Source organism: Aplidium turbinatum, chromosome 2, assembly GCF_918807975.1.
Source record: "Aplidium turbinatum chromosome 2, kaAplTurb1.1, whole genome shotgun sequence".
Taxonomy (NCBI): Eukaryota; Metazoa; Chordata; class Ascidiacea; order Aplousobranchia; family Polyclinidae; genus Aplidium; species Aplidium turbinatum.
Window position 1 is genome coordinate 28,889,925 of NC_137473.1, and position 144,179 is coordinate 29,034,103.

The window sequence follows — 144,179 nt, forward strand, 5'->3', positions numbered from 1 at the left end:
TCGAAGATGTTTGAAGTGGTGTCTATTATGCAAAAATCGTATTATTTTAATGTTCATCGTAAATATATCCTCCATCTTTGGAGCGTTCTGCTGGGAGTTCCTTTCAAATGCCCACCTATTGATGCACATCCCTGGAAAGGTAATTTAATACTTAATCCGATGCATGCAAAATTTAAGTGGCACGTGTTGCGGATTAAAGTTTTATTTCAAGATGTTTGAAGAGGTGTCAATTATGCAAAAATCATATTATTTTAATGTTTATCGTAAATATTGCCACCATCTTTGAAGCGTTCTGCTGGGAGTTCCTTCCAAATGCCCACCTATTGGTGCACATCCCTGGAAAGGTAATTTAATACTGAATCCGATGCATGCAAAATTTAAGTGGCACGTGTTGTGGATTATAGTTCTATTTCAAGATATTTGAAGTGGTGTCTATTATGCAAACATCGTATTATTTTAATGTTTATCGTAAATATATCCTCCATCTTTGGAGCGTTCTGCTGGGAGTTCCTTCCAAATGCCCACCTATTGATGCACATCCCTGGAAAGGTAATTCAATACTAAATCCGATGCATGCAAAATTTAAGTGGCACGTGTTGCGGATTAAAGTTTTATTTATTTCAAGATGTTTGAAGAGGTGTCAATTATGCAAAAATCATATTATTTTAATGTTTATCGTAAATATATCCTCCATCTTTGAAGCGTTCTGCTGGGAGTTCCTTCCAAATGCCCACCTATTGGTGCACATCCCTGGAAAGGTAATTTAATACTGAATCCGATGCATGCAAAATTTAAGTGGCACGTGTTGCGGATTATAGTTCTATTTGAAGATGTTTGAAGAGGTGTCAATTATGCAAAAATCGTATTATTTTAATGTTTATTGTAAATATATCTTCCATCTTTGGAGCGTTCTGCTGGGAGTTCCTTCCAAATGCCCACCTATTGGTGCACATCCCTGGAAAGGTAATTTAATACTGAATCCGATGCATGCAAAATTTAAGTGGCACGTGTTGCGGATTAAAGTTTTATTTCAAGATGTTTGAAGAGATGTCAATTATGCAAAAATCATATTATTTTAATGTTTATCGTAAATATATCCTCCATCTTTGAAGCGTTCTGCTGGGAGTTCCTTCCAAATGCCCACCTATTGGTGCACATCCCTGGAAAGGTAATTTAATACTGAATCCGATGCACGCAAAATTTAAGTGGCACGTGTTGCGGATTAAAGTTTTATTACAAGATGTTTGAAGTGGTGTCAATTATGCAAAAATCATATTATTTTAATGTTTATCGTAAATATATCCTCCATCTTTGAAGCGTTCTGCTGGGAGTTCCTTCCAAATGCCCACCTATTGGTGCACATCCCTGGAAAGGTAATTTAATACTGAATCCGATGCATGCAAAATTTAAGTGGCACGTGTTGCGGATTATAGTTCTATTTGAAGATGTTTGAAGTGGTGTCTATTATGCAAACATCGTATTGTTTTAATGTTTATCGTAAATATATCCTCCATCTTTGGAGCGTTCTGCTGGGAGTTCCTTCCAAATGCCCACCTATTGGTGCACTTCCCTGGAAAGGTAATTTAATACTGAATCCGATGCATGTAAAATTTAAGTGGCACGTGTTGCGAGTTATTGTTTTATTTAAGGTTTTTCGAAGCTATGTCAGGTCGCATTTTATGCCTCGCACTTATTCACGGATGACTTTTTTAGGTGGAAAGCGGAAAAACTATTCTGCCAGAATGACGGTGGTGATATAGACTACCACTTACTGACCCATTTAAATGCCATTCTTTCATTATATTGTTGCTTTAGTGCGTTTGATAACCTTTTTTGTTGTTGTTTTTCTTTGTGTGTTTTTTTTTTTTCTTTTTTTTCTCCGTACTGTTAATCCAATTATATATTCTACCCAGTAAAACATCCCAAGTGGGGGCACCTTGACTTAGATAACCGCATGGTTTTTTCGGTGCCTCCATGGTGTAGTTTCCATATTTATAAAGTCGACTGTTATATCTCCTGATGTGTAGATTGAAAATGAATGTGGAGCTATGCCGAAATAAACTTGATTGATTGATTGATATGTAGAATGGTTTTTGCTAGTGTTGTTGTTTAAACCGCTTAACTCTTGCTTTTTGTTTCAGAACGTGAAACTGTTTGAATGTAATAATGATTTAGGGAACTTTGATGTAATCTAGGAATTTTTAGACGTAGCTTTGGGGACTTTCAGGTTTTCATTTATGAGAGCACTGCCCAAATGAATGATCATCATGAAACTCAGGTAAGGTTTATTGCAGTTGACTCTAATCTATTCTTCAGGGTAAACTATTTAATACTTTTTACGGCAATTACGTGACCTGTTTATTGGTTTTGAAGTAACATTTTTAGAAGTAGCCTACTCGATTTTTTCAAAAAGTGGTATCTTCACTTTCAAGTGGCATAAAAATGACTATTATGTCAACGAGAAGTTTTTTATCAGGATTCGAATGTTGCTACTATCACCGCATTATGTATATACCACAAGTTTTTTGCAGATTGTTTTATGAAGTAGATTGCGCAGCATCGGATGCAACCTAATTAGTACCACCATGAACAATTCGTACCGTCAGTTCGTACCTTGAAAAGATCGAAAAAAAAATTAAAAAAAGCCGAAGTCGCTGATCACAGTTTCTGCAAATATTTTAAAATTTTTCCGCAAACAAACAAAAACTCTTAGGATCATTTAAAGAAATTTTTAAATGTTTGCGGAAACTTTGATCAACCCTAATCCCGAACCCTTTTAAAATGTTTGCGGAAACTCTAACCAAGCCTAACCCTTTTAAAACGGTAGGCCTACCTCTAAATACCCATTGTCAGGCATAGTAGGCTTTTTGGGGGTTTGTGGAGCATTTTCAGGGGTTGTCAGGTATTGTGGAGTAGGCTAACTACTTTCAGGCATTGTTGGGAATTTCCAGGCATTGTCGATCATTATCAGTGGTTGACGGGTTTGTTAGGCATTATAGCATTTTCAGGGGTTGTCAGGCATTGTAGAGTAGCTACTTTCAGGCATTGTCGGTAATTTCAAGGCATTGTCTAGGATTTGTCTAATGCCTGACAATGGGTATTTAGAGGTACCCCTTTTTAAATGTTTGCGGAAACTGCGAGTGCGATCGGCGACTTCAGCAAGCTCTTAGGATCATTACTAGAAATTTTAAAATGTTTGCGGAAACTGTGGAAAAATGGAAACTGCGATCAGCAACTTCGGCTTTGTTCTATTTTTTTTTCACTCGATCTTTTCAGTTTGTTTGTTTGCGGAAACACCCTAAACCTTAACCCTTTTAAAATGTTTGCGGAAACTGCGTTCAGCGACTTCGGCAAACTCTTAGAATCATTACCGGAAACTTTAAAATGTTTGCATTACCGGAAATTTTAAAATGTTTGCATTACCGGAAATTTTAAAATGTTTGCGGAAAAACGGAAACTGCGATCAGCAATGTTCTATTTTTTTCTCTCGATCTTTTCACTTTGTTTGTTTGCGGATACCGATGCCTAGCTAATCGATATCTAATCCTTTTAAAATGTTTGCGGAAACTACGATCAGCGACTACAATCAGCGACTGCTTTTTTAATTTTTTCTCTTGATCTTTTCAAGGTAACTGAGGGTACGAATTGTTCATTAGGGTGGAGTGAAAAATAAAAAAAAATGAATTTTAAAAAGTGGTCTTGATATATGGCCCCAAATATCAAATGAAATACTTCTATCATAATTTTGGGTTCTTGCACCCTCTAGTGGCCGTGCAATTTCACCAAACGAGCTGAAAATAGCTAATTTTGCCATATCTTGATAACTGCTTATACTAGAAAGTTAGTTTTTGGCTTAAATGCTGCAGAAGTAACATGTTTCTATCTTATTTCCAAAGAACTTTCTCTTAAAAATGTACAGAAAAAAGTTACAAGCAAATTACTGATTTTTTAAAGTAAAATCAAGCACTGATGCAGTGGGTGCGATGTCAAAAGTGTATAATGATTGATCTTATGACTGTGAAACATACCCCATCAAGTAAAACTACTTTTAAAAACTTACTCAAACAAATGAAGTCCTCTTCTAGTATAAATACACTTGATCTTAGCAATCAAAGAATCAATAAAACAGTCTAGTTTCAAAGTGGACTTCGAGTAACCCACTATTTTTATGGCTGATTCACACTGTCACAGTTCGGCTTCAATGAGGCAGAATATAGTTTTGTTTTAGAAATTCTTAAATAAACTGAATTCATTGTGTGCATATTTAATTTGTATTTCAAATGTCATATTGGAGTCAAAACGCTTGGGTGAATCAGTCCTTCACATTCTTACAGACATGCTGTTGTATGGTTTGTATCACACAACTCCATATTGAAAACACAAAAATTTCAAAGCTGGTTTCAGCATCACACAGTATTAGTCTGCACAAACATTAAAATCGTGTTTGGTATTGAAGAATTTCGTCAGCTTTCGGGACTTTAGTTTTTGTCTGATAGTGATGAGGCCATCTCTACGTTTTAATCCAAATACATGAGCAGATGCTTGATATCTTTGAGGTTTAAGTTGACAACTTGGTGAAAATATTTAGCCTTGATGTTAATAACTGGAATTTGGAACAATCTGATGTTGGTATCAATGTTACTGTTTGGAGGTTTGGGTTCATTTACATACCCACCTTCAAAGTTGTCAATTGGAATGTGGTATTGTGCGTTTGATTTACGCATATCTGTGATCTTGTTTATTGCAAGTCTTCAGAGGTTACACTGCAGTTGGTTGGATAATTCAGCTAAAAACAAAAACGGAAATAATTGTAACGAACACTTCATAGGTGTCATGAAAACAGGGTGGGCAAAACATATTTTGTTAAAATAAAGCCCACCCGGCCCACCCTATTTCGACACCTATGTACGCTGGTAGCCTGGTACGCACCGCGACTGTTTGATGGGACTGCTTTCTATGCTGTTTTAACGATCTCGGCGTATGCATTTCAACATCCATCTGTTCTATTGCAGTTCAAACAACTGTGTCGTATCTAGGAGGAAAAAGCCTATACGACACGGTTAATCGATTGATGCCTCAGGTGATGTTAAACGAAGCCGCAAGTTACGTCTCGCGGACCGGGAAGGGGAAAATACATTAAGTGGAGAGAAAAAGTTTTCTTTTGATTCCATGCAAAACTTAAAGAACATGGTCGTAGGTAAGTGTTTGTTTAAGTTTTGTATTCACCTCTTGTTGGTATGATATCGTCTCCAGTAACAACCTTGGATATATCATAAGTTTTGCAGCATCTGAAGTTTACCTTTTTCGTAATCTTTTTTGTCAATTTGCTGTTTACTATCCCTGATTAATGCCTCAGTCTAGATCTAGTTGAAAAACACCTGCTGTTTACTCGTGTGCAGTAAAAAAGATGAGATTAGAAAGTTGATCTGGCCGATTTCGCAGGGAAGGGTGGCCTTCTCTGCGAAAAGGTCAGGAAGGCCGACCTTCCTGGGTTCGGCGGCTATGCTTATGGTGATGTCCTCGCTTTTATTTTTATTACAGCTCTCCTGATGATCGTGCCACGCACGTGAAACAGACTGTAGACTCTGTAGAGCAACGTTCTTAACCTTTTCTGACCCGTTACCCCATTTTAAGCAATTAAGCATGTTGGGCATCTTAAATCTATTATTTGTCTATTAAATCCCATAACCTTGTCCATTTGCCCTGCAAGCAGTTCAAGGCGTTTATGTCAGAGAAAAAGTCGCACAAATAAGCAACCTTCGACAAGAACACGTTGTTCTGCATCTTCTCGTGAAGACTTCCAAACAGCAGCATAAAATTAATTCCATTCGTACCAATTTTATTAGTCTTTGGCAATCAATTGAATGGAATAGCCAAAGCCAAACCCAACAATGATTTAAGTTTGATTAAAAATTGGTAATAATTTGCACTGTCCTGCTCATTGCCCTCTGGAAGACCTCAAACTTCCCCAGATTGAGTAATTACCCACAGGTTAAGAGCCGCTGGCCACTGCTGTAGATGATTGTGTAAAAATAAAAATCGATGTAACATTATTTGTTTACAAAACTGCTTTACTTATAGATGTTGTCCAGAGCAATACGAAATCATGCACTCTACAAGAAATCGACCACAAACTGGGCGACTGGTTTAAGACGTGGGAAGACCGCGATGGGGGCCGGCTTAAACGTCTTGCTACAAAAAGTACTGCGGGTATGTTCATTTGTTCTCTCCGTCACTGACAAATCGTTACTATTCTCTCAATAAGGGCAATAAAAGCATTTTTATTTACTTAACCAGCGATTAGTTTATTGCTGGAGCAGAACTTCAAGAAATATACACACATTTTAAGACTTGACTTCGAAGATCTATCAAACGATAACAATAATAATTTGCACTGGTTAGAGAAGGCAAACCGCATTAACACGATTAACGAATGTGCATTAATGTTAGAGGTTGATAGAACATAACGGTATACCCATTCCCCACCCCATCGTATAGGCTACGAATTACAGAATTAAAACATACTGAGGAATGTTAGGATGTATTAAAAAAATGCTTGTTATTGTAACATAACCGGGTGTTGCATACACATATCCATGGGATATGTAGCAATTAGAGTCTGTTCTTTCACGGTGCTGTAAACACGACCTAATTTGCACTGTACAGTATATTTTCTTTCATCCCTGCTTTCTTTACAAATGTTGCATATTGTTTTATAGGTACTTGCGTTTGAGCCGCCACAGATCACGTTGTTACATCCAGGCGCAGTCTTCTGATGAGGCATGAAGTACCTCAGTCCACTGTGTTTTTAGACTTTTATGCATGTCTTGTCGTAGCTGTGAATTGTGCATGGGTGGTGCATTTTACTATTCGAATAAATGTATTTTTCAACAACTTTACGTTTGTTTACATCATTGACTTAAATTTGCTCAGTATAAGAAGATGGTCATCGTATTGGCATGTTGGATCATCAGGACAGTGTCAACTTGAAATTGCAGGTTAAGTTTAACCAACGTTGCTCAACTACAACGATTAGTGCAAAATATGTATGGCCAACTGCGACGAAAAGTGTAAAGTGCGTTTGGCCAGCGTAGGTACCAACGATGAACTACGTTGGCAGTAGAGTTGGGATTACGTAGGCCCAAAGATTTTAAAATAAGTCGGCTCAACTGCGACGAATAGTGCAAAATACGTTGGGCCATCGTAGGGTACCAACGATGAACTACGTTGGGTGCAGAGTTGAGATAACGTTGGTCCAAACATTTTAAAGAAGTTGTCCCAACTGCGATGAATGGTGCAAAATACGTTGGGCCATCGTAGGGTACCAACAATGAACTACGTTGGGTGCAGAGTTGGGATAACGTTGGTCCAAACATTTTAAAGAAGTTGTCCCAACTGCGATGAATGGTGCAAAATACGTTGGGCCATCGTAGGGTACCAACGATAAACTACGTTGGGTGCAGAGTTGGGATAACGTTGGCCCAAACATTTTGAAGAAGTTGTCCCAACTGCGACGAATGGTGCAAGATACGTTGGGTCAACTTCGGCCACAACGTAGTGCCAACGGAGGAGCATTATTTTACCAACTGTCACACTACGTTGGGCCGAAGTACAATGTTTGCTGGGTACAGATATCTTCAAATATGAAGTCATGGGGCACATTCAAGTAATCCAATTCGAAATCCTTAGTTGTTGGTTCTTGGGGCGGTGCTGCTGCCGAAACTTGTTCACGTATCGGGACATGTTGTCTATCGGAGGTAGTCCTTCCAAATCTTAAGGATTTGAAATTTCTCTTCAAATTTCTTCTCGTATAATTTTAGTCGCTGGTTCAAATGGTTTAGCGGTTGCCTTTCGTTTCGCAACTAATGTTATTGTGGTGACCTTCTCAGCGCCGTGTTTTGGTGAATGATTGTGACAAAGCTGCTCCACGTTCAAACTTTCAAAAGAAATCAACCACCGCACAACCTGTAATTGCAAAGTTTTCCCGACTGGTAAAAAATTTTAAATTTTGTTTTGTGTTTATTTTACTTTATCTTGTGCGGAATAAACAAAACAGAGAAACACGGGACAGGAAAAATGGCAGCAAAGCGACGACGCTATAACATGCAAAAACATTGGAATTTGCTCTCCCCGCTTAATCAGACCAGTTTGGCTTGGTCCCGATCAAGCGTGGCTGACTGTAAGCTCGGCTTAGGGAAATTATATTGCTCTTCAAGACCATCAGCACTTTTGATGATCAACCTTGCAACTGTCTATTTTTTTGTCTTGTTTTTTTTTTGTTTACTCATACAAATGTTGAAAATCACTTTTTTTTTTAATTTTAAAATTCTACTAAGGTCTTGCGATCATGCCATATTTTAAACTTATTTTACTGTTTTAGTATCAATCACGTTATAACGTTCGCGTTTTGTCGCTTCTACCTTTTTCTTGACTTCTGCTATGTTTGGCATATATTGTTTTTCGTTGTGATGGTCAGAAATAAAAACAAACTGAACTGACAAGCCCAGACTGGGGCCGGATATTATCAAATTATAAGCGCAGATATTGTTCACGCGGGCCGACTAGGTTTTCATAAAAATTGGCAATAGCCTGAGCATTTGCAATTACCGCATGTTATTAGCCTATCCAAAATCAGCTGGTTCAAGATAGGTGAAGGCTAGTATGTTAATAAAATATCACTGTAGGCTATAAACTTATACTTATTCAGACGAACATTGGAAACATAGCAATTTCTCCAGTTCCCACTCATGTTTGACCATTTTTCTGTACAATGTTCGCGATAAGCCTGGTAAGAGCAGGAGCTTTTTTCTGATACGTTCATCTCTAAGAAGTTGTGAAATTGAAACCGCAGATGAATACAACTTTGGCTTTATATAAAGTAGGCTACTGTGCGAAGCGTGTTGAAGACAAGAAAATAGGTAACAACAGTACGAGTAAATAAAAAAAGAAATATAAGTTAATCACTGATATCCGCTACTAAGGTTTCCAATTATCTACTAGAAATCGAATCAAAACAAGACACTATGTGGCCAAGTATCTACTAATGCCAGCTGTTCAACAAATACTTTAATGCAAACATCCTGTGAGGAAGAATAAAAAAGTATGCCAGAATAAAGCTTATACCGGTACCAAGTTAAATGGCACTTCTGCTCTCACAACTGCAAGCTCCTGTCGTCTCGATAACCCGTCTACAATATCGTTTTTGTTTTACGAACGTATCTCAATGTGGGTCGGTGAGGCAAATTAGTAGCTATATGTCTATCCCTCAGCTCATCCACCCGTCTATGAAGCTACATTCAAAAACATTTTTTTCTTCAAGTAATCCTCTCCATTATAATCTGGCCTACTTGTTCCTCGACTGCTTAGAAAATAAGAGGCGAGAGTTTAAAAGCCCATCTTGATTAATAACTCAGACTCATTACTTAGCTTGTAAATGGCTTGTTACACAAGAAAACTAAACATGCACATGATCGAATAGATATATTAGCCTATGTTTTGCATTTATTCATTTTCAAAACTTACGTTTAACTTATTTGTTCTGAGTGACCTCATAAAGAAATCTATGTCCATGTAGCCTAGCCTAGTAATTTTGGGCGTTCGAATTCTTGTTTTGATGATGGGAAAAAATGGTAAAATAAATATTTTGAAATACCGTAACAATTGTCTTTTTTTCCTAAACACACCATTGGCATATTTATTCTATAAAAAGTCGTTTTGAAAAAATTACACAGTAGATTACCGCGGTACCTAGAAATGATTTCACTATCCAGCTTCTCCGCGGGGAGCGATTATCGCTGCTTGATTGTTCTGGCCAACTTCAGGATCAATGGAAAGACGAATAGACATGATGTAGCGTAGCCTACTGTGGCTGTTTTAGCGTACTTTTTCAAACAATGTTCTATAGGCTACAATACGTTTGTGAATAACCAAAAAAACGACATGCGTTTCTTTTTCTAGTCTAAATCAATGAATTGACATGATAATTAGGCTAGCATATAGCTTTTTTAATCACAATTGTATATTATTTCGTTTCCACTATCTGACAGTTGAAATTAAAGGTCATGTCTTCATCTACGGTACCTCTGACGAACATAATCAAATGCTGTTATGTTGAATCTTGCAGTGGCTGTGTTGTAGGCATATAAGGCAATAGTTGTTGATTTTCTTCATCGTGTGTCACACGGCCGTAGCCCAAAGGTTGTTAAATTGAAAACTTAAGAGATGTTTCGGCCTCTTGCCGACTTCGAATTAAAATTTTTTTCGCCCGCGGTGTTTGCCAGCTCAAGAGATGTTTCGGCCCCTTGCCGACTTCGAATAAAACTTTTTTTCGGTCGCGGTGTTTTGCCGCTGTTAATCTCGCACTTTCCACCAAAGTAGCCGATGTCTTGTAGGGCCGAAACGTCGGGACGAAAGATCTCAGGGACGAAACATCTGGCACCCAAATTTTATGACTATTTTATGGTTTTTTCAAAAAATGATAAATTTTATGATTTTATGCCGAGTGGGACCCATGCACATGACAAAACTGAGGCTAAGCAGTTCTGTCATGAAATATGCCTAACAGAGACATCCAAAAGATTGTGGCTGTGTCAGTGTTAGAACGCCTCACGGGGGGTCTAGGGGGCGAAGCCCCCCAGAAGTTGGAAAACATAGTTCCCGCACCCCCTGCTATAAATTGGGTTACTTTGGGAGCAAATTTGCTACTTTTTTGGCTACTTTTTTTTTCAAAATCTGGCAACTCTGTTAAGTGATCCAGGTTTTCATGAAAATGCAGTGCAGTGCTCTCACTTTTAGTAGCAGTGGGCTATACTGGGGTGATTTTTCAAAAACAACAGAACTAGAGTTTAAAAGGTGCCTATGGACATACCTAGAAATGTTAAAAAAAAATGTTTTGATTTCGAGCAAATTCCGGATGGAGTCCGGACTTTATGTGAAAAATACAAAATGGCCGCCATACAAATTGACGAATCTGCAATAAATCTGCTTCCTGTCAAGCTTTTGGGCTGATTTTGGTGTCAAAACAAGCAGAAAGTTGAGCCTGTTAGTGTAAAAGAACAATAAACACTTAGTGTGTATGGGAATTACAAAACAAGGGGAAAAAAGTGCCTTTTGAAGCTTTTTTCAGCTTGTTTTCTGTCAAATTCTTCAAAAATTTTCACATTTTTCTTCATTTCAGACTTTTAGATTTGAGTTATTAGAAATTGCATGTTATTAGCTTGAATAATAACATGAATAATAAATTGAACCCCCATCAGTTCCAGAGCAAGCCTCATCCCCAGTCAGCAAAAAGCCTAGAACTAAGGTGGACTACGAACAGTACAAATATGTACTCCCATCACCAAAAGTAGTATCGACACACAAGCATGCCATGGCAATGTCACAAGAAGTGGATGCTGCCACCAGTCTTCTGGCTAAAGATGATATATCAAAGGCGACTCTCCACTATGACTCAACAACGAGGTCGAGGATCGAGGGTGAGTGGCCCTGTCTAATCTTAAACTTCCTCTCCGATGATACCTTCCACAACAAGATGATTCCTCTTCGACCCGTTCATTTTGCCTACGAAGATCGTCAGCAGATCATCAGCTTGTTTGTTGAGACATTTCGGTGTTTAGCAGTAGCAACTGGTGAAAGGACCACTGCAGGTGAGCTCTGGGCAAAGATCGATGCTGTAATGACGGACGCCGCGTCAAAGAATTTGATGGTAGAAGGTGAGGTTTCGAAGAGGCTTCAAGCAACACATGTTCCTAAACACATACTGTGCAAGTCACATGTGTGTGAGAAATTGGATGAGTCATGCCTGCATGTCCTAAAATCAGCAGAAGACCAGATCGGTTTATGCCAGATGTTGGAGAAACGAGAGCCGAGACTGAAATCATACCTTCGAGTAGGCAAGTCAATTGTCGCCTCAGTTGTAGTCCCGGCTCTAGTGAAGCTTGTGGCTAGGGGTAGTGATGGCAAGACTACTTCCATGGCAGACGAGTTTAGCCTGGTGTTGGAGGAGAGTGGTACTCACAAATCCTTCTCGCTCTATAAAGACCGCAGATTCACAAGATTGGGTCACACTGCTGGTGCGTTGGTTGATTGTGTTCTCCATTTCAAGAAGATGCTATCTAGAACTAGCAAGAATAACTTCCTTGTCAGAGCCTGTTCCCTTTACCTGGAGAATGAGTTCATTGTGGCATCACTAAAAGCATTGTCTCACTTCTGTCACAAGGTGACAATGCCTTACCTTAACATGGTAGAGCGTTGCCAACAATCCGACCTCGTCAGGATCCTTCCTAAACTACATAATGATCTTGAGAGGGCTAATCTTGAAACCCTGTCTGAGTTCAACGTTCCCTGGAAGCATGTGAATGCTGAATCACACAGTCCCACAACAGACCTCGACCACTACTTAATTACTGCTATGGCCAAGCAGAGTGCGCTTGGCCTCAAGATGCAATGCGGAAGAGAGTATTGGGAAGACGAGACAGAGAATAGTGAGAGGAGTACAAGAATCCATGCACTAACTGAAGAAATGAGGGTAAACCTCCCCACAGAGAACTTGCTTGCAGAAAGATACTTAGCCCGATTCAGAAACCTTGCAGGACTGTCAGCAGCACATTCAAATAGATACTTCAAAGCAAAACGAATAAGAGATGATCTTATGTTTGCTAAAGATGCACCAATTAACAGTGAGCTTGCATCCCGCAAAGTGATGAAAAAGTTAGATGAAATGGAGATTGCATGGACAGAGACACAGAAAGAATTGATGAAAATTAAACTGAAGGAACGCATGAAAAAGAGCAGGAGGGAGGGAGATTTCCTCAACCACCTGGTGGATCAATGTAAGGTACATGGAGGGCCAATTACAAAAATAGAAGAGCTCCGAGCTCTTCCAACAGCATCACCATCCACGCTGAAAAAAATCCTCCGGATGGAAATCCAGTACCAACGGATGATTCATCCACGCGACAGCCAGGCAAATCCCAGCCTCTACAAAGTAAACACCTTGAATGTAGATACCATGCTGCTGAACCTAGCTGTCATTCTTGGAACTGAGGATGAGTATGTTGGAACCATCTTCCCAACAGAAGATGAGGTATATGCCATCTTAATCTCTACTGCTGCAACTTCCTCTGGTGACACAGATCAACCAGTGAAAATGTGTATTGCAGCAGCAATTCCTGAACTCCATAAAGAATACCCTATAGGAACAAATGTGGCTGTGGTGTGGGACGAAGAAAACAATCAACGTCAGTGGTTTTTGGCAAGGGTCTGCCATTTAAACGATGATGGCACTGTAGAATGTGACCACTACCAGCGGGTTAATGATAAGAACAATACCATGTGGAAGAGACCAAAAAGAGATGACATTCAGGATGTAAATCCTGTTCAAATCATCCCTGTCACAGTAGAGAAGGAATGGGTGTTCCAAGGTGTGACGACCATTGTGTCGTTACTAAAGTGTATAAATGTTTCTCAAATATCTAGTGTATTTCATGACATTTTTATGTGAATTTTATATACCGGTAACAAGTTATGTGTATATAGTGTTGAAATTGTCATTATTATTCTTGGATGCAACCAGTAATCTCAAGTTGCACCAACAAACGTGAAAAAATTATGAAAAATATTGACCAAAATATAATAGTTTCAAAGTTTTAGAGAACATTCAAGCATGCTGGGCGTTTTGTTGCTCTTTTAAAGTAACAGGCTCAATTTGCTGCTTCTTTTGACACCAAAATCAGCTCAAAAGCTTGACAGGAAGCAGATTTATTGCAGATTTGTCAATTTGTATGGCGGCCATTTTGTATTTTTCACATAAAGTTCGGACTCCAGCCGGAATTTAAACGAAATCAAAAAATTTTTTTTGCCTGTTCCTAGGTATGTCCATAGGCACCTTTTAAACTCTAGTTCTGTTGTGTTACTTGAAAAAAGTCAAAATCACCCCAGTATAGCCCACTGCTACTTTTAGGGATTTAGTTCCAAATTGGAACTTTTAGCCTCTTTTAGGGACACATCTAGGGATTTTGATGATCTAGGGATTTTTTGGGGATTTTTCGCAATTTCTTGCAGATCGTATTGTATAATTTGCTAATCAGTAAATTTTGTTTTGTTTCATTTTATGTGATATGAATGTGATTTTTGAAATCATGTCACCATCACTTGTTTCCTTGTGGTCAGTGGCCTGTTTGTTTCTTTTTTCGCCACTATACACCAGATACGGTAAGGTTTGCTTTTAGACTAGTGGCCCAGGGTTGACCAGCAGCACCACTATGCCAGGCGTTTATTAAGTTGCCTTATCGCCAGTGAACCTTGATGCCACAAAGTGCACCAATGTTGTGAGGCAAGGAACTGATTTATTTTCGCTAAGAAACTGATATGTACGTTAATAAAGACAAAATTCAGCATCCTACCAGATGAAACTAAGGATGTTAAACATCCGCCAAACAACTGGGCATTGTTGTAGTCTTTTGTGATGTCGAAGGTATGTTGGTTTGGTTGGTTTTGAATCTTTATCCACGGACTGACAAAGCCTTGATTGGTTATTCCTGGTAGTTTCGCATACTGGTACTTGTAGAGGCTCTTGACACAGGGTCGGTTACCGAGATTAGCACAGTGAAGTTTTCCGATTGTTGAAGTGTTGTTACCGGGGAATTATTCCATTCACTAGGTGCCGCTGAATGGAAAGCAGTCTCAAAATACATTGCTCAAGCGCACACCCCGAGAGTCGAATAAGCACCAGGTGATCTTGAGCCCTGCGCGTAACCACTGAGCTAACGGGGCGGACAATGTGTGTGTATGTGTGTTAAAACCCAGTTCCTTGACCTTGGAGAAGTTAGTAACAGCACAGCAAAAGGCATATACAGTTAGTGCAATCAAGCAGTCACTGAATGACAAAGGCATACCAATGTGCAACATTGTCGGATACACATCTGACACTGCTAAGTAATTTTTGGCAGCAACAGTGTAGTTGCCTTATTAAAGAGAGACTATCCTGATGTGACAATGAAGTGTAGCTGTCATATGATACATTTGTGTGCATCACATGCATGCCGAATTGAAAATAGTGTTGAAACGATTGAATGAAAGGAAATGCGGTGGGCTACCTTTCATTTGAAATCCAATATAACGCGCTGTCGCGCTAATTATGTTTAAGGATTTTTCATGCCATCTAGGGATTTTTTGACATAGCTTTAGGGATTTTCTGGTTTTCATTTGTGAGAGCCCTGATGCAGTGAGTGGACATCAGTTCAGATTTGTTTTTATTTCTGACCATCGCAACGAAAAACAATGTGTGTCAAACATAGCAGAGGTCTAGAAAAAGGTAGAAGCGACAAAACACGGACGCTATAACGTGCATGATGTCAAAGCAGGACAATCAGTTATGGCATGGTCGCAACACCTTAATAAAGTTTTTACAAAATGTAGAAAGATGAGAAAAAAAGGCTAGTGAAGGCATTTCTTGTGTTTAGGTACCGATGCCTGCTTGTAGTTATTTTAACAAACAGTTGATGGATTGATTGAATCTTTATCCTCGGACTGGGAAAGCTTCTTGAATAGCTTAATCCTGGCAGTTTCGCATACTTGTAGAGGCTTTAAATTACTGACGCAGGCCCGGTCACCAAGATTGACAGCTAGAGTGAAGTTGTCGATTGTTGAAGTGTTGTCGCCGAGGAACTAACCCATCCATTAGGTGCCACTGAATGGAGATCAGTCCTGAAAATGAGTTGCTCAAGCGCACACCCCGAGAGTCGAACCAGTGCCGCTTGATCTTGAAGCTTCTTCGTTCTTGAAGTCACGCGCTATGCGCTAACCAAGTACCAACTGAGCTATCGGGTGAATGCATGGTTGCCAATCTGTTTGAAAGATGTGAAGAACTGGAAAAACACTTAAAATTTGGGACTGATGGTCAAGCGCTCCGGAATAATTTTGTATATTAGCCTATCTTTTTGCTCGGGCTCCATTTTGGGCTCCATTTTAGAACCCCCAAAAAAATTGGGCTACTTTTTGCATCAGCTCGGGCTCTTTTTTATATTAACCTCTGGCAACCCTAACGATCACAACGAAAAACAATATATTTCAAACATAGCAAGGGTCTAGAAAAAGGTAGAAGCAACAAAACACGGACGCTATAACGTGCATGACGCCAAAGCAGGACAATCAGTTATGGCATGGTCGCAACACCTGAATAAAGTTTTTACAAATGTAGAATGAGAAAAGAAAGGCTAGTGAAATTTTTTTTAACAATTTATATGAGTAAAAAAACAAGACAAAAAGATAGTTTCTACGTTGATCGACCTTGGTGGGTTATCGAAACTGTTGATGGTCTTGAGGGGAACACTCTTGATGCGTTAGCTCATCACGAAAAGCAATTAAACCATTTTTTGTGTTGCTTGGTGTGGAACCGGTACTTGTTTGTAGTTATTCAAACAGTTGAGTGAATGCATAGCAGCATAGTTGCCAACCTGTCTGAAAGATGTGAAGAACTGGAAAAACGCTTATAATTTGGAACTGATGATCAAGCGTTCTTGAAGAATTTTGTATAATAGCCTACCGTATCTCTTTGCTTGGGCTCCATTTTAGAAACCCAAAGAAAATTGGGCTACTTTTGGGCTACTTTTTGAAGAAGCTTGGGCTCTTTTTTATACTAACCTCTGGCAACCCTAGTAGTTAGTATCTTTTTCGTCCCGGACACGTTAATGACAAAAAATAAAATGATTGATTGATTCATTGCCCAAGCGCAAGCCGTGAGAGTTCAGCCATCGCCGCTTGATCTTCAAGCCTTTTCGTTCACAAAGTTACACGCCAACCAACTGAGCTATCTGGGCGGACTTCTTGTGGTCTTTCACTACCTACCGGCTACCATCTGCTACTATTATCTAACCAACAGCTGCAACTTACAATGAATTGTTTTAGTGGGGAGCTTGTAAACCAGCTCCCATCATTATTATGGCTATTATATAATATAACCTCAACTAAAGAAAAAATAAACATTTTTTAATTTTTCATAACTTTTAGGTATATATATAATATATTATCAATAAATCTGGTTAATCTATTGTTTAGTTATAAAGTATGTCTCAGTATGTTCCAACTGATAAAGAGGATCTTACTTATAATGATCCTGGAAACATCGTTTTTAGTAGCTCCAGATTGCCCAACATTACAGTTGATGAAGGAAAAATTTTGGTTGCAGGACATCAGATTCCCAGAAATACTATGAAAAATTATTGTACAATCAAAAGATACCTGTCTATTCTGTTACCATTTGCACATAAACGTTATGATAAATCCATGTTCAAAAGTGATTGTAGAAGCCAGCACAGAAAAGCACTGTTCAACACTTGTACAAAGTTCATCAGAAATTGCTTCAAAAAATATTGTGTAAATAAATATTTTTGTCAAAGGAAGATACTATTTCCTTTCATTATGGGTGTTCTTTTTGGTATTTCAATGATGGCTGTTTTATTTCAACAACGCATGATATCTACCAACACTATATTGTTATCTATTTATGGAGCTGGAAGTGATAAAGTCTCCTTTCAATTGGAAGCTGCAAAAAAAGTAAAAATGAAACCTCCAACCATTCAACAAGAACGAAAACAGGTAAAAAGTGATTTTGCGTTAATTAGGGGCATACTTTTCAGGAATGGCTTGTTTCAGTGATTTCGATTTGGAGACGCCTATTTATAGACATCTTAATTCGGACACAGTCTTTTTTGGAGATTTCAGACAAATGACCGAAAAGTTTCAGTGTAAAAAAGCTGTCAAAGAATGTTTTATGATCAACATTAGATCATGTACAAATTGTACATTGTACATACATTTTAAACCATTACATTTTTGCCACCTTTTCTTTTTGTTGCTCAACCACATTTTATTTCTACAGTAGCGTTTTTTTTGCGTGCCAACTGAATTGTTCATTCAAAGGAATTTGTATTTATTTCACTGTGAAACAATTACAACATAAACCATTTTGTTTGCATGGAAAGGTAAACACAAAAAGTGCTAACCAAAAGCATTCCTACAAATTCTATAAATAAACAGAAGCCATCCTGGATTTTTAAGAAAGCACCAAATCGGTCGTCTCTAAAAAATGCTTTCTCTGAATTGGGATATCTTCAAATAGTCCCAGACTGTTATTTTGTAGATTGTTTTTATCCATTTGTATAATATGGTGGGTCTGCTACTATTCGGCGAGTCCGATTTGGAGAGTCTGATTCGGAGAGTTCCCTATTCGGAGACAGCCTTTTTCAGAGAGTTCCCTATTCGGAGATTTTTTGAATTTTTTTTTAAAATTATTAGTAATTCTTATTTTTAAAAATTAATTATTTAAAAATTATAGGTTTACTCTAAACTGCCTCTTATGTTTTAACTTCATCTTTTATGGCAAACGCTATTTGGCAACTGTCTTTTTTTAGTTGACACGTTTTCGCTGAGACTTTATCTCATTAACCCCTATTGTTAATCATGAAAACTGTTGTTTTGATGTAAAACACATATTTTGAACGAACCCAGACAACAAAATTCGTCATTTTTACATTGATTCGAACGTCTGCAGATGTTGAATCAATGTAAAAATGACGGATTTTGCCGTCTGGGAAGGCACTCAAAGGTAAACAATGGATAAAATGCAAGAATGCAAAAGAAACGATATTGTGGAATAAAATACAAAATTCTCTGAATGAACAGAAGAATCGGCCATACATCTCTCTGTTATCATTTTTAATGTAAAAATTCCTTTTTGTGGTCCCTTTGTCTGGAACAAATAAAAACTGTGCTGCTGAAATTTCCAATTGTAGTTTTGGTCTTAATCTCATCATCATGATTCGGAGTAAGATGTTTGTTAGGTGATTCACAAGGCTAATTGTTCTGTGGAGTGAGCAACTGAGCATTCTGTTGCTCCGGTTTTCTTTGGTAAATTTATGAATATGGAACGTACCGTATCACTAGGGTCTTTCCGGTTTCATAAATATGATTTAAAGGCATATTATACTAAAGGAAAATTTCAAACCGGAATTAAGCATTAAAATGAGTAAACTGAACATTCAAGAATACATTTCAAAAACAATTACCGAAAAAAATTTGTTTTCAATGGCGCTGGCAAGGCCCAAAGTCTAGAGTTTCATTTATTTTCATTTTTTTCAAAATGACCAAAACGTGCAAACACTGCTCGAGAATACGTCATAAAGGCCAGCAATAACAAAAGCCACATTACCAATCTGATGTTTTGAGCAAATTGTCTGCTGTTTTGATGTTAAAATGTGCTGTTTTGATGTAAATACATACATAGCCTACAGTCAAATCGCCCGCAGTAACAATTATTGCGTGATCGGTTGATTGCTAGCCTTTATGACGTAGACTGCACAGTCGCACGCTTCGTTGCTCAGGCTCAATCTCATTTTGAAAGCTCTGACAAAAGCACGCCCACAATGGTGGTCAGACCGCAATGGGGCAAAATTTTATTGAAAATCGTTTTATGGTAGCATGTTAAACACAAAGAACGTGGAAAATCGCCAAGTCAGGTTTTTCCTTTAGTACCCCTTTAAGATCTCAGTGGTTAGGTCTAAACCCCACTCATCTAAAGCTTCGATAATTTCAACTATATATAAAAGAAACGATATTGTTTGTTTGTTTTTTCTGTACTATTAATCCAATTATATATTGTATGTATCCAGTAAAACATACCATGTGGGGGCACCTTGACTTAGATAACCGCATGGTTTTTTCGGTGCCTCCATGGTGTAGTTTCCATATAAAAAAAGCTATTTGTTATATCTCCTGATGTGTACATTGAAAATGAATGTGGAGCTATGCCGAAATAAACTTGATTGATTGATTGATATTGTGGAATATCCTAGTATGCGTATCCTAGTCAGCTGAAGTTTTCTTTTCTACACGATTTCAACGTTTAGCGACGTTGAAACGATGTAGAAACGGCAATTTCTGCTGGTCGGGATAACTAGGCTACGGTATTTCAACGTTTAGCGACGTTAAAACGATAGGCCACACATTTGGTTATCTGTTACTACAATGTAAAAATGAACTGTTAGGCTAACTGGGTTCTTGAAACAAATTTTTACTGGTCGGGATAACTAGGCTACGGTACCCGATAATTTCCTTTCAATCCAAGCTGTAGGCCACGAATTTGTTGACCCAAACTACCGGTAATCATTTTAACTATTCAAAAGTACTAATTAACTTATAGATAGGGATGGGCAATATAGAATTTCGAATAGTTGCAATCCGAATATCTAGTTATTCGAATTGAAATCACATTTCGAATCGAATTTTCCAAACCGAAATGAAACTATCCCCTTTTCCGACTACCAAATTTTTATTGATTTTTCGCCGATCAACTACAACGATGACAACAAGCAGCTTTCAGCTGCCGAGGAAACCCGATTGTTCCTTTAGGCAAAAATGCAAAACAGTGATGCAATTGAATGGTGGAACAAAGATTAAGAAAAGTTCCCGCTGTTGTTTGATCTTGCGAGGAAGTATTTAGCCACTCCTGCATCCTCAGAAAGATCCTTCTCGAGTGCGGGATTAGCAGCATCAAAACTGCGATTGCGGCTCACTGGCGAGCATTCAGAAGCTTTAAACATTCTTCACTGCTACAAAGACTTGCTCTCCTAGCCAGTTAGCCTACTGTTATTTTTCGTTTCGTTGCCACTTTTCCATTATGTGTCTTCAATAAAACCAGAATAAAAGCAAAAATTTTTGACAGTTTCTGAAATTAAACAAAATTGTTCTAGAATAGGTATTCGAAATTCTAAATTAAAAAAATTATTCTAGAATAATTCTAGAATAGCTAATTATTCTATTTTGCCCATCCCTACTTATAGACATAAACATGATTTTTTTTTGTAACATCTTTTTTTTATTTTCCCTTCGTATCTTAAATTTTTCTGAAGATGTTGCGGCGTGCCAAATTTCTTTCAACTCAATCACTTACTTCGGTCACAAGCACGTTTTAACGTTCGCGTTTTGTCGCTTCTACCTTTTTCTCGACCGTTGCTATGTTGACGTGTATTGTTTTTGATATGATGGTCACAAATAAAAACAACTCAACTGAGCTGACATGACGAATTTTCATTTAATTGTTAAAACATTTTATTTCTATTTTCTCTGCACGATTTCAATGTTTAGGGCGGAATTCAGAAACCAGACTTAAGGCGGCTTAAGTCTGTCTGGACAAAAGTCTGCGTTAAGCGTCGATTTTGCGATTCAGAAAGCAGACTTACTCTTTTGCAAGGCTTATACTCGGCTTAAAATCCGAAAGATATAAGCCACCTGCGGAGGTGGTTTAAGCCTCTGTTGAAGGAAAAAGTGTTTGGCTAATACTGGAGGTATCGAAAGTAGGAGGTTTGTTACAGCATTTTTTTTTTAAATAGACCGTCTGGTGCAAAGGCCACGAGACTTTTTTGATAGTTTTTAATGTGAAGCAGGTGTGCCTGTTATCTTAGCTTGGTTGCAGGCACAGTTTTGGTCTGACAGTTGGCTTGATTGTTGAATAACTAGACTTCTTTCAGATGCTGACAATAGTAGGTTACTAGTGTTATTGCTGGTTGTGTAAATTTTGAAATGCCTATTTTGTGTTGTTGAATAACCAGACGCTCACACGCAGTTTAGTAATACTGCTTGTAACATCACTTTTGCAAACATACAATTGTGATTGGTCATACTTTTTCCTTTGTCTGCAATGCCATGAAAAAACAAGTCTATTAACTATCTTACATCTGACAGTTTTCAGACTAAAGGGAGTCTATGCGCCCGCCCTTTTAGTCATAAACTGGCAACAGTATTCCTGCAATTGTACTATTTTTAACTTTCAAGGCATCAAAAATAACCTGAGTTATCTGATTCTTTCAAATTGATGAATTATTGCAAACGAAAACCATGTGCGTATTGGCATAACGTTGTCTTAACGTTGTTTCAGTGCTTAATGAGTATTACTTGCTTGTGAAGGAAAGTTTTGTGTCAGATCTGTTGTGTCATGGATTACTTGGCATCTACGTTAACGAACGACTTACTGATGCAACTACAACGTTTCTATTTCAACATGACAAAAAACGACTTTTTTCTAGTTGTAGGTTTAAATAGCACAACATTGCATTATTTGTTGATTTAGCATGAATATAGCTCAGCTATACGCAAACACTTCTTCGCGTCAGTTAACTATCGCTAAGATATGAACTAGGCTACTGCTTTAAATTCAGTGAGCGACTTGATGAGCGAGTTTACTGCGTTTTTAAATAAACATAGTGTATACAAATTCCCATAACCCTTTAATGTAAATTGCATTGTTATTTTTTATTTCAATAAGAATACCAAGAGGATTTAATTACAACGATTCTGAACGCCAACTGCTTATTGACCTCATCAAAGACTTTCCAGTGGTGGAAAATAAATAAAAAAAATGATAAAAAAGCCTTTCCAAAATAATCAAGCGAGGAATGATTTAACTAAAGTTTTTAACGCGAACACCTCTACTGAAAGGACCACCCAGAGAGCAAAACCCGTTATATTTACATTGATTCAACGTCTGCAGGCGTTGAATCAATGTAAAAATGACGAATCTTGCTGTCTGGGCACAGATCAGCTGAAAAAGTTAGGGTTAGTTAGTCCATCTGAAACATGGCGTTATTGACACAGGTTTTGGTTTGATACTTAGGTCACAGTATATTATTGCATATAATTGTATTTTCGTTTTCTCACAAATTTGCAAACCATTGCTTTTAGGCAACTCTTCGATGAAGAGTATGCAAATATTCACATTGAAAGGCCTGTTCGCGATCATGCAGATCCTTTTAATCAACTTAGCGACATAACAAGCAGTTTTGTCAACGTTTCCGTCTTAGCAAAACTGCAACTATGGAACTCTTTGAATTGTTTAAAAATGACGAAACGTTGACAGCCCGATCGCATGCAATACCGCTCATACTGCAGCTATTGATAAGCCTTCGATTTTTTGCAACTGGCCATTTCCAGAGAAGCGATGGCGACTTGGCCGGGGTTAGTCAAAGTTCTGTTTGCAGAATTGTAGCGCGTATTTCTCGGTGCATACCCATTGTCACCCAATAGAATTCCATCAATTTCTCCATTCTCAAATTTATCTCAAATGATGCTGTTGTCAAAAATCCGCGCATCATGTGTTAATCCTGGCCATGATTGTGCAAGCAAAGTCAAAACTTTCCTATTTAGGCATCAAAAATAACTTGAGTCACCTGATTCTTTCAAATTTATGAATTATTGTAAACGAAAGCCATGTGCATATTGGCATAACGTTGTTTTACGTTGTTTCATTGTTAAATGAGTATTCCTTGCTTGTGAATGAACTTTTTGTGCTAGATCTGTTGCGTCATGGATTACTTGGCATCTACTTTAGTTAACGAACGACTTACAATGCAACTATAACGTATTTCAACATCATAAAAAAGTGCTTTTTTCTAGTTGTGAGTTTAAAGCACAAAATTGCCTTATTTGGTGCTTCAGCAGGAATGTAGCTCAGTTTACAGCCTTCAGTTTCACGCTTCATTACCTCAACCAAAGAGTTGCTATAGCAATTTCTCTTTCGCACGAAAACAAAGAGGCTTAATACGGTCTTATATAAGTCGCGTGTAAGTCGAGTTTCTGCATCGCAAATAAGCTTCTCGTATAAGCCTGGCCTATATAAGTCTAACTTACGCATAACACTGACTTATTTTGAGACGCAAATCTGAATTCCGCCCTTAGCGACGTTGAAGCGATGTAAAAACGGCAATGATAAATAGGCTACGATACCCGATAATTTTTTATTTTTTCTGCACGATTTCAACGTTTAGCGACATTAAAACGATGTAAAAACGGCAATGATAATTAGGCTACGGCACCTGTTAATTTTCAAAAAAAATTTCAAAAAATCTCCGAATAGGGAACTCTTCGAAAAAGGCTGTCTCCGAATAGGGAACTCTCCGAATCGGACTCTCCGAATCGGACTCGCCGAAACGGGCCATTCCGATAATATGGTAGCCCCTATGTTTCCAAAGGAGATGTCAAACTGCAGTTGTATATATATCAATGTATGATTAGGCATTGATGGATTGAATCTTTATCCTCGGAGTGTGAAATCTTTTCTGGGAGCTTAATCCTGGTAATTTTGCATACTTGTAAAGGCTTGAACCACTGACGCAGGCTCGTTCACCAAGATTGACAAAGGTGAGTTTCAGATTGTTGGGAAATTACTCGATCCAATAGATGTCGCAGAATAGTGAGCAGTCCTCAACGTACTTTGCTGAGGTGCACATCCCGAGAGTCCAATCAGGGCCAGCTTGATCTTAAAGCTTCTTCGTTTACGAAGTCACGTGCTAACCAACTGAGCTGTCTATTCCAGAACACCAATTCATTTCATATATGAAATTCCATCTTACCAGGTAACAAGATTCTGTACCTGTATCTTTGTGTGATATGGTTTATGTTGTTTATGTCTGGCTTTTCACATTTATATCATCACAAACCTATTGTCAGAGTTGATGTGAACAACTGGACTGAAGGTTTGAGAAGCCTTCATGTACAGTGCTGCCATGAGTCCTTACATTAATTGTGTAATGGTATCATATTGTTGTTGTTGCAAACATAAAATTTCTGTATTCTGTATTTTTTCATCTATTGATAATGCTCAAAAAAGATATGGTATTTAAATTGGGTTTACTATTTTAGATATTCAATATTGACAATTTCTACATCGTTGTATAGAGCTACTTCTGTTATAATGTCATGCTGCATTTTATCTTCATGAATTGACATTATGTTTATCATTGCATTCATCATTTATGATGAGTTTTACTAATAACTTATATTTTTGTGAGGCGTTATTCAAACAAAGAGTAGACCCGAACCCGATATACTTTGTTCATCTTTTTGTTCGCTCAGTGCTTGTTAAATTGAACAATTGAACATATAATACAGTATTAATTTCATAAGTTATGATTTTTTTAGCTTACACAACAAGGAAAATTGAAAAACAGGATATTCGTTGGTGTCATCACAGCTGAAAAGTTTCTTACCACAAGATCCTTAGCTGTGTACAATACTTGGGGTAAACAGGTATATAGATATTTTGCGTTAGCATTATTTTTTATTAGTTTTCTATTCTTAATTTAATGCAACGTCTGCTGCATTTTTTTTTATGTGCCACTGTAGCTCACGCAGGCCATTTTCAAATTGATCATAGAATTTGATTTTATATTTTGAAACACCGGTAGCCTACCCAACCCAACTTCATTGAAATGCCGATTTTTTTTTTTAAATTTTGACCTTGAATCAGTATTTTTGCCTGTCCTTACATTGAATTTGTCAATTGTTTTTCTAAAATTACTTCATGCAGCTACCGTAATTATAATATATTTCGTACATTGCAATTCCAAGATTTTGAATATATATGATATTTCTTTTAGCTACTGTATCTATTTTAATTTATGCAGAGTTTTAAATTCAGGTTGACAAGCTAGAATTTTTCACTGAACATGGCAATGGAGACAAATATAGAGTTCCTGTGGTCAATTTGGATAGGGCGAGTGACTCTGAGTACCCTCCCCAGAAAAAGGCCTTCGAAATGCTTAAAGTAAACATCATCTATTTATTAAAGTATCCTCAACTACAGTATTACAAAATTCCAAATCCAACGACGCCTTAAGTTTATTTAGAGAATTTTGTATTTTATTCCACAATATTATCGTTTTTTTTTTGCATTCCAACAAAGAAAAATAAATTGAAATGAAATTTAGCAAAAAATAAAAAGCAAGTTGAATTTATTTTTGAACTAATAAATTAAAATGTTCAATGTCAAGGTTCATAAAATGTTAAGATTATGTATCGCTGAAACCCAGGTTTATTCTAAACAGCCACTTAGGTTTTAACTTCATTTTTTCTGTCAAACGCTATTTGGCAAAATCTGTCTTTTTTGTTGTTGAGACTTTATCTCATTAACCTCTATTAATCATGAAACGCTGTTGGAGCAAATCGGTGTTGCAATTGATCGGCAAAATGACCATTGCATTTACAAGCGCTCCGCACCAGTCAGCAAAACACTTTTTTTTACATTGAATCAACCTGTTCAGACGTGAAATCAATGTAAAGAAAAATGATAGGCCAACTGAGTAATTCAACGTATTCAGACATTGAATCAATGTAAATACGACCTGTTAGGCTAATTTGGTTCTTGGAACAAATCGAATGGCTTTTGTAAATGTTTCTCAATTACAACCTATATCTGGTCTGCAGAAGTTCCGTTTTTTACACGATTTCAACGTCTGGTGATGTTAAAACGATGTAAAAATGACAATTTTTACTGGCTGCGAGCTAGGCTACTGCACCGAAGTTGAACTTGACCAATTAGGTGGTTGCAAACGTATTTCCTTTCAATGAAATCTATAAGCTACCACGTTTGGTTTTCCTTTGCATTACATTCAAAAGTTTGGTGACATCAAAAATTCTTTGACTGTCTTGAGTAACAGCATCTTTTTGTGAAAAAGGTTGTTTTGGTGTAAAACAAATGTTTTAACAGTCTGTTCAAAATACTAACTTACAGGCTTAAGGCACTCAAAAGTAAACACTGGATGAGATATACTGTATCATATTTGAAATATCATATATAAAATCAACAAAAAGCTTCTTTAAAAAATGAATGACATAAACATGACGCAAAGAAAGTGGATGAAACAATAGCCTATCGATTCTATAGTCCAGAATGTGTATGAGCTGTGAAACGGCTGCACGGCTAAAAATGTTTGGAAATGGAAATTACTGCCATAGCTTATGTATACAGATGGTCTTGACAACAATCCAATCCATCAATGCATTACAAACATCAACAATCCAATCCTTCATTATCATTCATTTCTCTATTGTAAGCTAATTCCTTTCAATATACATAGTATACCGTATGCCGCTGTGATTTTACAATTGTCCGAAAAAGGCCGTCTCCGAATAGGGAATTCTCCGAATCGGAATCGCCGAAGTAGCAGACCCCAGTCTTCTTGTCAGCTGCTCCCCTTCTTTTAGCATACCATTAAGTGTCTGCCAAGACACAGATGCGTGCTGTGGAACGGTGTCGCATCAATATCCTTTCGAACGTCGTGCAGACCTTCTCACCACCTGTCGACACAACTTGGTGCTTATACAATCAAGTTTCATTTTGCTTTCATTTTGTCAAACTTTTCGCCCCTTTGGAAATATCACCATGACCCACCGGTTAAAAACCACTGATGCAAGATATTATTGATCTTGGAAGAGGTCATCATAGCAGTCAGCAAATCAGTCTCTTTTTACACTGCTCCGATCTTTTATAACTTTGAATTACTGGTAATGTAAAAAAGGACTGAACTGCTGATTGGGAAAAGAGCATGAAGCATTGCGTTTTCATAGATGTACCCAGGGCAGCTTTGTTTTTTGTTTTAACCTGATAAGATTGGAATAACGCACAACACATTTTTACTGTTACTTTCCGTCTTATACCAACACAGTTTTCACTTTATCATTTGATTGAATAAAATCAGATCGGCTATTATTTCATTAAAGAAATCCATCTGTTTAATTACTTTTTTAAACAGTTATTTGTGCTGGCGTTGAGTAGCGATCTTTTCTCACATTAATAAATGTATTATGTAAAATCACAAACGCATCTATCTGTATCAGTAAGCTTTTTTTAAGTATAGTTTTTATGTTTATACATGGCTATACAAAGTACTCTTTCTGTGGAAGATTTATGACAATATGTTAAAGAAATGTAGCAGAGTGCAGACAATTTGTTTTTCACCACTATACAAATAGTTCATCACTTTTATCGGCAACTTGTTTCATGCTGTTTTAGGCTCGTTTTTAATTCGCAAATTCACACATGCTCTATCCCACAGTATATCTGCGCGCATCACATCAATGATTTCGAGTGGTTTGTACGGGCGGATGATGACGTTTATATTCGAGTGAAGTTACTCAAGAAGTTTTTAACCCAAATCGATTCCGATCGTGTGGTGAGTTGAGTGGCATTCGCGATTAATTAATTTAGCAAATTTTTGACATTTGTTACTGCATACCATTAGAATTGTCCAACATTTACATATGTTATTCTCTTTTGAATTCGGAGTAAAACTAAAAAAAATTTTGAAAAAGGTTCAGCGATTCAAAAGATACTGCAATTTGAAATTTCCTTGTCACTTGGTGGCACCACATGCAAAAAAATCTTTAAAAATCAATATTTTGGGCTTCGGTGATGATAGAGAGTCGATGAAAGTGTCTAATTTACCATTTTTGGGGCCAAGGAGTTCAAAAAAGTAAACTGTGTTGCTCTGAACCCAATAGAAAAAAAGTTATGGAGCAAGAAAATATTTTTGGACGGCGGACTTGAAAATCAAAAAAAGCCATGCGGCATTCCGCTTTTGCAAAAATTTTTTTTTGTAAAATGCACTTTAAAGATGTCTGATTGATATAAAAATGGATTCTGCGATGGATACAGCGTTATATAAAAACAAACATTATTATTATTAATCTATAAAATGTTAAAAATGAATAACTAATAATTTACATCGTTGATTTATAGAGAGTAGGTAACATATTACTGTATATAAACAAAAAAGAAAGTGGAATGGTATCATTACATGACTTGGATACGGAACTTGGGCCATGTACAATTGGCTCACTCACAAATAGCATCAACAGTTGTCATTTCACTGTCCCACTGCAGGAAAAATTGCTTAAGCCTCTTGATGAGCTCCCAGTAACTGAAAGAGAATTGCTTCTATGGCGATCAGGCATAGGTTGCACAGATGGAACAGCTGGTGTTAACACATGCCTTCATCATGAAGCTTACTACCTTATAAAATTCACAAGCTATGCTGCATCTAAACTATGTTGCGATGTACTTGGAGTTCATACAAGTAAAATGATGAAAGCCTCCAAAGGAACACACAAAATTGATTTGGATCTTGCAAGGAAATTAAGAATGAAATATGAAGCAATAATACCAGGTTTCAAAGTATGCCATGCATGTCTAAAGCAGATGAAACCTGAGATGAACGAAACAAGTGAAGTTGAGAGAAGAGAATCCGAGGAGAGGCAAATGGCTACATCTACATCAGGGAGTGACAATGATGAGGAAATTAGAGAATGAAAGAATAAAGAGAAAAGGGAAAGTGAGAAAGAAAAATTAAACAGCTCATTACAGGCAATTGGATATTCTCCTTTGAAGTTGCACAGCATGCCAAAGAGACACAAACCCACCGCCATAAAACAAAAACTGAAGCAAATTACAAATGAATTAGCAAAGTCATTTTCTAGTGCCGGGGACATTGCTATAGATCTTATAGAACAACAACCAACATGTTCCAACAAAAAGTGGAAGACATCATTATGATGATCTCAATAAGTTGATGTTTGAATTGAAGGAAAAATTCCAGGAAACAACTATTCATGGAGATAAGGTGAAAATCTTGACACTAAAACCATCATCATTTCATCATGGTCTATACATAAAACAGCAAACAGCAAATTTTTTGACTGTCATATAAGCACAGTACGTCAGGCATTGAAGCTGAAATCTGATCACAGCCTACTATCAAAACCTGTGCGATCTGCTAGACAGGGTATTAGTGATACAGTCAAAGACCAGGTCCTAGCATCTTATGAAGATGACGAGTTTTCTCGATTGATGCCAGGGTCCGGTGACTATGTCAGTTTGGGGAATAAAATCCACCGGCAAAAGCGACTTCTTCTCTGCAATTTGAAGGAACTGTACTTTGCCTTTAAATCATAATTTCCTGAAACCAAAATTGGTTTGTCAAAGTTTTGTGAATTCCGTCCAAAATGGTGTGTTAAGATGGGATCTTCTGGGAGTCGTTCGGTGTGTGTTTGTGCTATTCATCAGAATGCCAAACGGGTTGCTTCTGCCTGTGGTTTAGAATACAAAGAAATGATGGCCGAAATTGTGTGTAATTTAGAAGATAGGATGTGTATGGTTCATCGTTGTTCAAACTGCCCAGGAAAGGAAGGACTAACATCAAAACTAAACGAGCACTTCAATGGAAGAGATTCTGAAGACATTTAGTTCAAACAATGGCAGTCAACCAACCGATCAGAACTCAAACATTTTAACAATGTGTTGGTCTGCTTTCATTGCATTTTCTTCAGCAAAGATGGATAACCTGACCTCTCATTCCTATATTTCAAACTTCAAGCCCGTTATCTGAAGCAACTAAAAGCAAACCTTTCACCGGACACGATAATAATTCTTGGGGATTTTGCCGAGAACTAAATATATACTATTCAGGACGAGATACAGAGCTACCACTGGAACAAAGAGCAATGCAGTCTACACCCATTTGTTTTGTATGTTGTTGTTGATGACACAGTCCAATCATTTTCATTCTGTTTCTTGTCTGCTGATTTAACTCATGACACCGGGTTTATGTATGCACTGCAGGGTAAGTTAGTGCATTATCTCAAAAATCATTTTCCGTCAATTTCCAAAATTGAATATTTTTCTGATGGCTGCAGCGGTCACTATAAAAACTTCAAGAATTTTCTAAATTTGACCTTTCACACACAGGATTTTGGGTATGACGCTTCATGGGTGTTTTTTGCCACTAGCCAACTAGCCATGGCAAATCACCATGCGATGGTATTGGTAGAACTGTGAAGTAGTAGTAGTCCAGTTTTAATCCGGTGATGTCCCCGTTACCGAGGGTGGTCAGATTCACCTCCAAGTGCCGCAATCGTTTTCACACCCTGCCTCCACATCGATCTGTCTAGCGCGTCCTCTCTTGTCAAGCCCACCTTGCTGCTTTCTTCCTCAACTTGCTTTTTCCATGTTTTCTTTGGTCTTCCTTGTTTTCTACGAGCCTCCACTCGCAACTCCAGCGCTCTTCTCAAAACATCATCTTCATCCCTTCTCAAAACATGCCCATACCACCTCACTCCATTCGCTTTTGCCAACTTATCAACACTCTCATTCAACCCAAGCAAGCCCACAAGTTCTTCGTTTTCCTTTTGTCCATCAGCTTTACACCACACATTGTTCTCACCATCGCTCTCTCAGTTCTTCTTAAAATGGCCAATTCGTTTTCCCGTAAGCACCATGTCTCACTTCCGTACAGCATTGCAGATCTCACACAACTAGTATAAATTTTTCCTCTCATTTTCAACGGAAATCTTCTACCACATAACAACTCTCGACACTCTCTGAATTTCACCCAACCAAACCTTCCTCTTGCAGTCACTGCCGCTTCACAACCACCACTGGTAGAGCTCGACCGATATATCGGTCAGCCGATATATCGTATCGGCTATTTTTCGCCGATAAACATCGGCCAGCAAAAGCACACTCAAAACCAGCCATACATGCCTTTAGAACAGGGGTCGGCAACCTACGGCCTGCGGGCCGGATCCGGCCCGCCAAGCAAAATTATCCGGCCCGCAGCATTTTTGCAAATTGTAGTTGGCGGGCCAAAACGAACATCCCATTATTTTATGCTGCCATTTGGTTTTACATAACCGAATTAAGATTACTAAATGTTATGTAAAACTTTCGCAATTTTTACTTTTCCATATTTATCCGTAACGCTCACTTGTAATCACGTAGCCTGTGTACTTATGCCGCAACAATGCTTAGTTAGGGCATTGTCGCCATTTTGAATTTCCTTGATATTCTTTCTCTGCGAACTGCATTTTAGAGAGAGCGACGTTGCAGGCCTGACAGATAGTTTGATAGATTTGAAGTTTTAAGAATTAGTTTGTTTGAAGGTTGATAATTTAGAAATATGTGTAGCTTAGGAAGCAGGAATTGGCCTTTTTAGTGACAGCCGGTCCAGACTTTTAAATTACTTTATTTTTTAGAGTTATAATTTACTCCCAGTTCCATTTTTCCGTTTTTTTCAACAAGTGATTCTTGTCTTTGAAGAATTTGCTGCTTGTTAGAATCCACCAAGCATAGGAAATTATCACAAAGCGCCTTTGTACCCGCGACCTATCGATCATGGGTCGCTTTGTTATAGTAAACTAGGTTTGGGGCAAAATTTAGCTTAAGCTTGCAGAAGGTAGCATCAAGGTACTTGGCAGTTTCACCTTGAAGTCCGGTTATATTAGCCTATTTACTGCATGCTAGTTGCAGGCTACATGAGTTGCGTTAGTAATAGTCAATTAACCGTATATTTAACGGCAAGTTGAGAACACAACTTACTGATGACCACTTGCAAGATGTTATGATTCTTGCCTCATCCAACCTATCACCTGACCTTCAGAAACTTTCTAGCAGGAAACAACATCAAATATCACATTAATGTTGTGCTGTCAATAAATAAAGTACTTGGTGTTTTTCGTTACCAATTGTTACTAATTTTCTTTATATTAATCTAAATAAGCCTATAGTAGCTAAATATGGAGATACTCTGATAAGAACGCCAATTTTAACAATATTATGAAAAGTAAAGAAAACGGAAGTGCAAATGGAAAACTTGTACGGCCCGTTGACATCTGCGCAGTTTTGTTTTGGCCCGCGACTGAAGAAAGGTTGCCGACCCCTGCTTTAGAAGAAACACAAGTTGCTCATACGTGCTTGCATAGCACAAACAATTGCTGTGAGAATATAATTTCCCACCCATTCTAGTGCGCGCATCTAGAAAATGTTAATACTGTATCCCTTAGCTTCCATTCAAGCAGGAAAAATTTCGAGTTTTACGTTGCTTCAACGATTGATGACATTGAATCACTGTAACAAAGATGAATTTTTCGCTAAAAATCGATGGGAGTGCGGGTGTACTTCTACACTAACCACGCACAGCTTATTTCAAGTCTTACGTCACAATGCCTGGCTTTGATCTCCGAGTGATATTGATAAGGCAAGGTTCGTTACAAAATTAGATCATACGAGTAGGCTATCGCAGCAAGATGCAGCAAAATTTGTCAAGTTTTGGTATTACAGTAAGAAAGAAAAGGTCCGGGGAAAATTAACTTTCGTTCACGTGACATGCAAAAATAAACCCAAAGAAAAAATCCTAGTGAAACTTTGCACAGAAGAAAATAGTAGCGTTATTGTAGAAATTGCAAAAATAAAGAAAAAATCCTGGTGAAACTTTGCACAGAATAAAATAGTAGCGTCATTGTAGAAGTTGCAAAAATAAACCCAAAGAAAAAAGCCTAGTGAAACTTTGCACAGAAGAAAATAGTAGCGTCATTGTAGAAGTTTTCCGATTCGTGCCCAGAGCATTGTGACGCAAGAAGCCACACGACCTCTTTCGGTGGAACTTATGCGGCGTAATTAAGCAAGCTGCGCCGAGTCCAGGCGGGTGGGCCGCGCCCGCCGGACATTTCAGGAATTAAAAAAAAAATTAATTCAATTTTAAGTCCAAAAATTTCTGTAACCATCTGCCACCTTCTAATACTAGCCTACTTACCTTATTCGCAAGGTATTGTCGCTATATGATAGGCCCTACTAGACCTACTAATTAAGCGATTAGTTTTTGTCAATTATTGTCATGTTACATTCATGCAACGTTAAACAATGTTGATTCGCCGTTAAACGAGCAAAAGTGTCCAGCCGCGCCGTTTGTCTCCACTCTGCCACTCATAAGCCCAGTGCTATAAATCAAGTAAATTGCGCAAACCTGTGCGGAACTTCATTCGCAGCAAAAGTCTGACCGCAATTTCTACTGCTGTTACATCGTTTTATCATCGCCAGATGTTAAATTGGTGTAAAAACTGTAGCATTGTTCTTCAAAGGAGCCTTGGTGGTGGGAAAACAACAGTGGAGTTCTGCATTATTATTGGTGATCACGACGTGACGTAACAGTATGTGTTCGTCCGCCCAGCTATTTTGAAAACTTGGCGCCTATGACAGCAACCAATGCCTAAACTTTCTTGGACTGGTTTGTTGCTTAATAACCTTGTTGGTAACACATTTTTCGTAGTTGATATATATCGGCCGATATATATCGGTATCAGCCTAAAAATTTCATAAATATCGGTATCGGCCTGAAAAAGTGATATCGGTCGAGCTCTAACCACTGGCATTCAATCTATCTCCTAGATAGCAAAAGGCATTTACTGATTCAACTTCGTCATTCAGCTTTTCAACCGGACCAACCATTCCTTCTTCAATCTTCTTGCATCTTTCACATTCAAAACTATCTCCGGATCTGCATGTCACGACCTTTGTCTTTTTGATGTTCACACCATACCTTTACATTCAAACGACTCCTTCCACTTCTCAAATTTCTCTCTCAGATCTTCCATTGTGTCACTCAACAAAACCAAATCATCGGCGTACAGTATCTCCATTAATGAATCTTCTCTTACACATTCGGTAATCACATCAATCACAATGGCAAAGATTAGAGGAGAGAGGACAGAACCCTGGTGTACACCGACCTTCACCGAAAACTCGTCTGAGAGAGCAGATCCAACGCGAACTCTCGTCCTTGCATCGTCGTAAAGACCCATTACGGCTTGCACGAGAGCTTCTGGCATTACTTTTTTTCTCATTGCTCATTCCATCACTCTTCTTGGAACTCTATCAAACGCATTTTCCATGTCCACAAAACACATGTACAAGTTCTTACCCTGGTCCCGATATTCCTCTTGCAACCTTCTCAAAATAAAAATAGCATCTGTCGTTCCCTTCCCAGGCATAAATCCACACTGCATCTCGTCCAGCTTCACCACAGATCTTATTCTATTCACCAACACCCTTTCCACTACCTTCATTGCATGCTCCAACAGTTTTATTCCCCTATATGACCCACAATCCATTACATCACCCTTTCCCTTGAGGGTCTGCTACTATTCGGCTAGTCCGATTGGGCTGATCCGATTCGGCTAGTCCGATTCGGCTATTACCCTTTTCGGCTACAGCCCGATTCGGCTAGTCCGATTTGGCTGATCCGATTCGGCTAGTTCCCTATTGGGCTACAATCTTTAGCGGTTAGTTCACTATTTGGCAATTTTTTTGAAAATCCAACGATAATCCTTCTGTAATCCAACATCGTTTCTTTTGCATTCCGACAAAGAAAAACAAATTGAAATGAAATTTAGCGAAAAATGTTTGAACTATTAAATTTAACTGTTTGCTCACATAAAATGGACAACGACGTCTTCTGTTTATTTAGAGAATGTTGTAATATCGCTTCTTTTATAGTTGAAATCATCGAAGCTTTAGATGAGTGGGGTTTAGACCTAACCATTGAGATCTTAAAACTAAAAAACGAATTAAATTTATTTTTGAACTATCAATGTTTGCTCAGATAAAATTGACATGTATCCTGCGTCGCCGTCTGCATGCAAACTTAGAATATATTAGAATCCTCAACTATTACAAAATTCTAAATCCAACGACGCCTTCTGTTTATTTGCAGTAGAGAATTTTGTATTTTATTCCACAATAGTTGATCTCGAAGCTTTAGATGAGTGGAGTTTAGACCTAACCACTGAGATCATAAATCATATTTATGACACCGGTTACATCCCTAGTGATATGGTACGTTCCATATTCATAACTTTACCAAAGAAAACCGGAGCAACAGAATGGTCACTCCACAGAACAATTAGCCTTGTGAATTACGTAACAAACAGCTTACTCCGAATCATGTTGATGAGATTGAGACCAAAACTACAATCGGAAATTTCAACAGCACAGTTTTTATTTGTTCCAGACAAAGGGACCACAAAAGGAATTTTTACATTAAAAATGATAACAGAGAAATGTATGTCCGGTTCTTCTGTTTATTTAGAGGATTTTGTATTTTAATTCGACAATATGGTATCTTTTGCATTCTTGCATTTTATCCAGTGTTTACCTTTGAGTGCCTTCCCAGACGGCAAAATCCGTAATTTTAAATTCATTCAACGTCTGCAGACGTTGAATCAATGTAAAAATGACGAGTTTTGATGTATGGGTTCGTTCAAAATATGTGTTTTACATGAAAATAACAGTTTTCATGATTACCAACAGGGATTAATGAGATGAAGTCTTAGCCAAAACGTGTCAACGAAAAAAAGACAGTTGCCAAATAGCGTTTGCCATAAAAGATGAAGTTAAAACCTAAGTGGCAGTTTAGAGTAAACCTGGGTTTCGGCGTTACATGACCTGAAATTCCTTTGGTTAGTTCCTTCGTTAGACTCTCAGTTGATGTTACTTGATCATGGCAGAGGAATCGATTAGTACGCAGCGCAAAGGTGAGGTTTTTCTACATGATGGCTACATGTTTCAACTAGCTCAATATAGTCCAGACGGGCTTAAGAAATACTGGCGTTGTTCCCGACGTGATGAGAAATGCAAGGCTCCCATCCACACTTGTGTGGCAACAAATCAGGTAATAATGTGTGTTATGATGACTATATTTTAATCATTTGAGAAAATGTGCCAAGAAATGTCAAGTACTTGAATTGTAATAATCGCAACCATTGTTCACCTGCATTGACGTTGGACCTGGGAATGCACCAAGGACTGGCCTACCCTAATAATCACAACTGCTTTGATAGTGACGTTGTGCTATTACTTATTACTAGGGCCATTTTTTTACCTAAAAAATTGAAAAATATGACTTTATTTTTTGAAATATATGATAATATATGACTTTGTTATAAAGCATCAAATTTATGCTAATCTCTAATTAATAACTCGTATGTAAGTTTTTACATGTATTTTGAACAATAACACACTCGAACAACTAACAAAACACTTCTGTTTCGCTTGAAAATCATTACAAAAATGCAAATGTCTAATGCATCCACTGGCGCCGACTTACGGGGTGGCCAGCCACGCCACCCCATAACCTCTATGGCATGATGGCAGCCACCCCGCTTAGGTTACATTACTTACTGCAAATAAATGTAATTTGAACGGACGTTTAAATCTTTTTTTGATCATTGGTTTTCGCTTCAAGTCAACGTAAAGCAAGAGGTGAACCAATACAGTATTGCAAAGAAAATGATTGTTTTTGTCACAAGCATGATACTCGCGTAACATCAAGCAAGCTACGTGAAGATTACGCAACACGTGGCTACGAGTTTTTTCCTTGTTGTTGTTGCGATCGTTTTATTTGTTACTTGTCATAAGTCATTGTTACATTTGTTAGGTTTACAATGGGATTTATTAATCAATAAAATACGATCTTTCCATTGCCTCTCCCAAAAATCTTTTTTGAAAAATTTTAAACTGCTCAATATCGCTATAAATTATGACAGCTATAAAATACTAGGAAATAAAATTATCTCGATGATTTATAGCTCCACCCCCTAAATCAGTGGTTCCCAACCTTTTTTGGTGTCGGAGCCGAATTTCAAACTTCAGAGTGCGTATGGAGCCGCATGAAAACACTCAAGTAATTAACGTGTGCTTTAGCGGATAGCCTATGTGTGTTTTAAGCGTGCTTTGGGCTAATTGGTATTGGTTGCAAATTATTGGGCTTGTCTTCGTGTTGATTTGCCTGTTTTGGGCTTGTTTCTTAGATTCACCTTCTTGTTTTCAAAAAAACAACCTGACATCACTGTGTAAGATGTAAAATGAAAATTTCACTGACAATGCAACCTCTACGACACAACGACAATACAGTTTGTAAACAATTTTGACTTCGCAAACAATTTTGACAAGTCATGAAATAATCGCTCTAGTTATTATAAATAGATTTTTTTGTGGGAGTTTCAGGGGTCAACGAGAGCCGCAAGAAAACTAGCTTGGAGCCGCATGCGGGTCTAAGAGCCGCGGTTGGGAATCACTGCCCTGCTTAGTAAAAATCAAACAAAAACATGCAGTTTGAAAGTTTATAGGTTGCCATATTGTGCTATCTGCCACCCCGTGCAAAAATCAAAGTCGGTGCCTATGTGTAGGCCTACCTACCAAACCAGCTACATAGTAGTGAGAGCCAAAGCTCTGTACTCGAAAAGTACCCTTGACTCTTGAGGTCTCAGCACTGGTTGACTTAGTCGCCGTTAATAAGCTGAACTATCGTAAGTCCAAATTTTTCAAAATTGCGTTTTTGATTGATTTGATATCTTTATAAACTACAGTTTATTTTGTTAAAGCATCGTAAGTCCATCTTCTTTAGTTTTGATGATACAGAACGATGAACTATCGTAAATTGGAGTTACGATAGTTTTGCAAAAAAATAAAATAATAAAATGGGACTTACGATACTCTGCTCTGAAAGTAATTTTACACGTTTCACGTTAACACTCCCTTTTCTTTTACTTAATTTTTCTTTCAATCGTTTTTTGCATGTTGATATTTAAGGCTTACTTATATTTCTTTCTATTTCGCATAACAATTTTGCTGTTTTATTGTAACTACATTTCGACAATTTTTTATGGTTAAATTATCGTATGTCCATACTCATTTTTCTAACGTTCAATTTTTGCAAAAAAGAATTATCTTTTTTTTCAACAACAAAGCTCCATGAAAAACAATGTATAGTGTTCATGTTTTTCCGTTAGAGAACTTTTAGAAAGATCAAACAATGTACAGCAAACACAGCGTGAACTTTAAAATTCAATTTTCTCAAAACTGCATTTTTGGAGTTACGACGGTTCAGCTTATTAGCGACGTAGTGGCCTACTGCAAGTGTTTATAATGTTCAGAGACTGGATTGTGTGTTGCAAAATAATGTGTCAAGATGATGTCACAATGCAAATTAACATCAAACAGCAAGCGCTATTACTAGGCTACAGAAAGTAATAAAAATGTTGCTTCCAATGCTAAGTGAGACTCAGCGTGAGAACTCTCATTGCCTCCCTTCCACAAATTATCAAATTTCAATGTCTACAGGAGCTGTTTGACCTGCATTTACAAAGTTACTCCGGCTCAATCTTTGTATTTTGAAGTAAAAATAAAGTCATATTTTATGATCTAAAACAGAAGATACAGTATAACTTTTTATGACTTTATAACTTCTTAAATAGACACCGTAGAAACGTCGTTGTTTCACTGTTATCGGTTTGACAACTTTCTGCATTACCAAAAAAATATGACTTTAATGACTTTTACTGGCCCTACTTATTTCACAGGTAGTGAACACTGGCAAGAATCAGCATTTTTAGAAATGAAGACGATGTTCAATCAAGCTCAAACTTTCAGGAATGTCGTTTTATGATTATTTGCAAGAAAGAAAGTTTGTAGCAATGAAATCGGAGAAAAAGTCCGTTTCGACCCACCCTACTTGTTATGTACCTTATTGATTGTATTGACTTGTTAAACTAGGGATTGGAATTTTCTAATACTGTTGTAGTTGAGGATTCGAATATATTCTAAGTTTGCATACAGACGGTGACGCAGGATACATGTCAAGTTTATGTGAGCAACATTTTAATTTAACAGTCCAAAAATAAATTCAATTCGCTTTTTATGTTTCGCTAAATTTCAATTCAATTTATTTTTCTTTGTCGGAATGCAAAAGAAACGATTGATGATGATTATGTGTCTCATCTGATACAGACGTTGGCGATCATGGTCTTCCAAACTTCTCTGTCATTTGCCATTCGTATTAAATCGTTCGTTTTGACTGTTGTGTTTGTGGCCCATTGATTTAATCTGTTTAAATAAGTTATTCTTTGACGACCACTGCTTCTTTTTCCCATCCCAAATTTTTCCAAATCTCCATGTCTGTGAATATGACCTACAAATTGCATCTGGCGCCTTCTAACTGTTCTTATTATCATATCGTTACTTATTGTCCAGCATTCACATCCGTAGGTTAGAATTGATTCTACATATGCTTTCAAAAGTTTAATTTTGGTCTTTGTTGTCATGTTGCGATTCCTGAAGACTGTGCTCATTTTACTGAAAGTATCCTTTGCTATAGCGATTCTCTTTTTAATTTCAGTGTCACTTTGCCATCGCAAGTTATAGTGTACCCAAGATATTTCAATTTATCAACTTGTTTCACACCATTGAGTGCAACACACCATTGAGTGTATGGTTGCAATGTGGATAAGTTTTCTTTTTTGATACGGTCATACAATCTGTTTTTGAATTTAACTCTAAACCCATTGGTGTACTGTTATTGACAGCACAATTTAATAAGTCCTGTAGATCGTTTGCAGATTCTGCTATCAGGACTGTATCATCATTCATCAGCGTATCTCAAGCAGTCAAGCTTGTTACATTTTGTACCCCAACCTTTACTCCATTCATATGTTCGATGTCTCTCAAAATCATCTCACTGTAAGCGTTGATCAGATCTGGAGATCGGACAAATTTCCGATTGTAGTTTTGGTCTCAATCTCATCATCATGATTTGGAGTAAGCTGTTTGTTACGTAATTCACAAGGCTAATTGTTCTGTGGAGTGAGCATTCTGTTGCTCCGATTTTCTTTAATAAAGTTATGAATATGGAACGTACCATATCACTAGGGATGTAACCGGTGTCGACTGGCGCCGACTTACGGGGTTACGGGGTGGCCACGCCACCCCATAACCGCTTAGGTTACATTACTTACTGCAAATAAATGTAATTTGAACGGACGTTTAAATCTTTTTTTGATCATTTGTTTTCGCTTCAAGTCAACGTAAAGCAAGAGGTGAACCAATACAGTATTGCAAAGAAAATGATTGTTTTTGTCACAAGCATGATACTCGCGTAACATCAAGCAAGCTACGTGAAGATTACGCAACACGTGGCTACGAGTTTTTTCCTTGTTGTTGTTGCGATCGTCTTATTTGATACTTGTCATAAGTCATTGTTACATTTGTTAGGTTTCAATGGGATTTATTAATCAATAAAATACGATCTTTCCATTGCCTCCCTCAAAAATCTTTTTTGAAAAATTTTAAACTGCTCATAATATCGCTATAAATTATGCCAGCTATAAAATACTTGGAAATAAAATTATCTCGATGATTTATAGCTCCACCTCCTAAATGAATATCTATTTTCAAATTTTATTAAAAAAAATGCAATTTTCGAAACTTTTTGAGTTTTATTTAAAAAGTGCACCTAGTAAAGTAGCAGTTTTGACGTTCTGCAAATTTACACGTTTACACGATTCTATTCGAGAAAGCTACACCCCCTGCCAATTCCCAATAATGAAAGCAACCTTTTTCATTTAGTCAAGATTTTGCATTTTGAATTATTTTCCGATTTCAATTGGAGTGTACTGTCATCTACTTCTTGTTTTAATTTCTACTTTGTTATCTACTTCATGCAGTAATAATGTAATATTGCGTGGCAATGCGTGACAAATTGTGAGGCGGGAATTTATTGGTCTTACATAGGAGTTGCTTGTTACATCATAGAAAAAATTACGAAAAGTTGTCCTGTAAAAGTTTGAGGAGGGAATTTATTGGTCTGACATAAGTTAGGAGTTGCTTGTTACATTATAGAAAAAATTACAAAAAGTCGTCCAGTAAAAGTTTTCCCCGACATTCCAGTTTTATTCAGCTTAAAGATGCCACCGAAAAAGCGTTTAACTGTCGCAACTGTTTGATCTATTTGCAAGCAATGAAACAAGATCATTAATGCTTCCAAACGTGGTCTGCATTGTGAAAATATACTTATCGTTGCCTTCCGCCACCTGCGAGGCGGAGCGATCGTTTAGTAGTGCACTCAGGCGCATAAAAACCTACTTGTGATCTACCATGACGCAACAGCGATAGAACCACATCCTAATTTTAAATGTTTGTCAAGCTGAAGCTTAACGGTTACAACTTGACCAGTTGATTAACAGTTGGATTGACAGAGCTGCCGTTCGCAAAAATACTTTTGCCAAATGTTAAGTGTCAGAGCGACAACGTAACAATAAAATTCACGACATACTTCCTGTGCTTTGTTGTAAAGTTGCTTTGTAAATAATCGAGCTACAAATCAGGTGTGAAAAGACAATTGCATCTACGAAACACGCTTAGTAAAAAAACAAAAACATGCAGTTTGAAAGTTTTTAGGTTGCCATATTGTGCTATCCGCCACCCCGTGCAAAAATAAAAGTCGGCGCCTATGCCGGTGTCATAAATATGATTTATGATCTCAGTGGTTAGGTCTAAACCCCACTCATCTAAAGCTTCGAGATCAAAATACAAAATTCTCTACTGTAAATAAACAGAAGGCGTCGTTGGATTTAGAATTTTGTAATAGTTGAGGATTCTAATATATTCTAAGTTTGCATGCAGACGGCGACGCATGATACATGTCAATTTCATCTGAGCAAACAGTAATAGTGTAGTTCAAAATAAATTTAATTCGCTTTTTAGTTTTAAGATCTCAATGGTTAGGTCAAAACCCCACTCATCTAAAGCTTCGATAATTTCAACTATAAAAGAAATTTAATAATTCAAACATTTTTCGCTAAATTTGTCGGAATGCAAAAGAAACGATGTTGGATTTTATTGGATTACAGATGGATTATCGTTGGATTTTCAAAAAATTGCCGAATAGGGAACTAACCGCTAAAGACTGTAGCCCAATACGGAACTAGCCGAATCGGATCAGCCAAATCGGACTAGCCGAATCGGGCTGTAGCCGAAAAGGGTAATAGCCGAATCGGACTAGCCAAATCGGATCAACCCAATCGGACTAGCCGAAACGGGCCATTCCGTCCCTTGAAGATGGGTATCACCACACTCCATTCATTTGGCATTCCTTTTCCATCTAACACACGTTGACTGATTTCCTGCATTGCTTTCAATCCTGTCTCTCCACTTGCGCGTATCATTTCCACAGTGATTTCAGATAGTCCAGGAGCCTTCCCCGATTTCATTTTCTTCATTGCTTGCGTCACCTCCTCTGGAGTAACTCTTTTTAATGGACCTGCTACCACGTCGGCTTCCACATTTTGATCCCAATCGTTTTCCTCGTTCATTATCATCTCCATATGTTCTTTCCAAATTCTTCCACGATCTTTCTCACTGAAACCAAGTTTTCCATCCCTTCCTTTAATACATCGTCCACCATCTACATCTTTCCCATCCCGCTTCATAACCTTCATAAACTTATATACTTCGTTAGGACTGTTTTTTAATTTGGTCAATTCCTGCTCAGCTTCTTCATAGCTTTTGCAACTATTCTCTTTGTCCGATTTTTCAATTGCTTGTACTTGAGCTTAGTTTCTTCTGATCTATTTCTGCACCAAGCCTTGTATGCGACTTTTTTCTCCCCTATTACTTCCCTCACATCTTCATTCCACCACCACGTATCTCCTCGATCCATCCTGCCTTTTGTTTTCCCACAAACTTCATCGCAAGCTTGCAGAACTCCATTCTTGAAGGATCCCCATACATCAGGGGTATGCAACCTTTATTACAGGAGGGCCAGATATAAATAAATGGGTGAAACCGCGGGCCGCACGTTTATTCATTATATGATTTCTAGTAGTTGCAGGCACAAAAAAGAGTTTTTTTGTTATTCATGGTATCTTCATGGAATTATTAATGGTTATCTTCTTGCAGAAATAATAAGTTAAGACGAATAAATTTCTGAAGAAAACTGCTATTCAAAGTTATTGTCACACCCTCTTTAAACGAGTTCAGTGAGAAGTTTGCAGCTGGCTTGTTTTTCCGACGGCTTTTTCCAAATTTACTTTAATGGAAGTGCTCGCAATTCGAAGTCCATTTTCCAAGTGTTCGTCTGTCAGCACCGATCAATAGGGAGATTTCATGACACCAATTTTAGAATAAAATTGTTCGCACAAATACGTTGAGCCAAAAAGAGCCATTTTTGAAGCCATGGATTTTTTCAAATGTGGAAAGTCATCTTGGTTGAGATGTTTTCAGTAAAAGTCGCCCAAGATTCATTTCTAAATACTTTGCTTTCAAATCCATTTTCTCTTGAAGGTCAATCAGTTCAAGTTGGATATCAGCTGGTGCTTTGTCAATGTCTGTGTTGAATGGCGAAGCGAAGATACCTAACAAATGTTCATGAGATTTCAAGTCCTTGAAACGAGCCAAAAATTCATGCAACAATTTTTCATTTGGTCTGCTAATTCAGTTTTTTTCTCAGGATGCATTCCATAGTCTCTTAAAGTTGGAAAGTGGAAAGAATTTCCTGTCTGTGTGTGCACTTTCGAAAGTCGTAATTTGTTCATAATGCCTTTTATGTGACCATACATTTTTACGTTCCAAATAATTAAATACACTGAATTAGCGGTGGCAGGTGGGAGATTTCTAAAATGGTTAACAGAAGTAGCAAAATCTACAATAATCCACTCCACAATGAATTGTTCACACGTACCAGACTAAACTAAATTATAAACACGTTTCGCGGGCCGTACAATTTTTCTTTGCGGGCCGCATTTGGCCCGCGGGCCTCACGTTGCACACCCCTGCCATACATCATTCACATCATTGTGAACAAGACTTTCAACTCTCTTTTTAAACCTTTCTCTTGTGTCGGCATCTTCTAACTTCCAAACTTTTCTTTTGATCACCCTTTTTTTTATTTACAGTTTTCTTCAGACCTTTCTTGTCCAAATCGATAACCACCAACCTATGCTGAAGTTCGCATGGTATTGCTTTCACATCTTTGATCAGTTTTCTGTTTTTCCTGCATACCATCCCAAAGTCAATTTCGGTTTCATTTCCACCTGCACTGAAAGTCACTTTTCTTCCTTCCTCTTTCTTAAACCAGGTATTTGCAACATACAGGTCCTTTTCATCACAGAACTCAAGTAGTCGCCTTCCATCGCGATTTCTTTCTCCCACGCCAAACCCTCCATGAACACCTTCAAACCCATCAATTTGTTGGCCAACATGGCCTGGCCATTAAAGTCCCCAAGACCCAATACAATTTCCTGATCACTTCTTGCGCTCCATTCATAAGCCATTTCGTCATAACACCTTTCTTTTTCTGCATCGGATCTTCCACTTTGTGGTGCATAAGCACAGATTACTCTCATCACTACATTCTCGACCACCATCACTATCGCCATTTAGTGTAGGCATATTTGTAATTTCGTGTTTTTTTTTTCTTAAAAGCAAAAACTCACTTGTTTTTGAAAGAAAACATGATAAGCTTACAAAAAAATTAGGGTGGCATTTTTTCTGAACATTTTTGGGGCATGAAATCCAAGATGGCGTCCAAAATGGGGCACAACAATAATTATGCAATATTTTTGCAAGTATATAGGCTACAATTACAAATAAAATATCTGAATATATGTTTTCTGAGACAGGAAATCTAATAGAATCATCAAATTTAGGTTACATATATGACATACATGTGCCAAATTTAAAAATGTTATTCAAAATACCCCCCGCGCACCCGAAACGTATGCTAACCTACCTACGTAATTTTGTAATTTTACACCAAGAACTGTACAAACTTAAATGCATGCATTTTTCACAAAGAATACGCAACTAGAAAGCCAATGAACTGATCTAAATACAATGAAACTTGAATTAATGTACGATCCTTTAAGTCGTATTACACGCGAAAGATGTAAGAAGTTTTAGGCCTTCTGATTAAATGGCAGTTATCGATAACAACCGACATCTACGGAATTTATAATATTTATTGAATGTCAAAGAAAGCAATTCATCTTCAAATTGTCAGTCTTCAGTTATCACTGGTTGGATAGTTTTGTTTTTACAGCTGAGACCACAGCCACAGACTTCTGTACATGGAATATTGTTCTTGTGGCAGCTGCACCTTCCTTCGCATCCACGTTTACACCCGCACTTTATGAGTTGCAATACTGCTTTAGGAGCTGGTGGATTTAAACAACGATCTGGCGTGAAGTGACTTGAACCTGCATCAAACGTCCAACCAAATGCAGTTGGTGCTGGAAGGCAGGGGTGGGCTTTGCTAGCTTTTCTCCAAATCATGCATAAATAATGAGCCCGGCGAATGTGCAAATCTAGTGAACCAGAAGTTGGTGGGAGGTTTTCTCCTTCGGCTGCACGATTGGAGAAGAGGAACCAACGGAGGTCATTCACTTTCGTGTAGATTTTGGATCGATACAAAATACAGACAAAGCGTTCCAACTGCGAGCATACATCAACAGGAAGATCAGTGTCATTCCCGAGCATTGCAAGTGCATCCAAGATCTTATCATCACAAGACATAAATGCCTTGAAGCATAAGTCTTTGGTTCTGCCAGCAAATCTCCCTGTCATATCGGAACCAGTCAGAGCATGAAAACCTAGAAGTGCAGAAGCACGCTTTGGTCCCAAGTTGTTGTATATGTTTCGCACACAAATGCCCCTCTTCAATCTGCCCTTTCCGGTAAGGAAAGTTGTAGACCCGGGTAAGTGTGGATACATGTAGATGAGTAACAACAAGACGTCTGTGTCTGGGGAACTGACAACCAGTTCTGTTTCATTGGGAACAGTTAAAGCGTGCAGGACAATCAAAGTGTCTGCCTCTTCTTGGCTGTGAGTCAGGAGCGAGTCTGGAATATTAACATTGCCCTTGGTTTGTGTTTCCGATGTCACCAGTAGTTTTTTCAGTCTGTTGTTGGAGCTCTTGCTGTGATGTACAACCTTTTCAGTTAAATACTCGGTCAGTTCTCCTTTGGTGCGGATATCTGAGAGAAAGTCCTTCAGGGAAATATTCTGGATTAGAGTGTTGTCTTTGACGTGGTAATATGTTGACTTTCCCTTGGTCCTATTTGTCCGCATCTGTTGCTTGAGTGATGTTTCGATGTACCGGTCAAACACCAATCTGATCTCATCATAGGGTGTACCCATGTTACAAATTATCTGAAGAAAGGCTTCGGCAAAGTCTTGGCATGTTTTTATTTGTTCCGTTTTGATAACTGCGTTTACCATAGCCATCCCATCAATGATGATCACTCGGTGAGTTGTCAGTTCATCTAGTGGGTCCACAGTGGTATATTCAACTGCTGTGTCTGTTATCTTTAAGGGTACTTGGAATGAATGGTTATCGGACAGCTGAGTAACAGTTACCTCATTCCTGTCAACTTGTAGCCGTTGTCTATTACTACCGGTATCCAGCTTCTCAAGATGACGGAGTATTGATGCCTTATCATATGCCAGCAGGAGGGATCCATCTGAAGCAAACAGTGATCGAGGCACCACACCTAACTCATACGTTCCGATGCATTCCTTGAGGTCCAGCTCCGGTCGACTTCTTGATATTACAATGAACCGCTGCAACAGTCCTCGCTCTTCTTTAATTTTGATTACCTTGTCTCCCATGCTGATTTTTGCAATTGCATTGGCACTTTTGAATGTAGACAGTTTCTTCCTGGTCATTTTGTCCCACACGGAAAGTTTTCCTTCTACAAGACGTTCAGTGACGAAACTTTCGAAAATCTGTTGCCCAATCTCATCACGCCGAAGGATGTCGTTGGTAGCAGTTTCATTCATAACTGCTTTGGTGATCAAATTATAAATTTCATCTTCGTCAGAGGATTCAAATGGGTTTCCATGCTCGTGAAATACTACGCTGAGTTTGATAGCATTTTGCGTTATTCGGGAGAGTTTTTCTCCTGTAAGCTCATGGTGTTGCGTTCTCTTTGCCTTACTACCAGAGTAATACTTTTTCTCAAAGTCATGCTGCAAATTTGAGAGTTCGGGTGCAATAAGAAAGTATTTGTCCAGTGACTTTTGATTCTGTGTAATTCCGACTATACCTCCAATAACCTTGAGTTCACGATTTTCTTGTTCAATCCCATGGTCTGCACCTATTGATGTCAATCCAGCAACACCTTTGGTTACGCAGAAATTCCCTAACATGAATTCTGCCCAGATCTCTGGGTGCTCCTTTTCTGCTTGCTGCATTAGAAATGTAAAGTGGTAAAAGGCGTGCATAATTTAAATGATCATGGGCAAAGAAGTACTTTATGAGTGATTCCACACTCTGCATGTGCAGCGATATGTCTCGTTGTCTAGTGGCTCGAACAAATTGGAGGATAGTCTCGAACTGTTTCATATAGTTTCCTATGAAGCGCTGAATCTTGTTTGCAGTGCTTTGCGATTGTTTAATCTTTTGGAAGATGTCCCTGGCTTCGAACATCTCGATTGTTTTTGTAACGGCATCACTGAGCATGTGTCTGCTTTCTGAGTCTTTATTGATGTCTTGCTGATAAGCTGCTCCCAAAAGACTGGAAGTTTCTTTCAAGAAAGCTACTTCACTGGGCTGAAGTTGCAAGAACTTACGAAAGTACAAACTGTACAAAGCAAGCAAGGTAACTGTGTGAGCTTCCAGTGCTCGATACATATGTTTTCCGCTAAGAATTTGTGTTACAGTTGTGGGTGAATACAGTCCAGCTTCAACCCAAGCTTGGTCAATACCACTCCCTTCTATATATTTACCAACGGCAGCCAGTGCCCAGAAGACGATGTGCAGCTCTCCAGGTCGAAACAAAAACTGCTTTTGTATGTCCTCATGCTCCATCCATAACTTCATGGCCATGTCGTACAATTGAAGATCAAGAGTTATTACTGTGATAGACTCTGGTCCCATTGCATGAGTGGCGATAGCACGTGCTCTCATCAGACCTGTAAATAAGGTGTCATACTCTGTTGGTGGAAAGCGTATTAGTGGTGGTACAAGGGAAATGTTTGTCTTAGAACCAGATGGAGACAACATGGAGTTGAAGGCTCCCCATGTTCCTGGAGTAGAAGAGCTTGATTTTACTTGTACTTCACTTTCTTTGAAGTCCAAACAGCCTATAATCCATGCCATATCCTTCTCTTTGTTTGGCTCTGGGCTGGACCTGCAGGAATTCAGTGTGCAAAGACACTTTCTCTTTGTTGGTGTGGGTTTGTCACATGATAAAATTTCACAAGAAACAGCCTCTTCTAATGTTTGAGACCTTGTTGACCGATCGATAACAAGAGGTGTTGCTGGAAATTTGTCAGATGCAGTCTGATATACTGCAGTGACAGTACCGTGCAGAGTATTCATGCCAGAAGGTGTGGATTCGAGAAAATCTATGTTGTCCAGTGCAAACCAAACAAACGTATCGTTAGCTAGCCAAGGTGGTCGATAAATACCTCCCATGGATTTCATTTTTTCAAGAACAGCATTGGCGAGAGCTGCCTCTATTTCGAGTACCTTGTTGTACGGGATGGTAAGGTCTAATTTGTTTAACTTCTCCACAAGGGCCTTGGACCTGGTGTTTTTGTGCACATCCAGCCCTAAGCTGACGTTAAAGGGAGTTTCAATGCGCTGTTTGAAAGCGACATCATCATGTTTGGTTTCATAGATGACTTGCCGATCAGACTTATACGCACACACAAAATGCTGTGCCAGCACAGATGCACTTTGGTTAATAGATTCGGCCTTGCTGATTGTTTTAACCTGCTGTAAACCTTGGACAGCATGTTTGCAGAAGAGTTGGAGCAAAGCAGGCGTTTCATAATTACCAAAAGTTCCTTCGAATTTCCACGGCTTTGCGCTTGCAATGTCTCTTCTTATTACTTTAGCTGCTTTCAGAAGGATTTTCACATCTTCTCTTATAGCAGTGGTTAACGCATCAGCTAGCAGGCTGTCCTTGGCTTTTGTAGAAAGTATTTGCTCGGGTTTGGTTTTGTCTGGAGGCCTGGAGAAGTGCACATCACTGATGTTGTCCAAAATCAGTTGCTTCAAGTATGGTTTGTATCGTGGGTTGTGGGGTAAAGGAAACCTATTGGCTTTTAGCAAACCAACATATGATCGTTCAATGTCGTTCATATTCAAAGCCGAACAGTTGGATGGGTCATTGATTTCGGTTTCTACCATGTCAAGCATCTCCAGGTCAGACACTAACTGTGCGAATTGAACATCCTGTTTTGGGGGTCTGCTAGATTTTTCTATGTCTCGTTTTGCATAGATTAAGCACCTAAGGTGGTACTTCATGTCCTCTGCAACTGCTGTAAGAAGATCAGATGAGCCTACAACATTGCTCAGTCTGACTTTCAAAAGTTCTCTATCTGTTTGTTGACCAATTGCTTTGAGCTGTGATCCCATGTTTTCAGAGGAGACATTGTGTAATGTTTCTGCTCTTTCTTCTTGACAAAGGACACACATCTCCTTATTAAAAGTCTGACTTCTGGTTCATCGCTGTGATGTGGAAGTACTTGAAAATGCAGCGTCACCTTTTGGCGGTCGTCCTTTTCTCTTCTGTTTCACATCACTTACCGTATGTGTCGCTTGTTCTTTCTCATATCTGATCTTGGCTCGTTCAATGCATGTTTTATGTGTGAGATCCTTATAACATGTCTTGTGGTAAGAAATACCATACTGTAACAGTTCATTGGCAGACAAATCGTTCATGCGAGTCTTTAATGCAGAGAATTTGGTTTCTCCATATGAACATCGAAGATTAGTTGTTGTAATTAGTTTCTCTACTGAAGGCAAAGAAGGCCGAAGCACGTAGTTCGTATAATCTGTTTTCTTGCTGCTCAACTGACAAATAAAGCATTGTTCAAAATCCACCATTATCGACTTCTTGTTAGATGAAGACTCTCCCATTTTAATTAGGCTAGGTTTGTCCTGCAAAAGTAAATCAAAAACAGTAGCGTTGGCACTGGGGTCCAGGGGGTACTTTTGGTACGGGGCCCGGAACCTTTCCAAGGGGCCCGGGAATTTGAAGAAACCACCGCGCACTGTTAGATAGAGGTCTACTGCAGTGGTTCCCAACCCTATTTCAGCCCAGTTCACATGAAATAATAAGGCTAATTTGCAGTTAAGACCTTTTTTTTAGAGAGGACCTTTTTTTTTAGAGAAGACCTTTTTTGGAGAGAACCTTTTTTCTGGCCGGAGAATCTCATTGGTACCAGGCCCGAAGTTTCCTCTCAACGGCCCTGATCAAAAGTAAATCAGTTAGTTAGCGCGTGACTTCGTAAACGAAGAAGCTTCAAGATCAAGCGGCGCTGGTTCGACTCTCGGGGTATGCGCTTGAGCAACGCATTCTAAGGACTGCTCTCCATTCAGTGGCACCTAATGGATGGAATAATTCCCCAGCAACAAGACTTCAACAATCGGAAACTTCACTCTGTCAATCTCGGTGACCGGGCCTGCCAAATTCTTTCAACTCAATAACTTACTTCGGTCACAAACAACTGTGAGTTCTTCAATTTATTAAAAATATTTAACAGGCTGTTTCGCCCTTTACTCCAGTATCATTTCTTTGTTATTTTTATCCAGCAGCCTGAGTAAGCCTGTAAAAACCGTTATACAAGCTTGGGTTCTCTCTGGTAGCCTACTGTCATTCATCTATGACGTCACAAATTATAAAAAACAGCTGATTAAAATGATTCAATAAGCTTGCTGTATGTGCGTCACAAAGTAACTTTGTTACAAAGTATTTACGTCATAAAGCACTTTTTATATTTTTTACTGTGAATGAATGGGGCCAAAATTTAATTTTGGCCATTTTGATAGGGGATTTCAGGTCATTAGAGTGCACAGAAAAAATGCCACCCTAATTTTTTTTCATCTTTATAGTATCATCTGACAAAATAAAGAAAGTTTTTGCTTTTAACAAAAAAAATACACGAAGCCTTTTTTCGTGACAAATGTGCCTACACTAATTACTCTGTCTACGAACCTCAACAACATTTTCATATAGCTCTTCCTTTACCAAAATCCTAACTCCTCCGGTCCCAATGTCATTGCCCGACCACCACAGCTTGTATCTCCTTCCTTTGACACCCAAAAACCTGGCTCCTTTGTTCCTCCATCGGACTTCCTGTAAACATCAAACATCTACCTTCCTCATTCTCAGCTCTTCACTCACCTCAGTACCTCTACAACGCAAACTTCCAATATTTAGACTTCCCAGTCGTATCCCTGAATTTTCGGAGTGGCCCGTTTCGGCTAGTCCGATTGGGCTGATCCGATTCGGCTAGTCCGATTCGGCTATTACCCTTTTCGGCTACAGCCCGATTCGGCTAGTCCGATTTGGCTGATCCGATTCGGCTAGTTCCCTATTGGGCTACAGTCTTTATCGGTTAGTTCCCTATTCGGCAATTTTTTGAAAATCCAACGATAATCCTTCTGTAATCCAACAAAATCCAACATCGTTTCTTTTGCACTCCGACAAATTTAGCGAAAAATGTTTGAATTATTAAACTTCTTTTATATTTGAAATTATCGAAGCTTTAGATGAGTGGGGTTTTGACCTAACCATTGAGATTTTAAAACTAAAAAGCGAATTAAATTTATTTTTAAACTATTACTGTTTGCTCAGATGAAATTGACATGTATCATGCGTCGCTGTCTGCATGCAAACTTAGAATATATTAGAATCCTCAACTATTACAAAACTCTAAATCCAACGACGCCTTCTGTTTATTTACAGTAGAGAATTTTGTATTTTGATCTCGAAGCTTTAGATGAGTGGGGTTCAGACCTAACCACTGAGATCATAAATCATATTTATGACACCGGTTACATCCCTAGTGATATGGTACGTTCCATATTCATAACTTTACCTAAGAAAATCGGAGCAACAGAATGCTCACTCCACAGAACAATTAGCCTTGTGAATTACGTAACAAACAGCTTACGGTACTCCAAATCATGATGATGAGATTGAGACCAAAACTACAATCGGAAATTTCAACAGCACAGTTTTTATTTGTTCCAGACAAAGGGACCACAAAAGGAATTTTTACATTATAAATGATAACAGAGAGATGTGTCCGATCTCCAGATCTTATCAACGCTTACAGTGAGATGATTTTGAGAGACATCGAACATATGAATGGAGTAAAGGTTGGGGTAAAAAATGTAACAAGCTTGGGATACGCTGATGAATGATGATACAGTCCTGGTAGCAGAATCTGCAAACGATCTACAGGACTTATTAAATTGTGCTGTCAATAACAGTGCACCAATGGGTTTAGAGTTAAATTCAAAAACAGAATGTACGACCGTATCAAAAAAGAAAACTTATCCAAATTGCAACCATACACTCAATGGTGTGTTGCACTCAATGGTGTGAAACAAGTTGATAAATTGAAATATCTTGGGTACACTATAACTTGCAATGGCAAAGTGACACTGAAATTAAAAAGAGAACCGCTATAGCAAAGGATACTTTCAGTAAAATGGGCACAGTCTTCAGGAATCGCAACATGACAACAAAGACCAAAATTAAACTTTTGAAAGCATATGTAGAATCAATTCTAACCTACGGATGTGAATGCTGGACAATAAGTAACGATATGATAATAAGAACAGTTAGATGGCGCCAGATGCAATTTGTAGGTCATATTCACAGACATGGAGATTTGGAAACATTTGGGATGGGTAAAGAAGCAGTGGTCGTCAAAGATTAATTTATTTAAACAGATTGAATCAATGGACCACAAACACAACAGTCAAAACGAACGATTTTATACGAATGGCAAATGACAGAAATGTTTGGAAGACCATGATCGCCAACGTCTGTATCAGATGAGACACATAATCATCATCAATCGTTTCTTTTGCATTCCGACAAAGAAAAATAAATTGAATTGAAATTTAGCGAAACATAAAAAGCAAATTGAATTTATTTTTGGACTATTAAATTATAATGTTGCTCACATAAACTTGACATGTATCCTGCGTCACCGTCTGTATGCAAACTTAGAATATATTCGAATCCTCAACTATTACAAAAATCCAATCCCTAGTTTAACAAGTCAATACAATCAATACGGTACATAACAAGTAGGGTGGGTCGAAACGGACTTTTTCTCCGATTTCATTGCTACAAACTTTCTTTCTTGCGAATAATCATAAAACGACATTCCTGAAAGTTTGAGCTTGATCGAACATCGTCTTCATTTCTAAAAATCGCGATTTAGGCCAGTGTTCACTACCTGTGAAATAAGTAGGGCCAGTAAAAGTCATTAAAGTCATATTTTATTGGTAATGCAGAAAGTTGTCAAACCGATAACAGTGAAACAACGACGTTTCTACGGTGTCTATTTAAGAAGTTGTAAAGTCATAAAAAGTTATATTTTCTGTTTTAGATCATAAAATATGACTTCATTTTTACTTCAAAATACAAAGATTGAGCCGGAGTAACTTTGTAAATGCAGTTCAAACAGCTGCTGTAGACATTGAAATTTGATAATTTGATAATTTGTCAATAAGGGAGGTAATGAGAGTTCTCACGCTGAGTCTCACGAAGCATTGGAAGCAACATTTTTATTACTTTCTGTAGCCTAGTAATAGCGCTTGCTGTTTGATGTTAATTTGCATTGTGACATCATCTTGACACATTATTTTGCAACACACAATCCAGTCTCTGAACATTATAAACACTTGCAGTAGGCCACTACGTCGCTAATAAACTGAACCGTCGTAACTTAAAAAATGCAGTTTTGAGAAAATTGAATTTTAAAGTTCACGCTGTGTTTGCTGTACCGTACATTGTTTGATCTTTCTAAAAGTTCTCTAACGGAAAAACATGAAAACTATATATACATTGTTTTTTTTCATGGAGCTTTGTTGTTGAAAAAAAAAATACAATTCTTTTTTGCAAAAATTGAACGTTAGAAAAATGATATGGACATACGATAGTTTAACAATAAAAAATTGTCGAAATGTAGTTACAATAAAACAGCAAAATTGTTATGCGAAATAGAAAGAAATATAAGTAAGCCTTAAATATCAACATGCAAAAAACGATTGAAAGAAAAATTAACTAACAGAAAAGGGAGTGTTAACATGAAACGTGTAAAATTACTTTCAGAGCAGAGTATCGTATTCGTAAGTCCCATTTTATTATTTTATTTTTTTGCAAAACTATCGTAACTCCAATTTACGATAGTTCATCGTTCTGTATCATCAAAACTAAAGCAGATGGACTTACGATGCTTTAACAAAATAAACTGTAGTTTATAAAGATATCAAATCAATCAAAAACGCAATTTTGAAAAATTTGGACTTACGATAGTTCAGCTTATTAACGGCGACTAAGTCAACCAGTGCGGAGACCTCAAGAGTCAAGGGTACTTTTCGACTACAGAGCTTTGACTCTTACTACTAAGTAGCTGGTTTGGTAGGTAGGCCTGCCCTACACATAGGCGCCGACTTTTATTTTTGCACGGGGTGGCAGATAGCACAATATGGCAACCTATAAACTTTCAAACTGCATGTTTTTGTTTGATTTTTACTAAGCATTCGAAAATTGCATTTTTTTAATGAAATTTGAAAATATATATTCATTTAGGGGGTGGAGCTATCAATCATCGAGATAATTTTATGTCCGAGTATTTTATAGCTGTCATTATTTATAGCGATATTGAGCAGTTTAAAATTTTTCAAAAAAGATTTTTGGGAGAAGCAATGGAAAGATCGTATTTTATTGATTAATAAATCCCATTGTAAACCTAACAAATGTAACAATGACTTATGAAAAGTAACAAATAAAACGATCGCAACAACAACAAGGAAAAAAATCGTAGCCACGTGTTGCGTAATCTTCACGTAGCTTGCTTGATGTTACGCGAGTATCATGCTTACGTGACAAAAACAATCATTTTCTTCGCAATACTGTATTGGTTCCCCTCTTGCTTTACGTGGACTTGAAGCGAAAACCAATGATCAAAAAAAGATTTAAACGTCCGTTCAAATTACATTTATTTGCACTGCAGTAAGTAATGTAACCTAAACGGGGTGGCTGCCATCATGCCATAGAGGTTATGGGGTGGCGTGGCTGGCCACCCCGTAAGTCGGCGCCAGTGGATGCATAAGACATTTGAATTTTTGTAGTGATTTTCCACCGAAATAGAAGTGTTTTGTTAGTTGTTCGAGTGTGTTATTGTTCAAAATACATGTAAAAACTTACATACGAGTTATTAATTAGAGATTAGCATAAATTTGATGCTTTAAAACAAAGTCATATATTATCATATATTTCAAAAAATAAAGTCATATTTTTCAATTTTTTAGGTAAAAAAATGGCCCTAGTAATAAGTAATAGCACAACGTCACTATCAAAGCAGTTGTAATTATTACGGTAGGCCAGTCCGTGGTGCATTCCCAGGTCCAACGTCAATGCAGGTGAAACAATGGTTGCGATTATTACAATTCAAGTACTTGACATTTCTTATCACATTTTCTCAAATGATCAAAATATAGTCATCATAACACACATTATTACCTGATTTGTTGCCGCACAAGTGTGGATGCGAGCCTTGCATTTGTCATCACGTCGGGAACAACGCCAGTATTTCTTAAGCCCGTCTGGACTATATTGAGCTAGTTGAAACATGTAGCCATCATGCAGAAAAACCTCACCTTTGCGCTGCGTACTAATCGATTCCTCTGCCATGATCAAGTAACATCAACTGAGAGTCTAACGATGAAACTAACCAAAGGCATTTCAGGTCATGTAACGTCGAAACCCAGGTTTACTCTAAACTGCCACTTAGGTTTTAACTTCATCTTTTATGGCAAACGCTATTTGGCAACTGTCTTTTTCGTTGACACGTTTTCGCTGAGACTTTATCTCATTAACCCCTATTGGTAATCATGAAAACTGTTGTTTTCATGTAAAACACATATTTTGAACGAACCCAGACATCAAAACTCGTCATTTTTACATTGATTCAACGTCTGCAGACGTTGAATGAATGTAAAAATGACGGATTTTGCCGTCTGGGAAGGCCCTCAAAGGTAAACACTGGATAAAATGCAAGAATGCAAAAGATACCATATTGTCGAATTAAAATACAAATTCTCTAAATAAACAGAAGAACCGGACATACATTTCTCTGTTATCATTTTTAATGTAAAAATTCCTTTTTGTGGTCCCTTTGTCTGGTACAAACAAAAACTGTGCTGTTGAAATTTCCGATTGTAGTTTTGGTCTCAATCTCATCAACATGATTCGGAGTAAGCTGTTTGTTACGTAATTCACAAGGCTAATTGTTCTGTGGAGTGACCATTCTGTTGCTCCGATTTTCTTTGGTAAAGTTATGAATATGGAACGTACCATATCACTAGGGATGTTTCCGGTGTCATAAATATGATTTATGATCTCAGTGGTTAGGTCTAAACCCCACTCATCTAAAGCTTCGAGATCAAAATACAAAATTCTCTACTGTAAATAAACAGAAGGCGTCGTTGGATTTAGAATTTTGTAATAGTTGAGGATTCTAATATATTCTAAGTTTGCATGCAGACAGCGACGCATGATACACGTCAATTTTATCTGAGCAAACATTGATAGTTCAAAAATAAATTTAATTCGCTGTTTAGTTTTAAGATCTCTATGGTTAGGTCTAAACCCCACTCATCTAAAGCTTCGATGATTTCAACTATAAAAGAAGCGATATTACAACATTCTCTAAATAAACAAAAGACGTCGTTGTCCATTTTATGTGAGCAAACAGTTCAATTTAATAGTTCAAACATTTTTCGCTAAATTTCATTTCAATTTGTTTTTCTTTGTCAGAATGCAAAAGAAACGATGTTGGATTACAGAAGGATTATCGTTGGATTTTCAAAAAATTGCCGAATAGGGAACTAACCGATAAAGACTGTAGCCCAATAGGGAACTAGCCGAATCGGATCAGCCAAATCGGACTAGCCGAATCGGGCTGTAGCCGAAAAGGGTAATAGCCGAATCGGACTAGCCGAATCGGATCAGCCCAATCGGACTAGCCGAATAGTAGCAGACCCCTGAATTTTTAACAGAAATGTCAGACAACCCGGAGATTCTTCGCACCCTCTGCCCATTTAAGGGCTGCCGGGGACTGGGGGCCATTCTATTTTTGACACTTATCATTAGGATTTTTTTGGTGCATGTTTTTCTACAGGGGGCATGCCCTTGCTTACCCCCAACCTCCATTTAAAGATCGGAGTGGTCTGGATGACCGGATGCCTCTGCACGACAACTAACGAGTTCGGCCAACCCAGGTTTGACTTAAGTTTACCTTCTTGAAAGATGTTGCCATTGTAGCCGTTGTAGCATGTAGCTATCATCCGCCTACGCCGCCAACCTGCCTGGCACGGGCATCAATGTCAGAAGTGAGGTCCAGAACTACCAGCGGGACGTGTTCCGGTGCCAACGGGCCCAGACCTGGAGTAAGGTGCTACCTCTCTTCCTGATATTAAGGATGCAGTTTAACGTCATACCCAGGACTAAACAGGACTGAAGCGAATGCTTATAATGCGAACAAGCTTGATTCAGCCTTGGGAACAGAGCTTCTCACAATAGAGAAAGTTTTTGATTTCTGTACACACAAGATCTAAGGAATTGAATTTTTTGTAGGATCCAGAGTCTATCTTAGCAACATCAGAGCTTTTCTTGAAAAACGTTATGAATCTGGTTGTACAGTGCCTGGAACTCATTCGTTTCACCATTTTACACCAGTATCGGTTGGAAAAGTTATGTTCAAGCGGACATCTGAGGACGAGCTTTATGCTGGTATACACACCTTCTTTTCAGATCATGAGCCGAGCATATCTGTAAGTAATCTAAAGGTTGCCAAATATGTTTCTTGCTTTTATGATGACCAGTGGTGGATTGGAATAATAACCGAAATTAATACTGCTTCAGAAGATGCACTTGTAAATTTTCTTCATCAATGTGATGGTGATACTACAGAAGATTTGTTTGTATTGCCACCAAGAGAGGACAAATGCTGGGTTTCCATTCAACACATTCTTTGTGAGATCCAACAACCTCTACCGAAAGAAGCAACAAATACCGCACGGCGATCTGCCCTCAAATACACAATTTTTCCGGAAGACAAGGCAAAGATCCAAAATGCATTTTCTCATTTCATATCACATGCCAATAATTCACTGTAATTCATTTCAATAATGTACAGTCAACTGGGGTGACTAAGGCACCTAACTGGAAGTAAGATTACTACAACTTTGTGATGCTATTTTCATTGTTTATAATAATTCTTTTTGATTTGTCTTTCAATGATGTGATATGTGATGTTTTGTTGTCCTTTGAAATTTTTGTAAGTCATTAGCTGTAACAAACGATCATGCAGAGAGGAGCATCGCTCTTGTACAAATCTTTACTGAGATTTTAACAACTTTAGCCCAAGGAGTTCAACTACAGTATCTTCTGCAAGTTGTTTCTCAACATAGCAAGAATTTTCCTCAGCCTCTCAAGAGTACCTTATTGGGCGACAATGAGTGGTTGGTAACCATGAAACCCCTGTTTTAAACAGATAATACTCACTTTTTTGGGTGGGGGGGACTCATGTTTTCCTTGATTGGTGTGGCTGTGGAATTGGTTGTATCCTTTTCCAGCACCATGCACAATACGCACGTCATCATTAACCAATGTTCTACATTGATCATTATCCATATGGAATGGATTCATATGGATATATCCGTATGGATAATATAATTATGGTATATGAGTTATATCCATATGGATTGGATATATCATATTCATATTAATTATATAATAGATAGCAAAAATAGCCATTGTAAAAAAAGGTTATATTGTTCATGAGGCATTAAATTATAATTTGAAAATCCATTTTTATATCAATCAGACATCTTTAAAGTACATTTTACAAAAATTTTTTTTTGAAAAAGCGGAATGCCGCATGGCTTTTTTGACTTGATTGAATCTTTATCCTCGGACTGGGAAAGCTTCTTGCAGAGCTTTTGAATTCCTTGGCCCCAAAAATGGTAAATTAGACCCTTTCATCAGCTCTCTATCATCACCGAAGCCCAAAATATTGGTTTTTAAAATTTTTTTGCATGTGGCGCCACCAAGTGACAAAGAAAGTTCAAATCGCAGTATCATTTGAATCGCTGAACCTTTTTCAACAATTTTTTTTGTTTTACTCAGAATTCAAAAAAGAACAACATAATATGTATAATATTGGACAATTCTAATGGTAATGGTAGGCTATATATGCAGTAACAGCCTTTGTTAAATTATAATGGAATGAGTTGACATGCAGTGGTTTGACTGCATACTTAGTATTTCATTTTGATATCACCAGGGCTGTGGAGTCTAGCAAAAATTATACAATTTTGAAGCCTCGATTTATAACTGGCCGACTCATGTTTAAGTGTTGCCAGATTTTTGAAAATTGCCATTTTTTTAAAGTTTTGTCCTTTTCCATTTTTTAAAATTTTATTTCACTGAAGTTGCGATCATAATTGAAAGGGTTAGCAAGTTTTTCAAAAACTAACCAGCATGTTGCATCTAACGTGTCAGCTGTATGTTGCATCCAGCATGTTGCATCTAACGCGTCAGCTGTATTGGTGGAACGTGTGGAATATTCCAGTGTGGTTTGCCATTATAAAGGAAAGCAATTTCACTAATGGCCAAAAACATTTCTTTAAAATTCTACACTCTGCTCAGAAGCTATCGAATAAACCCCCAATATCCTCAACAAAGTAATATAGAGGAATGCGTTTTATGCCCATCCTGAAAACATTTTGATTGCAAATTTGCAATCATATGTTATACCAAAGAGTATGTAAGGGAACTAGAATGGAGAAGAATTTTCAATTCAAGAATATTATCATCTCACAGCACTCGTCAGCAAAAGTTCACCCTGTCAATATTGCAGTTTAGTTCCGATCGTTACTTTGAGATGATAGACTGGCAAAATATTCTAGTTACGGAACTCCCAGAGATGCGTGGTGTTGACATCAATGTGATAAAAGAGCACATCAAAACAAAGATGCCTTCACAACAGTTGTTTTCTACGTTTTCTGTGCCACACACAACAGATGCTCATCACATGTGGTGGACAGCGTTGAAGGAGATGGGTAGCCTTTATTAAAGCAATATTACAATCAAGGAAAAAAATTCCTAGGTTCCAGTCGACACAAGATTTTATGATTCATTAGACTTCAGCCAGAACCAAATTTGAGCAATAATCAGGGAAAAGACCTTGTTGTTTGTTGTATTTTTGACTCAATTTCGTTTTTTTTTTTGTTAACACAAGTTCTTTTTTATCGTTACATTGCTGTCAAACAAACTTTACTCTTGTGTGTGGTTCTGTAGTAGCCTATCAAGTGAACGTTTAATGGTTTGTAAATGACAAATTTGTGTAAACAAAATCATGATAACAATTCACATGGAACTGTACAATACATTCCATTTACGGAACCTGCAGAGTGCAGATCATATTGCTTTTATTCTGAAGTAAATTATAGGTTGCGTTTTATAGCTGCAACTGATCAAACGCAGGCTACTATTGCTTTTAATTTAAAGTGCCCCTGACAGGTTGGATCCAAGTATAGTAACTTTTTAAGGCATTTCCTAGCGCAGAATTACACTTAGAAAACTTTTTAATCTTAACTTCGTAGCTCGACTGGTTAGGGCGTAATTTAATAAAACGACTGGTTCGCAGCGCCACCACAGGCGAAACTCCATATTTCACTGCTCTGGGACGACTTTGGTGGTATTACGTCATCCTAAGTGGACGTCGTTAGCGACGGATGAAACAAACGCTTCTTGGATGTAATTGGTGGATCACAGTTTGGTCGGAGTTGGTACAAGCGGTTGCTTTTTTCGAAGATTTATTGTTTTTTGCAGTTTAATAAAACTGTACTGGATACGTTCCTACAAAACCTAAATTATACTTGAAGTGAAAAATGAAGCAATCGTACGAATCATCATTCTTATTTAATTCATCATCACTATTCAAAAATAAATAAAAGTTCTCTCTCTCTCTCTCATAATGTTCCTTCAGTTGGCCATTGAAATCCTGTGTAACGGCCATCTGGATCTGGAAAATTGTTTCGGATTCGCCAAACAATGCATGACGGCATCACAATCCGATTGTTGCTTCCGAGAGCATCACCTTGTAGTATACACTCCAACATATGCCTGTAGGCATTTTTACTTGAGTGGTAGGCCTATTAACAAAATCATCTTCAGTGAAGTGAACATATACGACTAGTTTTGTATGGCCCATCCCACTTTCGAACACTTGAAGAAAACTTTGACCATTTTCTTCTCAGTACCTTGTTTTGTGGGAAAGTGGGAAAAGAAAGCACACGGTGTTTGTCACTGACAATGTCACATAAACAATTTGTAGGCATTGCCTCAATCATACATTAAAGGTACTGTTTGTGAAATACTGTTGTTACACTGCAAATGGCTATAACCAGATTAGGACAAATAAAAAAGTATGAAAATTGTAGCCCTATGAAACTGCAATTTCAATTGAATTGAGATGCTGTTTGATAAAAGTAAACTCAACCTATTTGATCGAAACCTGATAGTAATAATAAGTTCACTTTTTCATTTCGGTAATTCTTAATTTGCACATGCTTTAGACCAACAGAGCCCCACACATTCACGTTTTGCAGTAGCCGTACCATACTTTACCAAGTCATCACAGAGGAAGAATGTATCCTTCCCGCTTACTGTGACATCACAGCGGTGTTGCCGTTTTTATTTTCGCAATTGAATGAGTGCCAGATTCGCCGATGTCAACGAAAGTTTGCAAGCGTGTAACTTAGTAGCCTGTTGATATTTTTTACGATTTGTTGGTCAGGGAAGTTTGTTAGTGTCATCTTTTTGGTATCTTAGGTAAATTTAGCGAATTTATTTACCTGTCAGAGGCACTTTAAGCAAGACTACGTCTTATAGTTTGTCAGTTCGTATCAAAGTTAGTGGACAGAACATAAATGAGCGTACAGCGTTAACACCATCTCACCCTTTTGCGACAAGTTTGTTTATTGAGCAATGACAAAATAGCATTTCAAATTGGTGAAAATTCAGCATTTTGGTCGTCGATGCGGGGACAGTAAACCTTAAGCTTCGAACATGCCTTTACATTAGGGTGCCACAGGCGCCCTCATGTGGCCGAAATCACCTGAACTTTTTTTTTGGTGTGACATTTCACATATTAAGGCACTTTGCAAAGTTTGATTGAGATTGGACAAAAATTGGATGTGCAGATTGAAAACGAAAGTCTAAACTGAAATACAGTAAAATTAGGGGATTTCCCTAGTTTGAACATCAGTTTTTTTGCTATTTCTTATCTTTTTCTCAACATTGAAACAAGGTAAATTCAAGAATTAGGTTAGGAGACCAGTGCCAGTATGTCAAGATCTCAATTGAGGTCAAGCATGACAGCTCCGCGCCTGTTACATTGATTCACCATCTTGCAACATTGAATCAACATAGCTGGCTTGACCTCACTCAGGGTCTTGGAATAATGGCTTTAGTATTTCTTATTGTGTTGAATCAGTTTTGCAGCGCCCAGGAAAGCTTAGTATTAAACCCATGCAAGTTGTGACTTAATCTGGGAGAATATAGCAGACAGCAAAGATAAGGCAGGTAGCCTACTGTAAGAAAGGGGTATGTTACCTTCGCTTCTTGCAGGAAAGGCTAGTAATGTTGCAAAACCTATGGTTGTATTGTTTTTTAGGTTATTCTAGTAATGATAATTGATACGGTAGTGCTTTTACAAATCGGTCTGGTTAGTATTACAATAATGAACAGCCACTCTCAGAATGCTGAGAAACAGCATCTTCTTCTTTCTACTATTCCAACAAAAGATAATCAGAAAATCAAGGGGAGTAAACTGCCAACTTATCATCAAGTGTTTTTAAGCTTTCCTGTCTTTAAGCAGGAGCTTGAATCTCAAAATCTCACAAAAGGGAAAATCCAAATATCAGTAGATGCAGCAAACGAGACAGTGAAGGACATCTTAACGTTTTACTACAAAGCTAATATTCCAACAATTCATCCAAAAAATGGCTCAAAAAATTCAATCTTTTCGAGATCTTATCTTCAAAATTCAGATCGAATACTTCCATAGGAGTGATGGAAAGCAATCGGAAAGGATTAAGGAATTTAAAAAGAAACTTCAATTGACCTTTCCTTTCTGGCCTCGCAATGTAATGAAGAAGATGTCAATTGAGGAAGATAAAGAATTTTTTTGTGGAGCATGCAAACTACCAGAGAGGCATCAATGGCAGGGAGAGACAATGCTTTGCGTAAGACGTTGAAACGAAAACATTCTAGAAAAGAAGCAGAAGTGCAAAGGAAAGAAAAAGAAATAAATGTCAAGAGACTGAATCCAACAGCAAAAGTAACATTTCACTTTCTTCTAGCGATGATACCAGTGATAATCCAGATGATACCAGTGATAGGCCTTTTCAAACATCATCTTGGAAAAGGCCTCAGGCATCATATTGGGGAGATATTACTGACGCATGTTTGGGAAGAACTTAAAATAGAAAGCAGCAGTAGACCAACATTTTCATATTTCAACGCTTTAAAAGCAATTTTCAAACTCCTTCTGATAGCGCATCAGGTTGTTTTCATACACCAAAATCGCACGAGGAAATTGATCTGCTTGCCAGCAAGCGGGAAGAATTGTCTGAGCTGATAAATCAGATGAAGCTCCATACAGAATCATCCAAATTTTTAAGAAGCGACTACTTAGAACTTTTGAATTTGTGTCAATTGTACTTGAACATTGAGCCACCTACCAGTAAGGATATGTCTCTCCAAAGACCTGGTGCATTACACAGAGCCAGGTGGATGAGCAAACTTATATATTCACTGAAAATTATGCACTTACAAGACGAAATTCATAAATTGCCCCAAAAAAATGCCATCATGAAAGCATCTCAACTCGAAAAGTTAAAGAGGTTTCTACAATTTACAGTTTATTTCTATGTATCATGGTGGTTTACATCCCCCATTAGCTGTGATGCTCCGCTGAATGACCTACAATTATTACAAGCATTGTCTGCATACAGAGAAATTGATTCAACAGTTCTCAATGCGCACTCAAAGCTTTTAAGAAACATTTGTGGTATTTAACAGAATAAATGATTCCATTATCACTGTTTAGTGCCAATATTTTTAATGCTGAAAGGGTGCAATTTCTCAAAAATTGCAACAACAACAGAACAATAATGGGATTTTCCTGAAAAGATTTGGAATTGGATTTGGAAAGCCAATTTTTCCAGATGTCACTGAACTTAGTGAAAATGCTTTCCTGCCTGATTTTCTCGAACAACAATCATGAAGAACAATCATATGTTGAGGTGAAAAAGAAAGTTGATGCTTTCAGAGTCGTTAATGATGCCTTTGAGCGAGGCGTCAAGTTGGCCCATGACTTCTTGTTAACTTCAAACCTTGAAGAACGCTACCAAAACATTTTCCAAGTAGTCGAAAATGCGAGGAAGGTATTACCTAATCAACGTACTCGACAACTACAGTCTGAGGGCACATGGTTTTTAACCATGAAATTGTCAAAGTACTGACTGTATAACTCCATAAAGTGTTGTCAGCTTAGGCTACACAACGTTGCAATCAGCATTATTTGCAGCCTGTCATAGCATACCAGTAGCCTATTATGCTGCAGTGCATTTCACTTTGTAATTAGATACTAGATAGTTGTGTGTTAGTAATTGCCATTTTACCTTTCCATTTCACTATTATTGCAAGCGTTAAAATAAATGTAGGCCTCCATAAATTTTACGCTATTGTGATTTGTTGTTAAGTAGTGGATGTCTGGACTCTAAGCATTCTGCTTTGTGTTTATCTTTCTGTGTTCCGTTTTTACCGACTATATATATGTTTAGTGCGTAAAGATCCAAATTTTTGTTTTTGAGTCCAAGTTCCATACAAACATAGCTGAGATTTTGATCTTCAAAGACCAAAAAGTTTTCAATAAACAAAAACGATTAGGCCTAGTTAATGATTTTACTTTTGATTCTTCAAATGCTGTAGTAATTTCATCTCAATAGGCATTTTCTTTACATGGATCCTTTTTTATAATGCATGAAACCTCATATTTTTATGCATTTTTCATAAATTGTTGAACATATACAATTGACACATGGTCTGTACGATTGTAAATTAGTACGTAAGTTCACCAAAAAGTGTTCGAAGTTCAAATACTTCGTAACTGAGAAGAAATGTCTGAGTTTTGATGATCTAGAGAGGATTTTACTATTGAAATTGTGAAAATTTACCTTTAAAAACTTTAAACTTAATCTGCACGTCCAAATTTTATCAAAACTTATTGAAATTTCTCACATATGCTTTTTTTACCAAGTGTCACATATAAAAAAAAAGTTCAGGTGTATAGGACGCAATTTTAATTTTTGAGGGGCGCCTGTGGCAGAAGATGCACCCCCAAATTGACAAAATTTTGCACACATAATTTTTTCATGCATGTGCCACTTTTTATGACTAACCGTTTTTGAATTTCGAAAAAAGTCAAAACACCCTAGTGCTCAATTGGCGAACCAAGAGCATTGTATTATATATTATAGATTTACATGGGGCAGCCTGGACATGGAGTACCTGAAGTTCGTCACAAGTTGGAGTTGAAGGGTCACAACTTTTGCATGGGGGGACCAGGGGTGTTCTTCAATCGCAAAGCCCTCAAAGGTAAAGTAGTTGTAATACATTTTGTGGAAAATTCCATTTAAAAAGTCTATCTAAAATGTAAAATTTCTGAACAGTTGCACAGTTTTTTTATACTTTTCAATCCTATTACTTTTGTGTTTAACTACTGTCAATTTGCATAACAAGATTTGAATCCATTTCATTATAAATATATATATAGATTTTCTACGTATTATTTGCATTTAGTTGAAGGTTGCGTTTAAGAAAAATTGATATCCATTGTTAATATACATGATTGAACGAACTCGGCCGCTTGTTTTTTTTTCGCTGAAGTAATTCGGTCATTTGTCAGAATTCACTTAAAAGTTTCTGTCATTCAATCAATCAATCGTGTATTTATCAAAAAACAAAACACAAAAGTGACATAAAACAATAATACATACAATGTTTAGGTTTTGTTATTGATAGGGAGACAACGAAACGACCATATGGTCAACTAGTCAGTTGCCACCCTGGAAAGAATAATTTAAGTTATGAAACTAATCAACAATTTAACCAAATTGGTTACAATCAAAAAAGAAAAATTGTCATTAAAATAAATTTTACTTTAATTTGTACTAGTCTAAAGAGGTTAAAAATTGCTTATCCGAAAAGATAAATCTGTCTTTTGTGATCTCTAAATTGTCTGAAAACGTTGAATCCATTTAAAAAAATAGATTTTACTAGCTACAGTAGGTATTAATAACGCACAAAACTAAGTTTTGCTGGAAAAGGTTTTCTTGTTTCGTCTACGCAAAACAATCAGCATAGCAAGCAGACAAACCATTGCATCAACAAGAATGGATGCAGTGATTTAGATCTAGAAAAACAAATTACTTTGAAAGCCAAATTTTTATTTTTAAAGCAATATCTCAGTAACAAAGTTCTTTTTAGGAGTTTTTACAGAAAGGGTATTGACACTGACCTTTTGCTTGTTAAACAAAATATCCTTAATGGAACTCAATAAATAAACTTTTAAACATTCACCAGCGAAGCTTATTTTTGTAACAATAACGACACAAATTGTTCATTTCACGAAAAGTTACAAAAGCATTTTAAAACGAGAACAAAATGCGACTACATCCGCTTGAAAAAAAGCATGTAAAGTTGAAATGGTGTCTCATAATCTTTAAAGCAAACAGCTTATAAACAATTTCATCTTTCCGAACAAAACTGAATTTGGATAACAATGATGCTGTAGCCTGATCATTTTAAACTATCAAGCCAACGTGTATAATATGATCATCATCGTAAATTCGTAGTTTGTATGATATTGTGTTCAACCTCGAAGCAATTGAGATGCCCGGAATCTCTTTTAAGATTATCGACCCTCGAAAGCATGCTAAAGCCCTTTCGCAGCATTGCATTCTTTATCGTTTAGATCTGCAAAATTTTTTCCATTGTTGCCGAATTTGAAAATTTTACGTCACGCATTGCAGTTATTGGATAATGTTTGAGCGTTGAATGTTGATAATGCAGCTCCAGAAAGAAGTCAACACGATTATTTCTCATGTAGAAAGTCATTAAAAATTTTCAGCAGCGGCGATGTTTTCAAGGTCCTTCCCATTTCATTGCGCTCAGATTATTTTTTTTCTTTCTGTAAGGTAGGCTATGTGACCGAAGGTTTATACTTGAAACAATAGCATGCAAATGATTTAAAAACAATAATGAATTCAAAAATCTACAAGAACTTCAAACATCATTCATCACCCTATTGAAGACCATTAAACAGATGCAAGGATTTCAGCATCAAGTTTGATAGCTAGTAGCACTTCCAAGTTGAGAATTCTTCACTATATATATCAGTGTATTGAAATTTCTTTAGTTGACTGTCATTCAATAAGCCCACCCGGTTGAGTATTTATATCCTGCACATCACTGCAGCAAAAAACATTGTGCGTGATGGCCCAAACTACCAAAATCGTTTGCATGAGGACGTTTTCTTGAATCGCATATTACGAGTAGACGTCGTTTAGAACTCTGGTGGTCCAACTGTTCGGAATCCCGATAAAGCTGTTCTAAAGATAAATCGCAATTAAAGTTTTTCTGTAGACAAATTTCAAACAATAAGATGTGTGAAGTTAGTTGCAAAGAAATCACGACAAATCATACACAGCTACTTGCGTTTTTTTATTTGTTTATCAAACTTTTTTTGTAACACTTTCGTTGTATAATTGATTTGACCACCGTCATCACCATGTTATTTCCGCGTTGCTCACGCGAAAATTCAGGTGACTTTACTTTGCCTAATTGAGACCCCTTTGACTTTAATTGCTACTGTATATATCTTCCGCACAAATTCAGCAAATACTGTGGCCTACGCTGTGTGCTGTACAAACGAAATCTTGATAAAATATTTTGTGGGCTAAACTAGCCATGACAAAAAGGCTTCTTTTACCATAAATTGTTATCACATGTTTTTTAAACATTATTTAGATCAACGTTCAAATGGAGAAACCGCTGTCTTATTAATTCAGGTTAATTTAATTTTAAAGAATTAGAAACAAACTTACAAGCGAACAATATGATTCAACCCGCTGTGATTTTACCCCACTGATAAACGAGTCTCTTTCAAGCCGATGCAAGGCCAGTAGTTTACACGAACGAAGCTATTTAAGTCGGAATAGCCCGTTTCGGCTAGTCCGATTCGGCTAGTTCGATTTGGCTAGTCCGATTGGGCTAGTTCCCTATTTGGCTACAGTCTTTATCAGTTAGTTCCCTATTCAGCAATTTTTTGAAAATCCAACGATAATCCTTCTGTAATCCAACAAAATCCTTCTGTAAATCCAACGACGCCTTCTGTTTATTTAGAGAATTTTTTGTTTTATTCCATAATATATATTATTCCAAAATAGGCTATCGTTTCTTTTGCATTCTTGCATTTTATCCAGTGTTTACCGTTGAGTGCCTTCCCAGACGGCAAAATCCGGCATTTTTGTTGTCTGGGTTCGTTCAAAATATGTGTTTTACATCAAAACAACATTTTTCATGATTAACAATACAGGTTAATGAGATAAACAGAAGTGTTTTGTTAGTTGTTCGAGTGTGTTATTGTTCAAAATCAAAGGCGCCTAACTATTTTTTTGGCCGTGGAGGCGAAAGCGTGTTTCATCAGCAGCAACGTAAATTCAGCAAATGTCACGCAGATGGATGACGTAGTTATGCCGTCACACTAGGATTGCTTTTATTGCCACACTCGGAGTTATCGCTACGTTCGACCTACCGTTAATTATTATAAACAAAACTCGACCACTTCGGTTAAGCAAACACACGACATGCGTCTGCGTCAGCTAGCGGTTGATGGACTGCGACTCTTTAAGCTAAGCACAAGCACTCTATAAGCACTCTTTAGCTAATCACTCTTTAAGCGAACTAGATTTATTAGCATGAAACAAGAGACGAAAAGGTTTACTAAAAGGTACACTGTAAATGGAATGACAATGTTTTGAAAATGGAATGCAAATACTAACTTGATCATACGCTTGAAAATATACCTGTGGAAAGTAAAATCATTCATGTTTACATCAATTCAGCAGCACGTCACCTTGAATAAATTTAAAAGTTGCTGACATCCGTAAGCAGCCCTTGAAAAATAGTTACGGAGAGACGTTTGATTAAGTTTTCAACTTGACATTGCTCCTTTTTCACTACAATATTGCAACTTATGACTGACCGCCGTAAAGTGCCCGTTTTCGCGTTGCAGATGAAACAAAAGATGCGCATATTCCGACTTTGATCGGGATTCTATGGCAACGGTCGTGTGTGCGCCGTTCAGTTTGCGTGAGTCCGTTACTGCGTTGATTATGCGGCGTGAACTTTAGTCCAACGTAGAGTGGTTTCACTTTAGCCTGAATAAAAAAATGTCTTCTTCTGGCTTTCTTTCCCAATTAAAATCATTAATCAACGCATTCAAAAAGGTTTTCCAGAATTTTGTTATTGCTTTGTGACAAGCATTTCTATGGTAAAGAACTTTACCTCGCTTCCCACTTTTTTTTCCTCTATTCTCTTTTAAATACCGGCGCGCGTATTGCTCCTCCGTCAAGGGGTGGTAATTACACGCAATTCATTATGACGCAACCGAAGGCTTTAATTTATCACACGGCTCACCCAGACAGTAAAATCCGCCATTTTTACATTGATTTAACGTCAGCAGACGTTGAATCAATGTAAAAATGACTGATTTTGCCGTCTGGGAAGGCACTCAAAGGTAAACACTGGATAAAATGCAAGAATGCAAAAGAAACAATAGCCTATTGTGAAATAAAATAAAAAATTCTCTAAATAAACAGAAGGTGTCGTTGGATTTACAGAAGGATTATCGTTGGATTTTCAAAAAATTGCCGAATAGGGAACTAACTGATAAAGACTGTATCCAAATAGGGAACTAGCCCAATCGGACTAGCCAAATCGGGCTAGCCGAATCGGGCTGTAGTCGAATAGGGTAATAGCCGAATCGGACTAGCCCAATCGGACTAGCCGAATAGTAGCAGACCCATTAAAGTAGCAAATAATGTATGTATCTTCGTCTATCCAACATAATAGACACCCCATCAACTTACTGGTGATAGCAGAAATCGTTGTGTTTTTATCTGCGTATGAATCTCCTTCGCCACTCCAAGGTGTGAGGTAAATAAATCATCTCGACACTGGAAGCCTAACGGTAGGACGGTCTCAATTTGGCAGCAAACAGGATTGCCACATTGGCGGTTTTAATGCGAACTTTTAGAATTTTTTAAAAATGGATTCTCACGTTAAAATGTAGTAACACCTTAGGCTATGGTAGTAATTATGCTGTTGATATAATCAGCCAAAAATGCAATGTTATGAAAAGCATCATCAAGATTCGGGGAAAGTTTCCTTTTCAAACCTGATGTTTTGTCAATAGGCTACTGGGCATTTATAAATCCGATTTTTTTTTTTAAACTATTTACAATGTTGAAAAATAATTAAACAACTCAAAATATCAAAGTCAAAATAGCCTGCCAAACGTATTAAAACAACGCTCAAATTTGAGTATGGCCGAAAGCATTTGTAATTTTTAGTTTATTTTTATGTTATTATATTATGTTAAATGCCTTGTGGTTGTTAGGTTTTATTTGTCTATGATTCTCTCTCCATGTAGTCAATTATGATTTAATCATGAAACGATGTTGGACAACAATGTAATGGGACTAGGTTTTAACTTATTCGATTACTACCTTGAACAATCTCTATAGTCTATTGTAATTCCATAAACAGATGACATAAACAGCACAATGACATCATACATAAACAAAAAACTTGCAAAATAGTAATTTGAGTTTCCCCGCCCTTTAAGGACATTATCTTCGTACAGACAATTGTAGTGTAATCACAAAACGCTGTTGCACAGTTCATCATGTTAACTTAAAATTCAGTATTTAAATCATCCACATCCCATTGATTTTTCTATATTCGCCTGCAATGAATATTAGTAAGTGCGATGCTTATGACTTGTAAGCATAGGCGTCGAAATAGGGTGGGCCGGGTGGGCGACTCCCACCCGGCCGTGAAACGAGGGTGGGCAAAATATGTTTCGCCCACCCTGTTTTCATGACACTTATGAAGTGCTTGTTACAATTATTTCCGTTTTTGTTAAACGTAAACACGTTAAACGTAAAAAATTATCCAACCAACTGCAGCGCAACTTCTTGTTTTACGCTATGTCTCTCGCTAGGTAGGCCTATCCGACAGAACAAAGCAATTCCGCAACAACGCTGCGTTGAAAAATGCGGTACTCACTGCACTGTTGTTGCTATGGCGACTGCCACACGCTGGCAATTCCTGGTGAGAAAAAACCACGTTTGATCTTTTCTCCGAATGGTTTCACTTTCGTTATGTCACAATCAAACTTCAGTTCAGTGTCAGCGTAAGGAAATGTGAATATGACATCATAATGAACATGATAATAAAATAACCGATACAAACTAAAGACGTACTGAAACAATCGCTTTTTACAAATCAAAGTGTGGCAAATCCGAAGGCGCCACTTCAAAGATAACAGGTCACGAGCTTTTTAGGTCACAAAAGAAAACATAAAAGAAGTTTGTTTAGTTTAGCAGCGCTCATAAGATCGCAAGGCCCAAGAAAGCAGAACATTAAAGGGATACTAAAGGAAAAACCTGACTTGGCGATTGTACACGTTCGTTGTGTTTAACATGCTACCATAAAACGATTTTCAATAAAATTTTGCACCATTGCGGTCTGATCAGCATTCCGCGCGTGCTTTTGTCAAAGCTTTCAAAACGATAATGGGCGTGAGCAGCGAAGCGTGCGACTGTACAGGCTACATCACCATCGACTAGCAATCAGCTGATCGGGCAATGTTTTTTTTTGCGGGCGATTTAACTATAGGCTATGTATGTATGTATTAAGGCGATTCGAAAATCAAATTTCAAAATTTCACCTATCGCTCATGGATTGTAGCAATATGTAGAGCATTCCTGTAAAATATTTTGTAATAAAACGCTCTAACTTTAAACATTGAAGCGTTTAAAGATTAGGTATTTACAACTTTTTGATAAGGCGATTCACCAAACTAGATTACGTAACGCCTGAATCATGTGATCCAAATAGCGCTCTGTGATTGCGCAGTTCCATGGAAACGTGGTCTGTGACGACACAATGAGTGATTTAACGATTGGGAGTAAGCTCCAGAAAATAGACAAGAAGCAGTTTTCAGCAGGCTTGCCAGATTGGCCCTTTTTAAAGGTAGTTGGCCTGCAAAAAAATTGTTTGGCCCCTTGGCCCTTAGCTTTCAATATTTGGCTTTTTTTGGAAGCAGTTGGCACATACTATCAAACTAAATCAAATATAGTTATTACTATCTGAAGCCTTTACAAATTGTTTCATCTAACGGATCATCAGAAGGTCTTACAAACTAGCTATTTAAATAAATGTCTTTCGGAAATTGAGACTGAAAAGTGTTATTACGATTTTTTAGACAGTGTTTAGCTGACAATATTTATGCCAATGGCAAAGATTCGAGTGGAAACACTGTAGAAGAGGAAGATTTGGAATTGTTTTTGTACTAGAATGTAGACTGTGTTGTTGCAATGTTGTAATGTTATTGACGTTGTTAACGTTATTATGTTTTATTATCAACGTTATTAACACTATTGAACAATTTGGCTCTTTTTTACCCAGTTTGGCCCTTCTTTCGACATTGTTTGGCTCTTTTTCTCAAAAGCTGTCTGACAATCCTGGTTTTCAGCTGAAATGTTTGCTACAGTGCAATTCTAGGTTGGTGAATAACATTAAGGCTAATATGTGTTTAAAACTTATATAGTTGTTATGTAGCCTAGCTTTCCCGAGAAACTCGAAGCGGTTGTCGTTCGAAAATATTAGGGTTTCTGCAGTTGATTGCATTGATGTAGCCTAATTTCTGCTCGGTGCTCAAACATTACTGAATCCCGATGACAAATTGTATAAAATGTAGAGTTTGTTACAGATTAACGAAGTACAAAGCCTAGGAATTTCAATATTTGAAATTAAACAGTGTTAGAAGAAAAAGTTCTGTGTTCTATTGAGTTCCAGTCCACTTCACAGTTTGTATGTACCGCAGTCATAAGATCACAAAACTATAACGGTACCATAGCCTACTCTTCAACTATATTTTCAGTTAATAACGCTTAAATAATTGTAGACTGTTGTATCAGTAAGATAATGCCTAAAACTTGTACGAAGACTATTAGAAGCACTGAAAGCTCTGTCATTGGACCCTCGAAAGAAAATAGATCGAGAGAGAAAACAGAAAATAGATCGAGAGAAAAAAGGAGAGGAAAAGTTACAGGGGATCTTCTTCGATGGGAAGGAGATTGAAACTATTACTGTAGAAGAAGAGGGTGGGGTTTTTAAGCAAAAACAAATAAAGCAAGAGCACATAGTTTTAGTTGGAGAACCGGGAGGCCAATACATGTCACACCTTTTGGGAAAGCTGCAGAGCCCACAGCTGTTGAAATAATAAAATTTTTAAAGGAGGAATACCTCATCGACAACTGGTTGGTTGTAGGAGCAGACTCCACTGCTGTTAATACTGGGAAAAATAATGGAATAATCGCCAGGTGTGAACGACACATTGGCCACCGTCTCCAATGGAATATATGCAGTAAATGCATGTTGCATACCAATGAGCTCCCATTGCGACATTTATTCCAAAAGCTTGATGGAGCAACTTCTGGAAGTGCTTCCTTCGAAGGGCCGATCGGAAAAATTCTGTCGCATGTTGAAGACCTTGAATGGGATGCAAAATTTCTGCCAATTGAAGGCCCAAAATTACAAGTATCACCTGAGATTATCTCTAATCTTTCCACAGATCAAAGATATCTTCTTCTTTCTGTAACATCAATTTAAGGTGGAAACATTTTAGACAGCTTGAAGCATTTGAAGCCCGGTCCAATTTGTCCTTCACGATGGCTTACACTCGCATGTCGATTATGTCGTCTTTACATGTCAAAGCATGCTCTGCAGGGGACGATTGTTGATGCTCTCCAGAAGTTGGTAGCATTTATTGCCACTAATTATGCTCCACTGTGGTTTGACATAAAAAGCAAGCTATATATACATTCACCATGCCCCATTTCATGTTCTCCGTCAGGTCCAGCTGCTACATCTTCTTCCTGCGGATACTCGGGAAGTAGTTGCTCCTTATATAACGTTGTGGCATGCTCACAGTGAGAGCCTCCTTCTAGCGATGGTAAGCAATGACGACCCTGCTGTTCGATCTTTTGCTGTGAGAATTTTGGAAGACATTCGTAAGGGCAACAACACTGGTGATGTTTCCATCCGCACATTCATACCTCCAAAATTAAACTGGAATGCCGACTCACTGTGCTCGTTAATTAATTGGGAGGATACCACACCTACAGAGTCTGTATTAACTTCTCACTTGACCTTGGACGATTTAAAGAATACGAAGTTTGAATGCGCTCATTTCCCTTGTCATACTCAGGCTGTGGAGCGCCTTATCCGGGAAGTGACCAACGCCTGCGGAAGTGTGGCTGGCTACCAACGACGGGATGGCTTTATTCGAGCTAGACTTGCTTCAAGGAGAGTCACTCCAAAAGCAAATACAAAATCCGACTTTGTTGCTATGACCACGATTTAATATTTGCTAGTGAGCACAGTTATATCGTTCTGATTGCTTTTTCTGTTGATGTGGTTCAATATTGCAATTTTCTTGGCACATATTTTATAGGTAAACGTTAAAGTCGTGCATTTCCATGTGGTTTTTAATTTGTAGTTGTTACTACGTCCAGTCGTCCATATGCATGAGGTTGTTGTATGTTAGTGTATTATTTATACTGCGTATTATGTTGTTATGTTTACTGCAGTCCTACAACAAGCAGATGATTGACGATTTAAGACCATCGAGATTATACTCTTGATATAGAGTAGAATATTGAATAAGCCACGTTTATTGCTGACTGAACAACAGTAGGGTTGCCAAAGTGATTGTGAAAGATTGCGCAGAAGACGCTGAACCTTCTTTTGAACAAAAAGTAGCCATTACACTGGTTATTATTGTAATTTAGCTCTTTAGGGTTGCCGAATTTTTCTGTTTTTAGAATTTTGCACAGTTAAATTCTTAGAACAATTAGTTTCTGGCAACTCTGTCCTTGTTACAAACGCCTGATCATAAAATCGCCTCAATGTTTAAAGTTATACAAAACACAAAAAAATCTGCCTTGAATTAGTGTTAGGAAAGGTTAAAGGTTGCTTGATTGATAGGTGAAATTTTGATTCTTCATACTTTTTGAAATTTCGAATCGCCTTAGTATGTATTATATATCAAAACATCAGACGGTTTGCTCAAAACATCACATCTGATGTTAAAACATCAGATGTGGTAACGTGGCTTTTGTTATTGCTGTCGATAGTGACGTATTCTCGAGCAGTGTTTCCACTTTTTGGTCATTTTGAAAAAATAAAAAATAAATGAAACATTCGGCTTTGGGCCTTGTCAGTGCCATTCAAAACAATTTTTTTCGGTAATTTTTTTTAAAATGTATTCTTGAATGTTCAGTTTAATGCTTAATTACCGTTTAAAAATTTCATTTAGTATGCGTTTAAAGCTTAATTGCTGCAGCGACGCTAAACGCAGTCTTTGTGAGAAAGACTAACCATTGCGAATTTGCGAACATACACATTCAATGAAATGTGTTTGAAAACTCTCGCCCACCCAGAATTCCTCTCTTCTAAGAAAAAATCGACGCCTATGCTTGTAAGGTAAAATCCTGGCAGTGAGTCGCATACCTTTCTCGCATTGAACGGAATAAGATTGCAATTAACAACAACAGCTTTATTATCTTGAGAACGGCATAGTGGTTAAGAATGGCATACTGGAATCCGTAGTATAAATAATCTCGACGAAGGTTTGTCCACAATTTCCATCAAGTTGGAAGTTCGATTTCCGCTCAAGACACATTGATATGCACCACTGATGATCCCAAACAAGGGTGAAACTCGAGTATGGCGTCTTTCATTTTCGTACGATCTGGGCCTTAATGACTTCACAAATCCCTACATTCCCTTGATTCTTATATGTTTATTGTTCATCTTTGATTAGTATGCTCGTATTGGTGAGCATTACCATCCAAATGTACTGTTCCATCCAAATTGCTAACAAAGAGTTGTGTCGTATAGGGGAAGGCGGGGCAAAACGGATGTGCTAGCTTTAAAATGCTCTATTTCAACAAAGAAATCACATATCACAAATCTACCGCCTTAGTTGATTAGATGCATTACATAAGAATACCTGCTCACAGTATAAAACCTGACATCTTTGCTTTTCTTTGTTTATTTACAAAAAATGATTTTCATTGTGATTGTCCGATTTGCCCCACATTACGTTTAGGTAGGGGGGGGGAGAACGGGGTAAGTTGAACCGTTTTTTGCAATTATCGCCACAGATCGTAAAATACTGGCACTAAGAATCTGATACTTGGACACAAGTTTGTGACACCTATCATGCATGTTTAGGAGTAGATTATTTGCAGTAGCAGCTTTTATTATGTACATAAATATAATCCTAAAATGATCAGTCTTGTGGTCAGGGTTGATCGGTTAAAACCTGGTTTAAACCGGGCAGTTTTGACCACCTATTACTGGTCAAAACCCCTTTAGTGTATGAATCAAGTTGATTTTCAATTAAATTAAAAATATTACCCTCCATGTTTAGTAATGATGTTCAACTATATTTTGTTTTGATCAACAATAACCTAAATGCTGGATTTGGAACAAAATATATTCAATTTTGCTGTTTATTTTTGATGTTTCAATCAGTTGGTTACCGTATTTTACGGACCATAAAGCGCATCCGATTATAAGGCGCACTGTCAATAAATTGCTTTGATTAGTTTTTTGTTCAGACATAAGGCGCACAGGGCTATAGAACGCAACGTATTTTAAGGAGTATGGGTTACCATATAAAGCTCATTAAACAAAAATGTGTAAGAAATGTAAGCAAGTCACAATATTACAATGAGCAAAAGAAAAACATGGGCCTAGTGAATATCACAGTTGCTAGTTGCTTTTACCGTGATTTATTGTGTAAGACGGTGGTTTATTTACAATATAATAATAGTATCGGTACTGGTTTTGAGTGTAGGCAATAAAGCACTACTTGATCCATACATTGGGCGCACCGGCTTATAAGCCGCACGATCAATTTATGAGGAAAAAAAAGGATTTAAATTGCGCCTTATGGTCCGTAAAATATGGGTATTTTAATTATTGAAAAAATTCAAATTCTAAAAATAAGTTTCAGATGAACCAAAAAATGCTTGGTAGAACGATGAACAATTTGCACAGCCAACTGAAGTACAAGAATTTATTCCAACAATTTTTTTTTATGAAAAGCATTTGCCATCAAATTTTGCCTGACAGGTCGGTATTGGCGGCCATTAATGAAAGTTCAGGCAGCCATGGCCGCTAGCTATTTCGAGGCCTGCATATCAAAATGGTCACAACTCACAACTGCTTTTATATTATACATATTTCCTAAATAGCCCATAGCCCAGGTAGCCGAAGGCGACCATTCACTACATAAAAATATTTTTCTGGGTTTTGACCAGTTTTGACCGGTTTAAACCTAGTTTTGACCGGTTAAAACCAGGTTTAAACCGCTGAACCCTGCTTGTGGTTCATGTTACCCTGCTCATGGGGTAAGTTGAACCGACAATAGGGTTAGTTGAACCACTATCAATATATGCCTAATTGGCATATATTATGCCTAATTGTATATACTGCAGCTGAAAACCATCATTGAGATGTTGTCAGGTAAATTGAGATTTAACACTGCCGAGATGGTATACAGCTTCTCCATTATCATGGATTAATGTGCTTATTTAAATGCTACGGAGCTTGACATTCAACATTTTCAGCTATCCTACAAAATGCAGTATTTAACATAAATAGACACATTAGGCTACTACAGGGCATCACAAAAATTGTTTTTGCAAGATCAAGCAGAATAAAACGCAACAACTATTCTTGAAAGCAAATTCATCCAATTATTCAAGTCTGCTGGGAAAACAAACTTGTTTTGCCTCTTTGTGGTTCCACTGATTTCAGGAAATGGAAGAGTCATGACAATGTCCTTTTTGGGAAAGGAGCATTCATCTCCATCTTTGAATGTGAATGTTGGTTGGTCAGTTGCTGGATCATTCCTTCCTTTCTTTAAAAACTTGCCTTCACATTCTCCAGTTGTATCATCTACACACTCGACAAGTCCCACGTAATGAAGAATTCTTTTTTTCCCTGTAAACCGCACCAGCATATAATCTCCTTCTGATGGTTCAACAATAGGCATATCATCATCACTGTTGTCATCACAGATAGCTTGTAGTTCAGTTGAATTATCGCTTTCAGTATCGGTTTCTTCATCTGGAATTAGTCTTTTCTTTGGTGCTTTTTTTGCTAATTTTACTGCATGGAAAGATTCTAATTTTTCCTTTTCTGGCGTGTCTGTAAGAATTCGAGTTTTAGCTCTTTTACGACCTTTTCGTGTTTGTTTTCTTGGGCCTGCAATTGACAGGGGAACGATCTGTGCGGGTGACACATAGTTTCCATTATCATGAAAGCTGCTTGTGGTCAAATGATCAAGATCATTGCTAGTTGTAAGTGTAGTGCAAAGGCATAATACATGTTATGCCCTGAGACGCCACGCAATGGTAATTACGCAGCACTGTGCGCGTACCTGCCGTTGGGCGACGCAAGGACTGCTACGTGAGCGATGACTGAGGTTTTTGTGAGCATTCGAGACTAACACAACATGGTGTCAGAAGTGAGATAAAATGTTGCATCAAATAATGTTACCAGATGCGTTTAACTGGCAACATAACGAGTGCGGCCAGTGGATTAAAAGATTCGAACGATATAGGCAAGCATCCCAATTAGCGTCGAAACCTGAAAAAGTGCAAGTCAACTCTCTAGTCTATTTGCTAGGAAGCAAAGGCAAGGATGTGTTTTCTTCGTTTAAGTTATCAGAGGCCGATTCGATCAACTACGACCTAGTCAAGGAACGCTTCAACAACCATTTCAAACTGCGCAATAACGTAATTTTCGAAAGAGCAGTATTCAACCGCCGAGATCAACTGCCATGCGAGCGCTTTAATGACTATGTTACTTCTCTGTATGGCATGATAGAAAAGTGTCAGTATGGCGCTATGTCTGATCAGCTACTGCGAGACAGACTCGTCGTAGGAATTGCAAATAAGTCGCTGTCCGAACGCATGCAAATGGACCCAGAGTTAACTTTACAAAAAGCTATCGACGCTGCACGACACGCAGAAAGCATTGCAGAGCAACAAGGTGAACTTCAAGGTAGAGCGGAGAAAAATTTCGACTACGTGGACGGGGTTGAAAGAAACGTCGCAATAAGTTCTTCCCGAAGCGAGAATGCTGCCAACGATGTGGTAGAAATAAACATTACGAAAACGAAAAATGTCCAGCTGAATTCATTACTTGTTTTAAAATTTAAATGTTCAAAGATAGGCCACTTTGCAAGACAATGCCGCAGCAATAAATACCAGAAAGTCTCATCGACATCAGCTGATAAAGTCGTAACTAGTTACGAAGAGGAAAAGACGTCTTACTTAGGTGAAATAAATGAGTCTTCAACGAGTAATTGGACCGTGCTTATTAAAATTTACAACGACGTCATTGATTTTAAAGTAGATACAAGAGCGGATGTAACAGTTATACCAAAAACCTTAATTAAAGATTTCCAAAAGCTTCAATTGGTAAAACCTGACCATAGGTTAGAAGGACCCGATGGACAAACATTGAACATTGTCAGATACTTTGACTACGTATCCTACAAAAAACGTGCGGCATGGCAAAAATATATGTTACATATTCAGGTAGCAGAGCCTTGCTCGGAAAACCTGCCATAGAGGAATTAAATGTAGTTAAATTTGTGGATAATCTTGACCTAGAGTCAGATAAATACAAAGAGGCATTCCTATACTTGTTCGAAAAATTGGGATATCTCGAGGGGGAGTACAACATAAAAATTTGTGACAATGCCGAACCCTACCAAGTGTCCGTAGCGAGAAGAGTCGCTATCCCTTTACTTCCAAAAGTTAAAGGTGAAATTGATCAAATGGTAAAAGATGGTGTCATATCGGAAGTTAATGAACCAACGGATTGGTGTTCAGTGATGGTCATCTTCCCAAAGAAAAACGGCAAACTACGCATATGTGTCGATTACACTCAACTCAACAAATGTGTGAAACGTGAAAAACACCAGTTACCCTGTGTAGATCAAGTTTTAGGCCAACTGGCAGGTGCAAAATATTTTTCTAAGTTAGATGCAAAATCGGGTTTCTGGCAAATCAAACTATCAACGCAGTCAAAACTGTTGACAACGTTTATTACACCGTTCGGACGATTCTGCTTTAATCGTTTGCCATTCGGGATATCAAGTGCCCCAGAGTATTTCCAACGACGAATGTCCCAAATCGTTGGAGGTATTGAGGGAGTGGTTTGTGAAATGGACGATATTTTAGTTTTTGGAACCACCAAGAATGAGCATGACGACAGGCTGCGCAAAATAATAAGTAGAATATAAAACTGTGGATTAACATTAAACGAAAAATGCGAGTTTTGTAAAACGTCGATAAAGTTTAAAGGTCACGTCATCGACAGCGAAGGAATCCATGCCGATCCAGACAAGGTGAAAGCCATACGCGATATGGGTGCTCCAAAGAACGTAAGCGAAGTTCGAAGATTCCTCGGTATGGTCAATCAATTAGGGATGTTTTCCTCAGAAATTTCAGAAGCAGCTAAGCCGCTGAGAGAATTACTCACCAAGAATTCTGTGTGGGCTTGGAAAGAGGAGCAAGAGAAGTCCTTTGTTAAAGTGAAGCAGTTATGTTGTTCCACAAAAGTATTGTGTTTTTACGATCCAACAAGAGAAACAATTGTTTCAGCAGATGCTAGTTCATTTGGATTAGGGGCAGTTTTGCTTCAGAAACAACAGAATGGTGATTGGCGCCCTGTATGCTTTGCTTTGCGTTCTTTGAGTACCACAGAACAGAACTATGCTCAAATCGAAAAGGAGGCCTCAGGTGTCACTTGGGCATGTGAGAGGTTTTCTGATTACGTCATAGGACTGAAGTTTGTTGTCCAAACTGATCACAAGCCACTAGTTGCAATCTTAGGAGCAAAGTCGTTAGCAGAATTGACCACGACTGCAACGGTTTCGAATTCGCCTAATGCGTTTTTTTTATTCCGTTTTGCACATTCCAGGAAAAGACCTAATCCTTGCAGACGCACTCTCTAGAGCTCCGGTAGAGCCACCTTCCAAAACAGACGAAGATGACTGTCAGCAGGTCCACGCTTTCGTCTGTTCTCTTGTTGAATCGCTGCCAGCTACGGAGAGTCGTCTACAACAAATCAAAGAACGTCTCAGTGTGCTGTGAGATTATGCATTATTGCACAAATGAATGGCCGACCTTAAGTAAGTTAGGCCCAAAACTAAAAGTATTTTATCCCTTTAGAAGCGAATTGTCCGTACTTGATGGATTGCTACTTCGAGGAACAAGACTAGTGATTCCCGTTTCATTACGATTGGATATCCTGGAGAAAATCCACGAAGGCCACATGGGAATCGTCAAGTGTCGCCAACGAGCTCGCGATGCAATTTGGTGGCCAGGAATGAGTAAACAAGTCGAGGAAATGGTGAGGAGTTGTGTTTGTTGAGCGGAACATTCCCGCGATCGGTGTGAACCAATGCTGCCCATGGAAAGACCGAGCAGACCATCGCAAAAAATAGCGAGTGATCTATTTGAGTTCAAAGATAAGAAGTATCTTTTACTGATATACTATCTTTCGAGATGGATCGAATTATCCTTGTTATCGAGTACAACATCTCCTTCCATCATTAATCACATGAAGTCTATGTTTTCTCGTTATGGCATTCCCGAGATACTAGTTTCTGACAACGGCCCGCAGTATAAGAGCCGAGACTTTTCAAACTGTGTAGAAGATTTTAGCATAACTCATGTTACGTGTAGTCCTAGATATCCACAATCTAATGGCGAAGCCGAAAGAGCCGTCAGAACCATGAAGACATTTCTTGACAAATGTAAAGATCCGTACTTGGCAATGTTGGCTTATCGTTCGACGCTATTGAGGAATGGATTTTCTCCATCAGAGTTGATGATGGGCCGCAAGCTCCGGACAAAACTTCCATGCTTTCCCGACAACTTGCTGCCAAACTGGCCAGATTTTGCACTTGTCCGTAAGCTTGACCTTGAGGATCAAATCAAACAAAAAAAAGACTTTGACCGTCACCATGGAGCGAGACCGCTACCCACCCTCCATCCAGGTGATGAGGTGTTTGTTAGAGACAGCAGTGCCACGCAGAAGGGGGTCGTGAGAAACGAGTATGACGCCAAACGGTCATACATCATAGACACTAATCAAGGAACATCAGTTCGTAGAAACCGCAGCGCATTGCTAAAAATACCACAGGCTGGTGAATTTGATATAAGAAGTAGGCCTAGCGTGAAATATGAAATCTCTCATTCTATTGACAATCGCTTAGTTAACAACGAAGCAAATGCGGAGGCCAGTGACGTCCAATCTACAAGAACAAGATCCGGCAGGATCTCAAAACCACCTGAACGCTTGTCATATTAACTGCTTACGTCTTGTTCTGTACGTCTTGTGTTTTTTTTTGCGGGGGGAGATAATGTAGGACTATAGTTGTGTCTTACTAGTGCATATTGTTTTAATTTACCATATTTCCTTGAAAGTGTCTCACGATAGGAAAGTTGACAACGTTCCGCGAAGTTTCAATGATTGTTTAACTTGTATACATGAGACTTGCTCACAGAAGCTTAACTGATCTTGTTTAATACCGTACCCTATTATCTTCTCATGAACCGTGTGAAAACTTATTCTGTTTATTGTACTGTATTTGCAATGTGTGGTTATACACCTGTTTCTGTATGGTGTCTTTACAGTACCTCGATGCTTGGGCGGAGATGTAGTGTAAAGGCATAATACATGTTTTGCCCTGAGACGCCACGCAATGGTAATTACGCAGCACTGTGCGCGTACCTGCCGTTGGGCGACGGAAGGACTGCTACGTGAGCGATGACTGAAGTTTTTGTGAGCATTCGAGACTAACACAACATCTCTGTTCCACTTAACTTTGTTGTACTTTCTTCATGGTCTGTATCATTGGTGCCATGCTCAGATGTCACAGCAATACTATAGCAAAGCAATCATCACTCAGTAAAGATATCCCCATCAAAGGGGAAAATACCGGTCGACTTAAATCCAGATTGAATATTTGATGGAGTAAAAGATGTCAAGTATGCCTTGTGTACTAATAGTGGAATAATGTAAATTGTGATCAAAAGTGGGAAAAACTAACCGGAAAAGGCGATCTGGTACTATGACACTTCCTCAAATGGGCGATCAACCTAATACAGAAAGTAATCACTAAGAAAACAAATCAATAGCTTTTTTCCCTAAAAGTCTGAACCTTAAAACATTTGACCAGGCTAACACTAACAATAGTATTTCAATAAAATATAATTTAATTTATGTTGTGGAACATGTTTTCGTTCATTAGAACTCTTCAGCACAACTGGACCGAAACAAAATTGATTCGAAACAAAATTAGCCTACAATATAAATAGATTTCAGCACTAGTGGACCAAAACGAACGAAAAATTACATACGGTATTAATTAGATAAAATGTTCATGACCTCCATGTTCTTTACTTTTTTTCTTTCTTTTCTTCATTGTTTTAGCAAAACCGCAACTATCGAATACTATAATATGACCAGGCTTGAGGAAGTAACGGCAAACAGTTGAAAACTCAAATAAAATTTACTAATCAGGAGGATACAGAAATGCTATTACGGTGAAATCTAGAACAAACGCTTCTATTACATCATCATGCTAACCTAGCAAAGCAAAAAGTGAGTGTTTTTCCTGGATTGAAACGCATCCATGCATCTATTGCTCGACTATATTGCGATTTCATGGGGCCAAACACAGTCTTATCCAACGGCTGAAGTCGATGCGAAGTATGAGGTGGTAACGTAAGAAGTGTCACATCATTTTCTTTTGCCAGTTTAACTGACTGAAGAGAAACATGACTCTCGTGGTTGTCTAAAATAAGAAGCATGGGTTTTCTTTGGTTGATGATGTTTTTTCAACAATATGTCGGAGGAACGTGCAAAATATTTCTTCATTAGTGCACCCAGACCTATTAGCTGCACCAATTGAACCTACAGTCCCATCTCGTATAAAATGTTCTTTGTAATTGACCTGCGGAAAAACAAACATTGGCGGAATGCTATTTCCTGTTGCATTTATAGCACAGATAAGGGTGACAAGTTCACCTCGTTCTGCTGATGTGATTGCCCCCACTTGCTTCACTCCTTTTTCAGACAACACGTGTTTGGGAGACTGAACTGTGGTAACGCCTGTTTCATCCATGTTGTAAATTCTGTCTGGAGGCAACTTACTTTTGTCCATAACAGCTGCTAGATTGTTAAAAAATTCCTGTACTGTATGTCTGTTGAAGGCTGTCGCACGAGCCATGGAAGTTGCTTCAGGTGTTCTAAGTGCAATATTGTGCCTTGTCATGAAGCTACCTAACCAGTCTTTTCAGGCAATTTTTTTTGATTATCCATGATTGAGGCATTGAAATATCATTTTGCAATGCCAGCTCATACCCCAATTTACGACATTTCAAAGGAGTAAGGCCATGAAATCTTTTCGCTAGATCCTTGACATGTGTTCATAAATTAGTTTCCATTTCTTCACAGTTCACTGAGTGCACCATAACCATACAGATGTTTGACACCTGCAGCCTTTCTGTCAATGAATCGTTTCAAAGTGTTCCGTTTCATTTCGTATTGCCTTGCAGAATGCTCTGAGCGAAGTACCTTTTGCTACTAATTCTGCAGCTGATTGCATAACATCTTCTGAAGCAGAGGCACGATTGGTTGTACGTTTTCTTATTCTAGGCATTTTTCTATAGTATCTAAGGAGTAAAAGCAATAGCCTATATATAAAAATTTATCAACTAACTATCTCAAACTTGCAAGAGGGGTAAGTTGAACCATGGTTCAACTTACCTTTATCTGAATGGTTCAACTTTCCCCAAACCTGTGTTGCAACTTTAAATTAAATTCTCATCGAAATAATAAAACCTAGGTGTACAAGCTTTAGGCAAAATATTACAGTGGTACCACCTCATATATTAGCTACAATAGCATATAAATATACATTCAACATTAGAACTTATGAAACCGAAAATACTTTTTTTAATTTTTCACTTTTACCTCAACAAATTCAGTACTGCTCAGTCGCTACCAAACCACTGCAGCTTTCTTCATGATTCCTAGAATAAAATGGCGTTTTGAACTGACTTAACCAGTAGGTGACGCACAAGAATTTCTTTACGAATTTATTTTGAAAACATAAGGGGTGGTTCAACTTACCATCTGGTTCAACTTACCCCGTTCTCCCTATTTAGTTGTCAAAATAAAGTGCTTTTCTTATCCCTTGTTGCTATGAATGTTGTATAATGGATGATACAAGATAATTTCAAGATGGTTTTGAGGTAGTTTTTTATATCATGTATTATGAAAGTAGCAAGCTAATTGTCTGATGAATGCATTTGTGTGTTAACAGATCTCACAAAATAACTCATTTCTGAAAAAATTGATCTACAGAGAAATAAAATTAATTCAGGTTGCACTGCATAAGTAGCATGACATATCAATCTATTGATAGAAAATATAAGAAAAAACACAGCTGACTGGTATCAGTAGCTATGTCCTTTTTGCTCCAATTGTCCATTGACCGTCTTGCCCCAAACCAGCAACCATAAAAAATCCGTAATTATAAGAAGTAGTAGAATATTTAGAAAAATAAGTTTTTGCTACATAGCAACAATGCAACATATTGTTCACTTATTTTCAAATTTAAATTTAAACAATTTAAATTTTCGAAAAGACGCCGAAATACCATCACATACCAGTAGACTAGATTTTATAACAGTGTGGCAGTGTGCTACCAAAATAATTTCACTCTCATTCTCGTAAAGCGTAGAAGCAGTGTTTCCAATTTTTTATGTGGAATTGTTATTTGCAATGTTTCACAAGATGAAAAAATAAAATAATGTTTTTGGCCGTAGTTTTTTTACGAAAAGAAAAGTCTGTTTTGCTCCGCCTTCCCCTACTGTTTGGTATACACGCTGTTTCGTGTGGCCCACAAAGGGCATCAATGTACAAGTATACATACATGGCTACTTAGAGATATGGCCTGATTTGTCACATTCAGCAGAATTTTACAAATTTTCCCTACTTTTAACTGTCTGCATGAAATTTTCTAAAAACTAAATTTTAAGATCTTACTGTTTTCCCCAGGTGACAAAATGGGTCTTAACATTATCAAGCGTTGAATATCAAAGACAATTTGGTTCATAAAATTTCTGTCAGACTGAACGACTGAATGACGATCTGATTGGGCATTTTTTAACTTATTTTTTCTCTTTTTCTACTGCTTTCCCGAGGCAACAAAAAGCGTTTGTATCATTACGAGTCAGCTAAAAGTAAAAAATATATTAGAAAATTGCGGTATTCAAAATGTGACAAATCAGGCCGTATCTCCAGATGGCCATAAAATATAGCCAAAATGGCCAATCAGATTGTAATTATAGGTGGGCGTCGATTAATGTTATACAAATGCAATATCCAAGATTTTGCAAGGTATCGTAGCTCCACAGTTTCTGACGCCACTCATTCTTGCTTCGCTTCAAATTTCTGGAATCTTGTGTATAATCCCACAGGCCCATAGTTCTTTCCTGCGGTTCTCGCGGGGTTCTTTCCTCCCTTCATAACGTTTTGGATAAAATTCCACACGGTGCTTGATCGCCATCTCAATCGTATTGCGTTATATTCGTAGTTTTGCGTCCTTTTCGCGTGTGCATCTACCGCTTTCCAATCTGTGTATTGTGATTGGAACGCTCTGAGTGACAAACCTTCAAGGAAACTAGGGCTTTTAAGCAGCTGCTACCATGGTGTGTGACTTCAGACTTCAGTAGTATAGTACAGTATGATATAGTGTTGTTGGGATTGCTAGTTTCTCGCTCCATGCTTGCCCTGTTGTCTTTCGCCTTCACATCTGGACTCAAAATATATCAGAAAGTGGAGCATTAAAGACTGTGTGTCCTGGTCACCTCATGCCACCGTTGTGCCTAGGAGTGTTGACTGACAGGTTCCACTGACAGGAAGGCAATATTGAGTTCCTTGACGTTTTCCATATAAAAAGATTTTCTAAAAGTTTTCATTCAAACGAATATCGGGTAACAAACGTGATTGCTTGAACTTTTATCGTTGTGTGTGAAGCAAAAACCAAACGTAGCGGTATCATCCTGATCTCTGGATGGCGCACCAGAGTATTCAGGCCGGATTGAAGACAGACCTCTTACAGACTAGCCTAATGCTGCTAAACCTTTTGAAACCTTTTCACAAATAAATTGTTAAGTGAGTGAATACGATTCATACCTTTTTAGCTTTATGTCCTCATATTGACGATTGTATGGCGAAGGTCGTGTCCAAAGAGGAAGATGTTGAGATTGGACGCTGCGTCACTAAGCATCTCCATGTAGAGTGTACACACGCGTGGGAGGTATGGTAATTTGTTAGTGTCAATTTTGTTTGTGCAAAGTGGCCTGAGTAGCCATCGCAGGCCTCGAAATTTGTAATTTTTTCAGACATTTCATATCTCAACCGGACATATTGACATATTTCTATCAGTACTGTATCAGCGTGAATAAGGTCGCCACATTCGCCTAAGCACGTGCAGAACCCAGCTGAGACTTGCTTCTCTGTGACGTTTCTTTTTAACAAACGATCAATGTAACGCAATAATCTTCATTGTTAAAATTAGAATACATATCCTGCCGAAAACTTCAGACAACTTTATTTCAAGGCAACATTGCAAGGCGTTGAAATGATGTAAAAATGGCTACTTTTGCCATCAGCCCGTTAACCACACCACTCTAATGTGATCTTTAAAGCAATTGCCTGTACTATTATTGTTTCAGCTCCGTATTTGTTTGCGTTAAACAAACAATTGTAACAATTCAAATTTAAAATATATTTTTGTTGCATTAGCTCTATTTTTGTCAAGAATTTTGCGGCGGTCATTTATGACCGACCAATGAGTCGGCTTCGGCAGACATTCGAGGTCATTCCGGAGGTCATGACCGCCGGATATTTCGAGGCCTGCATCGGTATGTGAAGTCTGCATGTAAAGCATGGTGGCTTTTTTCCCTTTACAGGTTTTTCCTTATGAACAGTGGTATTCAATTTGTGAGTTGTTAATCAGAAAATTTAGCAACCAATTTTGACGGGGTGTGAACTGTGAAGCCACGGTTGTCTGGTTCATCACTGAATGTCGTTCCACAATCTTTTTTTAATAGCTTCAGTGTTGAAAGCATAGTTCTACAAAATACAGTATAGCCTACTAATATTCAAAGCTTTAAAAACTATATTAAAGTAAGCAAACAAAAAACGTTCTTTTGTTAAATATTTCACCATGCACCGATTTTGCAATAATGATTAATCAGTCAGTCCACTGCAATCCGCCACCATTTTCAAAACTTAGGAAATTGAGTGTGCATTGCTGCAGCCATGGCGTTAAGCTCTCTTTTGACAACCCATGAAGCATGTAAATCCATGGGCACGCAACGCATCCAAATGAACGTTTTTTTATACCTAAAATGCCATTTTAACGTAGTTTTTAAAACCCATACACCTACTCCCATGCACATTTTATTTGCTTCAAGTGATTGAGTAAAACGTAAATTCAAAAAAGGAAAATAATTGCGAAATGTGCTAAGAAAATCGGAAAATATGCTATGGTATCAGCAAAGCCTTTCAAGAAATAAGACATTATGTGTAAATTCTGTGGTAGTGACAAGGGTTAAGCAATTCACGATACTTGAAAGAAAATTATCATACTTTTTCTAAGCCCATACAATGTTTTTTTTAAGGTGTTTTGGGGGACCGAAACGGTCCCCCAAATTTCTCCAGCGGTTTCCCAAAATTTGGACTTGCAACTACAGTAGAAAAGTAATGGTTGTTTCTCGCTATGTCTTGTCGATAATACGAATATAGCCTACGATCAATAGTTCACGTCCGGAAAAAAGAATAAGTGGAGGTACAGCTAACAGCTGAATCAAAGAGTTATTCACAAAAGAAGTGCACCTTCGACACTTGTCGATGTTTATTTCTGATTTATGGCGCATAATGATCAGTTTTTACCTGTGGAAACATAACAAGCAGAAGCAAATATGGCTATTTTTTGGTATTTAAATGAAACAGTTGCGGTCTCTTAAAACTACTTAGCGGTCACCCAAACCAAACCTTAAAAAAAACCTGCCCATAGCATGTGTGGTAGAACTGCTGGATTTCTCTTAGTTTTGCTTGTGTGTAACTTTCATGATATTCATATAACAGCAAACATCTGGATCATTTACACAAGCTCTGCGAAGTAATGTTGGCATGTTTATTTTAGTTATCATTACTCAAATACTAGAATGAAATTTTTTAATAACTTGCTGTAAAACAAAACCTATAAAATTTTTGCAGTTGTAGAGCCTGCAAACTACCATGAAACTATCCCAGCAGTCTAGGTTTCTAGTTTTTCTGGAAAAAACTTTAAACCATTAAATTCAAATGCCTTGTGATAACTGCACTAAGAGTTTCAACAGCAATCAAGCCCATCGACAGTGTTGCCAGATGTTAGAAGCTGCTTCCAACTAAAACGTATTCAGAGTTTCACCAAATTGCACACAGTGTCTCCAGATATTTACGTAATTTTAGACAAGCCAGCGCCATTTGCGTAAGGTTTCAAAATATGGCAACATCCGAAAAATGAATAAGTGGTTTCCTTTGTTTGCTTATGTTATCTTGATGTTTGCTCAATGGCATTTTTAAGCTCTTCAGGAGTGTGAACATAAGATTACTAACTACTGAAGGCCGATACGAAAAAACAACATCAGATTTGAAGTCAGCTCACCAAAATTAGCCAAGGGAACCCATTTCCTTCTTGTTTCAAAAATTGTGTAGATTGGTGCAATGTGAGTCGTTGCCTTGAAAAATAATAACGCTACCAAAATAAATTATTTTTCTTGTCACTCGCATCAAGACTATTACTCAAATAAAATAATGGCTTTCACTGTATTACGCCTGTTAGCCGAAGGCTTATCGTAAAATTACAATGAGCCTTGTTACTCAATGCAACAAACAGTTTACCAGCCTCATTTTTTCATCATAACTTGATTTTACTATCACAGCATCCTCAGGTAGGATCATGTCAACAGCTCTTGACTAATGACTAGTACTGAGGATACTGTGATAGTGAAATCGGTTTATGATTAAAACATGAGGCTGGTAAACTGTTTGTTACATTGAGTAACAATGCTTATAGTAATGATACCAGACACTCCAGGCAGTCAACCGTTTCAAGTGGACAGTTTGCTGGGTTGGTTCACAAAAACAGAAAAGTTTTATTAGTAATACAATTACAAATTATTGTTTTGAGTATAATTTTTATTTTGGATGTTTATTTTGAAAATGCAAACTTTTGCTTTGCATATTGTTAGAAGTTGGCGTCCTAGCTGCTATACAATTGTAAATGTTAATTTTGTATTACAGCTACAAGATTTATGCAGTGATAAAAATGGAGAGTTTATTTAGTTAAACGTTTATTGATCCGTATGTTTAATTTTTACCGATTTATTCTTTAAATTATTTTTAAGTTTTACGAAGTCATGTACAACAGTAGTCAATACACACAAAGAAGAATAAATCACCTTAAAGAGCGCCTCCGATGCCGCGCACTCGACGTTTTAGATAATAAACATGAGAATATTTAGATTTTCTTATTCAATGCTAGAACTTTCTCTATGCATGAATCCTCAAAACAACAAAATGATTCCAGTAAGCAAGTTTACATTGCTGTCAGGCATTGACTTTGTGTTTGTTTTTCAGACTCTTAGACTGTTCTATCATTCTTACCAAGAAGACTACTACGAGGAGAAGCCATTTTCTGGAAACTTAGCCGAAAATGAGCATGCCGATAACGCCCTCACTCTTCACTATATCAAAATCCCCCACATCATGTACAAAGTACATAGGCACTACACAAACATGCTGTTGAATTCAACCATTCAGGTAGGCCTATGCTATTGATATAACTGCTTGACTGAAACATACTGTAATTTTTTGAACAAAATCTTAAGGTGGATCTTTTTGCTCTATCAGAAATCTTAAATGCTTGTTTTTAATTACAGAGTGTTTGTTTTTCTCAAAATGCACAAAACTAGAATCTCCTAAATTCGCAGAACTAATGCCGTAACATCAGGTGTTTCGGGAAGTGAAGCACGTTGCTGATTTGCAGCAGTGTTGTCGCAATGGGCGCAAGCAAAATATAGCAAATAGTAATTTTTTGGAAATATTTGCTTTGGATTAGGAATTCGAACTGACTAAGCTGTGCTCATGATATTTAACTATAGGTAGGAACACATTGTGCATTATTGCTTTAAGTTTGATAACGAATGTATCAATGGTTGTTTAATTACGTTTACCTGAGACTGAGTTTTTACTAAAGCAAAATGTGGTCTAGGATAGGCCGATACGCAATGGAACTGTGTTCGATGTTTAAAGTTACGCTATATCTGGATTTGTCATGGCTCGGCTATTTTTTTTTTATGTTTGATGGAATGTACGCTTATGCTCGCTAGTTTATTTTCCCATGTATATCTTGTATACCTTTAATGTTTTATGTTTCATAAGTTACGCTGTGTCATTCAAAACTGATATTAAAATAATCACAATGGATTGTGTTGTCATTATGATCAAATTTCCCTTTTCTGGTCGGACAACAAAACATGCATGGCTGCAGTGACTAGATTTTATGAAAGTTTAGCGTTATTTGTACAAGGCTTGTGGCATTTCTAGCTAGTGAAGGTTAGTGTAATATCACCTATTCTCGCGCCGTTTCAATGCCAAATGTGATTTTTATGAATTATTGATTCATAATTTCCATTTCTAGCATCTAAATACCATTTGTCTGTATTTTAAACACAACAAGACATTACCAAACTAAAACGCAAAACTATTGAAATATAAAGTGAGTAATAGTCGTAGTGGTGCTAATTGAGTGGTATTGGTGCTACAGGAACTCTACTACCTACAAGATGAGCTTCGAAATGTAAACGCCAGGCTTCCGATCAAGCAACAGCATCTTCTAGCGACCGAAAAAAACGTTTCTGCTCCTGTGAAACCTAAAAGGTTTGTTCGAACATTAACAATAAGCTTTTATTGCTGATCAATGCGAAAAATTTAGTTGTGAAATTGGGTCGTCCTTTTTCAATAATGACATCATCTGCGTTATTGTTTACATATTATATCTTGCCACAGATCAAATGACGTCAATGCATGGAAGTCTTTCAGCACAAAGTCATTTTATTCTGGGTCGCCGGCTTACGTCACGAAAGACATCACTAATGATTTGCTAGTCGATTTAATGCAGGTAGGTCTTTGCCCTAAATGGCAAAAATTAGTGGGGTAACGTTTTGTATTCAAGTAGCTGACTTTTTAGCGCTGCACCAAGTGATAACATCATAATTGTACTGTGTTTCTACAGCGCACCAGCCAACAAATCAGTCCTTTTAGCATTGATTTAACATCCACAGCCGTTAAATCAACCTAAAAAAGAAGTGGCTTGCTGGGCAGAAGATGGTATTTTCAACTATTGTTTACAATCCTAATGTAGTTCAAAGTGATGCTTTGAGAGAAACCAAATAAAGTGTAATAGCAACTTTGATTTAGGATTTCTAGTGCATGGTCAAACGAAACATTAAGCAACGGCTACAGTAGAGTTACGTAAATCTCAGATAAGAATAGTGGTAAGATACCATTATTGTCAGATATTCATCAACCACGAATAAAAGTGAGCATAGTAGAGTTTTGAAGTTACGGACCCGTCAGAAAATATCATTGTAAACTTAAAATACGCATAAAATGTTACAAATTCTTTGCTTTCTTTCAGCTGACGTGCATAAAATTGAACGGCAACACAGACAAATGCAACGTTTTTTTTACATACGTTTGAGGATTTGCAAAACAGTTTAAATTATGTGCAAAATAAAGACATCATATTTAGCAACTGATATCACAGTTAGTTACTGGGTTGTTCCATTATATTTCAACAAATTTTTTAGCAATTTTATACCCTATGTTTGGAAAACTTAATTTTGTTGATTGATTTGGTAAGGGTTTGACTTAATGATGCTAATAAATTTTTTTTTTTTAAATCGGGCTACCTGGTGGTGAGATATTGAAGTTTTAATGAAATTTCGTCTGTCGATGCCGACGCAAGCCCCCAAAATTAATTTTTTAAATTGATGTTGGTGTCAAATCCTATGTTTTAAAGCTCAAGGAATCTGAATTTGAGATTAAATTAAGGATAAATCCACAAGAAAATGTAAGCAATAAAAGTAGCTAAAGAACGTGATGTATGGAAGAAACTGACCGCCAACCTTCGGCTCGGAGACGGCACATGATGATGATGAAATCACTTTTTATTTTTCAGATTGGCGAAACAGGCATTGATGTTTCTATTGGCTATCCACGAGTGGAAGAGTTCACCTTCAGTCATGTGAGCGACGGTTACCTACGATCAGATATAACTCGAGGAACAGATTATTTGTTGGACGTTCACTTCAAATGCAAACAGCAGAATGTTCTTGAGGTATGAATTGATGACACTCCACAGAATTTTTGCTTTCTATTATGATATATATTCAATCACTTTTGATATAAAAATGCTTCTGGTCGTCAGGGTTGCAGTGGAAAGCTGCCCGGGTTGTCTGTTTTTTTTTTATTAAAAAACATAGTTTTTTAATAAAAAAAAGGCGATCAGATCTATAAAACTAGTGTTTACGTTTATGTTTTTATTTACGTTTTTACGTTTTAACGTTCGCGTTTTGTCGTTTCTACCTTTTTCTCGATCTTTGCTATGTTGACGTGTATTGTTTTTGATATGATGGTCAGAAATAAAAAACAACTGAACTGAACTGTTGCCAGATGAGGAATTCTGCTCCAATTTGAGAAAACTTAAAAGCTGTTCAAAAAAATACTTGAGGCAACACTTGTGATGAAAGAAAGCTTTATCTTAAAACTTTTAAAAGTTTTATTTTTGACAACTAATCGAATAAATACTGCAAAGTTTAGATGTTTATTGGGATTGTTATCTTTTCTAGAATTTGTTTTTTGCAACTATATTGCTTGAAAAAAAAACACAAAAAACATCGAATTCTTGTTACATTTAACAGGCTTAGCAACCAGCAACTCACTGCCTGGGAGCATGATTTTTCACATGAATGCATATTGCCAGTAGCGTACGCAGTGGGGGCATTGGTCCATGGTCAGTGGTCACCCCCCCCTTCAAAAATGTTGATTTTTTGGCATTGTTGTGATTGTGTAGTGAAAACATGTTATTATTGAAGAGTGGTCGTGGGTAGCAGGACCGTATTAACTGCCCCTCGTACCTCCCGGGGGGACACGACTGTTTTAGGGCCCCACTCGTTTCAGTTTGTTTTGATTTTTTTTGGCTATTTGAAATAACAAAAATGTTGTTTAAATTTTGCTGCAGAAGCTCGATATTCAATAGCTTAAATCACGCAAGGCCCTATTTAACGCTTCCAAAGCCCCACTTAGTGGGCCAACATCTCTGTTTAGTGGCCGACCCTTATTAATATGTAGGGGTCCACGTCTTTTAGGCGCAGACAGTTGCACGCTGATCAAATAGGCGCGCACACTGTGGTGTCAAGATATTTAGGTGCGGAGCACTGTGGCGCCCGTTCATTTAGGTGCTTTTCTAGTAAAGTCTGCAGATTGTATCAGCTCAGCTTTGGCAAAACCTAGTCGGGGTTTTGACGGAAAACTAACTTACTCTTCACTCAAGCCTACAACCCGCTTGATGGTATATGTTTTACTAATGTTTAGTATAGTTATTATTTGAATTAACTAAAAGTGAACTCAGTCATGTTCGGAAACTTGAATAATTTATTCATAAAGCTTTCACCGACGCAAACCTGGACTAACAACAAATAAATGCGAAAGCGCGCATTAAAAACATCTATTTTTCTATTCAATATAACATTTTGTGTGAAAAGCATTGCCGGTTTAAGCAGCTTCACTCACGCAAACCATGACATATTTTTCTGTTTAATATAACATTTTGTGTGAAAAGCATTGCCGGATAAAGTAGCTTCACTCACTGAAGCCAACACTAACAACAAATAGATGCACGCGAATTAACAAAACAACATATTTTTCTGTTCAATATAACATTTTGTATGACCAGCATTGCCCTACCTGCCAAGCTGATACAATCTGCAGACTTTACCAGGAATAGCACCTAAATGAACGGGCGTTAGTGCTCCGCACCTAAATATCCTGACGCCACAATGTGCGCGCCTAACTGTCTGCGCCTAAAAGACTTGCTCCCATATTTAGTGGGTGCAGCGTTTTTCAGCAATTTCAAATAAAAAATGTGACAATACTGTTACAAAAACTACAGTAGATGTTTTATAGCATAGGCTGCATTCATCGATTTAGTATTGCATACTATTGTTGATCATACAATTTTGGTAAAGAGGTCACTTTCTTCAACCACAGACATATACAACCAAGCAACCACACGGCATTTAACATAATCGATTAAAAATTGAACAAACTATAAGCTACAAACGTTTTCGGCCATACACACGTTAGCCCTTATCAAGTAACAAAAAACAACTACTTATCATATCTACAATGAAAATGAATAACTGATCTAAACACTGAATTGAAAAACGAAATGCAAAATGAAATGCAAAATGAAACGGCTTTCTCCTTTGTTCTGCCGTTTCATTTTGCATTTCGTTTTTCAATTCAGTGTTTAGATCAGTTATTCATTTTCATTGTAGATATGATAAGTAGTTGTTTTTTGGTTACTTGATAAGGGCTAACGTGTGTATGGCCGAAAACGTTTGTAGCTTATAGTTTGTTCAATTTTTAATCGATTATGTTAAATGCCGTGTGGTTGCTTGGTTGTATATGTCTATTGTTGATCATCCTTTGTAATGACTATTTTAAATCAGTGAAACCAGTAAATCTGTGCTATTTTGCTGGAGTTTACAGAAGAAATAATACTACGCTCTCTTTTTCTTAGAAAATATGTTTCAATGGTTGATAGCATGAAACTTGTTGATAGCGTGAAACGACTATGTTCAATAATGGCATCCAGGATCGTGGACAGGGATTATCCAGCGTATACTTTTGCATTGGAGATAATCTTGTTTAATTAAAAAACCTTTTAGGAGGGGAGAAGGGGCTTGCATACGGAAGGAAACTCCATGTCGCCAAATTTTTTGTAACTACTTTGTTAAAGTGGGTTGTTTTGCATTTAACCCGGCGTCTTATTAGATTTTTTTCTTTTTTCAAGACAAACGCTGTGTCATTCTTTTTCCTAGTTCTTAGTTTTTGTGGAATGTGGAACTGCAAACTAGTATAAGAAACACACGATTGACTGGATAAGCAAAAAAAAGGGAAAGCCTCCACTCAACAGTGGGTTACCATAAGCTGAAAATGATGGTGATGATGAAAGTCTTTTAGCTAATCTTCATAGCTCTTGGCATTGTTATGTAGTCAAAAATGGAGTCTCAACAGATTGTGGAGTAAGTCTGATGTTTTTGATCCGAATTCACAACCTATGGTTTGAAAAACATTTTAGGAAATTAGGCACGTTATTAAAAAGTAGAGACCCACTAGTAAATTTTGGAGGAGAGGGGGCGAGATGGAGCTCACACGGCCCTGTGGGGTAGGCCTTCTTTTTCATTAAATGTGTTGAGAGTGCGATACTTTTTGTTTAAAGGCCTACTAAATGAAATTTTCAAACGGGAATTAAGCATTAAAATGCGTAAACTGAACATTTAAGAATACATTTTTAAAAAAATTACCGAAAAAAATTGGTTTTCAATGGCGCTGGCAAAGCCCAAAGTCCAATGTTTCATTTTTTTTTAAATGACCAAAAAGTGGAAACACTGCTCGAGAATACGTCACAATAGACGAGAGCTCCAGCAATATCAAAAGTTTGGACGCCTTGCGTTCCAAGAAGTTTTGCAGGATAGTTTTACACGTTTTTTAAGTTTCTAGGCTATTTCGTTGAGTAATAGTAGCAATGTTACGAGAAAGGTGAGGTACGGTAGTATAAATGTAGTAGCATTGCTAAAAATTAACTGTCTATAAAATCAATATTGCATCATAGCAAATACTATGCCTGACTTTTGTGTTGTGTTTGGCTGTGACACGACAGCATTGCATAAAGTTGGTGTGTTTGGGTTCCCAAAGACAGTAGGCTACGGTACGCAAAAAAGGAAATGGAATAAATTTGTCAACACCACAAGTCATTGGAGTGGACCAAAACCACACCACAGAATTTGTAGTCTGCATTTTCAAGAAGCAGACTTCAAAATTTTTCTTCAATTCAAAATGAGATATGCCAAAAGACTTGATGTGAAACCCGGTGCATGTCCATCAATCTTTCCTTCTCCACCAGGAACTAGTGCAACAGCTGAAAGATCACATTTGACTTCTTCCTGGCGACCAGCTTATAGAAGACGCCAAGTTAATGAAGTAATGTCGATTTTATAGTTTATTGTATTTAGTTAAAATTACAGTATTAGGTTTTGATAACCTGTACCCCAGGGCCTAATTTACAACAGGCCATTAACGTAGTGCTTGTTGTCTTTGGGGTAAAAGAACTAATCAGCAGTTAACTAAGGCTGCAGAGATTAAGCAAGTTAAGAACCACTGGCCTGGGGCCTACCAATGGCTAGCATCCTACCATGTACGGTAGATGGAATAGCTCTTGAAGCAAAGCTCTCGTTTTCAAGGAATTTTTCCTTTTGTTGGTGTCAAATTCATATGTTTACTTTGTCGTTCTGTACATGTTTGCGCCAGCAGCAAAAAATAAAATTGAATTCAATTTATAACATCGTTAAAAACAGAGTGAAACGGTTCACCAGGCATTTGATAATTAAAGTAACTTGCGTTCTTCTCAGGAGGTTACCAGAAGAACGCAATAGTCACCAGAAGAAAGCAAGTTACTTTAATTATAACATCGTTATTGTATATGTGGTTTATATAGTTGTCAATTTTTAGGTGCTGTAGATTACTGTATATTTTATGTGTCATATTGGAGAATTTCTGACTCTGACGTTAGTTTCCAATACAAAGAGAAAGATAGTACGGTGGTTGCAGAAGTAAGTAATGATGACGAAGAAAGCTTGCTAGAACCTGAACCCTATCGTTTTGAGCCTGAATACACAGAGGCAGAGATCAGCTTCACTTTGCTGATGTGACTGACGTTTCTCAGCAGGAAGATCGAGTGGGAAACACTGACTGGCAAGCAAATTTAGATATTTGACATCATATACTGCATTTGTTTAGCTTTACTTAATGCAAAAGAATTAAATCACCGATCGTAGCGGAATAACTGCTCAGCTTTGCATTGCATTTCCCTATGGGTTTATAAGGCCTTAAACCTACAACACGTTGAAAACAACTTTACAAATGCAACCGAAATTATAAGAAAATAAAATCTTAACGCTCTTAAGCTTACCTTGCCTAATACTAATTATGATATATTGCAAAGTTGCATTTTTCCATACCGGTAGCCTATGCAATGAATTATTACTAGGGCAATTATTTTTTGGCCTATTGAAACTTTTGACATTAAATTTTTTTTTGACAAATTTTGACGTATGAAGAACTCAAGTAGTTAAATTACGCATCATTGTACAAAATGCTGTACAACACAGCTGCCGCAAAACTACCTATCAAAAATTTTATACATTTTGAGGTGTGTTGAGCACCACACCATATTAACCTAATTATTTCACCTAATGGCTTATGATTCACAATAAGTAGACAGTGGGCTATTTACACCAGTATAAAGTAGGCTAAAAAGGCAAATGTGATCCCATACTTGATTCAAGGGTTGGGTATGAGAAGATAGGTACTCATTGTACTAAGCCTTTGGCACTAAGAAAAGTAGGGTGGCCAATTCCTTTCTCTCGGCCGCCTTTCCTGCAGCAATTATGCCTACTTAATTTATTACACCCTAGGCAGAGGTGAGCGGTGTTTTCAACAACCAGCTTAAGCCGGGAGTCGAACCAGGTTTGGTTGGTTTTGAATCTTTATCCTCAGACTGACAAAGCCTTGATAGGTTATTCCTTGTAGTTTTGCATACTTGTAAATGTAGAGGCTCTTGACACAGGACCGGTTACCGAGATTGACAAGATGAAGTTTTCATATTGTTGAAGTGTTGTTGCCGGGAAATTATTCCATTCACTTGGTGCCGCTGAATGGAGAGCCGTTCGAAATGCGTTGCTCAAGCGCACACCCCGAGAGTCGAAACAGTGCTGCATGATCTTGAGCTGGGCGCGTAACCACTGAGCTAGGCCTAATAAGAAAGCCAACGCCTTATCCGTTACACCTTCCCTCTGCGCCAAAGTAGGCTACAAGGTGTAAAATGAAAAATTCACTGACAGTGCAACCTCTACAGTCTACAACACCACGACAATGCAGTTTGTAAACAATTTTGATGAATTTTTGACAAGTAGAAAAGTAATCGCCCTAATTATTACCAATTTATATCAACAGGTGTTCATGTTGTCACTGTGTGGCAATAGATGAGCAACATCAAGCTTTGTGCTACTGTGAGATAGATACAGCACGGATGAAAGAAATGCTAGATGGACAATTGGACATGCATGATTACATTTACTCTGCTTGTTTGTTAATATATGGCGCTGTTGAAACAAAACAAAATAAATTGACTTGACTTGCTATCGCCTTATTTGTTTCCAAGTTAGCAATTCCGTTCAGTAAAAATAAAGTAAAAAGAATTTTTTTAGGTTAAATTGAAATGGCCTTAGTAATATGCAAGTCTGCACCAAGTAAAAAAAGGAACTTAAATATGAAAAGCAATTCAATGTCCTGTTAAATCTACATAAAATCGCTCATTTTGTTGGTCCAAGAAATGTAGCCTATGTGATCAGACGAGCGTGAATTTACACAGTAGCCTATGTAGAGTTGGTTGGTTGTGTAAAATCATGGGTAGGCCTATGCCATTTTTTGAATGCAGTATTTGAACTAGACAAAACACTATTTCATTCTCCAAGTATGAAAACTACGGATTGTAATCATAGAAACTCTGGTTAATGAGAGAATACATAGCCTACAGTTAAATCGCCCGCAGTAAGAAATATTGCCCGATCAGCTGATTGCTTGTCGTTAGTGACGTAGACTGTACAGTCGCACGCTTCGCTGCTCACGCCCACCCGTTTTGAAAGCTCTGACAAAAGCACGCGCGGAATGCTGATCAGACCGCAATGGGGCAAAATTTCATTGAAAATCGTTTTATGGTAGCATGTTAAACACAAAGAACGTGGAAAATCGCCAAGTCAGGTTTTTCCTTTAGTATCCCTTTAAAGTACCATAATAATCAATTCCATTCGATATATAAACTTTCGTAGAGAGATTTGATGTACACTTTAATCTAAAGACATTGTCTGTAAATCGAACTATGATGCTACAGTTTTACTTATCTGTTTGGGCCTACCATCATGCTTTTCATATTCACATATCTGATAATTCAATCCAAAATCACAGTGACATACGCAAAGACCGTGAGAGTTTATGTTTCACTAACAGCTTCCTTAAACTTTGGTTAGACTATAAAGTTGCATTGGGCTACTCTTGATAAAAAAAAAAGTCAAGTTATATCGAATGCTCCCCTCCCCCAGTAAGAAAATCCTGCGTACGCCACTGAACGTACCCTCAATAGGCCTACGCGTGTGGTTCATTGGTTTGATTAAGCTAACTACGTCGTCCACGTAAAACGTTATATGCGACGTCAAAAGTGTTAAGAATCACATTTTTTTTTTGTTAATACAAAATATATCCAAACGAGTAAACTAGTTGTTACAAACTAAAAATTTATCGTCAAAATAACGTTTATTTATCATTGAAAATACAAATGTCTCCGCCCTCCGATTTAAAATACAAAAAGAAAACTTTTAGACTTAATGAAATTGGGCTCTTGTATTCGACTTATCTCCGAAACATAAATGCGATATTATTTTATTAAAAGTATTTTCACTTCAGACACGTCGAATCCATCTGGTGAGGCCTGCAGGAGAGTTTAAAGTTAGTGGAATCAGGTGGTCACCTCAAGGTAACTGCTCTTGTATCTTTTCTATCTGTTTCAGCTCAAGCGAGCATTTTAATCACACCAAAAGATTACACCGTGTCACAAAAATATGGCATGTCGGGAACTGATATACAAATGCCCATTCCAGATGTAATTTTGAGCGCTGATTCCGAATTTGAACTAACTTTTGCTCTATCTCGTCAGGGTTTTGAGTTATTTACATTTTTTAAGTTTCCAAATTTAGCAAAATAGGCTATTTATCGGCACATTTTATTTGTCCAAAAGCTCCTAAATCGCTGTGATAGCAATCTAGTTAAGCAAAGTAGGCATAGCAAAAAAGTAATGAAGATATTGCTTTGGTAGAGAGATAAGCAATTCTTCAATACCACACACAGATGATTGGTAACAACTTTATAAGATTGAATTGCATAATTCAAAAACAATACATGAAACTAACAAAATAACAGCATATTAAATTCCAACGTTGTCGGCAAGACATTCTGCCCTCAATCAGAGTTTGAAACTAAATATTTGAGACACTGAATAAAACAGGACAACCCTAAGCTCAACAAGCAATTATTACAGGAGTAACATCGTTCTTGTTAAATTTGTACTGTACTAAATTACGTTTCTTTCATGTTGTTTCTTCAGTTGTGTTTGTACCTAGCTTAGTGCAGATTGCAATTTATTTCAATCATTTATTATCATTTTAGAAATATTTGTTCTTTTGTTTTTTTAAGCTATTTCCTGACGAGGGCAGAAAGTCTTGTCGAAAACGTTCGAATCTAATATGTTATTTTGTTTGTTCTATGTATTGTTTTTAGATTATGCAATTCAATCCTATGAAGTTGTTGTCAATGATCTGTCTATGATATTGAAGATATCAAAAACAAAAAACATCTATTTGTTGACCAAATCATCCCATCTTGCTGAAGAAATCAAAAATTTCATCATTGTGTTTCTACAGTGGACAAAAAATTTTCACTAGTCGGCTGCATAGCCGAGTGGTGAAAACACTGGAACGGCAATCGAGAGAGTGCCGGTTCGACACCGCTCAAGAGCATGCAGGTGTGTCTGTGGCAGGACACTTAAAGGCATGCCTGAAGGTGGACACGAAGATTGGCTTCCTTGCCTTCCCGTCCACTTAATCTAAATCTTCAACCACCGGGTGTAAGCCTGGATACGACAAACAAAACATACAGTGGACATAGGATATAGAACCCGAATTGTCACACCATATAAAGCGATTATGTTGAAGTCAAGATGCAGTTCTTGAAAATTTAGAAGCCTTATCAAGTATGTTCATATTTCAGCAGCTAGACTTAAGTCAATGGTATCATCAATTTGATACATGAGCTCAACACTCAACCTGAATTCTTAACTGGCAGCGCACGCAGGCCCGGATTTAGGGGGGGCAGAGGGTGCAGGTGCCCCGGCCCCCCTTTTGAAGGGGCCCCCCAACGTGGAAAAAATGTGATTTTTTGTGATTTTTTTAGCCTTTGAAGTTTCTACAAAATGCTGTGCAGTGCAGGATTAATGCTACTGTAGACGTAGAAGTAGTTTTTCACGCCGAAGGCGCAAAATTTTTTTTGCACGGGGGGCCCCCCGATGTAAAAGTGCTCCGGGCCCCCCATCAGCTAAATCCGGTTCTGAGCACACGTATCAAATTAATAATAGGCCTACCATTGACCTAAATCTAGCTGTTAAGCACGAATTAATTTGATCACGCTTCTAAACTAACACAAACTGCATCTTGACTTCAACATAATCGCTCTTTGTGGTGTGATAATTCAGGTTCCAGTTTCAATGTTCAATTGTCCATTGTAGGAACAAAATGATGATCTTTTAATTTCTACAGTAAGATGGGGTGATTTTGTCAACAAATAGATGCTTTTTTGGTGATACGATTTTGCTAATGCCTGCTTTGCTCAACTCGACTGCTATCACAGCGATTTGATGGCTTTTGGGTAAATAAAATTTGCCGATTCATAGCATATTTTTCTAAATTTAGTATGAAAAAAACGTAAATAATTCAAAACCCTGACGTGATATAGCAAAAGTTAGTTTAAATTCGGACTCAGCGCCCAAAATTACATTTGGGATCTCAGTTTCCGACATGCCTTATTTTTGTGACAGTGTTATGTATAGTTTTGACTGCAATTTGTTCAACTTACAATCATTTCTGTCAAGAACGCATCTTGTACTGATCACCAGACTTGGTTACTACTTGATGCGGAAGCGACAACCAGATTTATTTTTGATACCTCATGAATCTTAACATTAAACCTGCTATAATATCTCTGTTAGCCAAGACTACAGCCATTAGAAGGACGATTATTTCAAATTCGATGTTCGGTGAACAATCTGTTAAGTTTTATTCGATTTTTAACGCGACCATGCTGTTTTGTTTCAAGAGCATTACTATGTAAATAAGTTGTATTTTTTCAAATTTGTTTCTGTTCGACTCTCTTTGTTGAAAGTTGTTTATTTTTAAACAGATGAAAATCAAGCTTTCGTTGTTATTGTGGCTGTTCCATTGTCAAAGGCTACCGAGTTTCAGGCCTTCATGCGGAACTATTACGAGCCTGCCTTTCTCGCTAAAGGGCAGTCCGACTACACTGTGCTCATTGTTGTACCTATTGGATTCAACGAGGGAAAGAATTCACTTGAAAAGGTTTTGCTTTCTCCTTCTCCAGAAAATGTGGTTGATTGGTATCGCACTAAGTACAGCTCTTCAACAGCATCTAGAAGTTTGCTTGATTGTCTTGAAAGCTTAGACCAAGAAGCTTCAGTTCAGGACGCATTTGCACGAGGCATCGTTTATGCGAAACAGTTACAGTACAGTGGGTCAAATCAAGCTAGGTTATATGAACCTGTGGTGCTTCTTACCTCGACTAACATTAGCTTGAACTCCGACGTAAGGTTGAATTGCATAAAGAGATCAGGTGCATCGTTTAACGTTACTAAGAACAGCAGTTTCAATGTTACTGCTCACACATTTAAGAAAAGGAAAAAAGAAAAGCTTCTGTCGCAGATCTATCAGCCAATCCCATTCCATGTCCATCCCTCTATAGCTGCAGTGCCTTTCCCTACAGCCATGACACCACAGGCTATTGGTCTAAATCCCGGATCCGGCTGCATACCCCGGTCCATGGTCACATCTGACCACGGATTTTGGGATATATCTGCAGCAACAAAAGAAGATGGTAACGCTGTCACAGCACCAATGTGCGGTCGTTTAGATGACTTTTATGAAGTCGCTTGGGTAACATTATCGACCTTAAGTACAGTCGACAGAAGATTAATATTTCGCCGAGCTTTATACGACCGTGTATACGCTGGAAAATTGTCCATATTGCGAACTTCTGATCGGTCTTTTTTTAACATTCCAAGCAGATAGCACATTGTCAAATCCTTTAAATGCTTCTGGGCAGTGGGCATTACCTTAACGCCTTTTTATGTTTGTGGAATGATTTGAGCGCTGGAGAAATAGTGTACCGTAAGCTTTTAATTTCAGCGATACACAAATAGCAGAGTTAGTAGCGGATGAAACTTATCGCATGTTAATTCATGTATTTCGACTAAATTTCTATAGAAATTCCGTTCAAGTGATTTTTGATTAATGAATGTTGCCATGCCTTATATTTTTTGTGTTTTGAAAGTGATTGACAACTTTTTCAAGTCTTTTTTCAACCTATTGTATGCAATCATACCAACGTCTATAATTTGCAATTGTGAAATAACTGCGGCTAAAACAAAACTGTAGTCAGAAAATGTTATACTCGCTTCTGCCTTGAAAAGAGTTCTGGTGCTATAAAAATCAGGGAAGATGTTTAAAATGTTATGCCTACTTGTTGCACAGCGCCGCAGCAACCAAAAGAAACCAAAACGGTGTGTGCTTTGCTTCATGAATTCGTTGTTCGAACGAAACAATCAGTGGTACTGATGAGGCTCTGGAAGGATGAAACAGCTTCTGCTCATCACAATCAACTGCCACGATATACTTTGCACAAGATTTTTTGTCACTGTTTTAAAATTTTAAACTTTGCAAACTTTCATCTCGCATAGAACTGCACAAAGCTGGATGAATTTTCAAACCAAGGTAGCCTACTGTTGTATAATGTATATTGTATATTATGCCATCAACATCACATGATTCAGCGTTACATAAGGTTTGGATTTACAGGCCGTAAGTGGCGGTGTGTTGGAAGTGAAAATCACTTGGTATTCAGCATTAGGCCTATCAGTAGCAAGATGTGACCTACTAATTCACTGTACCTGACATATCATTCCTTCATATGCAAACATATCTTTTTGCATCATTAAACTATCAATTAATGCAATCATAAAGTTCGTAAGTGTCAGCTGCAACCTGCCGAATGCTTGAATCAAAGGTGTCGAATACACTGTATCTTGATGCTATGTCTGCTGATGTTCTACCTTACAAACCCAAGATGAGGGATTTGCTTGAAATTGGCAGCCTTTCCACTGTGTTCTCCAAACAGATTTACCTTACAAGAATCCGTCTGAGTGTTTAAACGAAGTTTTCTCTTAGGTAGACTACGTTTTCATGCCTACTATTTCTGAGTGTGCTTTTTTAAAAAGTATACTATTTTTGTTTCCATGAAAGTTTTCACAAGTTGAAGATGTTTGCTCCGCTGCTATTTCATTGTTTAAGTATTTCTTCGCTAGCGGATTATCTTGTAAAGTGAGTCGTTTCTAGTTCTCCTTTGCGAATTTATACGTAATCTTGGCTCCGAAAGACGAACGTATTATATAGGGGGGTGTGTTATTTGACGAATTTCACGATGGCAACGTGGTACGGTGCATAAAATATGTGGAGTAGTATCCAAACCCGGAATATGAAAACAATTATCATATTGGACCACCCTAACCCCCATGTACATGCCCCTGAAAAGGGGGTATCCATAAATTCACCAAAATATGAGTTTTTAAGCCTTTTCACCAAACGACGTGTATTTTGGCGGTATTTATGGTGTTCCTATAGGGGTTTTCGGGGTCTGTGAGTTCAAATATGGCATTAGAAATTACCTCCAAAAATCCAATATAATGGTAATCCAATATGGCGGCCAAAATGGCGCTTAGAATGGGTACTTTCGTAAAGTTTAACCAAACATAGTCATGTAATATGTCGAATTATAGGTTTTCGGGGGCGTAGAATACGAATTCATGATTATTTCAAACGAAAAATATGCTGATAACAACATATTATTTTCAAACCTATGACGTATATATATGTAATTTAGTATAAAACACAATATTCAGCTCTTTGTTAGATTCATGCCGTCAAGAACAGAATTTAAATCAGTCATCGTAACATCCGCTTTGCAACTCAAATTACTCCGGTAAGCTTTCAGATTGGCTCCATAAACAGAAGATGGCAACTTTTTATGGTCTTTCAATAAACGAAAAATGTCACTTTGTTTTGGAACTGAGAGTGCAGTGTCACGGCGTATCTGATCTCGAGGTATAACCGCTTCTGTTTCTCAATCTCTGTTTTATTACTATTTAGAATCTCATCCACATCAGAGTCCTTCGTAAAAGGACCGCCTTTTTTTCAGTTTGTTTAAATCATTAGTTCGTCTTTTATCAAGTGCTACATTAGCTATTTCTTTGTTGGCGAGGCCCTGTTGTTGCAAATGCTTCTGTTGCTCATCCCAGGCTTTCATTATGACGGGAATCGTAAACTTTGCAATGTTGCCATATTCTCGGAATGAACCAGAAGATTTGGATTCTATCAAGTCCTGTGATTTGGCCTTTACTTGAACAGTCGACGCACACTTTAAGTTCTTGGCGCCTCGTTGTTTGAGTTCATAACTTATGAATCCTACCGCCCGTTCTGAATCCAGATTGTGTATAGGGGCACTTTCCAGTTTTTCCTAATCCATTCTTGACAGAGCAATCTCCGATATTCATCTGAAAGTCCAAATCCAAATATGTCCCCTTTCTGGCGTTGGAAACCATCCGCTAGTTTTGGTAATAACATAGTAAGAACCTTAATCACTTCAGGACGTGTGTCTTCAATTGCTTTACTAAGTGACGTACGGATATCTTGGCTGTATGTTGTCTGGTTGAAGCGTTTCAGGGAAATGAAGTTGAATGCAGGCTGTTCGAGATTGAACAAAGCCTGAGCATCGGTTTCACGAAGGTTTTTATTCAGTGTTTGGAAAGCTTCTGTTAGCTTTGAATACTTAGTAGTTTTTGCCGTAGTGAGGGATAGAAAAGGTTCTACCAGATGCAATTCAATCAGTGCTCCTATAACGTGCATTACTCTCATGAAATCTAGTTCTAGAAAACATCTTACAATCCAAGCGAGCTGGTTTGTTACTTGCTCAAATTTTTGTAGAAATCTATTCACGTCTTGAAGATGGTGAACAACTACAGCGCAAGTGAGTGTCAACCGATTAAATCTTTCATCTTTTAAACATACGGAAAGATTCTTTTTCGGCGCTATGAAGATATCAAAATGCACTGCTCTGTTCCAAGGCTTATAATTGAAGTCGTGGTTTACGAGCCTTGTTATGCAATCGAGTGCTTGCTCGGTCACACTTGAATGTGTATTACTTGCTTCAACAAGGAATTTTGAATAGATTTTGTCCTTTCCAAGAGCGTTCTCTATCTCTGCCCATAACCTCGTGATTATTCTATTGAACATCAATGTTGGATGCACATTACAGAAGAGGTGATCAGGGATGTGCCCAGTCTCAAGTCTTTCAGCTACAAGTTTCTCTACCTCTAGATTGTGCGAAGTCTGATCAGTAAGAATGAAGTCGAGTTTTTCAAACAGAAGTTTGGTGCTGACTCCACTAGCAGCTGATAACACATTTAACACGGCAATCTTCAGTTCTGCTAGGTTTTCACGAATCTCGGATGCAATTGGCAATGTTGGTAGTGGTCGAAACATGCCATTTACCGTTACACCCTGAACTGAGAAGGACCCAGCTCCTTGCTTTTTAGATCCGTCATCTCCGTACGTAACTGCAGATTTTTCATCGCTGTCCATCATCTGTTTTACGATTTTATCTAACGCCAAAGCTTCTACACTTCGCCCCACCTGTTTCACGTTGCGCTTATCATATCAGGCAACGTATCTCTGTCTATTTTATCGGGAGACTCATTATGAAGTTTCCATTTTCGACCAAAAACCTTATTGCCGATGGTCACAACGGCCGCTTCCGCCTGTGTTTCTGACATGTGGTTGACGCTTTTTAATTTGTCCATTGCCTCGTAAATCTCTGGACGCACTTTTTGTTCACCTAAACGGATGTGACGATACTGCGCTGGCATGTCATCATGCTCATCAGATATACTGAAACCAAAATTGAGCTTTCGTTTCTTTCTGTGTCCTCTTGAAACTTCTTCGGAATCACTTACTTCATACTCGCTTCGGTTTTCTTGAGCTGATTGTTCGGAGGAGCCACTTATCTCTCCTTTCTCTTCCAAGTATGATTTTTCTAAGACAGCCGTCTGGCGCGATCTGTCGATACTCTGCATATCCTGAGGATATTGCAAAACACAATGCAAAATAACAAGCATTATTCATCAGTATGAACATATATAAATGCTCAGGTATATTCATTGCGCATGCCAGGAAAGAATAAGCCTACTTTTGGGATCGAATTCGTATTCTACGCCCTCGAAAACTTATAATTCGACATATCACACAACTATGTTTGGTCAAAATTTACAAAAGTACCCATTCCAAGCCCCATTTTGGCCGCCATATTGAAATACCGCCATATTGAAAATTCTTAGGAATTTTTTAATGTCATATTTGAACACACAGACCCCGAAAAGTCACATATGAGTAAGATAAATACCACCAAAACGCAAGTATAGTGGTGAAAAGGCCAACAATCTCATATTTTTCTGAAAATAGGGGTACCTTATATTCAGGGAGCATGTACATGGGGGTTAGGGAGATCATATGTCGAATTTTCATAAATATTCTAGATTTTGATACTGCTCCACAAATTTTTAGCAGCGTACGGTACGAATCGACAATTAACACACCCCCCTAGTATTAACGCCTTAATGATTGCAAAAATTTAAGTAGCCTACTTTAATGTTTTATTTTACGTGCTATTGTCTTCATTTAGTCATAAAGTAGAAACTAAACGTACATGATATTTGCTGTGATGACAGTTAAAAATTTGAATTGTATGGACTTTGTGTCTGATTGCAAATAAATAAAATATCTTCTAGCGTCTTCAATCCGTACTTCTGTGCAATGCATTTCTGAAACCCTCGCTGAAAACTGTCCAATGTGTTTGTAACAGCCGATAACAAAATAAAATGAATCTCAGTGGTATGTTGCTTCTATACTGCTTTATGGTATTACATTCATCTTATATAATTCTGCATCCTGATTTTACGATTGTTACGATTTCTATCTAGGTAATTAAAGCCACTGTGAGAAAAGTTGTTCCCATCATACGTTGGTGTAATTAAAACATTTAGTTTGTATAGGTCTATTACAAATTAAAAGTTTGTAGTTTTGTCATGAAGTAAATACTGTAAACCATTTACTTTCACAGAGAATGGGGATGATTGTCAGAAGTTTACATTCGATTCACAAATAGAAAACAAAATTGTTATCCTCACGGATCTCACTTATCATTGAATGGGTTAATAGTCAATGATGAATAAATGGTTCGACCCGTGTATTGTGTCGTGAGCGATGCACGACAAGGACAACTTTCAGTCTGCACGGAACTCGGAACAACACATCGCGCTGCCACATTTGTCGACCACATCTTGTGAAGTAATACAATTTTGGTAAAGAGGTCACTTTCTTCAACCACAGACATATACAACCAAGCAACCACACGGCATTTAACATAATCCATTAAAATTAAACATAAACTGTAAGCTACAATCGTTTTCGGCCATACACACGTTAGCCCTTATCAAGTAACAAAAATAACTGCTTATCATATCTACAATGAAAATGAATAACTGATCTAAACGGTAGGCACTTTAACATTACCCGCTCGTCGAAAAGGTACGCAATCATGCGTGACAAGTTCATTCGCGATTTAGCTGATTTCAGTCATGTGACTCGACACGTGATATTCTGATCGAAAAATTTTGATACAAAGAAATTTAACTGAATGCTTCACCACAACCAACGTTGCCTAATGGTTAGGGCAGAGGAGTAGCCTAGTAATTTCGATTTCGTGGGTTCGATTCCCACCCTCTGCTAATACTATTTTTTCTTCTGCAACTGAACTGAGTGCAAGAAGGATCTTAATGGTAGCCACTTTAACAAGTCGAAATTGTGACTAAAACACACAGCAATTTCACATTGAAAAGCAGGCACTCTTCGACGAGTGGGTGATGTAAAAGTGCCTACCGATCTAAACACTGAATTTTCTTGATACGTCATATGATGCGTCTTTGCCTCACTTAATTTAAACGCCATGTGATGTGCCTTTCTCCTATGCTCTGCTGTTTCATTGTGCATTTCGTTTTTCAATTCAGTGTTTAGATCAGTTATTCATTTTCATTGTAGATATGATAAGCAGTTATTTTTGTTACTTGGTAAGGGCTAACGTGTGTATGGCCGAAAACGTTTGTAGCTTATAGTTTATGTTTAATTTTAATGGATTATGTTAAATGCCGTGTGGTTGCTTGGTTGTATATATCTTGTGAAGTAGCTATGGAAAACCTACCGCTAGTGATGTATCAAGTTACAAACGTGCACCTGGAGTATTTTATATTTATCCTAAAATCTTGACGCCAAACACAGTGAGAAATTACGTACGCTAGCTAGTTTATTGTATCTTTGATTCATTGCCTGAGATGCTTTGCAAATTTAAGGATTTTAACTTATTCCTGTAGTTCAGTTTATTTTTATTTCTGACCATCACAACGAAATACAATATAGGCTATGCCAAACATAGCAGTGGTCTAGAAAAAGGTAGAAGCGATAAAACGTTATAGGCTAACGTCCTTGAGACGGAAACAGGATAATCGGTTGAAAATTTACAGTCGCAAAAAATTGCTTTTATGAAAGCGTGTGCTATTCTCCCACCGCATGCAGTAGAAAGTCTGCGTGCCTTGAGAGATGTGACCAAACACCGGCTGTACTCAGGTAGGCTACCAGCCCACGTGGGCAATGTTTAACAAGAGATAGATCCTTGTCCCCAAACTATTGCACGACTTTTGAAGCCGTAAACGATGTCATAACAATGATTCCACTTTATGTTTGCAGATTGGAAATAACCTAGCCTTCTAACAAAATTAAAATACATTTTTAGATTTTTGGGCGTGTTTTTATTTTCAGGAAACTATATAGGCTAATCATTAACTGTAGGCTATATTAGGCTTTGTTTACATGACGTTTCATTGTGCCAGAAATTAAAATTTTCCGGTTCGTCTGCCAGACAGGCAATCTGTTTACATGCGATGACCGATACTAGATTGATGACGGTCTGGATTCCATGTCGGTAATTTCAACACAAATGAAGCAAAATTTTGCGGGTGATGTAAACACACCGCAAATGAGTTCCTAGCAACAAGATTATCCCTTAGTAGTTTGCAGTCTGTTAGATTAGCCCAGGGGTGGGCAAACGTTTTGTACTGAGGGCAGCATTTGAAAAAATGTTGCAGCCGGGGGGCCGCACACTCTCATTACAAAGTAGGAAAATTTACCCGGTGTGTAAATAAACGCATATTCCTATTAAACACAATTTTTGTATTTCACACTCAGTTACGTTTAAAGCTATGCAATCGTCATCACAAAAGTTAATGAGACTTATTGTGCAACTTTTCACAATCTTCTGCAAATTGGGAGCAAGTTTTCTGGTAGATATCCTCATAATATCACGCAAGTTGGTGTCTGTCAGCAAAGACCTGTTCTTCGCATATGTATGTGGATCCAAACAGTGTCAAAAACTGAGCAGCAAAGTTTTTTAAGTTTGGAAACAAATCGTCAGACAATGACTTGTAAAAGTCAGGCAGTGAATCTGACTTAAACTTCTCTTTCAAGTCATTATTTGCTTGCAAGTCCAGCAGTTCCAGCTGTAAATCCTCAGGAGCCGAATAAACTTCTGTGGTGAATGGCATAGCCGTACGAGACCAAACCATTTTTGGGGGGCAGAACGTAAATTTGCCCAAATGTGCACGCTTTTATAGAAATTGCCCAAATATAATGTATGCGGTGCGTGATAACAGTGAAAAACTAACATAACAAGATCACCAACAATGGCGTAGCCAGTAATTTTGAAAGGGAGGGGTTTGACAACGTGTTTCGCTTATGGCGACACCCAGCAGTGGGGGGTCTGGGGGGCCTCCCCCAGAAAATTTTGAAAAATTACTTTGAATTTGGTGCATTCTGAGAGTATTTTCAACAAAAATGTGGTTATGAATATTCCTGTGAAAGGGTGCTGTCCGGTGGCATAGCAAAAGGATAAGATCATGTTTTCTTCGGCATGCTTCGGAAATAAAGCTACAAGTCTCTATGTTTTCTTGTTGTTAATTCCTGGCTGAGATATTTAAATGTTTGGTAATGGCAAAACTCGCTCTTTGCAATACCCAACCCCCTGGCTACGCCACTGATCACCAGCTAGCTAGAATTTCTTACCAAAGTAGGCTAATCAAGATAGAACAACTGAATTCATCTTTAAAGATACCTTGCTTGTGCATTGCTCGATGCTTCTGCACTTTGGCATAGTAAGTAGGAGTAGCAAATATTGTTTTACACACCACAACCACTTAAATATTCAGTTGGGATGTCATAAAAGACTCAGAAAAATAAACATTGCAGGAAACCGGCTCAGGGTGACCATGCGGATTCAGTAAAAACTACATAACAATAGATAAATTATAATTAAATGTAATAAAACACAGACATACTACTTCTGTTCAAATAAACTTTGTTCAATCAATTAAAGTAGTTTTAAAAACAGAGGGAGACTGTTCAACAATAGTAGTAGGTTTACTTTAGTAGTAGTAGATAACTTTGATCAACAATAGTAGTAGGTTTAAAAACAGAGGGAGACTGTTCGCAAATTACTTTTATTATAAAGTAGTTTTGATGATGCGAATTTTAGTATAAAAATAAAAAGGTCTGGCAGCACTACTTCTAAAAACATACCGGTAGTTAGGCTAGGTAATTTGATGACAAAAACAACTAATAACAGTACTCTAAGTTTGCATACAGACGGTGACGTAGGATTCAAAGAACTCAATTAGCCTAACAGTACGTATTTAAATTGATCCAATGACTGAATATTGAATAATATTCAATCATCGGATTTGCAGAAGGCGTCGTTGGATTTTCAAAAAATCGCCGAATAGGCAACTCGCCGAAAAAGGCTCTTGCCGAATAGGGAACTCGCCGAATAGTAGCAGAACCTTTTATAAAAGTAAATAAACAAAGCTAAGCAACACCTTAACATTACTTTTAACAGTTTTAACATGTTTTTGTTAAATGCTGTGGTGTTGCTTAGCTACGTCCGTTTATGGTTGAAAAAGTACTGTGACCTCCCAACCCGAATTGTTTTATAAAAGTAGGCTATTCACCAGATTTATATAAATTCATAGTTTGTAGTTGTCCAAATCAAGATGGTGCATTTATTGATATTATGAAAAAAATTAAAGACTTTGTAAATTTTGATGCCGAGGCAACTGCATGATGCCAATTTGGGAAGTTTTATAAATAGACTATGATCAGATAATTTCATATTTTTTGTTGCCCAAATCTAAACGATACAGTTATGTAAATGGGAAAAATTAATGAATTTGTTTATTTTGGAGAAACTGCCTCACTCTAATTTGGGCAGTTGCATAAACAGACTAATCAGTTTCATCAAATAGCCTAATTTCATGTTTTCAGCTGCCCAAATCAACACGATGCATTTGTAAAAAATTAGCTATATAGCAAATTTTGCGTTTTGATTTGGGCAGTTTCACAAAAGTATTAGAGACATATGTTGGAGGCTGCCCAAATTGGCATTCTGATGCAGTTGGTTAAATACATTTCGTACTACAATTTGATCACTATGGAATACAATACATCAATACGGGTGTGCCAAATGAAAATTTTGCGGCACATTTCTTGTGCAAATCAGAGGGTGTACTTAGTTTGATAGGTAAAAGATACTAATTTATAGTTTTTCTTAATTTATGCAATTTTGTAGCTTTTTATATAGCAATTTTTGCCCTAATAATTTCAAGATTTTGCCCAAATTTGCGACGTTTTGAAACAACAGGGGGGCGCCTGCCCCCCCTGCCCCCCTGGCTCGTACGGCTATGGTGAATGGAGAGCTGAGCATATTAAACTGCGGTTCCAGGTTCTTTAAGTCTTGGAACCTTCTGCCGAATTCAATAGCCAAGGTATCCAACTGAACTTTATACTTTGCTGCAAGTTCACCAGAAATGTTTGCTTCTTTCAGCAAAGGAAAGTGACAAAACCTGTTGTTACCAGCTTGTCTGAGGAACAATGACAGCTTCATTTGGAATGATTAACGTGGACGTACATCTCCTGTGCAAATAAACCATTGCCCTGAAGTTTTACATTCAATTCCTTCAACTTCTCCATGATATCAATGGCAAACCTAAAGTCCAACCTCCACTCTTCATCAACTATATTGGTACTAAAATCACATTGAATGCTTTTCATTTCCAGGAACATCACGATTTCTTCTCTTAGCTCCCACACTCTCCTCAATACTTTGCCCAGGCTCAGCCAGCGGACATGGTTGTGGTAGAGGACATCCAAATGTTCAGTTTCTAAATCTGCCAGCAATGCCCGGAACTTCCTGTTTGTTTGTTTGTTTTTCATATCTTTATCCTGCATTGTGGGAAAGCGGACGAGCGCTATGCATCGATGTACGCCTTCCAACGTACACCTGACCCACGCTGCAGCCGACTGCAATGTCTGTTTCAGGTTGTCTACTCTACTTATGACTTAAATTTGGTACTACCCATTACTCGAAATCGATCACTGGGCAGAGGCAATTATCGTAAAGTTTCTTGCCCAGAGAAACAACAGCAAGTTCGGGTGGCTGGAGTCGAACGTGCAGGCTCTCGACTGAGAGCCCAACGCGCTAACCACTTTGACAACATTGACAATTGAATCAGTAACGTGCTTATTGTTCAGTGCACCGTTACAGGGCCTCCGAGAGAAGTCAGCACTGGTCGGCAAACAATACGAAAAATGGGCTCCATAATATTTTTTAGCAAATATACAACTAATTTGTACCTTGTGTTGCATGTTCGTGTTAAGCTGAAATTAGCCTGCTTTCCTCAGCATGAAAAGAACTTCGTTCAATGTAAAAATCATCAATAATAGGCTGATCACTGGATTACACTTGCAGCAAAAATGCCATTGAGGCAAACTATTTTGTCTAGAAAGCTTTGTAAACACACAATAGGCTTACAGGCAACGAAAATAGTTCAAAAAAGCATTTAATTCAGGAGTGTCCAAACTTTTTCCCACTCGAGCCAGATTTGATAATAAGTGTTCGCGGGCCAACAGCCACAATAATTTTTCTGAAAACTGCAAGTTGAATTTATAGGCTATGATTTTCGTGTGTCTGCAGGCCAAAAACAACACATTGTACAACAACAGGCGCGGGCCATACAAAAACGTCTCGTGGGCCGGAGTTGCCCCGCGGGCCGGACTTGGACATCCCTGATTTAATTAAACCCTTTCTGAACTTTTTGTAATGCAAAGTTACGGATCACAGCATCAAATGATAAAATTTTGCGACGTCTGAATTGATGCACAACATGTATAGTTAGGCTTTTCAATCGGTTTTGAGTCATAGGCCTACTGGAGCGCAAACAATTCTTTACAAATTCCAGTAGCCTAATTGCTAAGACCACGTTCTCAAAGCGCAACCGTTGGAGGTAGCAACTGTTGGAACACAAAAAAAATCATCACAAAGCTACTTGGAAAAACCTTTCGAAATATGGGGTGGTTCCTTCTGGTTTGCAGCTAAAGTTTGCTGAGTGGCTTTCTGTCAAAAGTACCAACTCATCCGAAATGTCTTGAAAAATGCCATTGTTGTAGCTTACAAATGGTTTAAATTTGTCCCACATGCCCGCAACTGCACAACAGACATACGATGAAATTTTCATGGAACTTTAAACTCATCGACGATATGTTTGAGTTTGTTGATACATTTGTCAATTCCAACAACTATCGAATCCCCTTTGCAATGTACGGTAGAATGCATTTCCTTCGAATGATTCAGCTAGTTAAGTGGAGTCATATAAGCGTTCTGTCCTCAGGAAAAGAAAATCATTTTCTTTTAAATTTATAATTGCCACTGCAACTTTAGCTTGCTAGTAGTAGCCTACTCTTCTCAACTTTCTCTTACTTAGATTAGCCAGGCCCGGATTTACCAATAGGCTAGGCAGGCTGAAGCCTAGGGCCTTAACGTCCAGGGGCCTCGAAATTCGGTTTTGAAGTTTGTAATTTGCAATTTTGTAATTTTGATGAGTGTACAAAAAGCAATCCAGGTTTTGCACAAAAGCTCTGTTTTTTGCAACGAAAGTCAATGGTGAAACATATAGCAGAGAGTGGCTTGTATATTCCCCTGCAAAAGGACGCGTATATTGCTTTGTTTGTAATCTCTTTCCAAATCATGCATCTTCTTCGGCTTTAGCTTCTGATGATTTTGATGACTGGCACAACTCTATTCTTATCCAAGCTCATGAAAACTCAGAAAAACAAGCAAACGCCATGTTAACCTACCTAACAAATAAGCGAGGATATATACGCTTACTTCAAAGCTGAAGGAGCAAATAAAAGCAGAACAGCAGTATTGGTGGCATGTAATGGAAAGAATCACCGCTGTAATTTTTACTCTTGCAGAACGAGGCTTGCCTTTTAGAGGAAAAAATGAACGATTTGGATCTCCCAATAACGGCAGTTATCTTGGTCTTTTAGAACTAGTGGCCAAATTTGATCCATTTTTACTTGCTCATATCAATCGCTACGGAAATTCAGGATCAGGAAATTCCTCTTATTTGTCAAAAACTATTTGCGAAGAATGATTCAGCTCATGGCCAAAAGAGTCAATTGTGGTTGACGTGACAAAAATCGGGATATTTCAGCTTTTTTGTGGATTCTACTCCCGATATTTCACATAGGCTACCGATCAGTTAACTTTGATTATCAGATACGTGTCTCCTGTAAACGGTTTAACAAGTGAGAGATTTATAACTTTCCTTGAGTTGAAAGACCACTCTGTGGTAGGCGTGGCAGATTTAGTGCATAAATATTTCACTACTGAGCTTCAGCTTGATTTTAATAAATTCCCAGGGCAGTCTTATGACAATACTGCAAACATGGCTGGTAGGTACAACGGTATGCAGCAAAAAAATCCTAGAAAGAAAGAAATTTGCAAAATTAATTCCATGCCCAGGTCACTATTTAAATTTGGTAGGCCGCTCAACTGTTGATTGCTGTCTTGATGCAGTGAACTGTTTTGGCATTATCAATGAAATTTACACCTTTTTTCAGCTTCCACAAAGAGGTGGCAGTTCTAAAATCATTTTTGCAACCTCAATCAAAAGTACCAAAACATTTGTCAGATACTAGGTGGGATGCACATGCAAAAGCCACGGAAGCTATTTTGGAAAGTTACAGTGCCATCACCAATGCTCTCAGTCATTTGCACTCCAATGTAGCCTAAGTGAGAAGGGTGATACCAGACTTCATGCTAACAACCTTTGGCAAAAATTGGAATTTGTGTTTATGTTGCATTTTTGGTCCAGAGTGCTAGGTGGTTATCACAGGGTTAGCAAAGCCCTTCAGAAATCTGGATTGTTATTAAGTACTTGTGCCGATTTGTAGGCTACAGTTCAATTGTACAGTCCGAATTATACAGACTTTCTAAGCGAAATTAGAGATGAGTTTGACGAGTTTGATCAGCAAGCAAAAGCAACCTTTCCGAATATTAACTACAGAGCTGTCACTAGAAGACAACGAAATGCACCTGACCCTTTAAGTGAACTCTCTTCAAAGGAAAGGTTTAAAATAAATTCTTTCATCCCTATGCTCGACGCACTTGAAGCAATTTAAGAAGAAGAGCTAATGTGTACAGTGACATTGCAGAAATGTTCCTCTTTCTTGCTAATCTGAAAGCATCTAACATAGAAATTGTACGAGGCGTAGAACTTTGAAAGCAAGCGTATCCGAAGATGTTGACCCGAAACTCATTGATGAATTTCTACATTTTCATTTGTACTTGAGCCAAACACAAAACCAAGGGCTTACCGGTACAGAAGAGCAATCTATTTCCTTGTCTCATAGAGACCTTTATGAAACCAGCCTATGTGCAAGGAAAAGATTAACACTGCCTTTCCTAACGTGGAAGCAATATTGAGACTGTTTCTAAGCTTAATGGTCACTAACTGCTCAGGAGAGAGATCTTTCTCAAGGCTCAAAAGCATTAAAAATAAACTGAGATCGACAATGTCTCAAGAAAGGTTGTCCGCATTGAGCATTCTGTGCATTGAGAGTGACAAACTTAAAAAGATAGATTTTGATGAACTTTTGCATGATTTTGCTCTGACGAAAGCTAGAAAAAAAAATTGGTAGCCTAGTCTTACTCTATTTGATGGCCGTAACTACTTTTTATGCCCTCGTAAATAAACTTTACAATTATTGTAACGGTTGTTTGATCAAAGAAATTAAAATTGAAAGCAAAACTGCCTTAACTAAATTTTTATTCTTTTAATTAAAAATTTGCACCCATGAATGTGGAAAATGAAAAGAACGAAGAGTTTAATGCACTCATATTTTTAACATTAAGCAATGACATGTGATGTTGTTTAGAGAGAAATTTTGAGCTCAAAAATAGGGGGGGCCTCACAAATGTAATAGCCTAGGGCCTCTCATGGTCTAAATCCGGCCCTGAGATTAGCCTACATCTTTCTTTAATTTCATTAGGCTAAATTCAGTGAATCTTGTTTAGGACCGTAATCCACATAATGCAAAGCACTGAAAGCAGTCACAAATTTAAAACTGCTAGTTGAGGCTACTTTAGCGTTGACTCAGCTTCCGATTAAGCTCTTGGTTCCAATTGATGCATTTAAGAAACGTCTTTAGAGCTTCAATTGCAAAAGGGTAATGTAAAGCATTGGGTTTGACTGCACCACGCCTTGATCACCCTCTCGAAGTCAATTTTCTTTGCAAGATGATAGAACAGCTTTCTTTAGATTTTTCAGAATTTTTCCTTTGACTGGGCTATAACTTTAAAGATGCCACAAGCTTACAGATAATCTGTAGGCCTACTCCAAAAATGATATGACATTTGAACAACGCTGTCTGTAGGTAACATTATGAATTCCAACTAGATTTAGCCTAAGCAACAACATCCATAAACAAAAAACTCAAATAAAGAAAAAACTCACTACCTTCCAAAATCACATCATGAGAAGCATGACCACCAAAAGGCTACTTGACCACACGAAAATAGAAGAAGAAGAAGATCTTTTACCTATGACAAAATTACATCCAATTGCAACAATAAGTTAATAAAATCAAAAGTTTTAAAACTGTTCGGCCACACTAAAAGATCACAATTCGGAATCAGCAAAGTTTGCACAGAAGGAAAAGTAGAAGGAAAAAGAAAACGTGGCAGACAACCAGAACGATGGCAAGACAACATCCAATCATGGACTGAACTCAACTTGGCGACACTGGGCGAGCTGGCTCAAAATCGCCACTCTTGGAAGCAAATAATTTATGTTGATGCGCAATCTGCTGCAGGCGGAGATGATGACTGATGATGATCCATAAACAAAAAATATAAAGGATTTACTTTCTTTAATCGTGCTTGGACTGATGCCTTTAACTTTCCCAGATAACTTATATTGAATACAACTTCCTGTGCCTGGCCAACGCAGATTTTGAAGTTAAGGTTCAGTTGTCAAGCAAAAATAGTTCCCGCTTAGCTAAAACAGCACCAGTTTTCAAGTTGAAACTATCAATAGGCTACAATCGAAACCGTTCAGTGATACAGAAATCATTTCAGCTTCAGATTTTACGTCTTGAAGCTGTGCAACATCGCCTACCTTAACACGAAAATGATTTGTTCTTGATGAGAAGCATCCATTCGAGAGTGACATTTACAATGATTGAGAAATACTTGGAACTACGCACTTCATGTAAGAATTTGTTGATTATTTAGTTGGTACATTTTTACTTTAGTACTAAAAATGGTCCCCTTCAAAAGTGCAAAAACAAAAAACTACTTGTTTTTCCTTTACAATGTTTTGCTAGGGGGGAAACTGGCCCGACTCCCCCCCCTCTCGGAGCCACTGCACCTTTACACAGACTTTCTTGATTAATGACGCAGTGAAGTGGTATGATGGCATGGCCAGGAGGTTCTGCTTTGATCTTGTCATTCATCAACTTCAACAGCCAACTTCAACAACTTTCAACATTTTTCCTGTCAAAGCACGAGCTCCATCAGTTGTTACACTTGCCATTTTATTCCACTCCAGCCCAGTTCTTGCAATACAGTTTTCAACAGCACGAAACAAGTCCTTACTGCTAATCATTAGCCTATTTATTTGTAGCCTAGTGTAGAACGAAAAGCGAACTTGAGCATTAAGCTACATCAGTGCAATAGCTTGGTATTTGCAAGTCATGATGATAGACATTTTGAACTGGGACTCAAGGGCTTCGAGTGGGAAGGGGAAGTCAGGCAACTTTGTAAAGCCTAACATTGTATAGGAAAAACAATCAATTTTCATTTTTGCGGGGGGGGGGGGGCTCGTTTTTGCTACTAAAATAGAAATGAATAAACTTAAAAATAAATATCGCTTTTTGAGTGAAATGCATAGTTTCAAGTATTTTTCGTCTTTCGATTATTGTAGACGATGCTGTGTCATCAAGGGGGCGGGCCCACCATCTCAGGGAACTCACAGACAGGAATATCTAAAAAAGGGTATACGAAAGCAGCGATTGCTTATTCTCACGACCAGGGGCTCCGAGATGGGGGAAGTTGGGCAAATGTCGCCCCTAGCAAAACATTGTAAAGGAAAAACGAGCATTTTTTTTATTTTCATTTTTGAGGGGGCTTCATGTTTACTACTAAAATAAAAATGTAGCCTACCAACTCAATAAGAACCAAATTTTTGAATGAAGTGCGCAGTTCCAAGTATTTCTCAATCATTGTAGATGTCACTTCAGATGCTTCTCATCAAGAACAAATCATTTTGGTGTTAAGGTAGGCTATATGTTGAACAGCTTCAAGACGTAAAATCTAAAGCTGAAATGATTTATGTATTAGCTTACTGAACGATTTCGATTACATTGATAGTTTTAACTTGAAAACTAGTGCTGCTTTGGCTAAGCGTGAACTGTTTTTGTTTAGCAAATGAACCTTCTTCAAGATCTGCATTGGCCAGGCGTATGATGTTGTATGACTTGTATCTACAGTAACATATCTGGGAAACTGAAAAGTGTCAGTCCAAGCACGAAGAAAGTAAACCCTTTCTGTTTATTTTTTGTTTATGGATATTGTTGCTTAAATCTAGTTGGAGTTCGTATAGTGAACAGCGTTGTTCAAATGTCATATCTTTTTTGGAGTAATTGGTCTACTGGAAGCTTGTGGCATCTTTAGAGTTATCGCCAAGTCAGAGGAAAAATTCTGAAAAATCTAAAGGAAGCTGTCCTCATTACCTTTGCAAAGAAAATTTACTTCGAGAGGGTAATGAAGGTAGGCTATAGGCTATGGTGCAGTCAAACCCAATGCTTTACATTACCCTTTTGCAATTGAAGCTCTAACGACACTAGGCCTACTTGCCGAGTCAATGCTAAAGTAGCCTACCTACAACTATCAATTTTAAATTTGTGATTGCTTCGCATTATGTGGATTACGTTTCTAAACAAGATTCACTGATGGATTTAATGAAATTAATCGAAGATATAATCTAAGTAGAAAGCTGTGAAGAGTAAGCTACCACTTGCAAGCTAAAGTTGTAGCAACTATAATTTTAAAAGAAAATGATTTTATTTTCCTGAGCACAGAACACTTTTATAACTTAACTTTCCTTGCCAACTGAATCATTCAAACGAAGTGTATTTTACCGTAGCCTACATTGCAAACGATTGGCTAGTGGTTGGAATTGACAAATGTAGGCTATCAATAAGCTCATGACTTTGAAGTTCCATGAAAATTTATCGTAGGCCTATGTCTGATGTGCAGGCATGTGGAACACATTTGAACCATTTGTAAAACAATGACATTTCTCAAGACATTTTGGATGATTTGGTACTTTTGACAGAAAACTACACAGCAAACTTCAGCTGCAAACCAGAACGAACCATCACATAATCTCTACACAAGGAAATCATTGATTGCAACTTTCGAAATGTTTTTCCGAACGCTTTTGTTACTATAATGTTTTTTTCCTGCAGCTACCTCCAACGGTTGCGATTTGAGAACGTGGTTTCAGCACAGTGAAATTTGTAAAGAATTGTTTGCGCTCCACTATGACTCAAAACCGATTGAAAAGCCTAACTATAGCCTACATGCTGTACATCAATTTAGACGTCTCAAGATTTGATCCTTTGATGCTGTCATCTGTAACTTTGCATTGCGAAAAGTCTGCAACTGCAAAGGGTTGAAGTCTGCAAAGGGTGTCCAAAGTCTGGCCCGCGAGACGTTTTTGTATGGCCTGCGCCTGCTGTTGTACAATGTGTTATTTTTGGCCTGCAGACGCACAGAAATTATACAAATTCAACTTGCATAGTTGCATGTGTTAGAAAATTAATCAAGACAGTATTTTCGTACAGACAAAAACCAGGCGAGAAAAATTAGTCATTGTTGTTTCTTGCCCGGAGAGGATGATAATAATGAGTGATACAGTCAAGCATTTGTTCATTTTCTTGCCAGCAAATTGAACGATCGGTCTCGAAATTTTGTCGCAAATGTAAAGGACTTATTGCTATCTACTTCTTTTTGCTTCAACCCTGAACAATGAACCTTGACCAATTCCTTCCCCACCCCCGAAACATTTTAGCCTATACAAAAATTTTACACTTCGTTACAGCATCATTCACAAAGTTTTACTATAGATTTAGACTGAAAGTAGTCTCAGAATGCACAATTTTAAAATATTTTTTTCAAAATTTTTCGGGGAGCTCTCCCATACCCTGTGGGTGCTCTGCATTCGGTGACTCGTTGCTGGGTTGGGGATGACAACTCAAAAAACTGCCCAAAATAGCCCACAGACCATATTGGAGTGCTCAGTAACCGAGCTTCAAGGAGGATACCTCATAGCACACCAATGCAACAACAGCTGTTGCAACAACAACATTAAGCTGTTCTGAAAGTAGGCTACCTTTCCCTTTTAATCTTTTTTCACTGAGCGCAAGTATTTTTATTTTTCGTTGTTTTATTTCATCACTAACTATTTTTAATTTTCCAGGTTGTATTAAACTTCTTACGTTCCATGTTCCAAACATTAAATCTTTTCTTAGTCTCACACGTTCATCAGTTACATTTTCCTGACTAAACTTCCAGAAGGATTTTATCTAGCCACATCATGAATGGCGTGCTCTGCATTACCATATAAACTAATTTCACCACCGTGGATCTCTTCCCCGGTCGCTTTAACAGAGCTGGCCGACAGCCTGGGAGGCCTACTATCTGACCAACTAAACTTTGTTTTCTTTTTTAGCTTGTTCATAATAGGAGATAGTCTGGAGGTATACATTATGGGGATAGACCCTACAAAGTTCTTTTCACCATCGCAGTATTTCGCTAACTAGCTGGGACGGTCTTGCTTCACAAACAAAGGCTGAAGTTCCCTTCAGCATGTTCTTTCGCCTGGGTTGTGAGGACCAGTAACAGACGAGAGGCTTTGTGCTGCGCATCATTCAGTGAAAGGTTTTACCTCTACATAGCCCCTTAATCCCGTTGAGCCTTTACTATAATATACTACAATAAAAATACATGAAATAAAAAATTTAAACTGTTCGACTTTATCAAACGACAGTGCTCACCTAGCTGATGGAAATGAACCCCAACATTTATATGTTTGCATCAGTATTTTTCGTAATATGGCCATTTTAAATCTGGACTTTTCGTTGAAAACTTCAAAATTTTGGAAGACTTGGGCCACACATAAACATTAATATTTTTCAAAAATATGTTACACAAGGGGTTTCTTCAGCAAGTGAAAGGTTTTGAGAGGGTACGATGCCACGAATGAAAGATTTTAGGAATTGCCGTGTCATATAGGCTAGATACTGCGTCTTGTATGCCTTTTGTTGCATCATGTTTTGTTAAGACATCTTCATCAGAAGTCAAATGGCTCGCCCCGCTTGCGTTCTTGCGGGGGTTTAGCCTATGTAGCTCCTGCGGCTTTATCTTTGAGGCAAAATTTTTTATAAAATTCTGATTTTTGTATGCTTGGATGCACATTACAAAAAAAGTGACATGCCCTTGAAGCCTTATCAATGAACTGCAAACTTTTCCAATTTTATGCCAGAAAATCAGGGGTTAGCTGCATGGCGTCATTTCTGTAGGCATTATTTTCACAGATCTTCTACTTGATGATAGTATTTTCGACTAACATTTTTTGTACATTTCTGTAAGGGGGGTGTACCAAATTATCTTTCGTATCAAATTACTTTCCCTTCCCCCTACCGTAGGCTACTATCTCAGATTGCAATAGGCTAAAAGTTACTTTTACCAAAAGCTGTTACCCTATTAGAAGAGCTTAGACTAAGAACATGCATGCAATAAAATTACCTAGTTTGTGGCAAAAAAACACCATGGCGTATAACTGGTAACCTACCGGTACAGTTGTGCACTAATTGACTAGGTTAACCAGATCATATTGTCTTATCAGCAATGCATCTAAGTTCTAGGACATCATGTTTTTTTCAAATAGAATGTTCCTGGATCCAGTATAAGGACTTTTGAACACTTTTTGAGTGGTTGTATGAACTACACACTACGGTACACAGACAGACGAGACGTCAAGAGTAAAACTCATAGCCTAAACTCACTTGGGCTAGGCTAACTGTTATACTAACTGTTGTATTCTTACTTCTGCCTCGTTATTAAGTCAGGAGATACTTCGGTAAGATATAGGATTTTGTATATTGAACGAAACGCTTAAAGTCAGACAACACAATAACAACGCACTGTACTTCACGAACTACTCTTTTTCTTTACTGCATAAAGATACAACCACGTCTTAATTAGCACGAGAGTTTACGCCTCATTGAATACTTAAGCATCCATGCAACTTTCCGCAGACCATGTGTCGAAACTAAAAGCAATGACCCGTAGCGATACACAACACCTCCCTTCTACTCTGAAAACCCGTGAAAGAGTTAACATTCAAACATTCTTTTTGGCTTACGTCTTCTTGAAGACTTTCTTGGGGGTTGTTGGACAGGATTGGATGTTTCCACATCTGCTTCATCTGCTGGATGGTCAAAACGCGGTTGTAGCTGTTCGATGTGCCTTTTCCACGTCGGACCGTGGGGTAATACCCGCACGTTTACACTGCGGCTACCGAACACTTTCGTTACCACAGCTGGGACCCACTTAGGATCTTGTGTCTGTCGGGGTCCGCAATACAGCGCATAACAGGGGGTTCCCACTGCGAACTTAGGTCTTTCCACGCTCTGAAGTGCTTCCGCATGTCCTTGCCTGTTGACTTGCTTACTTTGTGCGAAGTGGGCTGGTGACGGTAGCAGGACGTCAATCTTGGCGCGAATGCGGCGCCCCGAAAGCAGTTCACCTGGTGATAAGCCACTTGATAGCGGTGTTCTTCTGTATAGCATTAAAAACTCTAGAAGTGCTTGCTTGGGTGGCAAGCTCGACTTCTTTAGTGCTTGCTTGAACGACTGGACAAGCCGTTCTGCAGCCCCGTTCGTTGCTGGGTGATAAGGTGCCCCTGTCAAGTGCACTATACCCCTTTCTTTGCACCACTGCTGGAATTCCTCGGATTTAAAACTTGTGGCGTTGTCCGATGCAATTGTATGTGGATAGCCAAAATGCGAGAAATCTTCTTCCAGCAGCTCAGTTGTAGCTTGCGTTCCCACTGATGTAGTTGGGTGAATGCAAGGGTACTTAGAGTACGCATCTACAATGACTAGCCAATTGCGTCCCATAAAATTAATTGCATGGTCAATATGAATTCTACTCCACGGCTTCTCTGGCAACATCCACGGATGATTGATTGCTTTTGCCGGTTTGTTTTGATGTTCGGAGCATGCAGTGCACTGACGACAGTTTTCTGCAATGTCTTGGTCGATTCTGGGCCAATAAACTGCTGACCGTGCGAGCTGTTTCATTCTTTGTATCCCGAAGTGCCCAAGATGAAGAAGTTCCAGGACTTGTTTGTGAATACTTCGTGGGATGACTAGTCGGGCTCCATAAAGTAAGCAACCATTCTCTACAGACAATGATGGAGCGATTTTTCTGAAGTCCTCTGTCGAGTAAGCGTCACAATTTGGTGCTTCAGACGTCTTTGATTCAGGCCATCCTTCCCTGGTGTATCTCATTACCGTTGAGATGACTGGATCCTTGAGAGACTCTTTTGGGATCATTCCAGGCTCTGTTGGATTCAGCTGAGCGTTGATCATTTTGATGGTACTCACTACAAGAGTGTTCTCTTCCTCTTCCTTTCCGTCAAAGATGGCGTCTTCTCCCGCAGGCAACCTGCTGAGTGCGTCAGCGTTGCCGTGTTCTTGCGTTTTCCTATACTCAATTGAGTAGTCGTATTGACTCAACATGAGTGACCATCTTGCCAAACGGTTGGCTGCTAAAGCTGGTGTGGCTTTGTTTGGCCCGAATAATGCCAGTAGTGGTTTGTGGTCTGTGATTAGAATAAACTTTCTTCCGTAAAGATATTGGTGGAACTTTTGTAAACCAAAAATTATTGCTAGCGCTTCTTTCTGTATCTGGCTATAACGCCTTTGCGTATCTGTCAATGTTTTAGACACATTGGCGATTGGTCGTTCTTGGCCATCTTGGAAACGATGGAAAAGTACCGCTCCAATTCCGACACTTGACGCATCGCATGATATGCCGACAGGCAGAGAAGGATCGAAATGAGCTAATACAGAATCTGCGCAGAGCACCTTCTTTAGAGTTTGAAAAGCTTCTTCCTGCTCTGCTTCCCATTGCCACTTTACTCCTTTTCGTGTGAGCTTATGAAGTGGTTCTGTCGTGGAAGATAGGTTTGGCAAAAACTTGCTGTAAAATTGCACGGAACCAAGAAAAGACCTCAGGCTGGACACATCGTTTGGTGGTGGCATCTGAAAAACTGCATCCACTTTATGTCCTTTTGCAATGCCTGTCTTGGATAGCCGGTGACCCAGGTACTCAACGCTTGGTTGAGCAAAGGCGCATTTTTCCAGACGACATCTTAAACCCTTTTCCTGCAAGCGATGCATAAGCGCTCTCAAGTTTTGCAGATGTTCCTCAGCGTTGTGTCCACTCACCAAAATGTCGTCTAGGTAAACGGCTACTCCTTTCAAATCAGAGGTGAGTTGACCCATAATTTCTTGGAAATAACCAGGAGCTGAGCTGATGCCAAAAGGTAACCTCATCTGGAGTAAGACTCCTTGATGGGTGCTCAGAGCAAGCTTCTTTTGACTTTCTGGGCTCAGCGGTATTTGATTATAGGCATCAGCCAAGTCGATCTTTGTAAACCCATAACCACCTCCCAGCTTGTGCATGAGCTCTTCCGGCAGAGGAAGAGGTTGTCTATGTGTTTCCAGCTGAGAGTTGGCGGTAACGGAATAATCTCCACAAACTCGGAGGGATGCTGTGCTTTGTCCTGGAAGTTTTGTCTTGCGTACAGGCACCACAGGAGTACCGTAATCATTAAACTGGGTTGGCTTCCAAACCCCTTTGGCAATGCCAGCGTCATACGCTTGGGCTAAATCAGACTGTATGGCAAATGGTACCGGTCTGGGCTTGCAAAACACGGGCTTGACATTCGGTTTAAATTTGACATCAAGCTCAAAATCTTTCAAACACCCCAATTCTGGTTTAAAAAGGTCAGGAAACTCATTACATAATTGCTTACAAGCATTTTGGAGAGATTGGTCTGCGGAAAGGTTATCAAAAACATGATTTACACCATTCACATTACATACTTTAGTATCAGCAGGAGATATCAAAGCATCTACAGAAATTTGTAATTGAGAAATTACATCTCTACCAAGTAAGTTCAAATCATTTACATTTGTCACAATAAACGATAAATTGTTACAGTTCACTTTAGAGCCTTCTGTCGTAACGGAATTCGGGTGAAAAATGCCAATAATTGGCAATTTGTGTCCGGAAGCGGACTCGAATTTCGAACTGCAATGTTGCAATGGTGGCTTGCCAAGCTGCAGCCAACGACGTTTACACATGAAATTCTCCCCAGCTCCAGTATCAACTTCAAAACTAAACATCATGTTATCAATAGAAACACATTGTTGGAGCTGAGGCACATTATTAGTGGTTTTTACTTTTTGCAATTTAGTTTTACAAATCACCTTAACATGCGCAGTTCGTTTCTTCTTGAAACATGCCGGTTCGATATGTCCCTTCTTGTTGCAGTAGTTACAAATGGAATCTTTGAAACGACAATCTTTTCCAGTGTGGCCCTTCTTCCCGCAGCGTCCACACTGTAAGTTTCTTTTCGGATCTGCTCGCTCTTTATGGTTAAAAGAATTAGTTTGTCCTCTTTGCCATTGTCTCTTTTCCTCGACCACGTTAACTTGGCCAGGTATAAACGTCTTCGAACCGTAAACTGTCTCTTTTGCTACCTTAGCAGCATCTTCTGTCTCCAAGGCAATTTGTATGGCCTTGGCAAAGCTTAATTCTTCAGCGTCTACTTTGAACAAGGATTTCAACACCGCTTCATTGCTAACGGAGCAAATAAAGCGTGTGCACATTGCCTCATCTTGAGCATCCTTTATGGAAGAAAAATCGCATGTTGAAGCGTCCTGTCGGATTCGAGCTGCCAGCGTGTTGATAGACTCGCCTGGCTTGCGGTGCATGTCGCTCCAGAACTTAAATCTTTCTCGTATCGTGAAACGTTTCGGGTCGTATTGGTCGTTCATGAACTTTGTTATTTGTTCTAAAACAAGTTTGTTTATCTCCACAGGAGGGCTCTGTTGTGCTGCAAGATTCTGCAACATCTTGTATGTGACTGCACTTTGATTTGTCAAGAAAACTTGCGCAGCCTTTCCTTCGGGGACAGAGTGTGCTCCCAAAAATGTTTTGAATCTGGCGTGATAGTCAGACCATAACTCACTCGACGGATTGAATGCGCTGAAGTTAGGAATAACAGAACAACTCTCTGTTTTAGTAGTAGTTGTCCCTTGTTCTCCAAGCTTTTCTAAAGCTTTCGTGAGCATTTGCATTTGTTGCATCTGCTGCTGCTGTTGTTCCTGCTGCTGCTGCTGTAATGCATGTTGTTGAGCTTCGCTTTGTCGATCAATTTGCAGTTGTTGCTGCTGTAGCTGTTCTTTCATCAGTTGAATGAGCTCTTTGTTCGACATTTTTATTCACTTTAAAAACCGATTTCAACTTGCGTTAACTTCTTACCAACTCACTGCTTAAAACGAATATCCGATCCTCGTCGCCAAAACTTCTGTTGTATTCTTACTTCTGCCTCGTTATTAAGTCAGGAGATACTTCGGTAAGATATAGGATTTTGTATATTGAACGAAACGCTTAAAGTCAGACAACACAATAACAACGCACTGTACTTCACGAACTACTCTTTTTCTTTACTGCATAAAGATACAACCACGTCTTAATTAGCACGAGAGTTTACGCCTCATTGAATACTTAAGCATCCATGCAACTTTCCGCAGACCATGTGTCGAAACTAAAAGCAATGACCCGTAGCGATACACAACACTAACTAATACGGTAGTTGCGCTAGGCCTATAGCCTGGTAACTGGGAGCTGAGCTTATCAGTTAGGCTATTAACCAAAAACACTCGTACAGCTTCCTTCACAAGCCACCCCTAAAACCCTGTCAACTACAAGCCATTTGCATAGCTTTCCAGCTTAGGGTTTCTGTAAAAGGAAAAAAAAGTAATCAGTGTTTCCAATTTAAATTTGAAGTTTTATGTTAAAAGTTTACGCGGCAAGCGGCGCGGCTTTGTCATTTCAACCTTCCACACGGCGCGGCGAGGCACGCTGCGAAAAAGCCAAAAGCGGCCGCGTACGCGGCGCGGTTTGCATCAATGAGTGCTACTTTCCAAAGGTAGCCACTTTAACAAGTCGAAATTCTGCCACTGAAATTGATTAGGATGAAACCGCTAACCAATCACAAGCTACGGTTTAAGTGACGTAAAAAATGGCGAAAAGAAGATGATAGAAAGCAAATTAAGTGATGGATTTTTTGTCAGCTGGTTGGCTTAGGGGTTAGGGTTAGGGCTAGAAATAGTCATTTCATTGACGCGTGTTCGATTCTCACCACTGCTATTGCTCTTTTTCTTCTGTAATTACCAAATAAAGTTCAAAACAAGCATTAACTCTCTGGATGAGTGCTAGAAGGATCACAATTGGACGGTAGCCTCTTATAACACGTTCTGATTGGTTGGCGGTTGCATTGTAGTCAATTTCAGTGGCAGAATTTCGACTTGTTAAAGTGGCTACCCTTTCCAAAGCAGAACAGGTGTTGCCATTCACAAAGAAATGATTAATTATTTTAAGCTAATTTCCATAAAACATGTGATTTAACAACTCAAACATAATCTTTTGTTCTGGTTACTTAAAGAAAACTCTTTATATCTATAAATTAATTAATTTTGTAAGACAGAAAAGGTTTAAAAGTGATAATGTTATTTTGTACGCAATACTGCATGAAAATATCTCTGATCACTAAGTGGTCTAAGACAGTGGTTCTCAACCGGGGGTCCGCGAAGCGATTTCAGGGGGTCCGTGAAAGTTTTTGAGTTTGCAGAATAATTAATAAATTACAAAATTTAAAAATTGGTTGGTTGTGCTTTATTCGTGTACTGTATTACCGTGATTTTCCAACTGTACTTCCCAACGAACTGGTGCGATGTCCTTTGAACTTTCAAAGGACATTGCACAAAGGTTTGGTTTCCTAACTAAAAAATATCGTACAAATGAATTAATTTTCTTAATAAGGCTTTGTTCAACTTAATTCTGTTGAGACAGCAGTCTAATGATCAATGCTTAACTTAGACTGCTGACTAACGTTTGCATTGCTATCACCACTCACAGTTTTGCAATGACAAAGATTATAACGAATTAATATTACTATATTAGAAATGAAAAAAGGGAGAAATTCTTTGTAATGGTCTCAAAATTCTATTGATTTTGATAAAATTTATAGAAAAACATCAAATCAACATAGGTTATAGATTACTGATTTTTGATGCTGTGTGCCAACATTTAGCTCATAAAATAACTTCGTCACTGTCATCAATCGTCATAAGTGCGTCGCAAGTTCAGCAAATTCTTCTCAAGAGTGTCGTTTCGAAACTTCTGAAACATTTGATTCCGTTATCATCATCATTTTCAGCCTGTGAGAGCCCACTGCAGAGCGTAAGCCTTTCCCTTTTCATGCCAATTTACATGATTATGTGCTAGTTGGTACCAATTGGTTGTATTGCATTGTTTGTCAATGTCGTCCCTCCATCTCACTTTTGGTTTTCCTTTCTTTTGGTTTCTCGTGGTATCCATGTTGTTAATTTTTTAGTCCATCTATTGTCCTGATATCTTGCTATATGACCTGCCCAGGACCATTTTAGTTTCTTGATTGTACTTAATATATCTCGTAATTTCGTTTGATTTCTGATCCATTCGGCAGTCTTTTTATCTCGTCATGAAAACCCATCCCATCATGATTCGTTCATGTGCTCTCTGCATAGTTCTTAGTTTAAGTGTTAATTTCTTTGTAAGGTTCCAAGTTTCTGCATCATATGTATAGCGGTTGGAAGGATGCATTGATCGTAGACTTGTTTCTTGAGAGAAAGAGGCAGTTTTGACTTTAATATCGAACTTGCTCTTCCGAAGGCTTGCCATCCAAGTGATATTGTTCTTTTGATTTCATCTTCTTTATTGGAGTTGGTTGTAATTTTTTGGCCAAGATATATATAGTGATCAACTTTTTCGATAGTCGCTCCGTCCAAAAGAATATTGCTGCCGATGTCTGCCAGTTTGTTATACACAACTTTCGTTTTGTTAAAGTTCATATGAAGGCCAATCTTTTTGCTTTCTGTATTGAGTTTACTTAGCATTGTTTGTAGTTGTTTAGGTTGCTCAGATATAAGGATGATGTCATCAGCAAAACGTAAATGCTTTATGTATTCACTATCAATTTTGATTCCTTTTTCTTCCCAGTTAAGTTGCTTAAAAATTTCTTCTATTATAGGAGAAGCGATATACCAAAATTTCAGATAAAATCTTTATAAGGGTCCGCGACCGCTTCGAAAGTACCAAAAAGGGTCCGCCAAAACAAAAAGGTTGAGAACTACTGGTCTAAGAGGTGTGTTTAAGAGGATAAACAACAGTCCAGAGGCATAAATTTAGGCTTGTTGAAATTGTCATATCAAGTCCATATTTTCAGTTTATAAAAGAATGACTTTGCGCCAAAAACCCTTGTCCGCCCCCTACCCATAGCAGCATCTGTTTATTCAAAGGAATTAGCTTATAATAGAGATTAACAAGTAAAGTGTCAGCCAAAAAGTCTCAAGTAAAGTCTCAGCAAGAAAAAGATAAACAGTTATTAAACGGCGTTTCATGATTAACAATAGAGGTTAATTAAATAAACTCTCAGCCAAAATAGAAAGCAGCGGACAATTAGCGTTCGATGTTACCTTATAAATATTGACCAAGCATAGCACTGGCTGCGTATTAGTAGGCTATTGACTATTGAATTACTTACTTGGGTACCAGAATTACTTGGGAATAATTGTTAGTTTGTCTTGTGAAAAATTCTTGTTGACTAGTGTTATACGTTAAGTTAATTGCCTAACCGTTTGCATGCGCATGGAAAGGTAAACACAAAAACCGCCTATCTAAATAATTCCTACAAATTTTCGAAATTCACCGAATAGGGTTTCTCCGAAAAAGGCTGTCTCCGAAATGAGATTTCTCCGAATCGGCTTGTCCAAATCTGATTCTCTAAAACAGACCATTTCGTAACTGTAACAGTTAAATTTCTCGTGTGTGAATCGAGTTAAATTTCTGAACTCAACAGCCTAAAAGGATGAGCTTATGGTTTACGCGATGTTTCTTAGCTTGCCTAGTTTACAGCTATTGTTCTTTGGCTTGTTTTACTTTATTTCTGCATAATATAGGTAGCCTACATGCCAACATTTCAATATATCTAAGCAACAAATTATCCTAGTTTAAAAGCTATAACTTGACAGGTGTTCTTGCTTGCATTGACAGGCATATCTATAAAATTCTTTTAGATTAAGCAGGAATGCAAAATATAAAGTTTTTCATTCAGAAATATAGGCTACAAGAAGGCTATAGAATTTCATTATTTCTTGCAGCATGACAGGCAGAAAGTTTGGCTTTTGTTGCAAATTCTCTTTTTTCCTCCTAATTTTCTCATTTTTCTTTCATTTTCTCATAGATTTCCTCTTTCATTAAATTTGAAGTCAGATTTGTTCAAATGAGCAAATTCGTGGAAAACAATAATAATAATCTCAATAACCTCAAGGATCATCTTCATGTTCCACCCGAAACAGTTTTTAATACAGTCAAATAACGGGATAACTGGAAAGAACTATGCATGAACGCCTAAGCTTAGAACAGGTATGGTACACAAAGAAGAAAAAGTTACAGACACAAAAATCACTCCTGGGTGGAGGCTGTACTCTTTCGCCCGAAAGCAAACACAGCCGCAACGAGATCGCATATGAACAAAAAGAGTTTCACGCCGTTCTGAGATTTCATTTCAGTCATTTTCAATTCATCTATCATGTAAATGTAGCCTTACTGTATTAAAATTATGTGTGTGGCCTGAGCTCCTATTAGGCCATGCTAGGCTTTATCTATCACTATTGTCCGACCTTTTGTCCTTTCAAGGTCCAAAACCCCTGGGCGGTCTGTTTAAACAAAAACAGAAAATTTGTCGCGTGGACTCTGAACAACAAGATTGTTATGGGCGTTCAAATCGAATTTCACCAAAACAAATAAAAAAATAGAATTTTATAGGTAAAGCTTAACTTAAGATCCTGACGAGAGGGCAGCAGATAGTTCTTCATTTTGCCGTCCGGAGAACGACGTACTACTGTGCAGCAAGCAGCACGCCATTTTCCAGTCTGTATCATGAAGGCAATGTTCGTCCTCTCAATGATATTACTATTCACAGGTGCGCTTTATCGTTCGTGTCAACATGAAGTAGAAAAACACAACAGAAGTTACTAAAAACGACAGATTAAAACGGATAACTTTGAAAAAAAAGTTTTAGTAGCCTACTGTTCATGTGCTTTTGATTTTACTTAGAAAATTTAAAACTTTTGGTTCATGTCTTTTCAGGTTACCATCTGATCTTCTTCTTCGTCGTATGAGCTGTTCTTCCGAACTATATGTTTGGGCATGATGTCATCAGCCACTCGACAGTCTCGTCATCCAGGGCCTTCAGTCCAAGCGTTCCATGTGGTGGTTGATGGATTGGGCAGTCATGGACGACATGATCTACTGTCTGGTCTGTGGCGCCACACTCGCATCCCGATGAGGGAGCCAGGCCCCATCTGCACATGTCTGAGCGAAAGCGACCGACGCCGGTTCGTAGGCGGTTAAGCCGGACCCACGCAAGTCTTGCGAGGGACATTTCCGGAGGGTGGGGATCGACGTCGGGTAGGAAATCACGGAGTCGGGAGGTGTTGTTTTGCCACTCCATGTTCCATGTGTAGTTCGTCCAGTGTGCCGCACTTATTCCAAGATCTTCAACGTTGTTCAGAAGCTGTCGTGCGGCGGGCACAAATGGGCGTCTTGATTTCAGTCGCTGCTGTCCTCTAGGTAGGCGCTGGAGTGTGCTGTGGTGGAGGTGGTCGGGGTCCAGTGCGTGACGAGCAAGGGAAATCATGGCTCCTTTACGGCGAAGCTCAGCAGGTTGGATGCCTGCAAGGATGGGAAGGCAGTCCGTTGGAGTGGGACGCAGGCATCCAGTCACAGTGCGTAGTGCGTCATTGATGGCGGTGTCAATGTGGCGGGTGTGAGAGCTGCGGCACCACACTGGTGCGCAGTACTCAGCGGTAGAATAGACGAGGGCCAAGGTAGCTGTGCGAAGGGTTTTCGCATCAGATCCCCAGCCGGAACCCGCCAGCCGCCTCAAAAGTGCAACGCGCGCAGATAGTTTTTTGCGCAGTGACTCCAGGTGTCGTCGGTACGTGAGTGACTTGTCCAGGGTTACGCCGAGGTAGGTGGGTTCGGCGCAGTATGGGAGGTGTTCGTCATCGGTGGTAATGTTGATCTCACGTTTTGCTTCCTTGTTGTTTAGATGGAAGGCCGCCGACACTGTCTTTGCCTTGCTGAGCTGTAGCTTCCATTTCTGGAGATATGTTGATATAGTTGACATGTCCTGGCTTCAGTTTCTCTCCATTGACTGCCAATCTCCGGCTGGATGCAGGAGAGCCAGATCGTCTGCGTAAGCATATTTCCTGGAGATGGTGTCAGGCAGGTCATAGATGTAAGTGTTAAAGAGGAGAGGAGCCAGGACAGAGCCCTGTGAGACGCCGTTCCTGAGTCGACGTAGTCTACTTCGTCGGCCGCTACCGGTGGAAAGGGTAAAGCTGCGGTTTTGCACAAGTTCCATAATCATATGGACCATGTGCCTGTCAGGAAGGAGACGGAGTTACGAGTAGTTTCCAGGTAAGGCCGCTGTGCCATACAGTGTCGTAGGCAGCCGTGAAATCGACAAACACGGCTCCAGCCTTCTTCTTTTTTTCCAAGAAGCTGTCCTCGATGTCTTGGGTCATCAGAGTGACCTGGTCTACGGTTGATCTTCCGAGGCAAAAGCCGGCTTGTTCCCGAGGGAGCTGAGGGTCTATTATCGGTTCGACAGGGGCGTAGATATGTCTCTCGAGTATCTTGAAGGGGATACAGAGCAGAGAGATGTGGCGGTAGCTCTTCGGATCCCCTGGGGGCTTCTTCGGCTTTGGGACTGCAACCACTAGGGCTCTTCTCCAGATTCTTGGGATGCGCAGGTGACGCAAGCAGCAGGAAAGGAAGTCTTTTAACCAGGATCTCATAGAGGGGGCAGCTTGGAGTATTAGTTCCGGGCATAGGTGGTCAAGGCCCGGGGATTTGCCTGGCTTTAGGTGCTGGAGGGCGGAGGCAAATTCTTCTGGGGTAAACTCACCAGAGATGTTGCCCTCGACAGATGTTGGGACCTTCCAGAGGTCCTTCATTTTATTGAGGACGGACTTGTCTGATTCACGGTCTCTCGTTCTGTGCACTCCATTTTTCACAAGTTGTGAGGCGATGGCATTTGCTGAAATGGGGCATTGGCGACGAGAGGCACGTGATCTACCAGTGAGGTTGTTGAGTGTACTCCATGCTGTGCGGGCTGGAGTGCGTGAAGTCGATTGAGTCTATGGCTTCTGTCCAGCGCTTCTTCCTCTTTGAATCCAATCTTGCCAGCAGGGCTGTTGCTGAGTTGGTGGTGGCGGTGCCCTGGGGGGAACGGAGGAAGTCGCGGTAGAGCCTGTCGCACTCCACATCCCAGCAAGGTATGTAGTTTTTTCGTCGACCTCGCGGAATGGAATCTTTTGCCGCAGATATGATTGCATCACAGAAGTCCTGGTAGGCTTCATCCACTTTGATGGTGTGTGCCGTGGGGATGGGAGGTACTGTGTAGCTTCGTTTGTGAGGAAGCTGTAGTATTCCCAATCGGCCTTTCTGAAGTTCCATCGCTTGACAGGCTTGCTCGAAATAGGTGTGGCAAGCAAGGGGGGCGTGATTAGCGAGGGTAGGTGTTGAGACCTTGGGAACTTCTCTAGCACACGTCTGTCCGGCTGGCGATCATCGGGGTCATCACTTGCGAAAGCCAGGTCTGGGTTCGTGCCAGTGTTCCAACGACCGGAGTGGAAGCTCGGTGCGCCCTTAGGATCGTATAAGAGGGGGAGGTTGATGTTGGTTGCCCAAGCGGCCAGACTTTCTCCGTCATTGTTGATGGAGTTGTAGCCCCAGTCAGTGTGGTGGCAGTTAAAATCGCCAGCGTAGAAGCTGGGGTGGGGGAACACTGGGATGGCTGTTGATGTTATCCGCGAAGGTGGGGGCTTGTAGACATTGACGATGCTGTAGCCTGCTACATCTACACAAAGCCACTCGATCTCCGATTGAGCTTGGGATTGCTCAACCAAGGACCAGCTCAGCCGGTCATGGACAAACGTGGCGAGGCCGTGTTTCCTGCTGCAAGTTGCGCCTGCGAGTGTGAAGTTGGTTATTACCAACTTATCCACAGATGTACAGTGAGTCTCCTGGAGGAGGATGATGAGGGCTTGATTACTTTGATACCATCTGATTACCAGTTAGAATAAAAATTAACGTTAAATGTATTCATAAGACTAGGAAAAAGTTTACTTTCATTCTTACTTAACTCAGAAAAAAAAAATTCTAAAATTTTGGTTTGATATGCTCATGGAATCTCCTATTTATTACGTACCGGTAAAGTTAACGGACGACCTCGAAATTCTAAATTTTCTAGCAGTCTTTGATGTGCTTTTTAACTTATTTCCACGATAGATTGACTAAAAGCCTTTTCAAAGCGTTACTAAGTTATCTACTGCGTGGTCTAATAGCAAGGGCGTTTGACTCTAGCCAAGAACACGCGTTCATATTTAGGAATGATGCCATAGACAAGCTTAAATACCGGTATACCAAAGAACATTGACTTTTTTGCTGCTACTGTCAGTCTGTCACCAGGTTGTAAACCTAGGTCTCGATTGAAGAAAGTTCACTCAAAATAACATTTTTCATAGGCTACTATTTCTTTGAGCAAAATTCAATCTTTTCAAATCATTGTTATGTTCCTTTTTCGTAGTTGGGTTGAATACCATGTGCCATTGTTCACAAACATAAGCTTTTCTTGCAGCAATTCTATAACTAAATTTTGCAACTTTTGATATCTAAATCGTTTCCTCCATTTAACTTTTTTTAAAGCATAAAGAAGTTGAGACATGCTTTTTTAATGAACATTGAATTTCATATGCTGGAAAATAAAATTTCAAGCGGTGGAAAAAAAGTGTTTCTAATTACATAAAAAAGTAGCTAAATTTAACCTATTTGCTAAAAGGTTACCATAGCCTATCAACTTTAAAATGAGTTATCAAAATAATATTATTTGAAGATAAATCATTTAACATTGTAACACATGTCGTCGTCGACGTTGTGTGAGCCTCTGGGGTCGAAGGTCTATTCTTTTACCGCCCAGATTCACGATGTTTCCAGACTACGCTGGATGGCTACTGAAGATCAGCCAGCGTTTTATTTTATCATCCAAGACTTTTTTAATGAACATTGAATTTCATATGCTGGAAAATAAAATTTCAAGCGGTGGAAAAAAAGTGTTTCTAATTACATAAAAAAGTAGCTAAATTTAACCTATTTGCTAAAAGGTTACCATAGCCTATCAACTTTAAAATGAGTTATCAAAATAATATTATTTGAAGATAAATCATTTAACATTGTAACACATGTCGTCGTCGACGTTGTGTGAGCCTCTGGGGTCGAAGGTCTATTCTTTTACCGCCCAGATTCACGATGTTTCCAGACTACGCTGGATGGCTACTGAAGATCAGCCAGCGTTTTATTTTATCATCCAAGACACGCAGATCTTCCACTTTATTAGGTGGCTTAAAAATGGTGCAATCGTTGATGATGTGGTCTGTGGTCTGTTCCTCGGCACCATATTTACAAGTAGAGAAAGAAGCCATTCACCACTGGTGCATGGTTGAGTGGAAAAGCCCAACGCCCGTTTGGAGACGATTGAGGCACACCCATGCCTGTCTTTGTAGTGTCAGGCTGGTGGGACGACGGGTGTCAGCATCGGGGGTAAACGAGTAGAGTCTGGTGGTGTTTGACTTCCATTGAGAGTTCCATTTATGGTCGGTCCAATTAGCCGCCGAGACGTTTTGTCAATCAGCTTCGCTGATTAGAAGTTGAGCGGCTGGCACGAATGGGTGTCTTGATTTCAGTCGACGAGGTTCTCTCTTGAAGGAGCAGAAATGATGGAATAGACAAGATGGTTGGGCTTCAATTCCCGTCGACTGAGAGACAGAGTGGCTTCTTTCCGACGAAGCTCAGAAGGTTGCATGCCAGCAAGAATGGGGAGACTTCCAACGGTGTGAGACGCAGGCATCCGGTCACCGTGCACAGATCGCTGTTTATGGCAGTGTCGAACTGTCGATGCTGTGGCAGTGAGCACTGCCGTACCGAACAAGTGCACAATACTTTGCTAAGGAGTAAACAAGGGCGAGGGCTGCTATACGCAAAGTGTCAGTCATCACTTCCCAGCTGGAGCCTGCCAAGCGCTTGAGCAGCGGAATGTCACCCCGAGGTATTTTGGTTCGGGGCAGAAGGATAGCGATTTTCCATTGTTCAGAACATTCAGCTCACGATCTGCTTCCCGGTTATGTAGATGGAAAGCTTCTGCCACAGTTTTGGTTTCGCTGAGTTTCAGTCGCCATTTCAGGAGATAAGCTGAGATAGTTTTTATGTCCTGGCTCAGGGTGTCTTCCAGGCTTTCCCACGACTTTATGCAGTGGAGAAATGCTAGGTCGTAACACTTGTGTTAGCCAACATTGCGCTCCAAAGGATTGCATTGCATATCACCTTTCTACCATCGTTGCAAGAAATTTGGTGGGACCCCCTTGTACGTTCGTAATTTTAACTTCTCTTGTTTTGAATATTTGTAATAATTTTTTTTTGGAGTAAAGTTTGGATAATAGCCTACTTATCATTGGTGAGTATTTGTCTTCATAAAAAGTCTATGAGTCCTTAGTTCAAAGCTTGAAATTATTACAACACTCTTAATTTTCAAAAATATTTACATCCAACAAAGTTTTTCAAACAATTGGAAATTATCGTTATTTTTTTTAATATTCCAGTTGGTAAATAATTCTAGTTTAAGTCTTTTCACAAGAAAAATACTACGGCTGCCAATCAATCGTGGGCTGGACATTATTAAACACAATTTATGCCTAGGCCTATAAGAAAAACTAGGCAGCAAATCCGTGAACTAGACTTGAGTTAATAAAACATCAAGATTTTATGTTTTTTTTTCTCCAACAAAAAGATGTTTTTTCAATCAGATTTAACATAAACTGGTTGTCTCTTAGGCCTACTGAAAATAATAGCCTACATAGCTTACATTCAGCGAGAAAATTTGAACGGAACTTGACGCATTGACAAATCACTGGTGAGAACACATTAACCAGTTCACCTTATTAAAAGCAGGTTTGACTGCGTTTCCGAGAGCAAAATTCCACGAGCAATTTAATGCTAAGGTAACCAAGTAGGCCAAGAGTAACAAATTTCATTTTTTGTGTGATTTAATGTTTAACGATTTTCAGCAGTAGCTTACGTTTAATTTTCTTGTTAGTGTGAATCACATGACAAAAACGTCAAGAATGTTTTAAAGGGGCAGTAAACCCCAAACCATACTTTTCGATTTTTTTCTTTGTAAGTGCTCTAGAGATGTATAATAAGTGGTTGTCGTTGAAATTTTTCCTTAATTTCATTGCGTTTCCTTTGTAGGGCCGTTTTAGTTAGCCCTTAGTTTCAGAGCGACGCGTGCTCACTGAACCGTGCCATAATCGGACGTGACGTCATAACGGTACAAGCTGCTCGTATGTTCACGCAAGATGCATTTGAAATGCAGAGTAAGAGATCGCTTATGGTGTCGTTTCCAGCAAATGCAATGAACTATTTATGTCGATTTTAAGCAGCTTAGTAGTTGATAAAATGAACACCGAAAGCAACTAGCTTCAGGCAAGCACCATATTAGTTTATAAAGAACTAGGAACATTTTCTCAAGAACTCTGATAGGTATACTTTAGTGTACAAGTACAAAAATCACTCTCTCTATGCACACGGCAAAGCTTTTCTTGAAGCAGACTTTGAATTGTGACTTCTTTTTATTTCAAATCAGGATAATTTAAATCCAACATATTTTCTATGTTCACTTGAAAATTTCGACCTAATAGCCGAAACAACGCATGACGGCAGAGGCACACGGATTGAATGACAAAGGTAGGCTAACCCCAGATCCACCGAACAAATTGTCTGTAGACAATGTGCCTATAACGTATTTAAAAGCAACTTTTGGTTACATGAATATAATACAACATGATTGCCCACGTTTAGGTATTGCATTTGCTACATCATTTAAGACGAGTTTTGGTTAGAAAACCGTGAAAAATAAGATGCAATTGCATCAGAAACATCTGGATGCAAACGTCTAAGCATAAAGGCATGGAAAGAGGTGTGCTTTCCCATTCTTCTTGGTGTTCTGCCAATGTTTCCCTTTCACACAATGCAATCTTCAAAAGGCTCTTGGCATGATCTTTAAAAAAGATAATGCATTTTAAATCAATAAAAATGTATGGTAGTCACAATGATTGCTGCACACATTTCACTTTACCGCACATGCTTATCTAGTCGACAAAATCAGTCCTTTTTACATTATGACGAATTTTGCGTCAAATAAATGAATAATAAAATGACAAAATTTGCATCAAATCTGTCATTTTTACATTGTTTCAACGTCTGCAAAACGTTGAATCAATGTAAAAATGATTGATTTTGCTGACTGGGTAATCACATACTACAACTACACAGTACACATATTATAAAGTAGCAGTTTTGGAATATTGCTAATTTCATAAAATTATGGTGTATAGATAACTTATGGTAAGTGGGGTTTTCTTTAATCGTTTATAGAGAATAGCCTCATTCCTTATGCTTTGCTTTCGGATAGCTAACCCGAAACCTAGCGGTAGACCTGCTGCTATTCTTGTTGGAATGAATAGCAGTTACAAGTTGTCTATGCATAGTATAAAAGAAATGCAGTTACAAGTTGTCTATGCATAGTATAAAAGAAATGCAGACCAAAATGATGTGTGCACTCACAAGCCAATAAAAACTTATCTTTTATTACATCTATTATAACAAATCCGTAACAAAAATGTTGACCAATAATAGGCCTTCCCATCCCGCCCCGTTAGCTCAGTGGTTACGCGCCTGGCTCAAGTTCGACTCTCGGAGTGTGCGCTTGAGCAACGCACTTTCAGGACTACTTCCCATTCAGTGGCACCTAGTGAATTCTCCGGCAACAACACTTCAACAATCGAAAAACTTCAACTTTGCTAATCTCGGTAACCAGCCCTGTGTCAAGAGCCTCCACAAGTATGCGAAACTACCAGGAATAACCAATCAAGGCTTTGCCAGTCCGAGGATAAAGATTCAAAACTAACCAAGACACAAGCAGTTTTACAAATGAAACTCATTTTGGCAGCATGATTCTCAAAAGCAGCAAGCAATGTATGATGTATGAGGGGACGACATCATCGCCACCCGTTATTTCATATGTTAGTTTATTATAGAGTTAAAATTTCTTACCTTTTGCCACACTCCTTGGCTTCATGGCATCCTTTTGACAAACAAACACGAAAATCCGATATGTTGTATTGTGTTGCGGCATAACAAATAACGATTTTTGTTTGGCTTGACCCATCAGAATACCAGGACAACTATGAACACAAAAAGCACATTACAAAACAGCACAATACAACTCAAGATTACAAGACAGTAGGCTAATAAAGAAAACTCACATTTATGTACTGTTACATTACCGTTGCATATCGTGCTAGCCAGTAAATGAAATAAACACCAGTTTGTCAAGGACTTGTTTTTGTTAATATACTTGGTGAGTTATAGATGGGTCATTTTAAAATTACATGTAGCTAGGATAGGAATCGCTATGCCAGCAGGCAGCAACTAAAATGTAATAGGCTTAGCCGGAAGATATTCTAAATTATATGAAAAACAATTTCTCAAGGATGGTACAGTACTCCCCATTCCCCAATTTATGTACGGTACTTTATAACAAACATGTAGTAACATTATTGTTAACTCAAAATTACTTCAAGAACTTGACGTTTCCTGACAGCCGGTCGTATGGA

The 144,179-nt window shown here is 38.3% G+C and overlaps 2 protein-coding genes and 1 long non-coding RNA gene across 3 annotated transcripts in view; 2 read left to right on the forward strand and 1 right to left on the reverse strand.

The window, feature by feature from the left end:
* Positions 1-2,139: 2,139 nt before the first annotated feature.
* On the forward strand, positions 2,140-6,861 carry LOC145765584 (uncharacterized). Its single transcript, XR_014288590.1, has 4 exons — positions 2,140-2,278; positions 5,013-5,197; positions 6,082-6,210; positions 6,720-6,861. It is a non-coding gene; the product is annotated as an uncharacterized LOC145765584 (long non-coding RNA).
* A 10,684-nt stretch (positions 6,862-17,545) lies between these two features.
* LOC145765119 (chondroitin sulfate synthase 3-like) lies at positions 17,546-106,549 on the forward strand. Its single transcript, XM_082576872.1, has 12 exons — positions 17,546-17,595; positions 24,970-25,077; positions 25,469-25,594; positions 27,885-28,001; positions 66,081-66,198; positions 88,269-88,384; positions 91,756-91,938; positions 92,945-93,057; positions 93,187-93,298; positions 94,361-94,519; positions 101,986-102,055; positions 104,530-106,549. Exons 1-12 carry the CDS (start codon positions 17,560-17,562, stop codon positions 105,429-105,431), a joined length of 2,160 nt encoding a protein of 719 aa, XP_082432998.1. The 5' UTR covers positions 17,546-17,559; the 3' UTR covers positions 105,432-106,549.
* A 35,193-nt stretch (positions 106,550-141,742) lies between these two features.
* Positions 141,743-144,179, reverse strand: part of LOC145765343 (uncharacterized) — a 3,131-nt gene continuing 694 nt past the window's right edge. Inside the window, exons 1-3 of the mRNA XM_082577146.1 lie at positions 144,141-144,179; positions 143,617-143,747; positions 141,743-142,561 (exon numbers count right to left, since the gene is read on the reverse strand). The exon at positions 144,141-144,179 is cut by the window's right edge and continues 694 nt beyond it. Of these exons, the coding sequence (XP_082433272.1) occupies positions 142,525-142,561; positions 143,617-143,747; positions 144,141-144,179 (207 nt within the window). The 3' untranslated portion in view covers positions 141,743-142,524. The remainder of the gene's footprint in view (positions 142,562-143,616; positions 143,748-144,140) is intronic.

What these genes read in the sequence shown, in the direction of transcription:
- LOC145765119 (XM_082576872.1), top strand. Translation starts at nt 17,560, where the DNA reads ATGAAACCTCCAACCATTCAACAAGAACGAAAACAG. An exon ending in GCTCCTGTGAAACCTAAAAG is followed by an intron (nt 93,058 to 93,186) that starts GTTTGTTCGAAC and finishes ATCTTGCCACAG; the next exon opens with ATCAAATGACGTCAATGCAT. An exon ending in TGCTAGTCGATTTAATGCAG is followed by an intron (nt 93,299 to 94,360) that starts GTAGGTCTTTGC and finishes TTTATTTTTCAG; the next exon opens with ATTGGCGAAACAGGCATTGA.